The following is a 105755-nucleotide window of genomic DNA, read 5'->3' on the forward strand; positions in this document are numbered from 1 at the left end:
AAATCTATGGCCTTGGGGCCCGTGGAGCTCTTAGCCAAGTACACCTACGGAGGGGCAAAAATCAGTAAACACGGAGATGGCATCACAGGCCATTCTGAACTTTCACATCAAAGTCATTAACTTGCATCGGTAACACCATTAATAATTTAAAACAGAATTTTGCTACCTCCCACTATATACATCACTAGTGACTGAACGATGAAGCTCATATTGTGGAGAACCAATGACTTTAAAAGAATTAAGTGCCTTCTTGGGTTAGTTAAGCTCTCTCTACAACACACTCTGCACACATTTTCCACTTCAGCCTCGCAAGCTCCAGTTTAATTGACTGACTATAATTAATTATGAAGTACTCTGCTCATGTTACATAATGTTAAGTTTGTCATTTCAAAGCACATGCTGTTTCTCCAAACAATCGGAGGACGGTGGAGGAGAAGGTACCCCAGCTGCCAGCTGCCGACCACTGGCCAGGTTGATTTCCTCTAGAAGAAAACATTCCTGTTTAAAAATAGGCATCACTGCAATAAAGGGGCTCGATATAAAAATACTTCCCATCTGTCTTTTTGTATGTTGTGGATTAATTATGGCGTTGGTACCAAAAAAAAAAAAAAAAAAAAAAAAAGATCTTACAAATAGCAATGCTGAAATGAGAATCAAAATGTGCCCCTTACAAAAAACTAAATGTCTTTAAAAGAAACATGATGGGCTTTTTTAGTACAATAAAGAGCGTACGTACACTTGAAAGGACAAATAATGTTATAGAAGAATTGGGAGGAATGTATAGAGTGATTATTTTGGATATGCAACTTAAAATGGAAAAGTTGAAATTTGGGGTAATACAAATTTTAAAAGACATTTTAGAAACCTTTCAAATATTGAGAGGTATTTCTTAAAGACTCAAAAATATCTAATGAGCCCCTTTCTTACGGAAACAAGGAAAATAATGAGACAAAAGTGGTCTACGGGTGAGATAATTTTCCCTCAGTTTATTCCTCAAAAGTATGTCGATTTTCCAGCTGGAAGCTTTCTTTCTATACACGCAGGCATCTATACAAATGGATAATGTTACCTTATGAATTTGCCAAGACCTAAAATGTAAATATAAGCAGGATATGATCAAAACAAAATGAACAAAAGACAAAAGAAGCAATGCATTATTGGCTAGACATTCCTTTTAAGTCCAATATCAAAGGAAACTGGATATAAGCAGTAACAGGTGCAATGGAGTAGACGGAGACTCTCTTCAGCCGATTTTGCCATTTGTCTGTGTAAATACAGCTACATAAAGCCTGTAACTACTTGTGCGTAGCTACAAATCTAAGCATGTGTATATACACATATGTATTTAATAGTGTTGTTTACTATTTATAATTTGAATCAATCTTTTGGAAGAATTTTAAATTCTAATTCCATGGACCCAGTATTTGAAAGTGAAAAGAGAAAAGATTTTAAATGGCATCATTTACAAATATATGTGATGCTTTACCACGTGCCGGATAATTAGGAGACCATGTCTTTGTGTTTTAATTTTTAAAAGACTGCTGTAGGAAAAAAAATATACTAAGATGTTGCATTTATTATACATTTATGAATTACAGGCAGTTTTCTATAGACTGAGAACAATGATATATTTTTATAAGTTCTTTAGTGAAAGTGAGTCTGCCAGTAAGCGTTCCTGTTCTGAGCACAACATCAATTTTATCTACCAAGTGTAACAACAGAGGAATCCCCAACCATCATTTTTCCTGCTTATCTGACATATGGAGACCATTACGCTCAGTGCTGAAGACACCAAGGGGAATTCCAGTCAGGGAAAAGGAGGGGAGGAAACTGAGCCAAAGGGAATGCCATGCCCACGATGCTTTTAGAGAACAAGGGCTAGGGCAGGCTGGTTGGAGGGATGGCTCTGGTGCCAGCACAGAAGGCACAGGCAAGTGGTTTCCATCCCTGGCATGGGCCTTATTGCACATTTATAGACTTGTGGTGGCTAAAATCCAAGGCCAAAGCATCCTTTTAATATTTATAAGTATCCTTAAAAAAAATTGTATTATCTTTCTTTATGTAACTTAGCAGTAAAGGCTGTCGCCACTAGAGGTCTGGTTCTAACACAGTCCTTCCACTTACTGAATGCTGATCAGTACAGGATACCTACCTCTGCACTTCAGACTGTGCTTTAGTATGAGGACGACGTACCAACCCCTAAGATAAATGAGTTAGTATCTGTAAAACACACAGGCAACAAGAGGTAATACTGATAAAGCACAAGGTCCATATAAAGGTGTTTATTGCTTAATATATTGGAAATATGAGAATATTGAAATCAAAACATTTTGAAGATTCTAATTCAGTAAAAGTGAATGTCTAATTTGGGACTCATTTTATTCCTGTGTTTAAATTTAAAACATATAAATTATATAATATCATAGATTTTATCCCATTTATATATAATATCTGCCAGAAAAAAATGTTTTGTAATACCTTAATATTATGTGGAGCTGAATCTATATGGTTAGGCCCAATCTGTATATGTCGTTGCATGGGTATGTGCGTTGAACTGATTTATAAAATAAACTATTTATTAAACTGGGTTTTGCACTTCTAGACAGAGTCACATTTAAGAGAATACTTCTAAAATATTTCAGCCTTTTAAACTAGATTAAACAAGAATAAAGTGTGTATCGTTAAAAATACTCAAAATTCTACAATTATTTTGAGTTATTTAAACATAGTCCTTGGGGCTTATTCAACTGTATATTATGACTTTCACGTGTGTTACTTAAATGAAGGATGGACGCTGCTTTACATGGAAGTGATATCTACAATATAATCGAGCCCCACAGGAGAGGTGTGATGATGGTACATGTTTACTTTGTCATTTCTAAAAGTGAACGATGTTCCTTAAACCAAGTAACTAGAAATATGGACTAATGGTAAGTGAATATCTTGAATTAAAGTTCTTTTGATGGACCCTCACTAGAGTTTCCTTTGCTGTGGCAGGAAGAAAGCCTTCTTTAAAAATCGATAAAAAAAAATTTAAAGCTAAGAACTTTCATATTCATGAGTTGGCATATTAGGTGATTTGGAAAAATCTGCCTGCCAAAGTCAACAAAATAAACTGGATGGAATGTATAATCCCCTCTGAAGCAACTGAAGGCCCAAAACCCTAGGAAAAGCCCAAATACAAAGTGTAGCCTGCCATTCTGAGCATTCCTGCCTGAGTATGACTGCTAGATGGAACAGTTTTTCTACTGAGACACTGAATGAGTGTGTAGGGTGAAATGTGGAGTCTGGGTGCATCAGAGACAGGGGCCTTGGTCACCTCCCCACACTTCCGTGTGTGACCCCAGTGGGCTGCATACGAGGTGCACAGGTGATCTGACGGTGAACCAGGTGCCATCCTAACTACAGCTCATCTCTGAGTCATTGGATTACTCCAGAAAATCCCAGCTGCTGAAACTGGCTTAAAGTGATCCTTTAGGTTACTGCAGTCTCTGGCTCCTCTGTAGGAATAAGTGATACTATCTTTGGCCCTAAATTACGATTACAAACATTTCCAAACACAAAGCATATGGTCAAAGCTAAAGAGGCACACAGGGCTGAGAGACAACTTAAACACAAAGGAGCAGAAGTCCAGAACAACAGGTGCAGAATCACGGGTTGTCCAATGATGCAATAATCAGATCCAGAATATAAAGCTGATTTCCTGCACTCAAGCAGGCACAGGACAAAATTATTACAATTTTTAGCAGAGGATTAGAAAAGAAATTAGAAAAAGAATGTCGGGAATGGGAAAGGCAAACTCACCACAGATTCTGAAGATACGAAGATAATGAAATTAAGTTACAGGAGATTGCCGGTTCTGCCAAAATAAAGTATCCCCATTCCTCCATGATTCTCCCTCTTGCTACTAAAAATCCTTGACACAACAAGAAACCCTAAGAAACTTTGGGAAGTTGGAAAAGAGAAGGCTGCCTGAGCACCTCAGGAGTTGAGGGACACCACGTGGAAGGTCCCTGGTTTCCCTGTGCCTCCCATATATTCCAGGTCCATCATCAAACACAGACAAAAAATTGGATGTGAAATGATGAGCTAACAACAGAAGACCTTCCTGGCCATAAACCCACCCTGCCAAGGGGAAGCACCAAGGGAAAATTGTACCTGCACCCCTGGTCCTAGTGGTCCCACTGGGAGCTGTCCTCCCACCCACCCACCCACCCACCCACCACCCCACAGAAGCGGAGGGCACTCCCATGGCCCTGCTGGGTGGTTTGGGGGCCTTCCCTGTACCTCTTACACTGTGAAGTGGCCCAGACCTTGGCTGGATGCTTCCCTGTGCAGGATTTCATGGCTCAGGGGCCAGGCCTTTGCTAGCCTGGGCAGCCGTGTTGAACATATAGCGTGTAGGTGTACACCCCCGAATGGATGAAACACTGGAAAGAGCTGGATGTCATCGGTTCGCTACCACATGGATGGCTGGGGTTCCTGTGGAACGGTGCCCTATCAGGGACTCACTAGTGGCCGCTGTTTGGGATAGATGTGACGTTCAGAGATGGCGTTAGCTAGAAGAGCCTGGGGAAGTGGGAGTCCATGCTATTGGACCCATATGCAGCCCCATCGCCCTGTCCTGGCCATTGCCTTTACATGTCCCTGTGGAGTGCTAGTGCAGCTGATGGGGAAAGCTGGCTGAGACCCTGGAGCTACTCGGTCATTCAGTGCCTCTTCTAAGGAAACTCGCCTTTTTCTGGGTGGTAATACAGGATTAAAAGTCTTCACACTTTTGGGGCACCAAGTGGCTCAGTTGGTTGAGCATCAGACTCTTCATTTCAGCTCAGGTCATGATCTCTGTCAGGGTCGTGGGATCAAGCCCCATGTTGGGCTCCATAGTCAATGTGGCATCTGCTTGTCCCTCTCCCTCTGTTCCTCACCCCCACCCCTCACTCCCTCTCTCTCAAATAAAGAGAAAATTTTTCATACTTTGTACCTACGCCATACCTCTATCCATAGGCCCCTACCCCAGAGCTCCCTGTTTCCAGTCTCCCAATCTTCTTCCTTCTAGGCTCCAAACTAGAGCCAGGCTATTGACCACTGACTAGGAACAGTCCCTAGTTTACTCTCTCTCTCCAGTCTTTCAGGGCCACCTCTGCAGTGGGATAACCATTCTCAAATTCTGGCTTGCAACCAACCACTGACAGCCAATCCACCGAGAATCAAGCTTGGGATTTTTCCTTATCCTTCAGCTGTGTGAACTGATGTGAGCTTGGAGCAGATGTGGGGGTCTGGATCACCAGTTCATGCAGCTTACTTCCGTGGGCCCTCTGGTCCTGCCTGGACTCAGTTCTCCATGTACCATTTCCATCTTACAATGGATTGACATTGGGTCAATTCAGACCCAACCTACCCATCGTAATAGACAGTTCTGGGTTCGTGGTCACTTGGTGCCCCACAGTTAGGCATTCCCTCAGGCTTTATTACTTGTATGGCTCTGGCTACTGCTACTTCCCCGATTACAGGAAACCCACTAATACTCAGACCAGCACATCCCTGGCGGCTCCATAAATGGAATGTTCTTGAGCTCTCCTGTGGAACACAATGCTGTGTTGGGTTTGTTTTTGTTGGGGTTTTTTTTTTAGCCTCATATAATTCATCAATTCCAGCATTCCTTCCTCTACCATCTTCTGGGGCAGCTCTAGCATTTCTGTGTTGCTCAGTGTGGTCCACTACTTCTTCCAGGCATTGAAAACCCCCAAGCAGTATGTTTCCCCATAACCTAGGGCATGTGCCAGGGGCTTAAATATCCTATCTCTTGAAAAGTGTACTAGTCAATAAATTCTTGCATAGTCAGTTTTATATTCCAGTTCCTTTGATCAAACATCATCAAACTCCAATCCCCGATTCCTGCCAGAACAATAGGGTCTTTCTGGATGCCACTAAAGAGGCCCTTTGGCTCTCATACCTGGTCTTCAACTCCTTGTTAAAACTCCCTGCACTTCACATTCTTCCTTTTCAAAGCGTCTGTCTGACCTGACAGTGGTAAGCCAGCTCTGCTGACCTGTTGGCATCACTGTCCCCGTATCTTTCAAAGACCGAAATCATCACAACCTGCAAAGCTGCCATTCAGAAGAGCACTTCCTCTGCCCACTGGGTGATCAGTGAACAAGTCCTGAAGCCCCATCTTCCTGCCTAGATCCTCAGTCCAGCTCTGGGCATTACTCGGGTTAGTTTGGAACTTCTGGGAAAGTCACAAGAAATAGGATTAGATGCGTAAGAGATGAACCTGGGAGTGTATCTGTGAGAGGAAAAGGAGAGGAAGCGAGGAGATGAAAAGACAGCTTCATGGAACTATGCAGATTGGACCCCATGAGGAGAGGAGGAGGGGAGATCGTAGGCAGAGTTGTAGACTGTAATACGGTTCGGTTCTAAGAAGGAACTGGCTGAGCTGAGTGGTCCTCCAACCCCAGCTGCCCAGGAAACTTCCACAGACCTGATAATGCTTCTGCACCATGACCGTGGCCGTGCTCAGCCACCGGTGGCAGCAGTCGGTGAGAAGCGTAGCATCAGTGTGAGTAGAGGTGGATTCAACGGGCAGCAGTGGGGGCAGTCCTTCCAGTAACGACTGTCGTGGCCACCATGCCTGTACCATCAGTCCCACCTACGCTGGGTGCTGTAGTCTCCAATTTACTTGTATCACAGGACAAGGGAGTACTCAGACCTGCCACGGACGATCGCTAGCATTCCTCCCTGCGCCTCTGTGTTATGGCTTGATGACTCCGGTCAATCAGTCCAAAACAGTTGGTATAGTCACCAACTTTTTATTCGTTGACTCAAGAGCATGAGGTGGAAGTTCCAGCCTACAATTTAATACAAGCATTCTTCCTTAGGTCAGTAATACTTCTAAACTAGCAGAATCTAAAATTGCAGAGACAGGAAGCACGTGTTTTTCTAGTGGATGGACAGGGCAATAGTGAGAAGTCCTTCCCATCACCTACACACACACACACACACACACACACACACACACACACCCACTTCAATTCTGAGACCCATGAGTCTTAACTCTAAAAGTGACAACACCCTATATTAGTGTCATGTGGGCAGTTACAGTTCTAGAGTTTCCCACTGTGGCCATCCTACAGCAATCACTGTCACTCCACAGGCACAAAGTCAATGGGGGGCAGTGTGGCTAGTTGCTAATAGTTGGTGACTCGGAGCATGAATCATCACGCCCAGGAAGACATCACTCTAGCCCCAGTAGGTGACGTCACTCAGCTGGCACCGTAAAAAGTCTTCAGCTTTAGTCCAGATGGCTTCAAGGTAATGGGGAACATGCTAAGGCCAGTGAATTACATGAGCACGAGCCCATGGCCACGCTTCATTTCCTACAAAATGAGTTCCCTGGTCAGTAGCAATGCTGTAAGGAATATAATGAAGCAATAGAAAGCATTTGCTAAATCCACAGATGGTGGTTTGGGCAGAAGCACTGCATGCGGGGAAGGCAAATCTCTATTCCGTTCCAGGGAGAACAGAGTGCTGAGCCTTTCATGATGACCTTGGTCCAGTGTAGCCGACTGGTATTCAGAGGGCTGGCTGTCTCTCTGGTGCATACTGCCACGTCGGGGGCCCGTAGTGGGACTCTGCTGTTGGGAGGCCGGGCGCTCGGAAGTGGCTGTAGCCAGCCCGTTCCTTAGTAGCATTCTCCTCGGAGTTTCACTTTGTGCTCGTTTGGAAAGATCATACACATTGTCTAACACTCTGCCACAAATCTCCAGTCTTGTTCCCTCCAAATCTCTGATCAGTGAGCTAAACCGCTGACTTCCCCTTAAAAATCTACACAGACCTACCTATACTTCTAGTCATCTCTCATTCCTGACAAAGTGGAAAAATAGGCACACTGCTCAAAGTTCTAACTTTGGAGAAGATTCCCCTTTTTGCACTCCCCTTCGGGATCACCCGCGTGTGACTGTAGCTATTTTCGGACGCTGCCAAAATATGGTGCACAATAAATTAGGACCAGACCCTTCCTCCCTCAGTAAATTTGCCATAGAGCATACCACGTGAGGTCACAGGTGCAGGGGGCAGCCCGGCAGGACTAGGAACCATGAGGGCCTGAGCCACTCTCCGTGCGACTGAGCCCAGCCCACGGACACGAGGCTGGCATTCCCACTGGCTGACAGTGCTGCTGTGCGCACCCACCATCACGGCTCCGTGGGTTAGGGCACAACCATCTTGCTGGCAGCTCAGCTCGCACAGCAGCTTGGCAACCGGCTCCAGAACACAGAACGAGCCCGGAAGCTGCTTCTGAAAAGGAGGACAGTTGTCTGAAGAGGACAGCGTGGCTTTCTCTCACGACCCAGAGGTTGGCACTGTGAGTCCCCTCCAGAATCCTGCCCGCGGCTGTCCACGGTGCCTTATCTGCTGCAGCGTTCCCCGGTGTGCTTGGCCCAGCCAGTTCACGTTTCCCGCGCGGGGAGCAGCTCGTGCAGTGGCTGCAGTGGTTGCAGGGCCGCCTCTTGCTCTGAGCCTCACCCAATACCGGTGGCCTTTCATGCTACTTAGTAAACGAGCAGAAACAACGCTCAAATGGACTAAATGCTGACTTCAAGGCCAAGAAAACCCGCCTCTTAGGCAATGCATTTCTTTATTTGTGGAAGGAGCCAGGTAAAGAAATGTGCCCATGATCACGGAAGGATATCAACATACCCCAGATCACAGGACCTCGAGAATTTTTACCAAATTCAGGCAGGCTCCTGAACTTTTGTTGGGCGCTTATATCCAACCCTCTGACATGCATGTCTCACAAAGCCGTGTGAAGAATTCGATGCTTCCCGTGTACCAGATGCACTCATGATGGTGCCTTTCGTGCAGTAGATGAGCGCGGTGCCCCACAAAACGGAAAAAATTATGAAATTACCCGAAGACAAGACTGTGACAGAGGCTGGAATACCACACAGCCCTGCAGTAGTAGGACAGCGAGTGTGCTTCTGGGCAGCCAGCTGAAAATAAACTGCTTCTGGTGGTCTCTACCCAAAAGCATAGAGAAGAAAGTATTCCCTAAAGCCGCAGCTGCATTCCACACACTGGGGACTATTTATTTAAATCTATTCTAGCAAATGAACGATATCTGTAAAAGCAGCTGCAACTGGAATCCCACCTGATCGAGTGGGACGGCCCTTCTCCAAGACCCGTGTCTAACTTCTGCACAGGGCGGAGAGACAAGATACACAGTGACGCGGTAGGAATCACCATCCCGTCATCCTTCTAGCCTTTGAAACGGTGTTAGTCTCTGCAATCCCTCCAGAAATGCAACATTCCTTTGGCTTATTGCTCTGGTAGGGAGGGATAGTTCTAGGGCCTCTCACTGAGCCTTTCTTTGAAGTCACCGTTAAGTCCACAGATCATGGAATCAAAGAGAGGAACATGTCCAGCTGGCATTCCAGCTACGCGTTCTGGAACTCACAGTGAGCCAAGAGACCCACCCAACCCACTGTGGGATGGGCCTAGCCCTAAACTCCTTCATTAGTCTCTACCCTAAGCACAGAGGCATTTCGGTCCCCAGAAGGAGCATGAGGTGGGAGCCAGAATCTAGTAATCCCCAAAATAGTTGCCGGGTTTCATAATCGTTTCTGCAGTCCCCCGAGCCAGTGGCTGTGAGTCTCACTAGGGAAGGCCAGAAAGACCTGCAGCATAAATAGGTGGCAGGCTGGTGGGTTCCTCAAGGGTCACCATGAGCAGCCCTGCCCCACCCTGTTCAAGGTGTAAAAATCTCTGAGTCTGTGACTCAATTCTCATACAATTAGCTAAGAAGTCATGACTCGGCTGTTGTGACTTAAACCAGGCTTCTTTGAAACGGGCCTGGGACTCTAAGCCTGGGTTCTAATACAACAGTGGTCTGGACTGCCGTCCCCCTCTCAGTGCTAGGGACACCACCGCCAACAGGCCCTGGCCAGAGGTCCCCGGGGATCAAATCGTTCTGATTACTGCTTCAGCCCTGGTGCCCACCTGTCTTTGACCTCCTGTTGGCACAACTGCCAGAGGCCATCACGCCTAGGAGATCCGTGCAGGCCATTCCGATGATGGCATCCCAGCTCCCATTCCTGGACCACAGAGAAGTTCCACTCTGGGATTTCAAGAAAGCCAGCACTGCATTCACCAAGAGCTCTTCCAAGCTCTAATGAAAGGAGTGCCCTCTACACCTACCAGGGGCCAGAAATAGGGGAGCGGGCAGGCCGAGATTACACAGAAAACCCACTTCAGCATTCCGAAGGTCTTCTCAGCCTTTAGGTACCTTACTCAGCATGCAAGTGATGCCACCCTCGTCATCTCCGTTCAGCATCGCCCACTGCCCGATCCGGGCTGATGCACGGATTCCAAAGTCAATCAGATGAAAAACTCTGTTAGTGCTGCTCCGAGCTGCTCAAGCTAGTGCACTGAAATCTAGAACCTCGGATAATTATACCCATTTCGGCAAATTCAGTCCAGTCCAACGGTACTTCCCTTCATTCTGAGAAGGGATCTTCTCGGAATCCTTAGGATCTACTCCCACATCTATCAGTTATAAGTTTTTCTATTGCTGCGTAACAAATTACCATGACTTTTGTGACCTGAAGCAACACTCATGTAGCCGCTCAGTTTTCTGGAGGTGAGGAGTCTGACACAGCTTTTGTCAAGGGGTTAGCTGGGCCGGGTTCCTCTCCGAGTAAGGAGACCCCTTCTAAGCTCTTGTGGCTGCTGGCAGAGCTCAGCCCTCTGCACTTGGAGAGCTCAGCCCCTGGTGTGTTAGCCGACAGCGGGGGCTGCTCTCAGCGTCCAGAGCTCCCTGCAGGCACGTGCCTCCCGCTCCTCTTCCAGGCCCTGTCACAACATGGCAGCTCATTTCTCCGGGGCCGGCTGGACCATCTGCTGCTCCAGTCTGCTGATACAGAGTCTTCTATGGTGTAAAGGAATCATACAAGTGACCGTCCCACCTTTGACATCTTCTGTCGTCTAAAACCAAGTCACTGGCACGTCCCCACACTCCAGACAGGACTACACAAGACAGAGCTCATCGGGGACAGGGTCCCCATAGGGTGCGTCTGACACAGCATGTATATCCCAGATCCCAGGTATCTTCTGATAGAAACTGGCTAGCTAGTCACCGGGCACTGCCGGGATTCCAGTTTACGTACAGGTTGAGAAGCAGCGAAAGATGATGATGATGATGATGATGATGGTTGTGGAAGGGAGGCGAGACAACTATTTCAGGAGAGACAACAGGATCTTCAGACAAGCGGAAGACTAACTTCCTCGGGGCGGAAGGGCTGCTTGTATCGGCAAAAGCAGCCCAGTCTAACGACGGGTTTAGTGTCCCCGGCTTCACTGGGATCGTCCCCAGGCCATCATCTCAATTCTGAGGGTCCTTCTTTCTCTTTCCCAATCAATGTCTTATCCCCAGCGTGACAAACGTTGCTAGGTTGTGAATTCAAGTTGCTTGGTAATTCGCCATCTGCTCAGAGCGTATCAGAAACCCGTGTGGCCACAGGCAACGAGAGCTACTTTCGCGGCGGTCATAGAGGCTTCCTGGTTCTGCAAAGCCCAGACCCACCATTTTCCTTCACCCAGTCCTTATACTTCATGGTCTGCATTAAAATACAGCATCTCACCTGCTGCTTGGATGCCAAAGCCTTGTCCTCTACGGGAACTTGACCCCGGGTATAATGGGTGTTGATTTGAACGATATTCTGCCACTGGAGTCTGTGAATTACAACCAGCGACACAGTCCATCTTGTCTCTCCATCTGTAAGAAGGCAGAGCTGTGGAGAATGAGATGTCTGGGGAAGCTCCTCCTGTGCACGCCCAGCGGCGGGTGGCCCGCCTCAGGTCACTGGCGGCCTACGGAGCCAGCAATCCCAGGACAAGGCGCAGGCACAGCACAGTGGGGACCAGCTGAGCCCTTGAGGCCTCTCTCCATCTTGTCGCCCCACTTGACCATGACCACACAGCCCCGCGGAACTCAACCCAGTGCCAGCCTGTGCCCTGGGGCCCTGATCTCTAGCAGAGGGTGAACTGAAATCACAGAGTGGAATGTAATGGGTAAGAGAGATAACCACAGGTTAGAACCAGAATCGAATCAAAGATTTTAAACCAATTTGGTGGTGGGAAGATCTCACTGTATCTTGTCTACCTACGTGGGTTAACTGGGATGTCTTTCGCTCCTCTCTTCTCTGAATGGGTATTTTTAAACTAGTTGCTCGCTTCCTTCTGCCCCGTTTTACATTGGGGAAGTTGGAGGCAAGTGAACTGTCTAGACCACAGGGGCCGTGGGCCTCATGTAAGCTTCTCTCCATCACCCCTGAGGCTGAACTTCTACCCGGAGGCAGTAACTAGAGGAGAATTTCAGGCTGTGCTGCCTGGGGGAGGGAATGAGCATCATATGTGTAGACCCGGTCATGGGAAGGGGGCGAACTGATGCGGACGAGGTAAGGGGCTGATCTGTACGCGAAAACATACTGACCCGCCAACGCTCAAGCACGTTTCTTTTATTCCTTCTATTGATGAGAATAAAACTCCTTTGTAGTGTTGGGGGCCCGGTGACATTAGTGCGTTCAGTATAATTTAGAAGCCTTGCATAGGGTTTTCGTTTTCATTTTTTGTTTCTGAGCGGACGGTGAGCTCAGTGCCCAGAAGCCCGGAGCCAGGGCGGCCGGGAGGACCGGAGCTGCGGTGAGCGGGGCCCGCGGGGCCCACGGGGCCCACGGGGCCGAGCGCCCCTCGCGGGACCGGGCGGCACCAGACCACGAGCGGCCCCCGTCCTCTCGCTTCCCAGCGCCGGAAACTGGGAAAGTCATAATTACCATGACCATTTTTCTCATACATAAAATGAGAATAAGAAGCCGCAGAGCCGGGAATGCTAAGTGTGAAGGTGTGCACGACGGGCTTGACGCAAAGCCTTTCACGCAGAGTGCGGAGCCGTGAGAAGGACCCCGGGCCGGGGCAGCAGCGCCCTCCCGAGAAAGCACTCACCCAGGGGCTGAATAATTAAAAAACGGGCAACTCTTCCGTCTGTCAAAGTAACACTGCACAAGATGATGTCACCGAGGGTGCAGCGCCCTGTGCTCCAGGGCTCGCTGCTGGGCTGCAGACTGGCCCCTGCGCTTAGGGGGCGCCTGGCAGGTGGCCGACGGCCCAGGACAGACGCCCCAACCCGGGGCCGCCTCGGCCTGCTCAGCACGAGGCCCTCAAACACCAGGGCCGGCTGGGACGCTGCACGTGGCCGCGGGGCTCTGGAAAGCAACGAACGGCCACCGCTGAGACTTGACCGTATTCGGTCTGCCAACGTCTATCAGACAGTATTAGCGACTAAAGTGACGCTGCTGGGGTGAGCGAGAGGACGGCAGCAGGCCGCGGGAGCGCGGGGCGCCTGGACCGGGGCGCCCGCCGTGGGCTTGCACAGCCGCCGAGGCCCGGCAGCCCGGGGCTCAGCCGCCACCGGGCTCCCTCCTCGGCCTGGGCCGCGGTCAACGCCGCAGCCGCCAGCAGCAGCCGCGAGGACCGCCCCGGGGGCAACCGCGCCTTCTTCAGGGTGCTACTGCTTCCCTTTGGCCAAGGCCATTCCGGCTTCCAAGAGTTTGAAAGTAGTTTCTTTCTTTGTAGGAAATTTGAGAAGCAGGATCCCTGCCAAAAATACCTCCCAGAGGATCCTATCACCTGAAACGAGTGTTGCTAACGTTCTGGTTCATTTGATTGGAAACGCCGAGACGACTCCGGAACCCGGTAGCCCAAGGAAGCAGCGTGAGCGGCTCCACCACTTCGCTCCCGGAGGCCACCGATACGAATTCCATGTTCATTACTATATGGAACGTGGGTACTTATACCACCAGCTAGAACATCCCACCTGATTTTTACTTCTTTTTTTTTTTTTTAAAGATTTTATTTATTTATTCATGAGACACAGAGAGAGGCAGAGACCCAGGCAGAGAGAGAAGCAGGCTCCCGCGGGGAGCCCGACGCGGGACTCGATCCCGGGACCCCGGGGTCACGCCCCGAGCTGAAGGCAGACGCTCAACCGCTGGGCCACCCAGGGGCCCCTCCAGCTGATTTCTGATTTATTTTCTTAAGATAGTTTCCTGTACGTGACGACATTCCCGGGCCAAACTCCCTAAGGCTCCTTTTACAGATTGTCAAATGAATGCACATTTACACATTTATCGTAAGAAAAGAGACCTGCTTAATAAAGTATAAAATGGGAATCATACTTGTCCTAGCTTTGTAAGTTGTCTGAATGTTAAAAAGTGCTTTGTTAAAATGAAGGCATTATGTAAATATATTATCCTGATGCAGACAAAATAAAACCACCTATGACAATAATCTCTCTCAGGGATTAGTTTATAATTTTTACCCCATGCACTGTCATCACTTAAAACAATTTCCAGGAATCTACGTCATATCTTAATAAATGAAGTTATCTTAGTTACTGAAGTACTTATACTCACAGGACAATCCCACGCCTCACTCTCCCGACTCCCTTACTGTTTGCCTACTCTGATCCCAGGGCACCTTCTCCTCTTGACTGGACTGTGACCTCCGGTAACCAGCACCACCACTTAACGCTGCTCTGCTTCCCCAGGCTGATTAGCTACTGGGCTGATACTGTCCATCCCTAGGAAAATATTCTGTAAGTTAAATTCCTCAGTATTTTTAAATACCAGGAAAAAAATTAATCCAAACCGAGGGAGTACAAAAGAAGATGTATTTCGGTTTATCTTATTACACAATTAAGAAACTGGAAAGCATTAGATAGAGGCTGCCCTGCTTTAGAGATGGGGACTTAGGACGTCTTTTTCTAGTTACAAAAAACATGTACTGTAAGAACCACAGTCCTCCAAACAGTACAATGGAAAATATGTGACTACAGCAAGAAAGGCTTTTAACAAAATCTAAAAACCATATGAAAACAATTACAACATTACTTTATAAAAGTTACAAGATATTAAAATAAAAAACAAAACAGGTCACCACGGCTAACAAAGTAACAAAGAAATGACATTTCACTTCCCTTTGTACTTATGTGAGAATTCCAGGGTAATATTTGTCCACGGGATGACCACGTCAGAGACTAACTTATTAACTGGTCACTTTTAAACATCAAATAGATCTGATTTACTGATAAATAACTAAATATTGATGTACAAGTAGACTTTTTCCCTGTCAATGCACAGTTGTGCCTAGAGCCAACCTGTGTATATTTGCCATTTACAGATGTTTATGTCTTAAGAAAGGAAATACGAAGGGAAAAAAAAAACCGGAATGTCCAAGAGAATATAAAATGTTACAAATGAAACAATGAAAAAATTGAGGAACTGCTAATTTTGTAAGTTGCTCATGTATTTTTTTTGGTACCTAAATCCTTAGATTTTGGGTGATTTTTCATATGTCAAATACAGCACCCCAGTGTGAGAGAGGGTGCGGTGGTGATGGCACAAGTGTCTGTGATAGAACACTTCAATAATAAAGGGAATGAGACAAAAGATGCAATGACTGCTTGATACTTTTCCCCAGAGGCGTTATCAGGGCAAGAAACTGCCTAATTTCTCTTTCCCTACATGTCTTGAAAGTCCAAAGGTTGATTTGGGCACCTATAATGGTTATTCCCTTCTGAAATGTCAGAAAGGTAATCTGAACATTTCTAAGCTGAAAAGGTGAAGATCGCCACACTGCACTACACTGAAAACCCATCCGGTAGTTGGGGCCTGGCCTCACACTGAAGTGGCTAAAAGTTTCAATAACAAGCTGCACAGGCTTTTTAAAAAAGTGACCTTGAACGATGAAAGGTCAAACTAGAAATAAAATGTCATAGAATAAAATCAAAGGAAGGAAATAAGGTGGAATTAAAATGATTATCAAAGAATATGGTGGCCTGAGGTCAGTCAACATACTATAAAGAAGGAATGGTTATTTAAAACAATCCTGAAAAATCTTTTGGGCTAACGCCAGTAGAATATATCTCAAATTCTTTTTTTTTTTTTTCCAAATTCTTTTTAAAAAGCAGGGATCCAAGAAATATTCTGAAGTCATATGTAGTTCTGGTATTAATGGATGATTAGTGAGTGCTCCAGTCATAAAGCATTTGGACATACAATGTTTCAATTAAAATGATGACACCATATTTTGTAAAATCTAATGTATTTAATTTTGGCATAATAGTGATTTATTATGTATTAATATTTCAAAAATATACTTTTGGGTTTAACAAACCACCAAAGATCTCAAAATAATGGCCTATAAGCATGCTTTTGCTCCAAACGCCAGGCTGCTGTTGCACTGAAGGCAGTGAGTTCCATCACGGGGGTTATAAGATCCAGGGCTGCAGATCACTGTGAATAAAGAGCAAGTTAATAGGTAACAGCTTCCTCAAGTGCCACATAAATTAATTTTACATTGAGGATACATTTTCAAAAAAAGATGATTTTCCCTTTTTATAATTTATTTCTAAATGTGGTAAAATATACGTAACACAAAATAGACCATCTTAACCATTCTTAAGTATACAGCTAAACAGTGTGAAGTATATTCACGTTGTTGTACAACTAACTTCCAGGACTTTCTCTTTTTTTAATTTTTATTTTATTTATGATAGTCACAGAGAGAGAGAGAGAGAGAGAGAGAGAGAGAGAGAGAGAGAGAGAGAGAGGCAGCGACACAGGCAGAGGGAGAAGCAGGCTCCATGCACCGGGAGCCTGACGTGGGATTCGATCCCGGGTCTCCAGGATCGCGCCCTGGGCCAAAGGCAGGCGCCAAACCGCTGCGCCACCCAGGGATCCCCAGGACTTTCTCATCTGGGAACAACTGCAAGTCTATACTCATTAAACACCCCTCCATGTCCCCCTCCTCTAATGCCTAGCAGCAACCCTTCTACTGTCGGTTGCTAGGAGTTACAAATTTTCACTCCGATCCTGGCTTAGACCAAGTCTGTGGCCCCACACGGTTTTACTGACCACATAATGTTGAGTTTAGAGAGCTAGCTGGGCCACCTGGTCAGCTGCATCAGAAGCCATAGAGGTGAGGACGGCCCACACCAGTAACCACACCTTCCATGCATAGACAGCCCTGAACAGAGGAAGGACTAATCATCTCCTGACCTCACACATCCTATTTGTCACTTGCTGAATGTTTAACTTCAGAAAAATCACTAATTTAGTTCAGTTTGATCATCCCCAACATATGGATGACTGATTACGGTGAAAGTGCTACCACAGAGATCTCTGTCTGACAGAAACTAAGGATGGGCAGAAAGAATCCAACGGCAAATACATCCCCCGTCATTTGACGCTGGGATCCTGGTAAGTGGTCAATTCTTAGCTCTACCTTCCTCATTTGTAAAACAGGTACAGTAAAAAACCCAAGTCTATATTATTATGTGAGGATTAAAATCAGTAAAATCAGATGACTTAGATGAAAACACATCCAGAATACCATAAGCCTTCAATAAATACTCTGTCCTCTGTGGGACCACCACCTCTCCCAGGGCATGAAGGTCATGTGATGCCAAAGCCCTCTAACTGGGCTGAGGTCTCTGATCATACCGTCCCTCCTTTTCCTATTGCAAATGTAGTCAGCCAACGATTCACAAAGATGTTCACTGACCACTGGCCCATGGCCATTACGGGCCATCAGAGAAGAGTCTTTTGTTCTGGCACCATGATTCAGTAAATACACACCACTGTCTGGATCTGGGTGATAGTACATTATTTAATTTCATATCATTCTTTCAAAAAATATTCTTTCAAACTGTGAAATATTTTAACTGTTTTTCAGAGAAAGTATTTTTCATTCTAGGTTAAACAGCTTTCCTCAAGTTTTAATAGATATTTTATTGGGGGAATGTTTCAGATTAAAAAAATATTGGTTAAACGAAGTTAAATAGATTTTTTGCTGCAGCAACAATGGTATTTAAAGTGGTGATGTATATGGTAAGATTGTAATGATATGACATTTTTCAAAGATGTGTGACCATGTGACCATGGTACTCTTTCTTTCAAAACACGTATTAATATTTCTGAAAGCACAAATATGGAAATACTGAGAAAATGTATCAGTATTAAGTCAATATACAGGGAGAAGGGAAACATAAATCTGCATGCAATCTTTAAACACGTACTTTATCCTGAGTGTCACCAGCAGAGCAGATGCTGGCATGAAATCATCTAAACTCAAGTTTAAATAAATATGATCTTCTAGTAAATGTCCTTAGAAGTAATAAACCTTTATAACACAGTATGTGCAATATCTCAAAGTACTTATCTGTAGTATTCTCCCCTAAGAAATATCCTAAAATGTCATGTTCTCTTTTATGTGGAATTGAGGAAGAATTCTCAAATGTTAATTTAAAGTAGATTAGCAAAATTATCTTCTAGGTTTCAGTCTCACTGAGCAGAATATTTCCCAGCTGCAGTTACAAGAGCAACCTGATTAAATCTTGGTAAGAGGCAACGGAAGCACTGATGACTGATCAGTATTAACATAACGATGAGAAGCAGACAAAGGACAAGATCTTCATGAATTTTGGATAGGGAATGCTTCCTTAAAAAGGGAAAAAACTAACCATAACATAAACATGTGCTATCAAAATTAAGAACTTAATTAAAGAATCATAAAAGTAACAACAGTCAAGCAACAAAATGGGGACATAGTTGCAGCTAAATAACCAACAGAATACTATCCAGAATATACAAATAATTCATATGAATCAATGAGAAAAGGACAGAAAACCAATTTAAAAATAGGAACAAAAGAGAAATAATATCTGTCATTTTTATTGAGCCACACCCACAAAAAATTCAAAGAAATGAAGAATTTGGGATGCAAAATAACAGCAAACTGTAATACACCAAGAGTGACTTCAGCAAGAAGACAGCTCCAAGCCCCCCAGGCTCCCATGGAAATACCAAGTAAACAACTAAAGACTGGCTAAAATAATCTTGCAAGAGCTCTGGAAATTAGAGATTAGCAGCAACCCAAAGAATGTCCAATCAAGATGTAGTCAGGCTCCAAAGGGTACAAAATCTGTGGCATCTTTTGCTCTCCCTTGTCCCAGCTTCTCTCCAGGGCAGACCCATGTGTTTCAGGGGAGCAGCAACCCAGCACTGGCTTCTTCCTACACACCAGGGAGCAGGGCAGACTGGATTGGCCACCTGTCTAAGGCCGCCTGACGGACTGATCTCAGTGTTGCTCATTTCAGAGCTAGTTTAAGTCTCAGGCTAGAGGATGCCCTGGTTTACATTCCTGAACCATAAGGTGACAACAGACCCACAGATACCTGGGACAAGAGACTGATGATTGAGAAATACAACATAGCACCTGAGGAACACAGGAGAAGCAGCGTGTGGACTCTCAAGGAAATGAAGATATTCAAAAATAGCCAAGTATACACAGGAATCAGAAGAAAGCACATAGGACCAAACACATGGAAAGATCCTCAATGTTAGTAATTATTAGGGAAGTACATATCAAAGTAGAGTATGATATCACTTTACACCCATTAGAATGACAACTGCCCCCCCCAAAAAAAAAAAAAGAAGAAGAAGAACAAGTGCTGACAAGATGTGAAGAAACTGGAGCCCTTGTGAACTGTTGGTGGGAATGTACAATGATGCAACTGCTATAGAAAAAATATGGAAGTTCCTCAAAAGATTAAAAATGCATGTACCTTATGACCCAGTGGTCCCATTTCTGGATATAGAGCCAAGAGAACTGAAACCAAGATCCTGAACAGACATCTCTAGACCTTTGTTCTCTGCAGCACTATTTACCACAGCCAAGAGGTGAAACGATCCCAAGGGCCCCTCAATGGATAAATGGATAGGAAATGGGGTATATATACACAACAGAATATTGTTCAGCCTTAAAAGTAAAATCCTGCAACATGCTGCAATAGGGGCGAACTTGAGAATACCATGCTATGTGAACTGACACCAGTTACAACAAGACAAATAGTACATGATTCTGCTGACAAGAAGTATCTAAACAAATCAAAGTCACAGAAACAGAAAGAGCTTTGGTTTCCAGGAGTTGGAAGTTGTCATTACAAGGTATGCACCTTCGGCATATGGAAAGTTCTAGGTATCTGCTGCACAGCAACGTAGAGTTAGGGCTACTGAACTGCATACTTCAAAATGGTCAAGGCAGTTGATTTTATGTTATGTGCTTTTTAACTACAATTAAAAATTTAAAAAAATAATACAAGAGAATAAAAACCATCCAACAAATAAGAGGCCAAGTCCACATGTCTTCAAAGACGAATTTTACCAGATAGTTAAAAAAAAATATCTTAACCCCAATCCTTCTCAATCTCCTCCAAAAATTGAAGAGGAAGGAAAACCTCTAGATTCATTCTTCAAGGCCAGAAAAGATAGTACACGAAAAACAAAGTATGGACCAATACCCTTCTTAATATTGATGGAAAAATCCTAAACAAAATACTAAACCAACTTAATAGCATAATGAAGAGATGATATACCACAGTCACTTAGGATTTATTCCTAAAATACAAGGACAGTTTAATATATAAAAATCAAGGACCATTCCGTATATCTCATGAACAGAATGATAGAGGGAAAAACACATTATAATCATCTCAACTGATGCACAAAAAAAGCATTTAACAAAATTCATCATCATATCATGGTAAAAACTCTAAGCAAATGTCAATTATATAATGGGGTGCTATCAACCATAGTTATTACCGTTAGGCTATACTACGGTTAGATCCTTAGACTTTATCCATTTTACAGCTGAGAAAGCTTGTGCCCTAAGGAAGCAGAACTTAAATGTTCTCACCAAAAATAAATAAAATAAGAGATAAATCTGTGAGGTGATGGCGGTGTTAATTAACTAAATGGGGGAAATCTCACCATGCATACATATATCAAGTCATCACAACGTACTCAAAGATCTCTTTGAGTATCTTAAAATTTTGTCCATTATACCTCAACAGGTATGAAAGATACTGAAGTAACATCAGTAAAGGAACACAAAGGCAAAGCGGCCAAATAAAATGAAGAGGAGTTTTGTAGTGAGTCCATTTTGGTTTCAAATTCTAATTTTTCATTTACTATCTTTATGAACACATGCGAGTACCCTAAAACTGTTGAGGTTAAAGTTCCTTGATTACAAAATTGGGATACTTCCTATATCAAAAGGATATTTGATGTTTAAGAAAACACTAGCCAAACTATTAGCAAAGTTTCAGTCATTATCATAAATAAACCACTGAAGTGTCTATTTCTGTGAGGTGAGCAGAGCTTAATGCACCGACTGAAACACAGTTCACATTCAAGATACTAGGACAGAACTCAATCTTGTGCTCTCCTCCTTCTTGAGTTCCTGTAGCAAATCTGTATAGCCCATCTGGCCCTTTCCACATTTGGTCATTAATTGCTACTTATATTTTCATATGTTCAGATTTATATCCAGTTAGATTACACATTCCCTAAAATTCCCACAAGCTAAAATTGTGTTTTCGATAATTCCCTCTCATTATCACTTAAAACCATGTTTGGTAATGGGTAATATAATAGATATTTATTTAATGTTTTTTTAAAAAAAAAAACACTTAAGAGAGGAATAAAATGGATTTTCCTCAACCTGATAAAGGGCCTTCATGAAAACTCACAATTATCATAACCAGAAAAGACTGTGAACTTTTCCCCTAAATCAGGAAAAAGAGAAGGATGAATACTATCTCTGCTTCTTTTAATATTGGAAGTCCTACCCAGAGCAATTAGGGGAAAAAAAAAAAGGAATTCAAATTGGAAAGAAGTAACATTAGCCTGTCCCCTGATACTATGATCTTCAATGCAAAAAAAAACTGAGGAATCCACCAAAAAAATAAAAAAAAAGAAAAAGAAAAAGAAAAAATCTAATTGACCTAAAAAAAAAAATTAGCCAAGTTACCAGCTACAAAATTGACATGCAAAAATCCATTGTGTTTCTATACACTAACAATAAACAATCCGAAAAACAAAATTCAGGAAACCGTTGCATCAAAAATATGGTATTTAGGAATAAACAAGGCAAAGCAGCATAATACTTGTCTACTAAAAATCACTGCAAGAAATCAGAGAAGACACAAATAAATGGAAAGACATAATCTTATGTTCATAGGTTGGAACATTTAGTATTATTAAGATGTCAATGCTACTGCAAACCATACATAGATTCTATGCAAATTCTATCAAAATCCCAGTGACAATGTTTTCAGAAAAAGAAAAATCCACCCTAAAATTCACTGAAACCTCAAGGGACCAAGAATAGCCAAAACAGTTTTGAAAAACAAAGCTTGGGATGCCTGGGTTCATGCAGCGGTTAAGCATGTGCCTTCGACTCAGGGTGTGATCCTGGAGTCCGGGGATCGAGTTCCACATCGGGCTCCTTGCATGGAGCCTGCTTCTCCCTCTGTCTCTCTGCCTCTCTCTTTTCTGTGTGTCTCTCATGAATAAATAAAATATTTTTAAAAAAAGAAAAACAAAGCTGGAAATTTCATACTTGCTGATTTTAACACTACGAAGCTACAATAATAAAAATAGTTTGGTGCTGGCATAATGACAGAGCCGGAGACAAACAAAATAAAGTAGACAAGAAATAAACTGTCAAGTGATTTGGAACAAGGGTACCAAGATCATTCAAATGAAGAAAGGACAGTCTTGTCAACAAATAGTAGTAGGTTAGGGAGATATCCACATGCAAGTGTACAAGGCTGGACTCTTAGCTAACGCCATATGTAAAAGCTCAAAAAAGATCAAAGATCCAAACAGAAGAACTAAAACTGTAAAACTCTTTGAAGAAAGTATAGGAAAAAAAGATGCATGACATTACATTTTTCAATGGTTTGTTTATGTATCATCAAAAGTATATGGATAAAAGAAAAATTATTTGCAAAGGAGGTCAATATTCAAAATAATAATAGTAATAAAGAACTCCTCTAATTCAACAACAAAAATTAAACCACCAATTAAAAAATGGGCAAAAACTTTGAGTAGCCATTTCTCTAAACAAGACATACAAATAACCATAAATACATGAAAAGATGAGCAACATCACTAGCCATCAAGGAAATGCAAATCAAAACCACAATGAGACACTTCACACACATTAGGATGGCAAGTTATTTAAAAAAAAAGTCTGAAACTATGGTGTACTATTTCTTGGCTAATTGAATTTAAATTTATAAAAAGGAAAATAACAAGTGTTGGCCAAGATGCAGACCAACTGTAAGCCTTGTGCTTTGGCGGTGGGGATGTACCATGGTGTAGTCTCTATGTAAAACAGTATGGTGGTTTCTCTAAAAATTAAAAACTGAATTACTATATGGTTCAGTGATTCTACTTCTGGGTATAAGCATATGGACTGAAGATGGGTGCCTCTCTAAAATGTATATGTCAGGGATCCCTGGGTGGCGCAGCGGTTTGGCGCTTGCCTTTGGCCCAGGGCGTGATCCTGGAGACCCGGGATCGAATCCCACGTCAGGCTCCCGGTGCATGGAACCTGCTTCTCCCTCTGCCTATGTCTCTGCCTCTCTCTCTCTCACTGTGTGACTATCATAAATAAATAAAAATTAAAAAAAAAGATTAAAATGTATATGTCAAAGACTTAACTCCCCGTATGGCTCCATTTAGAGATGCGGCCTCTTAGAAAGTAGTTAGGTTTAAATGAGGTCATAAGAGTGGGACTCTCTGATCCAGTGTTAGTGTCCTTATAAGAGACAGCAGAGTGCTTGCTCTCTTTCTCTTTCTGCACACATTAACCAAGATCATCTGAGGATATAATGAGAAGGTGGGCATGCTATGTCATCTGCAAGCCAAGAAGAAAGCACTCATGGAAAATAGAATCAGCCAAAAACTTGAACTTAGACTTCTAGACTCCAGAATTGTGGGGGAAAAAAATTGTACTATTTAAGCCATCCAGACTGGGATCTGGTTATGGAAGCCCAAACTGACTGACACAGTATTTATCCAAAAGAACTCAAAGCAGGATTGTCAAAGAGATATTTGCACATCATCTTCACTGTAGCATTATTCACAATAACCTAGAGGTAGAAACAACCCAAGTTTCTTTCCACTGGCAGATGAATGCATAAAGAAAATGTGATACATACATGTGGATAGAGAAGATGTGGTATAAGTCACAGAAATAAAAGACATGGTCCAAGGAATATAGTCAATGATAGTGTAATAGCATTATATGGGGACAGATGATAGCTATTCTTGTGGTAAACATAGCATAATGCATAATTTTATCAAATCACTATGCACTACACCCAAAACTAATGTTGTGTGTCACGTATACTCAAATAAAAAATTATAGAATTAAAAAAAAAAAGAAGACGTGGTATATAAAGCGGTAAAACAATGTGGGAATGTGACACTATGGAAAGTAATATAGAATGGGTTGAAAAATGTGTGATGGTAACCTACCACACATTTTAGAGAATGGGAATGTGGTCCATCCATACAATGGAATGTTATTCAGTCTTTAAAAGAAAGGAATTCTGACATATGATACAACACAGATGAGATGCTAAGTAAAACAGGCCAATCACAAAAGGAAAATACCATATAATTCCATTTATACGAAGCACCTCTAGTTGTCAAATTTATAGAGACAGAAATAAGAATGGGACTAAAGGAAGGGGGGACTGGGGACTTACTGTTTAATAGGTATAGAATTGCAAATGAGGAAGATGAAAAAAGTTCTAGAGATATATGGTGTTGATGATTATACAACAATGTAAATGTACTTAATGCCATGAAATTATACTTTTAAATATGCTTAAAACATCTTATGTATATTCTACCACAATTTAAAAAAATGTGATGCATTACACAGGGTTATCAGATTGCAAATATGTAAAGTGTGATTATGCCAAGAATTGCATACAGGATTTCTCCTACATTGTTATTGCAAAAGTGTTAATTAATACACCGAATTTGGAAAACAGACTTATATTTTAATGTATTGCATGTCTTAGGACTCAGTATTAGTAAAGACCTTGAAAAATCTTGGATACTAGGATATATAAACAAAGATATTCATAACAGCGTTGTTCATCATAGCAAAAAAAAAAAAGAAAACAAGTACAAAGCGATTTTGGACAATGAAACAGACATATAAACCTTTATATATTCATATAATAATCATGTAGAAATAGACATTTTTAAAGATTGTGTTATAACAAGAATATGAATGAATTTCACAAATATAGTTTACAATAATCAGTTATTGATTATTGATCATATTACAATAATCAGTCAGTGAATCAGTTAAAATGGCCTACCATTCCACAGATTCTCAAGCTAGATTTTTAAAAATCCAACTGCTAAAGCAAAAATGTAAACACTGACCAGTTAATTTATACCAGCAATACAGTCAAATAAAATCTCAACTACAATTTTCTTTTATGTAACTTGATGAGCAATTTAAAAATGGTAGCATTTAAGAATAAAGAAAGTGATTTATGCTCTCTAAAAATTACCACAGCTCAGTAAAACAAAAGAGAGGGCCCACTGAAAGACACATATATGGCATGTACCCTTATTTTTAGATCTGAGGGTAAGGAAACAAAATTTTAACATTAATGAAATAAATTACCAGGAAAATGATTTTTTTTTTTTTTTATGTCTGTGAGGAAGGCAAGACTTTTCTAAAAAGAAACAAAGAAAAGCAGTAAGGCTTATACTACAACAAACAAAAAATATGTACTGAAAACGTCCACAATGTTAAAAACAAGTGGTAAGAACTTCTATTCAGGCTTCTACTGAATTAATCGATCTTCAATAAGAGTAATAAAATCTGGGGGAAAAAAGCACACACTATTTGACGGCACTGAAGAGGTAGCAAAGGCAGGCAGATACTGAAGGCATGCTAACTCTTGAAAGAAGAGAACTGTACTGGGTAAAATCATTGGTATATATTTCCGCAATGGGCACTCACCAGTGTAAGTGTCCCAAAGGTGGGTAAATTCAGTCTTACTGCTTTTGAAAAGTAAAAGGACAGACTATTAGGTCTCCAGAAGATATGGAAAGTAATGGGAGAAATTCAGTGAAACAGACTCAGGAGCTCTAAAATCTGCAAATAAACTCCACCCAGATAATTGGCTAATGTATAACCTTCACATTTGTCAATAATATTGCAAGAAGCTCAGCAAAAAGCAAGAGTTGGAAGGCTGAACAAACTGAGAAGATGATACCTACACTAATGGAGTTTAGATTTTGAATTTGGCATATTATTAAAAGACAAATCAATAATCTTCACAAGAAAAATAAACCAGAAGATTCTAACAGTACTATAAGTTTCATATACCATAAACATTATTAGATTCTCATAGACACAGAAAACTGTGACTCCCAGTCAAGAGGATAAAGATCAATAGGAACAGATCCAAAATAACAAGATGTGGTAATTAGCTATAGAGACTTTAAAGAGTTAGCATAAATATATTTGAGGACATAAAGGAATACATTATCATAATAAGAAAGCAGACTGGAAAACTGCACTAGGGAACAGAAGCTCTAAAGCACATAAAAGAAAATTCTAGGGCAGCCCGGGTGGCTCAGCAGTTTAGCGCCACCTTCAGCCCAGGGCCTGATCCTGGAGTCCTGGGATCGAGTCCCACATCCGGCTCCCTGCATGGAGCCTGCTTCTCCCTCTGCCTGTGTCTCTGCCTCTCTCTCTCTCTCTCTCTCTCTCTCTCTCTCTCTCTCTCTCTCTCCCTGTGTCTCTCATGAATAAATAAATAAATAAAATCTTTAAAACAAAACAAAACAAAAAAAGAGAAAATTCTAGACCCCAAAACTAAAATATTAAAATAAAAACCTGGATGTGTTTAATAGCAAAATAGTAACAAAAGTAGAGTATGTCAGGAAATATGAAGATATATGCATACCAACAGGAACTGCCCATTCTGCAGAATAAAGAGAAACAAAAGTTTCAAAAATTGAATAGACAGTGATATCAGCAAAAGTACTGGCAGCTCCAAAAGGTTGTCCCAACCAAAAGAACATGAATAAAATCAAACAAAAATTCTGAGTTAACTCTGAAAGAACTCTGGAAAAAAAAATCAACATACTGGAAACAGTAATATGGCAGAAATAAGTCTTCACCTAACAACAATTACTTTTAATGTAAATGGATTAAATTCCACTATCAGAAGACTGAGATTGACAGAATGAATAACTAAAACATGATAAAACTATTGAAAGTGAAAGAATGGAAAAAGACATTCCATGAAGATGCTAACAAAGAGAGCTATGTGGCTATACTAATATCACACTAAATACTCAAAAACTATTATAAGAGAAAAAGAAGGAAACTACATATGTACAAAAGGGTCCATTCACCAAGACATAAAAATTATAAAGATATATACAACAAACAACAGGTTTGCAAAATATATAAAGCAAACCAACAGAATTAAGGGAGAAATTGACAGTTTTAAGGTAATAACTAGAGATTTCATTACATCACTTCAAATAATGGATAGGATTTTCAGACAGATAAGCAGAGGACTGACAATACAGTAAATCAGCTGAACCTAACAGACATACATAAAACACTTCACCCACAATGACAGAATGCCCATTTTTCTCAAGTGCACATGGAATATTTTCTAGGATAGAGAGTATTTTGGGCCAGAATACAGACCTTAAAAGATTGGCATACAAATCATTTATAATCAGAACAATTCAAATGAGGCTGGGAATCCATAACATAAGGAAAAGTGGAAAGTTCACCAATATGTGAAAATTAACACCCTCTTAAATGACCAACTGGATAAAGAAGATATCAAAAAGTGAAATTGGAAATGCAAGGTTGTTGTTTCAACATTAGAAAATCAGTCAATGCAAACTTCTATGCTAACATAATAAAGGACAAAAGCCATATGATTATTTCAAAAGATGCAAATAAAGTACCAAAATTCACTAACTATTCATGATCAAGACTTCAGCAAACTAAGAATGGTTGTCAAACTAAGAGGGTTGTCTCAAGAAAACGCTCTCAAAGATCTGGTGCCTACTTAACTGTGAAAATCAGTTTTGTTGGTGACATTAAAGAAGACACAAAATAACATCACCTAAGAGATTATTTTGAGAAGTATGGGAAAACTGAAGTGATTGCAATCATGACTGACTGAGATGGTATGGTGGCCAGAATAGAGGCTTTGCTTTTGTAATATTTGATGACCAGGATTCCATAGATAAGATTATCATTCAGAAATATCATACTGTGAATGGCCACAACTGTGAAGTAAGAAATGGCTAGTGTTACATCCAGCCAAAGAGGTCGACATGGTTCTGGAAACTTTGGTGGTGATCATGGAGGAACTTCAGGAAGCAAAGCGGCTTTGTTGGCAGTGGAGGTGGTGGTGGCTGGTGGATACGGAAACAATGGGGATGGCTATCGTGGACATGGTAATGATGGAAGCTATTCTGCAGGTGAGGAAAGCTACAAATGATTTTGTCAATTACAACAATCAATCTTCTAATTTTGATCCAAGAAACGAGGGAAATTTTGGAGACAGAAGCTCCAAGCCCGTAAGGTGGTAGAGGCCAATGTCTTGCCAAACCATAAAACCAAGGTGGCTGTGGTGGTTTTATCAGAAACAGCTATGACAGCGGCAGAGATTTTAACTAATGTCAGGAAACAAAGCTGAGCAGGAGAGGAGAGCCAGAGAAACCATAGGGAAGCTACAGGTTTCCAAAGATTTGTGAACTCAGCCAAGCACAGTGGTGGCAGGGCCTAGCTGCTATAAGACATGTTTTAGACAATACTCACATGCATGGACAAAAACTTGAGGGCTTTATTTTCAGATAATTGTATAACAGGTTATTTTAGTTTCTCTTCTATGGAAAGTGTAAAGCATTCCAACAAAGGTTTTTATTGTAGATTTTTCTTTTTTTGCACTGGTGGTATCGATTGCTAAATGTAATAGTTTGATCGTGATGCTGAATGAATGTGTCTTTTTAAAAATGTAGCATAAAATTAGTCTACTCTGAAGCCACTCTGGTAAACTACCTCAACAATATGAAGTTAGAATGACTTCAAGGTGATTCCAGGTTCCATTCAAGATGTATTTATGGGACAGCCTGGGTGGCTCAGTGGTTTAGCGCCACCTTCAGCCCAGGGCATGACCATGGGACCATGGAGACCTGGGATTGAGTCCCTCGTTGGGCTCCCCACATGGAGCCGGCTTCTCCCTCTGCCTTGTGTCTCTCATGAATAAATAAAATCTTTAAAAAAGAAAAAAAAGAAAGAAACCAAAATGTATTTATAACCTTCTTGAGCCATTGTCTCCAAAAACTTTAACATAGTTGAACTGACAGTTACTGTTGTGACCTGGAGTTCACCATTAAAAGGATCACCCAAACAAAGTCACAGAGCTTATTTGGTTATTAATATGATTGTTGGCGTATCTTACATGATTGATCTAAACTGAATTATGGTATCAATATAATAAATGGGAATAAAGCCTGTGTATCATACAATATCATGGATAATCAATAAATGATTTAATATACTCTTGAAAAAAATCAACTGCACTCTTATATGCTAACTAGAAATTTAAATCGCTAAAAACAATTCCATTTATATTCCAACAATCATTGAGAACAAGAGCAAAAAAGAGAGCACAACATCCTTACGAATAAATCCAAGAAAAAATCTGCAAACAACAAAACATCCTTGAGACATATTTAAAATAATTGACATGGAGGTTAACCATGTTTCCTGTTCAGAAGACTAAACGTGTTTGGGATGATAATTATTTTCAATTTTGTCTCTAGAATCAATACAATCTATTCAAACTGCAGCAAGCTTGTTTGCAGAAATTGGCATGCTAATTCTAAACTGTATATAATAATTTAAAAAGTAGAATGACCAAAGCAATCTTTAAGATGTAGTGTAACAGTTACTATGAAGTTCCAACAATTGACACTTTGGTATTGGTGAAATAATAGACATGTGGATGGATGGAGCAAAATTAAGCCTACACAAAGATATCAGTTGAATTTTGACAGAGGTACCAAGAAATTTTAATGGAGAAAGAAAAATTTTCAACAAATAGTGCTTGATCACCAGAACAGGATATCTGCATGGTCTAAATTTTTAAATAAATAAATAAATAAATAAATAAATAAATAAATAAATAAATAAATAAATAAATAATTTAAAAATCACCAAACATTACTTATACCAAATGGACATTAACTCAAAATGGACCACAGACCTAAATGTATAACCTGAAAGTACTAAATGGAAAGCACAAGAGAAAATCTTTGTGAGCTTAGAACACAAAAACACATAAACCACTGACCAAAAATATTAATAAGTCAGACTTTAATATTTTTCTCTGAGAAAAAAAAAAAGCAGGCTACAGTCTAGGAGAATACATTCATGGCAAATACAGGTTCCCCTCGCTATCTGAAAGCAGAGTGTGCCACTGAAACATTTGGAAGATGAAATGGTATAAAGCAAAGAAGCACCTACCACTTCACAGAAGTGGAAATCCTCTTGGGTGTTCTTCAGTTACTGAAAACCGGTTCTAAGGCAGGTCTTTCATCAAAGCAAAGTGGCATAAAGTGAAACTTAAGATAGTGGGGGAAAGCCTGTATATTAGAAAGTGACTTTCGTCTATACTATATTAAGAACTCTTACAACTCAGTAAGACAAAGAATCCACTTAAAAAATGGGAAAGATCTTTGAACAGATACTGTGCAAATCAAATACCAATATCCAATAGGAGCTTGAAAATATCTTTTTAAAAGGAAACTGAAAATTAAAACCACAATGAGATACCACTACACACACACAAACACACACAAATGGAATTGCTAAAATGAAAAAGAGTGACCATACTATGCTTTGGAAAGGATTTAGAATAACTCGAACTTCCCAACTTTGCTGGCAGAACATGAAATTGTACAGCCTTAAGAAAATAATTTGGCTTTTTTTTTTATAAAGTTAAACATACACTTACCGTATGACCCAGCAATCGCAGTCATAGGTATTTTCCCAGGAGAACTGAAAACATATGTCCACACAAAGACTTGTACAGGAATGTTCATAGCAGCTTTATTTGTAATGGCCTAAAACTGGAAACAACCCAAATGTCCATCATCAGGTGAATGGATAAACAAAATGCGGTATATCCATACAACGGTATATCCATACTCAGCAATAAAGAACAAACTATGAATACGTACAATAATACTGGTGAATCTCAAAATCATTATGCTGAGCGAAAGTAGTCAAACATTATATACTGTGTGACTCCACTTACGGAGAGTTATAAAGACGCATGCTAATACATAGTGACACAAAGCCCATCAGTATCTGTTTGGGAATGAATGTGAAAGTAGTGTCAATTACAAAAGGGCATAAGCAAAATTCACCATGCAAAGATCCTTTTCTTGATTGTAGTGATAGTTTCATGGATATATGCATGTCCAAGTCAATAAACTGTATAATTTCAAAATGAGAAGTTAATTGTAAATCAAAGTTGAGCCCCAAACAAAGCAAGTTATAGAAGTTAAGGTAAGACAATGTGTATTTAGTCATTACCATGCAAAACAATACTGTCATTATTGATTACTGCAATAAAAAAAGTTAAAAGTAAAATATCCTGAATTGGGATAAAAAATACCAAATTCTGACAACAGATCTATCTGCGCAGAAAGAAAAGACAATGGACTGTAGAGGCCTAGTTAATAGGAGGCTTCAGCTATTTTGTATTTAAATTGCCTTAAATCTTAGAATATGAAGTGACAATCTAAAATTTTTTTTGAACAGATGACATACTTGTTTGCTTGCTGGAATGATATGTGTGCATACTTGTTTACAACATCATTTTCTGTATTTCTAGATGTTTGAAATATACCATTATAAAAAAGGGATTTATTTCCAAACAGCCATAATAATTCTCTGCCCCCCCCCCCACACACACACACACACCTTCACACCAAAAGCAAAACCAAACAAACAAAAATAAACCTCCAGGTACAGATAGCTTCAATGAAGACTTAAGCACTTGAGGAGACAATTATATAAATTTTACACAAACTATTTAGAAAAAGCAAGAAGAAGGAATGATTGCCATTCATTTTTTAAACAGAAGTGCCCTAATACTAAAATTTTACAAGTATTTACAAAATTATAGACCAAAGTCCCTCATGAATATAGATACAAAAATCCGTAACTGTTAGCATATAAAACCTAGTGATATATGGAAATTATAAATGATGATCACTTGTAGTTTACATTATGTCAACTTATACAACGTCAGTTCAACATCTGTGCATCCATCAATGCATCATAAATATGATAACAGATAAAAAATATGATTATTTCAATAGTGTATAAAAACATGACAAAATTCAACTTCATTCATAATCACAAATAAAAATAAATAGGGTCTGGAAGAAAATTTCCCTCATCAATCCATGGGACCTCTGAAAAGCCTCCAACTAGTATCACACCTAACTGGGAAAGCCTGTGGATCATGACAAGGGGAAGAGGAAAAAGATGCCAACTCTCACCACTTCTCAGCCCTTTTCAGAATGTGACAGCCAAGATTAATGTGGCAATAAAAACAAAGAGGATAGAAACCTTAAACAAAAATGTCATACTGTCTTTATTCTTATGTGACATTATTAGGTAAGAAAAAAAAATCCTAAAAATAAAAAATAAATTCTCAGTGCAATAACTATGTCTAGTAAGACCACATTAGACAAGGTCAATATTTTTAGAAGAAAACAGGAAAAATTCTTCATGAATTTGGGATAAGCAGAAATTTATTGGATGAACACAGTATCTGTGAGCCATTAAGAAAAAAATTGAGAAACTTAGTTTTGTCAAAATTAAAATTTCTGTTATTTGAAAGATACCATAAAGTCAAAAGAATACACGTTTTATTTCCAGCATCTATGAACCTTTATAAGTGAACGTTGAGAAGAAAAATGACCTGATAAAAGAGTAGAAGAAAATGTTTGAACAACAATTCACAAAAGAATATGTGTAAGTGCTCAAAGAGAACATTAGAAGATACTTGGTACCATCAACTATATGGTAACTGTAAATTATACTACAAATGAGATAGTACTACACTCTGAGATGGCTAAAATTTAAAAAGTGGACAATACTAAGACTGCAAGAATGTGAAACAAGTAGAAATCTCATATTTTGCTGGTGGGTATGAAAATCTTTCAATCAATACACTCAATAAGCTTTGGGAGTTTCTTAACAGGTTAAACATACTTTACCATATTACCCTACACCTTAACCCTCATGTATTATCCAAGAGAAACAAAACTATAGCTCCACACAAAAACTCATACAGAAATGTTCATATAAGCTTTGTTCACAATAGCCAAAACTAGAAACAACCCAAATGCCTTTGAAGAGTTGAATGGATAGTTACATTTAATAAGTAGTTGTAAGTGATAGGAAATGGCATAAGGGAACAATTTGGGGAACAGAAATTTCTGTATGTTCATAGTCATATCAGTTAAATCAATGAATATATACATCAGAACTCACTAAACTGTGAAATTAAAATGTTTACCTTAAAGTTAAAATGTGTGCACTTATCAGACATCTTAGTGAAGTTGATTAAAAAATATTTTCCCAAAGCGCCCAGGTGGCTCAGTTGGTTAAGCATCTTGACTCTTGATTTGGACTCAGATCATGATCTCAGAGTCCTGAGATTGGGCCCCAAATCTCTCTCCACGCTGGGCTTCGAAGCCTGCTTAAGAGTCTCTCGTTGCCTCTCCCTGTGCCCCTCCCCATCACTTGCACATGCTCTCTGAAAAACCACCATATGTATTTTTCCACAAATAAAGTTGCTAATGCAAATGGTTTCATTGGGTGAATTCTATAAAATACTTAAGGAAAAAAATTATTATTATTACATATATATGAATATATATATCACATATACACAAACACATGTAATATATATATGTACTATACATACATACATATATAAAACTTTTCAGAATACAGAGAAAGAACACTGCCAACTTGTTTTTAATGACCAGAATATTCTTGATTACTAAAACCGAGAAATAAATTATAATAAAATGTGTAATACAAATACAATTCCTTAAAATATTAGTATGTTACATCTGACAATATGTAATGATGAAGTGGAGTTTGTCCAAGGAATGTAAAGTTCAATAAATATTTTTAAAGATTAAATATAGTTCATGCTTTTATTTTAATAAATGCAGAAAAGCAGCTGACAAAATCCAATTCTCATCTATAATAACTCATAAACTAAGAATAAATAGGAATTTCTTAATCTGATAAAGGACATGTAAAAAACAAATCCTACAGCTAGTATCATACTTCAAGGTGAAATACTGCATGTCTTCTTCCTAAGATTAGAAACAAGAAAAGCATATTCATTCTCATAATTTAAATTAAATATTTATTCAAGGCCCCTGCAAGAGGAAAAGAAGAAATAGGGGGCACAAAGATTGACAGGAATAGGTAATACTTTATTTGCTAAACTGTATGATTGTTTACATAGCAAATCATAGAGGTCTACAAATTACCTGCTATAACTAAATTTAGTAGGTCATAGGAAATAAATCCTACATACAAAATAAATTTCCATTTTTTTTAACAATCAGCAATTGAAAATTAAATTAAAAAGTCCAACTTAACATAGAGTAAAAAATGTGTAAGGCATTCTCACTGAAAATGACAAAATATTGATGAGAAATTTAAGAAGCCCTAAAGGAACCAAGATACCTCTACACTGGATTCCATAATAGCTATAGCAATTCCTGCCTGCCGATGGTGCACAAGAGTTTCTTTTTTTCCACATCGTCACCAATATTTGTGACTATTTTTTTGTCTTACTGGTAATAACATGATATCTCACTGTGGTTTTGATTTTCATTTCCCTGGTGATTTTGAATACCTTTCCATATACCTGTTGGCCATTTGCATGTCTATTCAGGTCATTTGCCTGTTTTTTAATTGGGTTACTTGTTTTTATGCTATTGAGTTGTAGGAGTTCCTTATATATTTTGGGTATTAGCCCCTTAGCAAATACATGGTTTGCAAATATTTTGTCAAAATATGGAAACAACCTAAATGCCCATCCATGAATAAAAGAATAAAGAAAATGTGATTTATATGTACAATGGAATATTGTCCAGCCTTTAAAAAAAAAGAAGGAAATTCTGCTATTCATATCAGCGTGGATGAACGTAGAAGACATTATGCTAACTGAAATAAAGCAGATATAGCAAGACAAATACTGCATGATTTCACTTGCATGCAGAATCTAAAATAGTCCAACTCAAAGGAGCAGAGAGGAGAATGGTGATTGTGAGGGGCTGGTAGGAGAAATGAGGAGATATTAATAGCATCAGTTATGTAGGATGAACTAATTTCTAGAGATCAAAATATAGCAATGTAACTATAATTAATAATATTGAATTGCATACTTGAAATTTACTGAAGGGATGGATAGTGATTCCACCACACACACACACACACACACACACACACACACACACACAGTGGTACCCATGGGAGATAATGGGAGGCTGATGGATATGTTAATTAGCTTGATTGTGGTGATGATTTCACAATGTACACATTATCAAAACATCAGGTTGTACATCTTATACAATTTGTCAATAATACCATAATAATGATGAAAAAATAAAATAGCTCATGAATACAAAGCCACATTCTCTCCAAATCGTAATTCTATAACACTTACTGAAAATGGAAATTGACCAGCTGATTCTAAAATGTAAATGGATATACATAGGACTTTTCCAAAGATGGCAAACACAATATATCCCATCCTATACATTCTTAAATTGTGACCTTGTTGAGCACCAGAGACTGTGTCACCTCCCTCTGAACCTGTTTAGACCTCTGTATGGCAAAAGTGACACAAAGTGACTTCTGAGGCTAGTCCTAAAACACACAGCTTTCCACTGTTTTCTTAGGACATGAGCTTCTAGATTCCATCACCACACTCTAATGTAATAGTAGTACCCAGTGCTCATGCAGCGCTGGTTTCAGTGCACAGTATTACCATGAGTCAGTATGGAAACCCTCATGAATGATAGGCACATGGCCTTAGTCAATAGAAACTGTTTGCAATACAGGGAATAACTAGCCTAGACTGAACTCTGGTTCAGCCTAATAAACCTCAAAAGCAAGATCAGAAATGGTCAAAACAACTTCTCTATGGCAGAACAAAACTAACATAAAAATACAGAAATACAAAAATATTCAACAACAACAAAATATGCATAATGTCTGGCATTCAGTGAAAAATTAACTGTATGACAGGCAAGAAAATATGACTAATAATAAAAATAAAAATAAATTGCCATGACCTATGAACATGTGAGAACTAGCAGAAAAGAACATTAAAACAATTATATAGCAATATTCCAGTAAGTTCAAGACTTAATACATGGAAGATATAAAAAGTGTTTAGATTACCTGCAGGTCAAAACCGAGATGTGTGAGATGAAAATGTACACAGGACAGGCTTAATAGCCAATATGACACAGCCAAAGAAAAGACAAGGAAGTGTGAAGAGGCAACAATTGGAACTCCAGGATAAAACACACAGAAAACTTTATGAAGAGATCAATAAAAAGCCATGAGAAAATGTCAGTCAAGCTCTAAAGGACAAGGGTCTCTAAAGGAGTCTCTAAAGGAGAAGGGGTACTTAAAAACTATTTCAATAAATAAAGAAGAATAATTTTCCATGCCAAAAACGTCAATTTGAAGAGCACTGGGTGTCCACAGATCCAACACACTCAGAGCCAGACTCCCAGCACAAGAATCATGAAGAAACTGAACCAAGGCCCAACATATGCACAATCATACAAGCAGGGACAAAGAGAAACTCTTCAAAGTATGCTCAGAAAGACGTCATTGACAACACTGAGATGACAGCACACTTCCCACTGTAAACAATTCAAATTACAAGACACAGCAACACCAGGAAAATGTATAAAGAACAGAAAAACGGTCAACCTAGATTTCTATATCCAGTAAACAAAATAGCTCAAATGAAGAAAAAGAAAGATTTAAGAAGATGAAGTGTTTTCAACAGCAGAGTCACCCTGCTCAGGAGAAATAAATAAAGTCCTTCAGGCCATTGGAAATCAACTGCGGATGGACGTGGGTCTATGTGAAGAAGGAACAGCACTGGAAATGGTAATTATATGGGTAAATACAAATACATAAGATTTTCTTATTGTTTACATCCTCATAAAAGATAATCAGCTAATAAAAATAGTAACAATGTGGTGTGAGATTTGTGATACACGTAAAACTAAAATGGATGTTGGGGCACCTGGGTGGCTCAGTGCATAAGCGTCCAATTCTTGATTTCTCCCTCTCTCTATCTCTCTCTCTCTATATATGTGTGTGTGTGTGTGTGTGTGTGTGTATACATGTATATGTGTGTGTGTGTATATATATATATTCATATATATTATATATGATTCTATTTCTCTGGTGAAACCCTAAACTGATAAACCATGTCAACACTAATAAAAATAAATCTTTAATACTTATTTGACAATGTTAACATCAGACAAACTACTACAGGGGAAAGAGCATTATAAGGAATTACTTTATGGTGATAAGAGTATTAATTAATACCTTACCCATTTATGTACCAAAGAGCAGAACTTTCAAAAGAAATGAAAAAAAGCATTGATAGAACTATAAAGAGAAACAGAAAATTCACTTTACTAAGACAGGTAAATACTCCTCTCTAAATAACTAATAGACAGAAAATGAATAAGGATATAGGAAATTCGGGCAGCCTGAGTGGCTCAGCGGTTTAGCACCACCTTCAGCCCAGGGCATGATCCTGAGACCTGGGATCGAGTCCCACATCGGGCTCCCTGCATGGAGCCTGCTCCTCCCTCTGCCTGTGTCTCTGCCTCTCTCTCTCACTCTATGCTGTCTCTCTCATAAATAAATAAAATAAATAAATGAAATCTTTAAAAAAAGGATATAGGAAATTCAAATAACATCAACAACCAAACTGACCTATTTGATATTTAGAGAAGAACATTCTACCCAATGAAAGAAAAATACATATTCTTCTGAAGTACAAATGGTTCATTTACCAAAATATACCATTTGCTAGGCCATAAAACATGTCAATAAACCTAAAAAGTATTCAAATCATGTGAAGTATGCTCTCTAACAACAACTGAATTAAATTAGGATTCAATAGAAGAAAGACTTCTGGAAATTCCCATAACATTTAGAAATTAAACACACTTCTAAGTAACTGATTACTGGAAGGAGAATCAAAAGAGAAATGAACATTTTGACATAAATAAAGATGAAAACACAACATGCGAAAATCTGTGAGGTGCCACTAAAGGAATACTAGGGTATTAAAGGATACAAATTATCAAAATGCTGCCCCCCAAAAGATAACCTGAATAGCCTTGTGTATTCAAAAAATTGAATTTTTAGCAAAAAACGGAAGACAAAAAAAATATTGCCTAACAAAATAAAATAAAAGGTGTACTATGGTCTTGCCTTATTTATAGTAAAATGCAGGAGAAAAGAGATCAATTGAAGATTGCACTGAGAAGCAAAATAGAGTCAGCACCTGATGATTTGAAAGGTTCTTGGCCTATCCACCTTGCAAAAGATGCTAAAACTGGGGAATTCACTTGCTGAAAAGCAAGCTCTGGAGAGAATGATGGTATGGCTAAACTTTTGCTACTGAAATTAGGTCTGTGACTCATAGATCCACTCAACTAGCCTAGAAGAAATCTGGAGTCGATACATAGTTATTCTGGAAAGATCTGGGTCTCCACAAAACCTGTCTGTCTTGATGAATGGTGTGAATACTCAGGACATACACAGAAGATCTGCCAGTTTTTGAGAATGTTTCACAGCAGAAACATGGCTAACTTGGACTAAAGGGGATAGAGACAAGATAAAATTAGAGAGGGCTGTTAGATTGCCAAATGTTTACAACAAGCAGGAAATGGGCTGGCATTATTATCTTCAAACACATGCTACCCTTCAAGAAAAAAGAATGACTGACATGAATGTGTCCCCCGCCCAGAGGCTGACCCAGCAAAGCCACAGGCCTGGAATCTGGGACAATGGAGACTCCACGGAGTTAGTGCCTCTGCGAGTCCCATGGGAAGAGGATGGAGCTACACAGGTCTATTCCAAAGCCCTGAAATTTAATAGAATTTTCCCTCCTGAGTTTCAAACTTGTTGACCCCTTTCTGCCAGTTTCTCCCTTTTCAAAATAGTAATGTCTACCTTATGCCTATCCCACCATTTTATTTTGGAAGTATATATTTTTTTTTCTAAGTTCAAATGTCCACAGAAGAGAGAAATGTTACCCCAAGATGAATTATGCCTGGAGTTACAACCATACAGAATTTGGGTGACTTCTATAATGATAATTTGGAATTTTTGAACTAATATTTAGATGAGATTTTAGACATACAGTTGATGTAATCGTATGAAATTTTAGAGGATGTTGGGACAGCGGGAATGTATCTCAAAGTGGTATAGTCAAAAATATTTGAGGGCTAAAAGGCAGATTGTAGTGTGTTCAATTATGTCCCTCAAAAGGATACTGTCTACATCTCACCTCTTAATACCTTTGAAACTGATAAAAACACTTTACTTAAATGAATAATACAGCATATTACAGTATACTTAAATCCAACCATAGATTAAATGGATTAAAAGACACTGTCGAAAAAGGATTAAAACTTGAAGACTTAGTTATAATTCCTTATATAAGAGACACACATTAATTACTTCAATGAAAAGGTTAGGGCCCCTGGGTGGCTCAGTCAGGTAAGCGTCTGACTCTTGGTTTTGGCTCAGGTTATCGTCTCAGGGTCATGAGATCGAGCTCTGAGCTGGGCTCCATCTCCATATCTGCTTGAGATTCTCTCTCCCTCTGCCTGTCCCCCTGCTCATTCTCTCTTTCTCTCTATAAAAAACAAACAAACAAAAACAAACAAAAAAACTCAAAATGAAGTGAAAAGGCTAGAAAAAAACCACACAAATAAAAATCTGGAGTAGTTTTATTAGTCAGAGAATTATTTTTAAAAATCAGTATTTGAGAATTTTAACTATTTTATCTTGGTAAATGACAACAAAGATTCACAGAAAACAAAAAATCCATGTGAATACACATTATCAAATACATGGACATAACTGGTATTTATAAACCAATACACTCAATAACTGCAGGATATACACGTCTCCAATAAAATAACTATAAATATGTGGATTAAATTAACACGGAGTATGTTAATTCACCACCGTAGATTAAATCAGTACCAAATTATATTTTGAAAATCTCCAAATATTCAAGAAGCATATTTTTTTTTGAAGAGGGAAAATAGAATAAAGGGGAAAAGTATTCTTTGGCAGTTGAGTAAAGATGTGGAAAAGGAGCAAAGGGGGAAAAATTAAGATCCTTAAAAATATTTAAGAAAGAACCAGAGCAACAGCTGTCCTTTCTGTCAGGGTGACCCCACGCCCCAAGCCCACCATCCATGCCCCACCTCAACTCCACCTGTCCCTGCGCAAAGCACACCAGAACTCCTGGTCTACACTCCACCTTTACTCCAGCCACCCAATCAGGGCACCTCTGGCACAGAACAACCCAGGACGCCCACTTCAGCATCATCTATCCTGCAAGCGTGCCCTTTGTATACAAAGCCCCAGGACCCACTGGCTTCCATATACTTCAGGTGTCCTGACAGGGTATTCTCTGCATGGAGAGCCCTAAGACCACCTGACCCACACCAATTTCAGCTCTAGTCACCACACCATAGCACCCCCAGCCAAGCCGGCCACAGTCAGCAGGTACACACACAACCGACAGAGGGAATGACCATACACAAGACCATTCTTTCAAGTTTAGGAGAAGTACCTGTTCCACCTAATTCCCAGAAACACAAAAAGTCAAGCAAAATGAGAGGATGAAAATTTACTCTAAAAAGAAAGAAAAAGACAAATCTTCAGGAAAAAACAATGAAACAGAGATAAGAAGTATGCCTGGTAAAAAAAAATTTACAGTAATGATCATAAAGATGCTTACTGGGTTGGAGAGAAGAGTATAAGAACTCAGTGAAAATGTCAACACAAAGAAAATACAATAAAGAATCTAACAGAGTTGAGAAATACAATAACTGAAATGTGGGGCACCTGGGTAGTTCAGTCAGAGAAGTATGCAACTCTTGATCTTGGGGTCATGAGTTCAAGCTCCATATTGGGTACAGATTACTAAAAAATAAATACACTTTAAAAAAGAATACAATAACTGATATGAAAAATATACTGGAGGGAATCAGCAGAGTAGCAGATGCAGACAAATCAGCAATTTGGAAGACAGGGTAACTGGAAAGCACCTAAGCTGAACAGCAAAAAAAAAAAAAAAAAAAAAAAAAAAGAATAAAAGGTTTTTCTTTTTTTTTTTTTTTTTAAAAAAAAAAAGGTTTTGAAAAAATGAGGATAGGTTAGAAGATCTCTTGAAACAATATCCAGTGAACAAACTTGCATTACAAGGGGCCCAGGAGGCAAAGATAAAGAGATAGAGGAGAAAACACATTTGAAGAAATAATAGATGAAAACTTCCCTAACCTGGGAAAGGAAAGAGACACCTGGGTTCAGGAAGGACAGAGCTCTCCCTACAAGATGAATCCAAGGAAATCCACACTATGACACATAATAATTAACATGGCAAAGATTAAAGACAAAGAGAATTTTAAAAGTAGCAAGAGAGAAGCAGATAATTAGGTACAAGGGAAACCCCATAAAACCTCCAGTTGATTTTTCGGCAGAAAACTTTGCAGGCCAGAAGAGAGTGGCATGACATATTCAAAGTGGTGAAAGGGAAAAACCTGACTATGTAATGAAACCTCTATAAAAACCTATGAGAACAACTTTTTGATCTTTTTCTTTTACGAGCTTCCACATTTGTGTACTCAGAATGCTTTCTTGTGCTACTAAGGTAGGCTGCAAGCTCAACATGGACAGAAGCTTCTTTTTCTTCAGGTCCTCATCCTATATATCTTTTCATCTGGCTGCTGATTCAGATCTTTTATCACATCTTTTAATAAATTAATAAACATAAAATAATAGTTGTCCCTGAGTTCTGTGAGCTACTCTAGTATATTAATCAAACCTAAGGAAGTTGTTGGAACCTCCAATCTACAGCCGGTTGATGAGAAGCCCAGGTTAACAGCATGGGGCTTACGACTGATGCCCAAAGTTGCAGAGGGGAGGCTGCAGGACTATACTTTATAATATTCCAATGCCCAATTAAAAAAGAAAAAAACGTGCAAGAAACAAACACACAAAAAAATCATGTGCCCTTAAAGGAACATCATAAACTGATCATAAACTGATAGAAGTCATTCTTGAGGGAAGCCTAGAATTCAGACTTACTAGAAAAAAGACTTTAAAAAACTATCTTATGTTTAAAAGGCTTAAAAGATTACAAAGAACAAAAGACAGAGGAAGATGGTATATGAGAAAAAATATGAATAACAATAAAAAATATAAATCATAAAAAGGAAACAAATTTTGTAGCTGAAACACAGTAAGTGAAATAAAAACTGATTAGAGGAGTTGAACAGCAGATATAAGTACATATAAGAAAGAATCGGTGAATCTGAAGATAGGACAATTGAAATTATCAAGTCTAAGTTATAGAAAGAAAAATAAAGAAAAATGAATAGAATCAGAAGGACTTGCAGGACACCTGGAAGTTGAAATTATGGGAATCCCAGAAGGAGAAGGGAAAGACAATAAAATAATGGTAAAAAACTTAAAGAAATGCATCAATTTACAAATGAAAGAACTTAACAAATCCAAGTAGAACAAACTCAAGAGACCCATGCTGACACACATTAAAACCAAACTGTTGAAAGGTAACAGTATAGAAAATTATTGAAAGAACCAAGACATAAGCAACTCATCATGTACATGAGATCCTACATAAGACTATCAGCTAATTTATCAGGAGAAATCTTGTAGGCCAGAAGAAAGTCACATGATATACTTAAAGAGCTAAAAGGAAAAAAAATTACCTGAAAATTCTATATCTGGTAATTATGCCCCTCAAAAATGAGGGAGAAATTAAGCTATTTCCAGGGAAAGAAAAGCTGAGGGAGTTCATTACCACTATACTTGCCCTACAAGAAATGCTAACGGGAGTCCTGGTAGAAATGAAAGAATGCTAGAAAAATAACTCAAAGCCAGGTGACAATATAAAGATCTCTGGTAAAGGTAAATACATGAGGAGTATAAATGTAGGTATTATAATTATTTTGATTTATAATCACTTTTTTATTTTCCAAAGGATTTAGGAGGTGAATGCATAAAAATGATTATGTATCTCCGTTTGGGGGTATACAGTATTAAAGATACAATTTAGGACACAAATAATTTAAAGGGGGTGTACAGCTTTTATATTTGAATAAATTTAAGTTGGTATCAGTTAAAATTAGACTGTCATAAAATTAGGTTGTCATATGTCATCCCCATTGTAATCAAAGAGTATGCTAGACATACAAAGGAAATAAGGGAATCAAAAGTGTCACCATAATAAATCAACTTAACAGAAAAGAAGGCATGAATGGAAGAGATAAGGTACAAAAAAAGTTTTAAGAAATACAGGAAAAAAAAAAGAAATACAGGAAACATGTATCAAAAAAAAAAAAACAAACCCTGAAGCCCCTCCTTATAAGTAATAACTTTAAATGTAAGTAAATTAACCTCTTTAATCAAAAGATAGATACTGGCAGAGCAGATAAAAAAATTATGTGACTACACGTTATCCACAAGAGACTCAAATAGATCTAAGATGCAGATAGGCTGAAAGTGGAAAAAAAAAAAAAGAAAAAGTTACTATATGCAAATAACCAAGTGAAAGTTGGGGTGGATATCCTAATATCAGACAAAATGGACAAACAAAAACTGTTACAAAATAAAAAGATGAGACATTACATATTGATGAAGGAAAATGTCAGTTCATCATAAAGACACAACAATTATAAACATATGTGCACTGCACCTAATAAAATAGTCCCAAAATATTAAAAGCAAAATGACAGAATTGAATGGAAAAAGAGTTATATAAAATAATGACTAGAAAACCCCACTTTTAATAGTTACAACCAAACAAAAAATCAATACAGGGCTTGAACAAAACTATAAACCAATAGGACTCAAGAGCCATACAGAGAAGCCTGCATCAAAGTAGCTAAATACATATTTTTATCAAATGCACACGGGACATTCTCCACTACAGACTACATTGCTGGGTGACAAAAAAAGAAGTTAATAAACTTTAAAAGATTGAAATCAATGAAGTATCTTTTCTGATCCCAACAGAATGAAGCTAAAAATAAGTAAATTAAGAACACTGGAAAATTCACAAATACCTGGAAATCAAACAGTATATTATTAATCAATGTATCAACTAATAAACACAAAGAAAATAAATACCATGAGATAAATAATAATGAAAACACAATATACCAAAAAGCTTATACCAAAAAGCACCAAAAGTGCAGCAAAATGAGTGCTAAGAGTGTTACTTATAACTCTAAACACATACATTAAAAAAAGCAGCAGGATCTCAAATTAATAAACTCATTTAGCTTAAGGAACTAGGAAAAGTGGAACAAACTGAGCACAAAGCCAGCAGAATGAAGGAAATAATAAAGATGAAAGGTGAGATTAATACATAAATTATATATGTATACATATAATACATACAATAGAGAAATATCAACAAAAAACAAGTTGGTTCTTTTGAAAAGATGCACAAAGTTGACCACTTCAGGTAGACTAAGATTAAATGAGAGAAGACTCAAAACACTAAAATCACAGTATTAGGGAATGCAGGAACATTACCACTGATTTTACACATTATATAAACTATATTATGAGTAACTGCTTACCAATAAACCGAATAACCTAGATGAAACAGGCAAATTTCTAGCACACAATCCACTAAAAATGACACATAAAGAAATAAAAAATCCGAATATACATGTAACTATTAATATAGTGGATCAGGGGGATCCCTGGGTGGCTCAGCAGTTTGGCGCCTGCCTTCAGCCCAGGGCGTGATCCTGGAGACCCGGGATGAAGTCCCACATCGGGCTCCCTGCATGGAGCCTGCTTCTCCCTCTGCCTGTGTCTCTGCCAATCTCTCTCTCTCTCTGTGTCTCTCATTAATAAATAAATAAAATCTTAAAAAAAAAAAGATAGTGGATCAGTAATCAAAAACTTGCACAGAAGGAATACCCTAGGATCATATGCCTTCACTGGTGAATTCTACCAAATTCAAAAAGTAACACAAATTTTTTTTCAAACTCACCCACAGTTTGTAGATGAGGGAAAAACCTCCTAAGTCTAATAAGGCTAGAATTACCCAGATGAAGACACTATAAGAAAAATATAGTTCGATATCCCTTATGAGTATAGATGCAAAAATCCTCAACAAAATAAAAGCAACCAAATTCAGCAACTTATTAAAGGATCATACACATGGCCAAGTTGGTTTTATTCCCAGAATGCAAGAATGACTCAACATATGAAAACTTGACCAATGTAATAATACACATTAGCAGAATAAAGGGAGAAAATAACCCAACACATGCTCATCTCAACAGATACAGAAAAACCATTTTCCCAATGTTGACACACATTCATGGCAAAGATAATCAACTATGGATAGAAGAAGAGTTCCTAACCATGTTGAAGGCCATATGTGAAAAACTCTTGGGTAACACCATGTTCAACAATGAAAGACTGAAGCTTCCCCAAGATCAAAATCAACAGAGACATCCACATTTGCCATTTATATTCAACATCTAAATATGTATAATCTGATATGAAAAAGAAAAGCAAAGGAATCCAACTGAAACTGAAGAAGAAAATCATTTCTGTTCACAGGTGACATAATCCTATGACTCTAAAAAAAATTCATAAGAATATAATACATTTAGCAAAGTTGCACATTAATACAGTTGCATTTCTATAAATTAGCAATGAACAACTCAAGAGGAAATTTAAAAATAATTTACAATAGCATCAGAAAATATTCAGAAATAAATTTAAGTAAGGAGGTAGAAGACCTGTACACTGACAATTACACAACACTGCTGAAAGAAATCAAATTAGATGTAAATAATAGGAAAGACATCTGTATTATTGGATTAGATGACTTAATACCATTAAGATAAAAATAGTAATACTACCCAAAGCAACCTATAGATTCAATGCAATCCCTATCAGATAAAATCCCAATTGCGTTTTCTCTCTGCCAAGAAAACTCAGTTCACAGATCTCTGCCATGACCTGCTTCTTATCACACAGGGCTCAACTCAAGAGTCACTTTTTGGGTGAAGTCTTCCTTGCAATCCAATTAATGGAGGATTTTAGCGACATGAGGGACATAGGCCTTACTTTCTATGGCTTTGGGAAATAAACAAAGGTTGCAGAAGGGCAGGAGGGTGAGCGGATGGAGTGAACTGGGTGACGAGCACTAAGGAGGGCACCTGATGGGATGAGCACTGGGTGTTATACCCTATGTTGGCAAACTGAATTTAAATAAAAAGTTAAAAATAATAAAAAAAAATTAAAGTCCGCTTTTTATTGTTCAGGAAGTGATGCTCAGAGTCCAATAAAAGTAGTTCCAACAAGTCTAATTACACCTCTACTGTGAGAAAGGTTAAGATAGGATGAACATCTTAATCTGAAATAAAATATACCAAAAATATCCGAGTCAAAATGCTCACTTTTTAAAAATCAGTTATCACATCCCTGTAAATTCATACAAGGAAATAACTCAAAAGATAAAAGCTAAATGTAATTGTAAATCACCTTTATTATGGTAGTAAAAATAGGAAATAATCTAAAGGTCAACATAAACAAAATGCTGAAAAATAATTTTTAGTTAGCCATTTTAAATAAATAAAACTAGCATGAAGGCAGCAGAGTAAAACAGAACTATGTTTATAACTGAATGGTTAACAGATAATAAGTCAAAATAATCTCATTATCATTGAACGAACCACTTCTAATACCTCTATTAAAATTTTATAAGTTTATGAAGACAAAGATCAAGTAACACTAAACAGAAACGATAAGTTGGAACTATTAGAGGAAACACACAAATTTTTTTCCTTCACCTCTAACAATGGTGTTCAAGCTTCAGGGGAAAACTTAATAGTTTCACATTATATTATGAAATATAACCCATGGAGAGAGAAAAAAAGACATAACTGCACATGATGAAACCTGTCCAGAAAACAGTGTAAGCCATGACATAGAAATCTGGCTTCCCCCCCAAATTCCTCCTCTGCCCCCTTCAGTCACGCTCCCTCCGTTCCTGCAGACGCCAGCACTCTTCTGTTGGGTGTACTAATTTCCTTGGATTGCATGAGAGTTTGGGCACTCACGAATGAATCTCTAAAACAGAGGTTAGCCCTGCCTGTTACGTGGATTCTGTGGCGGTCAGCTTCTTTCCCAGACCATGTTTATAAAATGGATCCACAGGATTGCGATCCCCACTCATTCACCGTCACTCCTGTAAAGCCTTCCATTGTAGGAACAGATCACGGTTTATTCATACGTTGTACCATTAGTGGACATTTGGGCTGTCTCTGGTTTGGGGCATTAGGAAACAGGCTGGGATGAAACTTCCTTCCGTAAGAGCTGAATGCGAGTCACAGTGTGCGCACCGCAGTCACCGCCCCGCCACGCTGTGTTCCAAAGTGGCAGGACGTCCCCTGAGGCAGGCAGGCTGTGGGGCCCTGCACCCTCTCCAGCACCTAGTCAGTCAGGGCTGCTCACATCTGCCCATCTTAGAGTTGTGCAGTAGGATCTCATTCTGTCTTTACAATTCCCTGATGACAGAAAGTTTGAATATATTTTCAGGTATCCATTGATCATGTGGAATTACTCTTTTGTGAAGTACACTTGTTCAAATCTTTTCCCATTTTTAAAAATTGTTTTGACTTTTTTAATTTACATGTTCTGAGTACTAATCTTTTGTTGGTTATATCCACTACAATTTTCTCATTTTGTGGATTATCTTTTCTCTCTCTGCACTGTCTTGATAAACAGGAATACTTAAGTTAGTAGAAAAAATTATCACTCATTTTTTATTAAACTTAGGATTTTTGTGTCTTGGAAAATCCTTTTTTTTTATCCTAAAGATATGATGATAATTTCCTACATGATATTCTAAAATATTTATAGTTTTTCTTCATGTATTTACATCTATAATACATCTGGAGGTGATTTTTTGACTGGGTCCAATTTCATTGTTCTTCTATAGGGCTTGGCATTACCTCTCTGACAATTTTTGTTTTATGTATTTAAAACCTATGTTATTTACTAAGTAATCACAAATTTAGCAGTATTTTATTATTATATCTACTTTGGTAGATCTATCCTTTTATCATCATGTAATGCTGTGTATGTGGTGAGACTTCTTGCCTTCGATTGTGTTTTGTCAATATCAGCTTATTTTTTGGTTTTTGGATTTAAAATTAAAACAAAGGTTGAGGGTTGCATGTCTTAGCAGAATAAATTTCAGAATCTAAAACATCTTATTAAAAACAACTGTACCTATTAAACAATTCACTTTCACTACATGAAGAACAAAGGTACACAGGACTTTATTAATAAAATCACTTTATTAATAAAATCATCTCAAGATGTTTGAATACTCTAACCTGTAATCTAATTATTTTTGACTGCTCACACAGACACTATATTACTATCAAAGAGCTCCTTGCTTGAGTCTTCCTGGAATTCCCAAAAGTTTGAATGTAAAACAGCAAATCTTATGTATAAAGAAGGCAACAGAAATTAACGATACTGCATAAACTATTATTGAACTATACACTGGATTTGCAACAGTGAAAAGTAATGTTTCCCAGTAGAAGGAAAGTTCTCTTACCTAGATACTGCCTTTCCAAGGCTACTACCCAAGCTCTTCCCCGAGGTATTACCACACCAAAGCTAAGGGTATGGTAAGCATTCTACCAGGTATTGCCATGCCAATGCTGATACTCAGGAATCTCAAACTTCTACTTGTTTCAGCATCACCTAAAATGCCTATGACAGATGCAGATGTCTGCTTCACATACCTTGACTTATTTTTGAGAAAATCTTTAGGTAATTTTGATACACATCAGATTTTTAAAACCACTACCATAGTTTAAAGAGGAAAAAAAAGAAGGTGAAGTGGGATATTATGTCAAAAAAATTTTATCAGAATACTCTAGCTGGTCTTTGGTTGTATTATCTTTGCAATATAATTTATGAAATTATGAGACATCTATAATTCCCAATTTAATTAGAATCCTTTTCAGTGCCAAAATGATTGACAAATCATGCATATAATAAATGCTAAATGTAAAACTAGAGAAGTAATTTAGAGTGAAAATTAATTTAAAATGCTAAGCAAATTAGAAACGAGGAAGAGAACACAGGTGAAAATGTTAAGTCTCCACTAGTTAATATACAGCGTTCACCTGTCATCTATAAGTAAAACTCGCAGAAGACGTCCAAAAGAGAAGAAAACACCACTGTTCACTTCACCAACTGCTAAAAAAGTATGTAATCTTGTCTCATGTAACAAACATTCATGTCCCAATCAATCTTCTTTGTTAAACATAAACTTGAAGCATCTTCATTTTGGAAATAAGTGGTTTTACAAAGTCCCTTTGTATGTTTTATTTGCTGCTATCTAGTATTACATTTTATACTCAAAGGGATTTTAAGCTCATTTAAAATGTTAATTTTTGTCTTACAACTAGTGTTATATTTTATACTGCCTTCCAATTCAAAGAATGATTTAAATGTCCTTTTGGGTAGTATATGCTCTTCAAAAATTTTGATGGCTTCATGTAAAATAGACAAAAACCACCATATATGATAGACACGTTAGACTGTGCTCCGTTCAGAAAGCAAGCTCAGTCTTGCTTCATTTGTCTGACAGATGATAACAGTATAAAGGTAATTCTAAATTAAAATATTTACTGTATGATGGCATGAGATGAAATTTAGCAAATCACTAGTTAATAAGTATACTGAGCAATGATAATGATCCCATAAAATTTTTAAAAAAACATCGTATTTCTCTCCTCTATTCAAAGACGTGACTCATGCTGGCACGCTAAAGTTGAACTCTTCCACTATGCTCTGTAAGCCCCACCAAGGCCACAGCTCCTGTGCCACCAGTCCTCTCACCTGGTTTCACAAAACTCCCCCAGAAATCTGCTGCTCCTTCCAGCTCTAGCTTGGAGAGTAAATGCTACCGCTGCATCTTCAAAGCCCCTCCGAAGTCTCACATCCTCCTGAAGGCAGGTGGTATCTCAATCACACCCCTTGTGGCCCACCCACCTTTATCTCAGTCTCCTCCATATCCCCTCACTCTCTTCCCTGCTGCTTTTGTTCCCTAACTGTTCCACGGATGTATCTCCCGTGTCTCTGAACTCTGTGGGCAGAGGCCATATTTCTGGGAAAGCAAAATAGTAGGGAGAAAAATTTTTGAGATTTTTAAGTTTCACTACATACCCCCCATGGGGTCTGTTGTCAGGAATAAAATAACTGCTTAATGAACTGGATCAAACAGTACAACGTTTAACAAACTGAATGTTATAATTACGTGGTAAAATGAGAGAATCTGGCAGCTACATTATTATACAAATTTTATAAATGCAAAAAAATTTAGTAGTAAAAATTTTTGTGCTTCTCACAGGTTCAGTTCTATTATTTCACTTGAAAGAGCTATGTTTAACTATTCCAAAATCCTTGGAATTCATGAGATGCAAACATTTAAACTTTTTCATTTATCTTAGGTCTTTATTAAGGGAAAATATAAATGCATTTACTAGACAGCTAAACTATCAGGTTCTGGTTTCACTGTTTGGTTTTCCAGGCTTTCTTCATCATTTCTGTGATAAAGTGATATACATAATCACAGATCATCAAAACAGCTACAAAGCCAAGGTATGTTATAGTGTTTTGTTTGTGAAATCCGTGTCCTATTTCCTAAGATAACTTTCCAAGTACATTTTGTCAACTTCATATCCTTTAAGGAAAACTAAACCAGGAAAAAAAAAAAAACTAAAAGTAAAATCTAGCAGATTAAATACAGCAAAGCAAAAGGAACATTTAGTGCTCTATTATAGGAAAAAGATTTTGATCCCACTCGAGCTTGCAGAAAGGAGAAAAGAAACAGAGAAGACCAAATTATAATGGTACTAATTTATTGATGTTGATATATGCAAGCCTTTTAAAACTGAAGATTAATTGCCTCACTCAACTTTTGAATATAAAAATTTAAAAATGTGGAATCCATGAATTAACTCATCCTAAATAGCCTCTGTAGAACTTTCTTCAATAATAAGAAAAAGACAGATGAAAGCCAGAGAGTGGCTCATTAGAGCTAGAATCAAGTCAGAAAAAACAACTAGTAATAAAACACTCCACATACTTAAATTTCTAAAAAAGGTAAAAATATACCTAGTCTAGACTACACAAATGTAAACGCATCCATAACTGATTCCAAACAATATGTCACTCAGCTCCTGTTAGGGTAAGTAGCTCTGACTCTATTCTTTGCTTTTCCTTCCAGGCCATTGCCTAACACTTCCAACCAACCCCTTTAGCATAAATATTAATACAAAGGCTGAAATTAAGCCACCTTTTTTTCTTCCAGATCTTCAGATTCACATAGTCTTTTCAAATACTGCTTCAAATGAGCTAAAGAAATATCTATATGACAGTAAGAATAAATAATAGGCATTCGTTTAGGCATTATAAAGTGAGTTCATAAGTATAAACCATGAAATTATAGTTCATTACATACCACAGCATTCAGGACATCTTGGATGTTTCAGGGTATTCATTCCATACCCTGGAAAGCAGCGATTAATCCAAACCATTTGGAGAGTACCTTCAATATAGTATATTTCAGGCAATGGCTCTGAACGTCTGCCTAGAACTTCTACTTGTTGATTAAAAAATCTCTCTATAAGATTTTTAGCCTAAAATTGAAATACAATATGAAAAAATTATTATCAGAAATAAATGTAATTTTAGAACAAATAAGGGTGCTTATGTACTTAGAAGCACTGAAAACAAATTCTTGAGGTCCTTATCCTATATTCACAGGACATAACGCATGTGAAAATTAAAAGATGTCACCTATAAACATCAAATTTCCAAATGTATTTCAAATACAACACAAAGAAATCATTCAGATATATAACCAACATTTTGGTCCCTTTAGATTTTGAATAATCTATGGATGGGCATATGAGAAAAATCAAAACAGCTTTTTGAAATGAAACCTCTCCAAGAAATGTACTCCAACAATTAATGTGATTTTTAAAAAACATGTACTTTAAGTATCTTTAAAAAGCATACCCTTTCAAAAGAAATACCCTCTGTTCTTTCCACAAAGAGAAATTAGGTTTAAAAACAGGAAATACAGCAAATGTTAAAATTTCCAAAATTAAATTTATAAAATAATTAAGGCATCACTCTGATCTATAATTACCTTTATGCTTGTAATAATTATTCTGGGCTGAACCTGAAAATTAACACGAGGCTTATGATTTTCAGTGTTAAAGCATGAGATAGGGCCACGAGTTGAAACCTTCTACAAGCCAGTTAATTCTCCTCCATTTTACCCTTCTAACTTCTAATGCAGTCAGAAGCAAATGGACTCATGCCAATCTATAACCAATGAAGGTGGCTACAACGTACTGATTTCTTCAAATGTCTTACAAATTACATTCCTTGCATGACGATTGTAACTGTACAAATGTTATGCAATATATTGCATTTAAAGTAAATATACAACGTTTATTCTATTAGTCAACTACTCACCAACTTTTTATAGTTTAAATGGTTTGCTTTTGATAAATTTTGGTAAATTTGTTGCTATTTGTTCAAATACAAAAAATTTGGTTAAGTACTTAAAAATTAATTTGATATAAATATGCTATCCAATTGACTATATTTAAATGCCAGGCCATAATTAAAAGTTTCAGGAGACACAATCATAATCACTCAGCTTCCTAATACTACTTCCTCGAGCCCCCCCCTCCAAAAAAAAATCAATGATGCTAGATATGGGAAAAACTGATAGGAACAAAAATGATCACATAAACAGATTGCTATTTCTTATGCTCCCCCTAAAAAGAATAAAGATAGATATCTTCTTTGACAAAAATAAAAAGAAAGCAAAAGACTGCTAAATCATTAATTAAATGTTTTCTATTAAGTATGTTTATGGTTGACATGGAATTATTTATACCAATGGGTGAAATTGACAAATTCTCTGAGTTGGGTAAGAATTATGGATTTTTTTTAGAATTATGGATTTTAATGTAAAACATTTTCAACCAAATCGGATACTATAAGAACAAATCATACTTCTAGAAACTCTCCACCAATTATCTGGTCTCAGATATGAAGAATTAATCTGACTGAATAAATATCAGAGTTCCTAGTCCATGCTATTCCTCCCCTCACAATCCCCCAGAAAACTAAAAAATGATTAAGCATCTATGGAAGGAATATATTCTACAATGACTGGATAAATTAATTAGAGGACTAGAACAAGAAACTATTACTATTTCAATAATGAGCAGTCTATAAAATATCTGAATTCCATAAAAGAGATGTTGAATAGCTTATTTTAAATACCACAACCTGCTCCACTGACCATGCCAAATTAGGTAGTGAGTAAAGGTGCCTGGAAAGGCTTTAATATCCTCTCCACATTAGTCCAGCAAGCCTAGAAAGCAGTAACTACTTAACGTCATGGGAGTTCTACAACAGGCAACACAGCACACATTACACAAGACCCAAGTCCAACTAGAGCTCTACTATCTGCTAGGAGCAGCTAATATCTACCAGGCGTTACAGATAGTACACTCATAAGTTAGAAATCTCTAGAAATTTTAAGTTACACTTATATTTGGAAATCTCTGTGGAAAATAACTATGGTCTTCAAATGGGGATGGAATTAAGAAACAAAGGAGATAGAAGCTTAAAGGTAGCTGGGATGAAATGGAAAGAACTGTGAGTTTGCATAGGAAAGACCAGTGATACTGGTGGTCAGGGAGCAAGTGAAAGAAAGGATGTCATGTCTCATAAGACAAGGTCCCAAAGGAGAACTATAAAAAATTATTGAACAGAAACACAAAGCTGTCCATTTTGTGGTGGGAACACTGTAACATGGATGCTGTACACATATGCCAGTGAACTGGGCACAGAACTATGAGATAAAGTTCAGTTTCTTGCTTTCTTTCCTCTTTCTTTTCTTTCTTTCTTTCTTTTTTTTCTTTCTTCTTTCTTTCTTCTTTTTTTTTGATATAGTTCAATTTCAAAGCAGAACCAAAGGCAAAAGAAAGAAAATAAAAACTTATGTAACAGTTAAATTTTATGAAAGTTGGAATCCTTTCCAGAGATACATACTGAATTCCAGCACACAGAACAGAATAATTTAACTCTGCAGTGTGGAGATGACTTAATCCTGAAGCAAAAGACAAAAGAGAGTCTACTCTTCACTCAGCAATGTCACTGCAGTGGTGGTGGTTCCAGAACAACTGAAACTTGCACGAGAAAAACTAGGCTCTTAAGAACTGAAGACAAACTGTAATTTGTTTTGAAATTATTAGGGATTTAAACAGTTATATTTAAAAATTTTAAAGTAGCATATTTCTAATTGCCCACAGGCAATGGGAGTATGAAAATAACATTTAAAAATACAGGAAGGTTTCCATTTCCAAACATACAGATTAGTAGATATCCTGAAAAATCCTCCTGCTACAAATCACCTCACTGAACATAAGAGAACAAAGACCTTGTTTCTACATTTCAACAGTGAGAGAGAATGAGAAGAGAAAGGAAGGAAGAGACAGAGAGAGAGAGACAGGGAGGCTAAAAATGAGGAGACAATTGCAAATGTAATTGTAGCTAAATTCCTGATTGATTTCACATCCATCCGAGCATTCCAGAATGTTCTAACTTAGCAGCCTACAGATAAGGGGAATAAGCCTTAAATATGTTGAAGAAAAAAACTCTGTAAAAAAAATGAACCAAGAAAATAATTTAGTCACAAAGGGAAAATAACAAGAAAGCTTCTCTATCAAAAGCTGGGGAATAAAAAGAGCTGAAAGGGGAAGAGGGAGTGGAAGGATGGGGATAGCAAAACCTCTGTAAATTGTTACACGATGATTGACCTTCAAGAGGGAGGACAATGGTACCTGTACCCACTGGCCCAAAATCTAAGTGCACTGCTTTAGGGAAAAGAGAGAAGTAACCATTAGCATAGCTGGTGAGACCCTACAGACTATAATAGAAGGAGCAAAATCATAAAATACCTCCTTTAGAAGGGAGGGAAAAAAGTGGAGCTGGCACACAAAGCCCGAACATTTCAGAGCACTGTTACAGAGAAAAGGACTGAGTTGCTCTTAACACTTGCTGTGATTCTCAGCACCCAGCGTGGATCTATGGAATTGAAAGAAGGAATACAATTCTAAGACATTCCCCCAGGACAGAATTAGAGGAATTAAGCAGGCACATCCACAGAAAAGGTTTGAGAGACTCCCCGTCTGACCCCACAAAGTCTCTAGTCTGGTCATTCCCTTCTAAAGCAAGACCATAAAGATTGGAAGAAGTGACAATTTCTTTAAATGTGCAGGTACCAACCATGGCTACTATCATCAAAGAAATCAGGGAAATATGACACCAAAAAAACTCCAATAGCAGACTATAAAGATATAAATATCTATGAATTGCCTAACAAATAATTTAAAATAATCTTAAGGAAGCTCAGTAAGCTACAAGAAAACACAGAGGTAATAAATGAAATCAGAAAAATAATACATGAACAAAATGAAAAGTTCAACAAAGCAACAAAAAACAATAAAAAAGGACCAAATAGAAATTATGGTATGAAGAATATAATGATTGAACTAAAAAATTCAATAGAGAGCTTGAAAGGCAGACTCAATCAAGCAGAAAGGGAATCCATGAACTCAAAGACAGATCATTTGAAATTATCCAATCAGACAAAAGGGGAAAAAAAAAGAGTGAAGAACCTCTACAGGACTTATCTGACATCAACTAAGTCAACATATGCATTATAGAGGTCCCATAAGTATAAGAGAAAGACAAAGAAATAGAAAGCTAATTTAAGTGAATAATACCAAAGAACTTCCTAAACCTGGGAAAAGAGACAGACATCCAGATTGATGAAGCTTTAAGAATCCCAAATGAGTTGCACAAAGGGGACTACCAAGGACACCAAGAAACGTTATAACTGAATTGTCAAAATTCACAAAGACTGAATTATGAAAGCAGCTGGAGAAAAAGAACCAATCAAACAAAAGGTACCCCCCCACCCTATGATACTATCAGTAGATTTCTCATTAGAAACCTTGCAGGCCAGAAAAGTGTGTAATAATTCACTCAAAGTGCAGAATGAAAAAGAAACTACCAGTCAAGAATACTATACCCATCAAAACTTCCCTTTAAAAATTAAGGAGCCCCCGGGTGGCTCAGCAGGTTAAACATCTGCCTTCAGCTCATGATCTACAGGCCCTGGGATCCAGTACTGCATCAGGCTTCCTGCTCAGTGGGGAGCCTGCTTCTCCCTCTCTCTCTCTGCCCCTCCTCACTGCTTGCTCTCTCTCTCTCTCTCTCAAATAAATAAATAAAATCTTTAAAAAATGAAGGAGATTAAAAAAAAATGAAGGAGAGATGAGAATTTTCCCAGGCAAACAAAAACTGAAGAAGTTCGATACCATCAGAAGTCCCAAAATCTGAGTAGAACACTGCCTCACAAGAAGTGTTAACCAGAGTTCACCAAAATGAAATAAAAGGATGCTAAATAGGAACATTTTTAAAAAATGAAAGTATAGAGATGCCTGGGTGGCCCAATTGGTTAAGCATCCAACTCTTGATTTTGGCTCAGGTTTTAATCTCACAGTGATGGGATCAAGCTCCACACTGGGGTCCATGCTCAGCATATAGTGTGCTTAAAAATTCTCTCTCTTTCCCTCTGCCCGTCCCCCCTACATTTTCATGTCCTCTCTCTCTAAAATAAAAAAAAAAAATCTTTTAAAAAATGAAAGTATAAGTCTCACTAGTAAATGTAAATATATATGCAAATACAAAATAATGTAGTACTATAAGGGTGACACAAAAATTAATTAAAGCTAGTATAAAAGTTAAAGACATAAGTATTAAGAATAAATGTAACTACAAAAATCTGTTAATAGAAGCACAATAGAACAGGAATTGTGACATCAATAACAAAGTGTGTGTGTGGGGGGGATAAAATATAGATTTCTCATATGCAGTTATCTGCTTAAAATAGACTGTTACAGGCACCTGGGTGGCTCAATCGGTTAAGCATCTGCCTTTGGCTCAGACATCCCTGCTCTGCAGGGAGCCTATTTCTCCCTCTCCCTCAGCCTGCTGCTCTCCCTGCTTGTGCTCTCTCTCTCTGTCAAATAGATAAATAAAATCTTTTTAAAAATTGACTGTTATAAATATTAGATTTAAATATATGCTTCATGATAGCCATAAAGAAAATATCTACAGAAAGGAATCAAAGCATTATCAATACAAAAAAAAAATCATCAAACAAAGGAAGATAGCACCAGAGGAAAAGAGTAATGAACTATACAGTAGACAAAAAACCATTAACAAACTGGAAAGAGTAAGCTCTTACATAACAATAATCACTTTAAGTGCAAAAAGATTAACACCTCCTAGTCAAAAAACACAGAGTGGCTTAATGGATAAAACAAGAGACAACTCTATGCTGTGTACAAGAAAGTGACTTTAGATTTAAGGAAACTCATAGGCTAGAAGTATAGGATGAAAAAAGATCTGCAGATGAAAACCAGATAGACCATGTTCTGGACCATCTAAAAAAGCTCAACAAATTTAAAGGAACTGAAATCAAGGACATCCTCTGGGTAAATACCTAGTAGATTGCTGGATCATGGGTAGTTCTATTTTTAACTTTTTGAGGAAACTACGTAGTGTTTTCCACAACGGCTATACCAGTTCACATTCCCACCAAGAGTGCAAGAGAGTTCCTCTTTCTCCACAACTTTGCCAACACCTGCTGTTTCCCATGTTGTTAATTTTGTTGACTCTGACAGGTGTGAGATATTTCATTGCAGTTTGATTTGCACTTCCTTGATGATGAGTGACATTGAGCATCTTCTCAAGTGTTTTGTTCACCATCTGTAGTCTTCTTATTTACAAAAATGTCTATCCATATCTTCTGCCCATTTTTTTAAACCAGATTGTTTTTTGGGTGTTGAGTTTTATAAGCTTTTTATATATCTTAAAAGTTTTTTATATACTTTTGGATACTAACCCTTTATCAAATCTGTAATTTGTGAATATATCTTCTCCCATTCTGTGAGTTGCCTTTTAGTTTTGCTGGTGTTTCCTCCACTGTGAAAAAGCTTTTTTGTTTTTCTTTGATGAAGTCCCAACAGATCACGTTTGCTTTGGTTTCCCTTACCTTGGAGACATACCTATTACTAGGTATAGAGGCTGCTATGGCCAATGTCAAAGAGACTACAGCCTGTTTTCTCCTCTGGGATTTTAAAATGGTCTCTCCTGTCTCACATTTAGGTCTTTCATTCATTTTGAATTTATTTTTGTGTGTGATGTAATAAAATGGTCCAGTTTCATTCTTTTGCAGGTTGCTGTTCAGTTTTCCCAACACTGTTTGTTGAAGAGACTGTCTTTTTTTTTTCCATTGGATAGTCTTTCCTGCTTTGTTGAATGTTAATTGACCACATAGCTGTTAAGTCCCTTTCTGGTCTTTCTATTCTGTTCCATTGATCTATGTGTCTGTTTTTATGTCAGAACCACAGATCTTGATCATTATAGCTTTCTAATATAAGTCCAGAATTGTGATGCCTGCAACCTAGCTTAGCTTTGGCTATTTGGGGAGTTTTGCAGTTCCATACAAATGTTAGGATTGTTTTTTTCTAGCTTTGTGAAAAACTCTGGTGGTATTTTGATAGGGATTACACTAAATGTGTAGATTACTTTTGGTAATATAGGTATCTTAACAATATTTGTTCCTCCAATCCATGAGCATGGAATGTTTTTTCATTTATGTAGTCTCCAATTTCTTTGATCAGTGTTTTTTTATCTTATTTTTCTTAAATTCAATTAACATATAGTGTGTATCATTAGTTTCAGATGTGGAGTTTAGTGATTCATCTGTTGCATATAACACCCAGTGCTCATCCCATCACATACCCTGCTTAATGCCCATGACTCAGTTACCCCATCTTTCCACCCTCTTCTACTCGAACAAGCCTCAGTTTGTTTCCAAAGAGTATCCCCTCTCTGATTTTATCTTATTTTATTTTTCCCTTCCTTTCCACTACAATCCTGTTTTGTTTCTTAACTTCCACATATGATAATTGTCTTTCTCTGACTGACTTATTCCACTTAGAATAATATCCTATAGTTCCATCCACATCATTGCAAATGGTAAGATCTCATCCTTTTGATGACTGAGTAATATTCCATTGTGTATATACCAAGTCTCCTTTACCTATTTATCAGTCAACGGACATCTGGGCTCTTTCCATAGTTTGTCTATTGTGGACACTGCTGCTATAAACACTGGGGTGAAGGTGCCATTTCTGATCAATAAATTTGTATCTTTGGAGTTGATACCTAGTAGTACAATTGCTGGATCATAGCACAGCTCTGTTTTCAACTTTTTAAGGAATTTCCATACTGTTTTCAAGAGTGGCTATATCAGCTTGCATGCTCACCAATAGTGTTTTATAATTTTCAGAGTACAGATCTTTTACCTCTTTGGTTAGGTTTATTCCTAGGTTTCGGGAGCAATTAGAAATGGGATTGATTCCTTGATTTATATTTCTGCTGCTTCATTATTGGTGTATTGAAATGCAAGAGATTTCTGTATGTTGATTCTGTACCCTGTGACTTTACTGAATTTGTGTATCAGTGTTAGCAACTTTTTGGTGGAGTCTTCTGGGTTTTCTCTAAAACAAAGGAGTGGAAGGGAGGCCAAGCCAAGATACAGGCTCTTAATTACAGAGAACACACTGATGGTCACTAGAGGGGAGGCGGGTGGGGGGATGGGGGAACCAGGTGAGGGGAATCAGGAGTGTACTCATTATGATGAGCACCAGGTGATGTACAGAAGTGTTGCATCACTAAATTCTACACCTGAAACTAATATTACACTCTATGTAAACTGAAATTTAAATAAAAACTTAGAAAAAAAATCAATGACATATGAAAATATGAGATGGATCTAAAACAATGCTGAGTGGAAATTTACAGAACAAATTTTTATATTAGGAAAGAAAAAAAAATATAAAACCAAAGTTCCAATAACCAAAGTTCCTACCTCAAGAAACTAAAAAGAACCAGAAGACAAAAAAGGAAGCAAATGGGGGAAAAAAAGGAAATAATAAGATGGAAGTAAAATGTAATGGAATTGAAAATAAGAAAATAATAAAGTCAATGTCACACAAAGTTAGTTCTTCATAAAGATCAATAAAGTTAATAAATTCTAGCAAGAGTGGAAAAAATAACAGAGAAGACCAAACAGAAGATTAGCAATAAAATGGGACTATTGCTCACAGGCACTGAAAGTAACAGAAAACTCCACATAACTTTATGCTCAGGCATATGACAACTCGTAAATGGACCAATTCTTCAAACACCACCAAATATAAAAATTCAACAATAAAAACAAGTATCTAAATAGTTCTATAACTATTAAAGTAATTAAATATGTAAGAAAAAAGCTCCCTAAATAGAAATCCCCAGGTTTCTTAAGAAAATTCTACCAAATGTTCAAAAATCAATGCTGAATAAAATCTCTTTAGGAAACAAACTTCCCACTTCATTTTGTGAAGCTAGTATTACCTAAGTACTAAAACCAGACAGAGTCTGTATCAAAGAAAAGCTATGGACTAATATCTTTCATGAACTCCATATAATATGAACAAATTAAATCCAACCATGTCTAAAATGTTATGCAGCATGACCATGTAGGATTTATTCCGGGTAGGCAAGCAAGGGTTGCTCCAATATTCTAAAACCAATTAACATAACACGCATATCCACAAGTAAAAAAAGAAAAATCCTATGATCTCAACAATTAACTCAGAAAAGCCCTGGAAAACACGCAATACTTATTGTTAATAAAATCTCACCAAAATAAGATTGCAAGGGAGTTTCATCAGATTTATTTACCAAAAGCATCTACAAAAAACCTACAGCAAACATAATACTTCATGTTAAAAGGATAAATGCTTTCTCCATAAGCTCAAAAAAAAAGGGGAAAGAAAGTCTATTCTTACTACTCATATTGAACACAGCACTGGATACTTTAGGCACTTGAATAAGTCAAAAAAATCAGTAATGAGCCAGAAAGAAAAAAAAACAAGAACTTTGGAAAGGAAAAAATAAAACTGCCTCCATTTGGAAATGACAAGATTGTCAGCCAAGAAAATCCCAAGGAATATAAAATACTCCACAAATACAAAAAAAAAAAAAAAAAAAAAAACCTCCTAGAGCTAATATTTAAGTTCAGCAAGTACCTCAGAAACAAGATGAACACATGCTGATAAAATGCATTACCACACACTGACAATGAACATATAGAAACGAAAATTAAAACACAGTATTTCCTAAGGTTGTTTCATAGAAAAGGAAACAGTATAAATTTACTAAAACTTATAGGTTATGTATGCTACAAATTACAAGAAAAAGTTGATAAAAAAATCACAGAAGATCTAAAAAGATGTAGAGACATATGTTCATAGATTGGAAGAACGAACATAGTAAAAGTGTAAAAGTTATTCCCAAATTTATACAGAGGTATACCTCAGATATAGTGTTTGGTTCCAAAGACCACTATAGTAAAGCCAATATCAAAATAAGGTGACTCACATGAACTTTCGGGTTTCCCCAGGCATACAAAAATTAGATCTACACTATATTGTAGTCTATTAAGTGTGAAATGGCAGTATGTCTAAACAAAACACTGTATATATCTTAACTAAAAAATACTTTTGCTAAAAAATGCCAGCAATCATCTGAGCTAAGAGGAAGTCATCTCTTTTTGTTGGTCGAGGGTCTACCTTGATGTTGACAGCTGCTGACTGACCAGGATGGTGGTGGCTGAATGATGGCAACCATGGCCATTTCTTAAATGATGCATTTAAGAATTTCGCTACATCAATTGACACTTGTTTTCAAGAATGATCTTTCTGTAGCCTGTAATGCTGTGTGATAGCATTTTATCCATAGAACTTCTTTCAAAGTTCCAATCAATCCTCTCAAACTCCGTCACTACCACTTTATCAGCTAGGCTTCCTCAATATTCTAAATCCATGGTTGTCACTTCAACCACCTTGACAGCAATTTCACCAGCATCAGGTTCCATCTCAAGAAACCCCTTTCTTTGCTCATCCATAAGAAGCAAGTCCTCATCTGTTCAAGTTTTATCCTGAGATTCCAGCTCAGTCCCATCTCCAGTTCCAATTCTCTGGCTGTTTCCACCACACCTGCAGTAACTTCCTCCACTGAAGTCTGGAACCTTCAATTTGTAAAAAAAATGCAATAACTGTGAAGCTCAATAAAGCAAGGCACAGTAAAACAAGGTATGCCTGTGCAGGATTGATTAACATAATTCCTACCAACATCCCAAAGGTTTTCTTAGACATACACAAAACTCTGTTAAAATTTATTTAATGATACACAGATTCTAAAATAGATAAAACAATTTTGCTAATACAGGAATACAATGGGATGAATAACTGCCCATCATTAAGGCCACAGTAGTTAAGACAGTGAGGTATTGAAAAAAGCATAAACACAAAGAAGGTAAAAGAATAAAGAACCCAGAAAATAGAGCCACACAAATATTCTTAACTATAGTTTAACAAAGGAACAAAAGCCATTTAGTGGAGAAAGGACAGCATTTTTAACAAAGGATGCTGGAGAAATGTGACATCCACAGGCAAAACAATAACAACAAAAATAGCCTTGCACCAAATCTCATACATAAAGCAAAAACTAACTCAAAATGATTTGTAATGTAAAAAAAAAAAAGGTAAAAAAAATTTTTTGAGAGGAAAATCTTCAAAATGTAGATATACAAAGAGTTCTCAGATGTGACCCAAAAAAGCACAACCCATAAAGGAAAAATGGATACAATTGACTTCATAGATATTAAGAACCTCTTTCTTGAAAAACCCATGTGAAGAGGAAGAAAAGACAAGCTAAAATGTGAGACAGATATTTACAAACAACATATGGAAAAAAAACCCACTAGATCTAGAATACATTGAACCCTCTTGACTCAACAGTAAAAAAGCCACCAATCCCAAGAGAAAATGAGCAGCATAGTTTACCAAAAGGATGTGTACGTGGCAAGTAAGCATAACATAAAATGACCAACATCATTAGTAATAAGGGAAATGCAAATTAAAGCCATAATGGGGTATTATTAAATAACTCCCTTGGGGAATAAAATAATCAACAGTTACAATACCACATCCTGTTAGAAGCTGGAGAAACTGGACCACTCACACACTGTTGATGGAAATGTAAAATTAAGTGTAATATGACTCAGAATTAGTGAGCCAAAATGGTAAATTATTTTCTCATGAAAACCTGTACACCAAAGTTTACAAAGCTTTAATTTTAACAATCAATAACTCCGATCAGTCCAGATGTCTTACAACAGATAAAAAGCTAAACGAGCTGCAGCATATGCACCATGGAACATTACTTAGTAATATAAAGGAATAAACTATTGGTACATGTACCACCTTGGATGCATCTATAGGAAATTGTGCCAAGGGGAAACAAAGCCCACCCTGAAAAGTTACATTCTTTATGATCACTGAAACTTCAGAAACAGGACAGAATAGTGAATGCCAAGCTTAAAGGGAAAGGAGTGGTGGGAGTCAGGAAAGAGGTGGGTGGGCATGGTTATAAAAAAGCAACACAGGGATCCTTGCAGGACTGGAACTGTCTGTACCTGGACTACTGTGGTGGATTCATAACTGCACAAGAACTTAACACACAGAAATGAATACAAGTAAACTGGCCAAAGCTAAATGAGAGCAGTGGATGGTAGCAACGTCACTACCACTACTTGTGATATTGTTCTCTATCAGCAGGTTTGCAAGACGTTACAATTGGGAGAAATTGGGCAAAGTATACAAGGGGTTTCTCTATAATTTTCTTACAACTGTTAGGTCTAATTAAAATTCTCCTCAACATTTTAATGTAAAATAAAAAGATATTAAAAACAACTGAGGTAGGAGTGTCTCTTTATAATTGTTACAATTTTAAAACAAGGTCACTCTATGGCATTCATCTCATAGAATAATGGTGTTTGAACCCCTCTCTTTAAATCAGGCAGACCTGTGAATGCTTTGACCAAGATACTGCAATACATAAGATGCCAAATGACTCCCAAAGGTGGGTCAGAAAAAGCCTTACAGTTTATGGCTTTCACTTTTCGGAACACTCACCCTCCTATGGCTTTCTTACAGAAGGTGATACCCTGGGGACACTGGGTGGCTCAGTGGTTGAGCATCTGCCTTGGGCTCAGGTCATGGTCCCAGGGTCCTATGATCAACTCTCACATCGGGCTCCCTGCTTCTCCCTCTGCCTACATCTCTGCCTCTCTCCCTGTGTCTCTCTCATGAATAAATAAAATCTTAAAAAAAGGGGGGGGGGAATACCCTGTCTCAGAAACAATCTGCTGTGAGAAGTTTAAGCCACATAGATGTCTGAAAATATGGAGATGGTATAGAATAAAGTGTAGGAGAGAAAAAACAGAAGAGATCATAACTATAATTTTCCCAAAAAAAGGTAAAAAACATGAAATCACAGGTTCAGTAACCACACACCAATCTCATATAGAACACATACAAATAAGACTGAACCAAAGCACACCATAATCAAATTGCTTATAAAGATACCAAAAATAAATTGAAAGCTAAAAAAACCAACACATTAAATATGGAAAACAGCAACCTGTAGGGACACCTGGGTGGCTCAGAGTTAAGATCTGACTCTCAGTCTCTGCTCAGGTCATGATCCTAGGGTTGAGAGATCCAGTCCTGGGTCAGGCTCCTGCTGGGTGTGGAACCTGCTTAAGATTATCTCTCTCTCCCTCTCTGCTCTCCCCCCCACCCCCACTCTCTCTCTCTCTAAAATAAATAAATAAGTCTTTAAAAAAAGCCTTGTAAATAATTGACCTCTTATCAGAAGGAATAGAGGTTAAGAAGAGAGTGAAAAAATTACTTAAAATGCTGAAAAAAAAATGAATTACCAGACCAAAATTCTCTAACCAATGAAATATTCTTTATAAATAAAAAAAGGAAATAGAATTTGTAGGTAAAAGAAAACTGAAAGAATTCTTTGTCAGCAGATGATAACCACAACAAATGCAACAGCAGACTTTTCAGACTAAAGGGAAATAATAGCAGATAAAAATCCTGACCCTCATATGAAATAGAAACATAGAAAGTGGTACTATACATGTAAAAGACTATTTGTTCTTGAAATATCTTTAAAACATGTATAACTGTTTACAGCAAATCACCCTTGACAGTATTTTTATAGATTAAAATATAGGTAGATAGACTGACAGTGCATAAAGGATGAGGGTAGTTTAAAGGAAGCCGTAAAATGGCAACATTTCTATATTTAGCAGGAAGGGGCAAAATATAAATTTTAAGTGAACTGTGAAATAATAAACAATGTAGATCACAATTTTTAGAGCAACCACTCAAACAAATAAGGCAAAGAGTATATACCTATGAGAATAGCTAACTAAAAACAAAATCCTGAGAGGCCCATCTGCTTACTTTAATAGCTGTGGCCTATGGGGAAGGCTTCCAATTTAACACACATTAAGGGGCTAACTGCATACTTTCCAGGGATCAGAAAGGCTGAGGTGCAACCTGTGTACTCTCCCTCTGTCTCTGTCCAGGTCACCTATCTCCTGAGAAGGAGCTCCTGTAAATGTCTTTGTGCCCTGGTTTTTGCAGCTGCCACTAAATGGAAGGCCCCTTAATCACTGGGCTCTGGTGGCCAGCAGGCTCACATTCAGGGACTCAATGGGCACTAGCAAAGAAACCCACAGGCTCCTTACAGAAGAAACAGACAGAAACTTCCACCGCTCCCTCTTGCCCTGAAAAGAGGCATATGTGCATAATATAAATGCTGTTTCCTGAGGACCTGGCTTCTAATCAGCCAGCATACAGGTACTGACAAGATCTTCCCTTTGGGACATGGAGAGTTCTTGGCACACCTTCAACTACTGGGAATCACAAAAACAAAAAAGTTGCTTCGAAAATCACAAAATCATGAAGACAATCAAGAGTCAAAGCAGGGTTGAACGATAAGGTTCATCTCCCCTAAAACACCATACCTTCAAGACTGGGAGAAGTGATTGTTTTATCTAATATAGAAATCAACACAAAGTATTTAAGGACCATAAGGAAACAGCAGAAAATGCTTAAAAAAAAAAAAAGAACAAGATAAAACTCCAGAAAAAGACCTAATTGGAACGGAGATAACTGATTTACCTAGTAAAGATTTTAAAATAACGGTCATAAAGATATCTACTGAGGTCAAGAGAAGAATGCATGAGCACAGTGAGAATTTCAATAAATATAAAAAGAATTAGTACCAAACAGAAATCACAGAACTGAGCAGAAAATTCAAGAGATGGGTTCATTGTAGACAAGATAAAGTAGAAGAAAGGCAACCCTGACAACAGGGCAATGAAGTTCATCCAATCAGAATAGTAAAAAGAAAAAAGATTAGAAAAGAATGAAGACACAGAAGGGACTTAAAGGACAGCATCAAATGGCCCAATATTCATATCATGGGGGTTGAGAGAGAGAGAGAAAGAGAGAGAGAGAGAGAGAGAGAGAGAGAGAGAGAAAAGGGGCAGAAAGCTTATCTGAAGAAATACTGGCTGAAAACTTCCCTAACCTTAAGAAGGAAACAAATTCCAGGTCCTGCAAACCCAAATAGTCCTGAAGAAGAATCCAAAGAAACCCACACCAAGACATATTTACTAAATTATCAAAAATTAAATGCAAAAGAATCTTATAAGCAGCAAAAGAAAAACATCTTGCTGCATACAAGGAATGTATTTGGGTTATTAATAGGCTTTCAACAGTAACTCTGTACGCCAAAGGGAATGGCACAATATCTTCAAGGTGCTGAAAGATAAAAATCTGCCAACCACAGATTCTCCTACTGAGAAAGCTGTACAGCAGAAATAAAAGGAGATAAAGAGTTCTGCACACATTCAGTAGTTGAAGGAACTCCTCACCACCAATCTGGCCTTACGAGAAATGTTAAAGGCAGTTCCTTACACTAAAAGGAAAGCATGTTAAGTAGTAAAAAGAAAACATGTGAAAGTATAAATTTCTAGGGAAAAGGTACATCTACAGGTGGAATTCTGAATAATCTAGCGTTAACAGGTTAATTATAAATATAGTATTTGTGATTTTTTGTCAAAAGACAAAAGGTAGTAGAAATAGCTACAATAATAGTAAGTACTATAATTTGTTAATGAATACACAAGATAATAAGATTTAAATAGGGACAAAGAAACATAAATACTTAAGGGGAATAAAACCTAAGTAATCAGCTTAAAATAAAATGTTCTAATTCCAAGATGTTTTATGTAATTCTCATGGTAACCACAAAGGAAAAACCTATGGTAAGTACAAACAAGACAAAGAAAGGAATCTAAACATAACATTGAAGATGTTCAAATCACAAGGAAAGTGAGCAACAGAAAAAGGAAGAGAATTTTTTTAAAAAGCCACAAAACAAGTGACATAATGCCAGTGAATCCACATTACTTGAAGTGTAAAGGGACTAAAATTTCCAATCAAAAGGCACAGAGTGGTTGACTGGATACAAAACAAGACCTAACTGTACGCTGTCTACATGAAATTCACTTTAGATTTAAGGAAACGCAAGAAGTGAAAGTAAAGGAACAGAAAAAGTTATTCTATGTAAATGGAAACTAAAAGAATGCTGGAGAAGCTGTATTTATATAAGACAAAATAGTCATTAAGGCAAAAAACATAAAGAGAAAAAAGAAGTCATTGTCCGCTGACTGATGAACAGATAAAAAGATGTGATACACACACACACACACACACACACACACACACACACACACTGGAATATTACTCAGCCATCAAAAAGAATGAAATCTTGCCATTTGCAATGATGTGGATGGAACTAAAGGTGCTATAGTAGCCAAAATGCTAAGCAAAATAAGTCAGAGAAAGACAAATACCATATGATTTCACCCATACGTGTAATTTATGAAACCAAATAGATGAAATAGGGGAAATGAAGGAAAGAGAAAAATAAAATAAGACAAAAATCAGAGACAGAAACAAGCCATAAAAGAAACTCCTTTTAACTACAGGAAACAAACTAAGGGTTGCTAGAGGGGAAGGGGGTAATGGGATAGGGTAACTGAGTGATGGGCATTAAGGAGGCATGATGTAATATGCACTGGGAATTATAAGGAAATGATGAATCACTGAACTCTACCTCTGAAACGAATAATGTGTTAATTAATTGATTTTAAATAAACATTCAAAGTACACGTCAGCAATGAAAAAGAAACAAGTAATCAAAAGGTACAAAATTCCAGTTAACAGTACTCCCCACATCCATGGAAGATATGTCCCAAGTGGATACCTGAGACTGTAAATACTACTCAACACCAGACATACCATGTTTTGTCCTACCCACATATACTTATGGTCTAGTTTAAATTATAAAGTATACCACAGTAAGGGATTAACCATACTAACAAAATAGAACAATTATAACAATGTATGATAATAAAAGTTACGTGAATGAAGTCTCTTTATCTCTCTCTTTTAAAAAAATATCTTATTTATTTATGAGAGAGAGAAAGAGAGAGACAGAGACACAGGCAGAGGGAGAAGCAGGCTCCACACAGGGAACCTGATGTGGGACTCAATCTCGGGTATCCAGGAACAGGCCCTGGACTGAAGGCAGCACTAAACCGCTGAACCACCTGGGCTGCTCCTATCTGTAACTCTTAAAATCATACTTTACTCACATGTGATATGAGTGATGATGTGACATGATAAAAATGCCTACATGACGACATCAAGTGTGGTGAATAATGCAGGCATTGTAACACAGCATTAGGCTACTAATGACCTACTGACAAACAAAAGAAGGAAGATCATCTGCCTCTGGACTGTAGCTGACCATGGGTAACTAAAACCAAGGAAAGTGGAGCTGCAGATATGGTGGGACAACTGTATAAGACAAGTAAGTCTCGGGATGTTAAAAACATTGTATTGTATATTTGGAAGTTGCTAGAAGAATAGGTTTTAAAGTCTCATCACACACACAAAATGTGCAACTCTACGTGTCTGTACACATAAACTTAGTGTGGTAATAATATGGCTATACATATATCAAATCATTATGCTGTATACCTAAAACTAATACATTAAATTTCTAAAACCAGTATCATGTTATATGTCAATTTTATCTCAATATAAATAAATCGGTAGATAAAATGAAATGTATTCTAAAAATACAAAGAATGAAAAAGGGGAAAAAATTAGGAAACAATAGTAAAAAACAGGCATAAATATAATTGTATCAATAATTACATTAAATTTTACTAGAATTCCAATTAAATATTTTTTTTTATTGAGAGAACAAAGGGGTCAATTATATGTTGTCTTCAAGAAATATGCATTTCAAATATAAAGACAAAAAATTCAAATTAGTTAGAAACCTGCATCCCTTGCAAACAGTAAGCATAAGAAGTCTGAATTAATAACATTGATTTTAGATAAAATTTCAAAGAAAAAATTAAAGGGGACGTTTCATAGGGATAAAAGAACAAACTGCAGTTTTTAGTTTTAAAGGTATTGCATGCTTTCTGCTAAATTTACAATGAAGATATATGTGGGTTTTTTTCAATAAAGGCAAAGTTAATAGTCAACACAAATGAAGGAACATACATAACATAATCTCTCAGCAAACTAGGAATAGAAGGGAACTTAATTGATCTGGTAAAAGGCATTGAAATTTTGGAGCTAACAGCCTATTTAACAGTGAAAGATTAAATGCTTTCCCCCTACAATCAGGAACAAGTAAAGAATATCTATTCTCTCTCATCTATTCAACATCATACTGTAGATACAAACAGGGTAAGTAAAGAAATAAAAAGCATAGACATTAGAAAAAGAGAAACACTCTTATTTGCATTTGACATGATGATTTACATAGAAAATCCTAAGCGATCTTTAAAGCAACTACTGTAACATGAATTTAATAAGTGGCTAAGTACAACATGCAAATATGCAACATGCAAACCATCTATTGAAAACGGAAACTGACCAATTTATTTTTTAAATATCCCCTTTAAGACATCACTTAAAAAAAACACACACACAAAATACTTAGGAATGAATTTAGCAGAAAATGTGCAAGACTTTTAAACTAAAAGCTGCAAAAAGATAAAATGAAATAAAATAAAAATGAGTAAAAATAAAATATTTTTAAATAAAATAAAATAGGTAAATTTTGCAAACCTTAATAAGTCGGGAGAACTAACATACATATTGGAAAATTTATTAGTATTCTCAAAATACCACTTCTCACCAGTTAACCTATTGATGCCTATCAGAATCCAGGGCATTTTTTATTTTTAGAAATCTGACATAGTGATTTTAAAAATTTCTAGAAATAAAAAGGACCTAGAATATCTAGAGAAGCTTTGAAAAAAAACCAAGATAAAATCCTTATACTACTTATTAGATTTGCTGTAAAGGTACTACTTGATTAATAATTATAAATTAATGTGGAACAAATAAGGCCAAAGAAATGGAAAACTTATCTTCCTTAACACAGTAACAAGATGCTAAACTTTAAAACATTTCATAAAAATATTAACTGTTAATTCAAGTTCTTATCATTTATTATTTGATGACATTCTATTTTTATTGTTGAATTTCCTAAAGGTAATGGGTGGATCTGATGTGTTCAATAAATAGCTAAATGCTTGCTTACACACTGAGCATGTTCATTTTTTTTTTTTATTTTCTCCAGCCTCACATAACATACCTTAGACAGTCTTTTGGAAGATTCACAATTATGGTCCACACATGGCTTAGGTCCTTTTTCAGTGTCTAGAGATGAAACTGAGAAAATACAGTATATTTTATAAAGGGCCCCAGATCTGTATCACAGTATTAAAACTGGCTTTTGAAATATAAAATAGATCATTTATCTAATATTTCTCTTCCAGTAATAATTAAGCGTTTTCCTAATGTTACACTAAATCATTTAGATATAAATCTAAGCCAAAGGTTTGTTCTATGTAAATCAGGAAACCCTCACGATTGCGATGAACCTAAGACTTAATAATAATGATTGTAACAATAATAACAATGATGATTTTAATGATGAGAAGATCAGAGCAGAAGTACATGAAACAGATAATAGAAACATCACAGAAAAGCTTCACCAAACTAAGAATTGTTTCTTCAAAATGTAAACAAAATTTTCAACCCCCTCATGCAACTAACCAAGGAATAAAAAAAGGGCCCAAAGCAACAAAATTATAAATATAAAAGGAGACACTATAATTGATAACACAGAAATTCAAAGCATCATTAGGAGACTACTGAGAATAACTACGTACCACTTAACTGTACAACCTAGAAGACATAAAAACTTGTGAAGACATAAAATTCAACGAGAGAATAGATGACAAAGATTTCCACTAAATAATCTTTCTAAATTATATCAACTTAATTACCACAATTCTAAAACCTTCAGTTACTTCTCACTATTGGTCAAAATACATTTAGAAAACCTGATTTCTAGCCCTAGGTCTAGCACTAATAAACACAGGCTATTATTTAATACCTCCATGAGACCCACTCTCTGCTCTGTAAAATAAGAGACTAAATATTATGATTGTCATTCTTTCTACCTATAAAAATATGATTTAAAATATATCAATCTTAACTATCTAAGCTCTGTATAATATAACCACAAGCAATGACTAGTTGACTGTCCCCAAATTCTCTATACATCTTACCAATTAAATTTTCGAGAATGTTCCCCAAATATACCCTGTATACATGACTTTAAATTGCTATTTTGCATGGAATTATTTTAAAGCACCAATAATGTTTCATGGATCTCCTCAACTGTTCATCTCCTAATGACATCTTTATGTACATAGAACCCACAGAGTACCTAGAATCTCTGCCATAATATTTACAGAAGCTGTACTACTGTTATATATTTTCTTTTAACTAGAATATGACCTTCTTGAAGACAGATCCTTGCTCATATTATTGACATTTGCCTAATATGTTATGTAAAATATATTAGATGGATAAGCATTGATATGATGAAGATAATAAAATTGACCACAAAAGTATTAATAATGCAGAATACACTTGCAGAAAACTGGGAAGTCCTCATTTTTTCAATATCCTTTTAAAATATCTCCCCAAACCAGTACACACATGAAATTTCTGTATTGGCCTTTGAACTGATATCACAAAGTATTATAAAATATCACAAAAAAGACAACATATAAAATATAAAATCAAAGTGATTTTATAAAATCAAACAGAACAGATGTGAAGCTAAAGCAGACCTCGCAAAAGGGCTGTAGATTTGGAAAAAAAAAGAAAAGGTTTTTTTCAATGGACTACTTTTTAAATCCTTTTAAAATGAAATCATCATAAAACCAGACCCAGGAAATGTAGAATCTCTAAGATTCATATATCAAAAATATACAGTGGAGTTACGGAAAGCATTTTCAAAATGTAGCCAAATATTTAAAATATTATTTACCTAAGATAAAGCTTTTGAAATTACCGTTCATTAAGTAATTCAGAAGATGGTAGACCAGAGTCTACTATGTATCATAATATGATTGAGATCAAATCATGATGAAGGTACACAATTTTATTTTTAACTTGAATCCTTATAAAAGTTTAAAGCAAATTTAAAAATCCATCAAAATCTACTATTTATTAAACTAAAGCAAAATTGTTAGAAACAACACAGAATCCACAGAAATTATCCAGTCTTCAGAGTCAGTACAGATAGTGATTAACCATGTCATTAACACCTAGAATGTTTAAGTTATAATGCAGTACTAAAGGTAGTAAAGCCAAAAGGCAGTATACTACTCCCCCCCCCTCCCCATGTTAGGCAAACCACATAATACTTACACTGTCTAGATCAGTCTACTCAATTAGCTCTCTGGATCTGAGAGAGCACAACTTCTTCCTGAACTCCTGCCTTCTTTGATATACCTGCTTTAGTTATTTTAGTTAGGTTAGATGGTTAACCTCAACCTGTATGAAACTATGTACCCTCTTTGTCTTTTTATATGAAACTTTTTAGAAAATTTAAAAATGAAAAAGAAATAACACCTGTAAAATGGTGAGGTAGGATACCTCAAGCCACATCCTACCACAGGAACGCTGACAAACAAGACTCAAAACAGAATCAAGTTATGTTGAAACTCTGGAAAATAGCTAAATTTTTGTAACTGAGAAAATGCTGAGTCAACAGAAATTGACCTCCGCACAAAACAAAGAATCTTTTTATCAGAACACTAGCTAACATCAAGCTAAAGGACATCAGACATCACATACAACAAGGAATATAGTCTTTACAAAGGTAACTTAGATGGATCACTAAACAACTACAACACACACAAAAGAGGTAAAAGAATCTGATTTCATGATTACTACCTGTTAGAATATTAACAATGTACAGTTTTTAAAAAAATATAAGGAATGTGAGGAAAGAAGGGTATGAACCAACATCCAAAAATAATAATACTTAACAAAACAATTCATCCCCGAGGAAGCACAGAAATTGGAATTACTAGACAGACTCTCCGTCAACTGTTTTAAATATACTCAAAAAGCTAAAGGAAATAATAAGCACAGAACAACAACAACAACAAAAAGGAAAATGGTTTCACAACAGAATATATTAATAAAATGAAAGATGATATAAAAAGAAACTAAACAAATTCCGGAACTGACAGTTACAACAACTAAAATGAAGAACTCACTATAGGCTTTCAATTACAGAGTTGATCTTATGAAAGAATCGGTGAACTTGAGGATAGGTAAACTGAAATTATCCAGCTAGAGGAGCAGAAAGAAAAAGCAGAAAAAGAAATGAAAGCCTAATACCCCCACCACGTACGCATAACAGAGAAAAAAAGGAACCGAAAGGACATCTGAAAAAATAATGCCAGAAATGTCCCAATGTGATAAAAGACACGTATCTATGTATTCAAAAATATCAATGGAATTCAAGTAGCATAAAGGCAAGGATTTGGGGTGCCTGAGTAGCTCAGCTGGTTAAGCATCTGCCTTCAGCTCAGGTCATGATCTCAGGGTCCTGGGATCAAGCCCCACATCAGGCTCCCTGCCTCTCCCTCTGTCCCTTCCCCTGCTCATGCTTTCTCTCTTTCTAATAAATAATTTTTTAAAAAAATCTTTAAAATAAAGTCAAGGAATTCAACAGTGAAACACATTATAACCAATCTGTCAAAAATCAAAGACAGATTATCTTGAAAGCAGAAAGAGAGAAGAAAAAGAGGAACTTGTCACTCACTACAAGTCCATAGTAAGATTAACAAATGTCTTGTAAAAAAACAAAATTCTGGAACTGAATTCCGAAACAAAACAAAAGAAAACAACAACAACAAAAACCGCGGAGGTCAGTGAGATAACATATTTAAAGTACTAAAAGAAAAAAAGCTTTCGACCAAGAATCCTGTATCTGGAAAAATATCCTTCAGAAATGAAGAAGAAAGTAAAATATTCCAAACACAATGTTTAACATTATTAGCCAGTAACAGGATGACAGATAGTAATTCAATGCTGTGCAAAGAAATAAAGAATAGTGATAAAGTCAACTCTGCAGATACAAGGCAATATTGTTGTATTTTTACTCTTTTAACTCTCACTTTTTTCATGCATATGATTAGAAATAAATACATCAGATAATAATTGTAAATCTATGTTAGTGGTAAACAATGTAAAATAATTCAATGACAAAGACCATCATAGAGAGGAAGGAGTCAACCAGGCTAGTATTCATTCAAACAATATAGTTATATATTTAGGTTATTAACTGTAAAACTCAGGATAGCTGCCAAGAAAATAACTGGAATATATTCAGAAAAGAAAATGAAAATAAAATCAAAATGCTATTTTACAGTCAATTAAACCCAAGAAAAATCAGTAACAGAACATTAAGAAAAGAAAAAAGATAAAAGAAAACTTCGGGTTCAGAGTCCCACATGAAAGGCACCCGGATGCTATCACTCCTATCCTCACAAGAAAAGCTGTAAACAGACTCACAAACTTTTCTTTGATTCAACAGATAACTGAGGTCTCAGGGAAAACTGCTGCCCACAAAACGGTAGAGAGAAAAAGGTGGTTATGGAGAATTATTGCTTACGAGGAACAGAAGCACCAGAGAAAGACCCTGACAGGGAAGCTGGTAGCAGCAGGAGAAAACCAGCAACTGAGAATCTGTTGAAGGCTCACAGTGAGAAAGCCCAAGTGTTAAAAATTCCAGCTCTCAGGGACCCCCACCCTTTCATGAGTCCCAAGACTTCTCTGGGAGGGAACAGAAAACAAATCCCCTTGTACTTCTAGCATGAGGAGGAACAAAATAAACATTCTGAAATGTACCAAGAGTACTCACTTGTCTTCAACAAAAGCCTGCCCTTAAGGAGAAATATTTTTCCACAGCTTAAGCACCTGGAGGTTTGCCAAAGTCTAAAGAACCTTGCAGACTGGAAATGTCCAATTCCAGCTACCTGTAGGCTTCCAGTGCAAACCAAGAAAAAGGAGGAAAAACACTGCTGAAGGTTTCAGACCAAAGATCTAAGCTCTCTGAAATCCTGAGATCTGATTGTTGGGCCACACAATGCTTCTGCTGCCTCTACTAACTACCAGCACATCAACAGGACATCATACAAACCAGGAGATTACAACAGAAGGATTTTAAGTCTCATACTTTACTTAGGAAGATGACTTTGGGGAAACTCAAAGACAACAAAGCAGACAAAGATAAGCATATCAGATACTTTTAGCCCCTGAAGCCTATAGATTTGTAAATAGTATATATAGCCCAAATCCTAAACAAATAGACAAAAAATGTTACAATAAGACATACCTAACTCAGTTCTTACTATGAGGTACATCATATCCAGTTTTCAATAAAAAGTTGCAAGAAATACTAAAAGATAAAAAAACGTTTAAAAACACAGCAAGCAGGTTGCCTGGCCGGCACAGTAGGCTAGGCATCCAACTCGTGATGTTGGTCATGACTTCAGAGTCATGAGATGGAGCCCTGTGCCTAGTGCAGAGTCTGCTTGAAACTGTCTCTTTCTCCCTCTACCTCTCCCCCGCAGCTCACACCCTCTCTCTCTCAAATAAAATAAGCAAAATCTTAAAAGAAAAAAGAAACAACAGCATTATAATCATACTCAGATAGGTAGAGATGTTGACATTATTAGACTAGAAATTTAAAATACCTATGACAAGATGCAAGGGGCTGTAATGGAAAAGGTAGCCAACATCCAAGAATGGATGGGTAATATAAGGAGAGAAATTAAAACTCCAAGATAGGGGGCAGCACAGGTGGCTCAGAGGTTTAGCGCCGCCTTCAGCCCAGGGCCTGATCCCGGAGTGTCTGAAAATTGCAAAAAGAGATTTTAAAAGTTCTCACCACAAAAAAATAAGATAAATTGTAACTATTTTACATGCACACACACACATCAAATACTTATGTTGTACCTCTTAAAATTACATATTGTTATATGTCAATTTATTTCAATAAAGCTGGAAAGAAAATAAAATCTGGACAAAGAACTTGAATATACTTTTCTCCAAAAAAAAAAAAAAAAAAAGATATACAAATGGCCAAAATGCACATGAAAAAATGTTCAACATCATTAGTCATTAAAGAAATGCATATCAAGCCCACAAGGCCTCATTTCTATTGTGTATCATCTCTTTTATAGGTTCAACTTTACTTTCAAGGTCTTCTAAGGATTCTTAAATGCCTATTAATTGCACCTGTGAAGCACTCTGGGTACAAAAGTCTCATAACTCATGAATGCAAATACTATTCCTTGAAGAGCTAAAGCAAGAGTCTAACTGTGATAACTTTGTCTCCTTGGCTACAAAATAACTTTCAAAATTTTTCTGGAGGGGAAGAAAAATGGTAAAGAAGATAAAAGATAGTAAAAAAGGAGGTTGAAGTTCTTTTCCTGTAAAGCTTTACAACTCTTAGTTGTGTCTAAAAATTCAATCAGAGATGGCCAAAAACAAAACAAAACAGAAAAGTGGAGAAATGAGTGGGTACAATCCAACACCAGCAGTGAACAAATCAAGGACAGAGTAAGGAAGAAAGGAAAACAGTAAGCAATATCATCTGAGATGGATAGAGGATGGAGTCCTACTGCCATGGGGACTCAATTAAAAACATAGGGATAGTTATTCTGCAGTGTTTATTCATAAACAGGCCCTTTTATAAGTATTGGTACAAAATCAATTCTTCGCTTTCCAGAAAACACTGGGCCTCCATTCTGCATCATTAGGAAAAGCACCATAAGCCCTTAGAATGGTCCTTCTGATCTATAATATTAACTCATGTTATCAGAATTAGATTCTTTTACAAATTAAATCTTCGTAACAGTTAAATATACAGACAGGCATTTCCTTATTCTAAATTTCACTCCCTAGTAAATTATCACAGCAAAGGTTAGTTATTTGAGAGCTGTTACCATTACAAGTTAGTTATTTCACTAAGTACATGAATCCGAATTTTATTTTGAGGCCTATCAGATCTAAGCCAAAGTAGAGAACATTATAATACTCAGATCTATAACATTTACATTAAAAATATGCTGCAGATAATTCATGTCTTCAAAATCTGCTTTTTGCTTCTATTTGTTTTCTTTAAAAAATTATATATACTTACCTGAAAACGTAAAGAACAATTCATTTTGCAAACCAGCTCTTTGCATTTTAACACGATGGCACTCCGACTTCAGTAAAGAAACTTCACATGAAAGGTCAAGAACCAATTTGCTTAAAATCTGAAGAAGTTTCTTCTCAAAAGAAATATTATAGATACTGTTGCAGGGAGCTGCATGGTATCGAGCTGTGAACTGGTAATAATAATGAGGCTCACGATATGCTGTAAAAAATTAAAGAATAACACAAAAGTGGTTATTTAAACAGTTAAAATATATTGCAACTGTTAAAAAGAAATGATTACTTGTAATAATTTCATGGTATTTTTATATCCATCCTAAGAAAACTGAAGGATACAAGAATTATGCCAAATATATCCAATCCCTATGGTATCAAAATTAAGATTCTGAGCACCTGTGTGGTTCAGTCAGTTAAGCATTTGATTCTTGATTTCAGCTCAGGTCAGGAGCTGTGAGGCTGAGCCCTGTATTGGGCACCATGCTTGGCAGGAAGTCTGCTTGAGATTCTCTCCCTCTCCCTTCTCTTGAAAAAATAAATAAATCTTTTATGTTTCTCATAAATCTACCAGTTTTATTGAGTTCCATTATAATATCTGAAACTGAGAACATTTTTTTTCTTAAGCACTTCAAAATCTCACTGAAGTAAGAAAATATATAAATATGATAGGAAATCCATAATAATTATATACATATCATGTAACCACATTTTCTAACACAATGACATCAAAATAAAAATCAATAATTAAAAATCCATCAAAAATTTTAAAATAAAATACTACTAAATAACAAATGGCATATCCAATAAAGTAATGATGATGAAAAATGTTCTTAAAACAATTATAGTAGCAGGACATGACAGTTGGAAAAATGGTACAAGCCCACTTCCCAATGACAGTGATGTAAATTATTTTCAGAAATCAACTATTTATAGCCTCTGAAATGGTCCTAATGGTCCTAACAGAGGTTCCCAGAAAAAAGAAAGACATAGCTTCCCGAACATAAGTCATGTTAGGTCCCAGCCATCTTATGAAAGGGTATAGGAAATAACAGCCTGTAACAGGCCAAGAGACAGCCTAATCATATCAGAGACAATAAATTAGTGATAAAATTCCCAGTGCTGGTTAGTTATGACAACTATCTCAATTAATTATGAGCAGACAGCAGTTCACTGCATTTTTTTTTCTATCACCACCTTTTAGAAGAATCTCTGCTAAAACTTCGAAGCTCCAAAAGAACTGAGAGATCTAGTCCAAGCCACTCATTTTGAAGTCTTGTACACTATTGCTCAGGGAACTCAAAGTGATTTAAACACATTCTTTTGGGTGAGAGTAGGGGAAAGGATGCACTACCCAGGAGGTAAAATAACACTGGCCCGCAACACAATCCTTGACCAATCCACAGGGTGGTGGCTGAGGTCCTGGTTGGGGAGGAAGCAGTGTCTGTACACACTAGGGAAGGCTAAATATTTTCTTGTAGTAAACAGCCAGTAAATGTTCATCAACTATTATCTACTACTTTTCTGATAACAGAATTATTGTGGAAAGACAAACAAACAATTTGTAAGCAGACAACCAATCACACAAACTCCCAGTGCTGATTTCACCGTGAGGTGTGTTATGCTCACTCTTGAGTTACCTTCAGTTAGGGGCTTTTAGGATCTAAAACCCTCTGAGCGCTCAGACACTGGACCCACCTGAGCCCGAGAACCGATGACGCCCACCCCTGCTGGCCCTAGGACTCAGTCACCTTGAAATGACCTTGCCCCAATTCCATGCTGTATTCCCCCTGGAGCAAGCCCCTTCATGAATATGGACACACCCTCAGCTTATAGATTCCCCAATTTTCTTGTTCCAGGACATACTGCTATGGGTAAGATCCTCAGTGTTCTCCTTACTTGTTGCAAGCAAAATCCTTTCTTCCATTCTTTTGGCTTGGTTGTGTCCTTTGGCTTGACACCCACCAAGAGGGGAACTGGGTTTTGAATAACACTTAGAGCAAAGAAAAAAGTGGAAAAAAAAAAACATTTATTCAAAAAAATCTACTAGAAGTTGGTAAGAATAGGGAGTCTGGGGATTTGAACCCAGACCTCCCTCCCTCCCCTCAGCTAGATGGAAACACTACTCCAGACTGGTGTAGAAAGGAACGTGGGGTGCTCTCTTCCCCCAGCTCCCAGGCAGTAGCATCCCAGGAGGGGCAGGATGGCAGTACTTCTGACCACAGCTCCCTGTTGCTGAAGTGAAGCTGCAGTTGACACACTGGAGAGGGGAGGACTCCTCTCGTCCTCCCATCAGCATTCTGTGACACAGAGGCTCAAACCCAGCTGCAGCAATGCTGGGAATCCCTGGACGCTCACAGCCCTTGCAGTTTATGGTGTGAAGGCTGCACAGCAGGAACAGCCAACAGAGGAGTCCACAGAAGCTGCTACTATTCCCCGCCCCCCCCCCAAACTAAGCTCCTAGAGCAAGATGGCTCTCAACGGGAGCACAGCACTGTGCCCACTGAGCTCCAGGGCTGCAGGTCGGAGAATCTGCCAAGGGGCAGGAGCAGGCTGCAGAACAGTTCAGAACCTTTTCTCAAAGGAACAGACATCACTTGAGATAAAGTGCAGGGAAGCTGAAACCTCAGGGAAGTCTCAAAAACAGCAGAGGTTTAGTGAAAGACAAAGGGGTGGGGGGATTTATAGATTCATCTGCTAAGTAGGTGAGTAAGACTGGGGCTAGTCTGTCAGAGAGCAACACTGGAAGAGTCAGCTGGGAGGCGCTAACCTGGGTCAGAAAAAATATCACACACTCACCTGGGGAATATCCCTTCAAAGGAACCCAAATTTAACTGGATCAGTCTTCGGAGGAATTTATGCACAAGGCATTGTTGAAAACAAAAGATCCATCAAACAACTGTGGGTACACCCCAGCTGCACCTTCCTAAAACAGACTGGGGGGGGGAAGGGGCGTGGTCTTCACGTTATGGTAGGTGAGGAGTGAACTCCACAGAAATGATGTAGGCACTTGCTAAGCAAAAAAACATGAAATAATTATAGCAAGCCTGGGGAGGGCAGGGGTGTGGGTCCCTACCCAGAGTTCCTACACTATCTAAAAAGTTCCAGTTTGTGGAAAAAATTTGAGTCAAGCAAGTAAACAGGAAAGTATGACTCATGTACTGAAAAAAATAGGAAGAGTAACTATTTGAGTAAATGATCAGATGTGGGACTTAAAAGATAAAAATATCAAAGCATTCAATATTTATAAATATTATAAAACAGGGGTGCCTGGGTGGCTCAGTCGGTTGAGCATCCAACTCTTGGTTTCGGCTCAGGTCATAATCTCAGGGTCACCAGACTGAGCCTTGTCGAGCTCCCCACTGAGCATGGAGCCTACTTGAGATTCTTTCTCTCTCTCCTCATCTGCCCCTACCCCTGACTCATGCACATGCTCACTCTACTTCTCTAAAACAGAAGGAAAATGTTAAAAAAAAATTAAAGGATATTATGATTAAAGATGGAAAGCATACTGACAATCTCATATCGTATAGAATATCTATAAAGTTAGAAACTATAAAAAACAAACCAACTGGACATTCTGCAGTTGAAAATTGAAAGCACTGAAAGGAGAAATGAGCCAAGGAGCTCAGCAGGAGATGTGATCTAGCCAAAAAATGAATCAGCTAAAAGCAGTTCTTCATAATGAGAGAACATGACCCCAGTCAATAATGTGAATCTACATCAAAAAAACAAAGTGCCCCAGTAAAGGTAATTATATAATTATAAAGGTAGTATAAGTGCATATTTCTTCTACTTTTTTCCTCTTTAAGGATTTAAAAAGCAATTGTATAAAAGAAATCTGCATACGATGTTAACACCGATCCCCTTTTTGGGGCTACAGAAAGGACTACAGATGGCAGCTTGATACATGGGAGCAAATGATGAAAATCAAAATGATCAACAAGATGACTAAACTATAGGTTTAAACTTATAAACATACACTTTCCCTCCTTTCTATTTCTGGCTTCTCAAAAACACACAAAACTACATAAAGTAGGGACACAAAACAATCTTCATTAAAAAAGAATAGTGGGAGGCATCACTCTACTTGGTATTGAATGTTTCTATGTAGTTATATTAACTATTAGCAAGGAAGAAATTAGAGAACCCAGAAACAGGGGATCGCGTTGGTGGTACAGTGGTGAGCACAACTGCCTTCCATATGCTCATAAGACATGTTCGACGTCCATAGACATGAGGTAAACACTAATGAAAACCACAATGAAGTATCACTTCACACTCATCAAAATGGTTAAAATAAATTACAACAACCAATATTGACCGGTGAGGACAGAGAAGCTGCTGCTGGTCAGAACGTAAAATGGCAAAGCCACGGTGGCAAAGAAATTGGCAATCTCTTGTAAAACGAATATGTAACTATCACATGATCCATCCAGTGCACTTCGGGCATTTATCCCACAGGTAAAAAACCTCTATCTACACAAAAAACTATACACAAGGTTCATAGCAACTTTTTATGTTACAGCCCAAAGCCTGAAACAATCCAGATATTCTTCAGCAGGTGAGGGATGAAAAAGAGTCTAGCACATCTGTGCTATGGAATACAGCTCAGAAAAAAGGGAATGGATAATAAATGTACACAACTTAGATGAATTTCTAGAGAAGTAAGCCAAATGGAAAAAAAAATCCCATAAAACATTATACTATATTCCTGTACTCATATAATAGTTTGGAAGTGATAAAGTCATAGAATTGGAGGAAATTGTGGTTGTCAGTCATAACGAGGTGGTAAGAGGGAAGGAAATGGCTGAGTGTAAAGGACAACCCGGAGCATACTTCTGCTGCTGGTGTTGCTCTGTATCTTAACTGTAGCGTGGATACGTGAGCCTACACCTGTGATAAAGCCTAAGAGAATTAAATACACACACACGAAGGAGTACTATAAAACTGAAGGAATCTGATTAAGGTTGGTGCTCTACATAAACTAAGTATCTTGGCCCGATAATGTGCTAGATGTTCACAAGAAAGCACTAAAAGGGGAATCCAGGTAACACGTACATGGGATCCTATTACTTTTTACAACTACACATGAATCTATAATCATCTTGAAATAAAAATTTTAATTAAAAAAACATAGGCCATGGGTGATTCAGTTGGTTAAGCTTTCGACTCCTGATTTTGGCTCAGGTCATCATCTCAGGGTTGTGAAATGAAGCCCCATGTCAGGCTCCATGTTCACACTGGAGTCGGCTTGAGATAACTCTCTCCCTCTGCCTCTCCCTCCCTTTGCTTGCCCTTTCATTCTCTCTTTCTAAATAAACAAAATCTTAATAAAAAATAATTTTAAAAAACACAAGCCAGCAAAATAAATACAGGAAACTTTACTTTTTAGGTAATAAAGAACAACTTCTTAGAAAAAAAAATCAAACCAAAAAATCACAACTCAAAAAAGTAACGGTAAAGCTCACTACAAAAATATTTTAATCTTCTGGGACATAAACATAGTGAGAGGCAGGCAGAAGGTCCTGCAACATGATAGAGAAAGTACTGGTATCCAGAACGATAAACTATATCAATTACTGAGAAAAAGACAAACCATCCAAAATAAAAATGGCATCAACACTGAAAAAGCAGTATAATCTAAGTGACAAAAATATTCTTAAATGCTCGAATGTACTAATTAAGGACGGCATCTTAAAAGAATGAGTCACTATATACCCATGGTCTTGCCATATTTAAATCTGAGAGTAATTTTCAGTGTTGTGTTATTTTTGTTACTTTCTAAAATTTTACACATCTTATATATAAAAATGTAATGTAATTATAAGTGAGTTTGGTTCTTCTGATTCAGGGAAGCTTGCTCAGCACAAGCCAAAGGAATCTCAGAGGATGAGGTCTTCGTGTACTGCAGCGGGGTATTGGTTGGTCCGCTCTGGGTAGGAAAACTGGCAAAATCCAGCAAAATAACCCCGAATACTCTGTCGAAGGCTTTGCCTTACAAAATTCTTCTTATAAAAATACTGACACTTTAATTTCCAATATATGACACAAAAATACGTGTGACCTTGTGGTGAGCAGAGCAGAATGCTTACAGCTGTCAAGTCGCCATGCTGTACACTGAAGCTCAGCTGTCAGTCGCCATGTACACCTGAAACTCATGTAACACTGTGTCACCTACACTAAAAAATAATCATAAAGCCCATTTATATACCAAGGGTACATAGAGAAGAACTTTTATTTTTTCAAAAAAGATAAAAAGGGATCTGATTGGCTTTTGTACCTGTACAATACAAATTAACTTTGACTTTTGCTAAAATCCGCCAACTGACCTAACTCCATGGACCTAATCAATACAGGGGCTCAAATTATGGTTACACCTGGGGTATCAACTAAATTTAAACATTTTACTCTCTGTTATCTTAGAATAATACATGTAGAGAAAAAGAAGTATGCCTCACTTTAACTGGAGCCTTGCCTAAATTTGCCATAGTCATGGTACTCACTGCCTTAAAACAACCCATATTGAGCACAGATGCTGTAACAGAAGCAAAATTAAATTAAATTGAATATTTAGCATTTGTAATTGGCTTCGTAAAATGGGATCTCAGAAACGCTCAGGTAATTAATTACATGGACCAATCTATATATTGGATCATAGTAATAGAGTCTAACATATATTATGAATTTTTTAAAAGATTTTATTTGTTTATTCATGAAAGACACAGAGAGGCAGAGACACAGGCAGAGAGAGAAGCAGGCTCCTAGAGGGGAGCCCAATGTGGGACTCGATCCCAGGACCCTGCCGGGGTCATGACCTGGGCTGAAGGTGAAGGCAGATGCTCAACCACTGAGCCCCCCAGGCACCCCATAGAGTCTAACGTACATTAAAAAGGGATTTCTAGGATTAAAATCTATTATATCAAAACTAGTTAATAAAGAGGTGATTATCCCCATCATTTCTCCATCTGATAGCCTAATTTTTCCTGTTCTTAAATCTGGAAAAAATAAAGTGTGCCTCATGGTGGAAGACTATGAATAAATAAATACATATATACATAAGTACATACACACGTGCATGCATACATATATACAGAAGGTGTGTAGTCTGTGTGTTTACACACAAATAGGCTGGAGACAGAGACAGACATACACACAAGTGTGGAAAGGGGGGGGGAGGGATTTATTTAAATGCTCCATATAGTACTGTCTGAAGTAGGGAAAATTTGAAACAAACTCAAGGATCATCAACTGAGGACTGCTCAAATCTGGAAAACTGTATGACCATTAGAAAGATAAAAGTGGGTCTTTGTAATGAAATGGCACTAAATTATGTGATCTGCTTTAAGCACAAAAACAATAGGTCGCCCAAATCAGGGTTTATTAAATGAGGTTTCATCCTCCTGGCACACAAGGATAAAAACAACTGCAGAATCAGAATTCCTAGGGTCACAGCTGAGTCTCCCCAAATTCTCAACAGTGTGGCTTGGACCAAGTCACTTAACCCCCTGGTGCCCCAGTGTGTATCCACAGATGGAACACAGCACTGTCTACAAACCACACAGGTTTGTTGTGGGGACTAAAAGAGTAGAATACACGTAAAGCACTTCCGACAATGCCTTGCACAAGCACTGCATGCGTTTTATTGTTAGTAGAACTACACCCTAAAAACACAGCGCTGCCTGGCACCGATGAGCGACGCTCATCGTTCCTATCAACTAGCATTCATCTGAGGCACGGCCATAGTTGTCAGTTTACACCTACGAGATTACAATTGGTATAGACAAGACCCCTGAAATAACAAGATGGAGAAAACTATGTAACAAAACAAAAGTGAAGCATGACTGATTCAGAAGTTGAAATAAATTTTCGCCTAAAAAAGTTAATATAGTTTCTCATAAAAAAAATTTTGTCTTTCTTTGGATATATGGGATAGTGGTTTTTTCAGTGACCCAAATTGTCAGGAAACCACTAATAATTCTGCCATTTGTTGTGCAACTCAGCTGTGACAGGAGGGTACTTTAGTTCCCTATCGCTACTGTAACAAATCACCACAAATACAGTAGCATCAAATGGCACCAATTTATTGTCTTGCAGTTCTGGACAACAGAAGTCCAAAGTGACTCTTAAAAGGATCAGGGTGCATTCCTTCTGGGAGCTCCAGGTGTGCCATCTCCAGCTTCTAGAGGCCCTCTCCTCCATCCTCCAAGAAACCCCCTGAGACCTCTCCCTCCACCCTGAGGTGTCCTTAACTGCCGCTGACCCTCACGCCTTCTCTTCTAAGGACCCTGTGATGACACTGGGCCTGCTCAGCTACTTCAGGATTATCTCCTCCTGTCGAGATCCTCAGCCTATTGATATGTGCAGAGTCCCTTCTGCCACCTTTGAGGTAGCACATTCACAGGTGCTGGCGAGCGGACATGTGCCTCCGGGAGGGGCACTACTCTCTCCACCACACGTGGGCCTCCAGGAGAGAGGAACTAACAACCTTTGCTCAGGCTGTTCTCCTGGCCACTCCATTATCAACCCAGCTCTCCCAATCACAAACTCCCAGAGATCAAACTGCTTTTAGAAAAAGATTTTACAGTGGCATTTCACGCTCCTGTCTGGGTGCCGGCAGTGAGCCATCAAACATGAAACTCAGAATTGAAAAGCAGTGCAGACTATGATATCGTAATAATCTGAAAACGTGATTTCTATGACCCCTATTTTCATTCATTGGCTTAAATTTGTGTGTTCATGTCAACTTTCCCCTGAAAAAAAAAAAAAAAAAAAAAAAACAAGACCCGCCCTCACCACTAACACTTTAGAGAGAACTTTGTAAAATACAGGAAAGCAGGAATTTTTCTTTAATAAGAAGACTAAAAATGACAAAGTGCCTTTAAGACAAATGTAAAGGTATTTAAATATTTGAAAACATTAAAAAAGTTAAAATACAACTAAAATGCACTTCTTACCATATATAAGATATTTTAGTTGAATATTTTTAACAATTTCTTCCACAGTTGGTTTGTATTCCAGGAAACACGTGTACACGCCACTCATGCCCTCCTCAAAGTTCTGGAATACAAGGCTTCCTGTGGATGTTACTTGTGCAGTGCTGTTCTCTAATAAAGGAACAAGACATGGTCTTCAGTTGCTTAAGTTATAGGACACTGAGATAAAATGACAAAACATTTTCTGAACAGAGCAAAACCATCAAAATGTACTTATAGAATCACAGAAAGCAGTAGGGGGCATAACTAGTCATTGCCTCTGGCGTCTGTTGGCAGCAGGTGCCAGGATGACCTGCTTAGTATCTGGTTTTTAGCAACCGGAGTTCACCTCCGGCGTGGCTGCCTACCTGGTAAGAGACTAACAATTACATGTACTTAGTGCACTTCTGATCTCCTTGCACTGACGTGGGGCCGATCAGAAATTCACAGAGTCTGAAAGCCGCAGACATCCGCATACACTATAAAGTAATCACATATACACGTATTTTACCGAGGAGTTATGCCCGCCCTAAGCTTACAAACTGCAACCTACATGTGAGAGGGAGGAATGCACCCAGAACCAAGGCTAACCCGACATACTCACTGGCAACTAGGTACTTCTGGTCATTACATGTGACAGCAGGCAAAGGCTAGACCACAGCCTTAAGTGTTGCTCAAGGAAGAAAACAAAGTAGATGGGGTCACCCAACTTGTCTGAGGTCCCACAAGCACAGAGTTGCAGTGTGGAGAATTAGGACTGGATGGAAAAGTGCTTCTATACTTCAGTATCACACTGGGAGAAAGCAATGATGTGTGACGAGGGAAAGAATGTGATGTAGAGGCTTCAGAGGTGGGTTTTACGGCTGCCTTTCTTTCTCATGAACGCTGGAATCCTGGGGTGATCCTTTAATCTTCCTGGAGTCCAGTTCCCTCATTTGTGAAACAAAGAATCTTAATACATGATGGCATCCCTCACAGGATTGTTTTCTTGTGACAAATGCAACAGCTGTTAAAGTACTTAACAAAGCTACAAATTCTGAAGCAACTCAAGTTGTCATTCTGAAAGTTCATAACCAGGTTTCCATTGGAAAATCATTATATTAAAACTCATCCAATAATTTAATATGCCATTCATTGAATGAAAAGTATCATCCTAGTGAATGAATGCTTGTTTAGCTTTTTCTACTTTAAGCAAATAACATTATAAATTTCAAGTTAAATTTATTTCGGATATATTTATTTCCTCAAAATAAGACAAAAGATGAATATTCTTAGGAAATTTTCAATGTTAATTTGCTCAATAAAAATGTGTTGGATTTCTAGTACATGCAAAGCTGTACTACAGATACTGAAGGGAAATAAATAGATGGATATATTCCCCTTCAAGGAATTTACACAGAGTATTATGCCTTAAGTAATCCTATTTCCATATCCTGGATGAAGCTGAAAAAGGATTACAAATTGGGACTATGTTTCTTTTTTTTTTTTTTTAAGATTTTATTTATTTATTCATGAGAGACATGGAGAGAGAGGCAGAGACTTAGGCAGAGGGAGAAGCAGACTCCATGCAGGGAGCCCGACGTGGGACTGAATCCCAGGACCGTAGTATCACACCCTGAGCCGAAGGCAGATGCTCAACCACTGAGCCACCCAGGTGTCCCAGGACTATGTTTCTACTGCAATGCTTATTTATGAATATTTTTAATGAAAGATTACATATTTATCATAACATGTCTCTTTTCTAAGACAGATTAACAAGTTTTTAAGTGTTTGCTATATATTTCAGCACAAATACTTGATAGTAAGTATGATAAAAGATGCCCATATAAATCAAGGAAGAAAAATGCCGTATGATTTCACTCATTTGTGGAATTTAAGAAACAAAACAAATGAGCATAGGAAAAAGTAGAAAGAGAGAGACAAAATAGGAAATCGACTCTTAACTCTAGAGAACACACTGAGGGTCACCAGAGGGGAGGTAGGAGGGGGATGGATGAAATGGGTGATAGGGGTTAAGTTAAGGAGGACACTTATGATGAGCACTGGATATTGTATGGAAGTGCTGTATCACTACATTGTACACCTGAAACTAATACTACCCTGTATGTTAACTAAGCGGAATTTAAATGAACACTTAAAAAAATAAGAGTTAATACCTATTCTTCTCAAACTATAAAGAAAATTAAAATTGCCATATTAGGACAGCCAGAAAATCAAGAAGCATATGATCCATAATAAAATACCCTTTCACCTTATTTTTAAAAACTTAAAAGTGGCACACTAAAAGATACCCAGAAGATTTCATAGCCAATAGGAAAAGCCATTGTGTAAATAACAATTCAAATGATTCTTAAGTAACTAAGTTTAAATGAGAATTTCATGATGCCAGGGATAGTACTGTAACAATTCATACAACAGCATATAGTCAGTGAATAATTGAATTAAAGTCAGTACTACTTTACAACTTAGTTTGGTCATCTAAAAATTCAGAGTTGGATTAGATTTCCAGAAATCCATGTTTTAGAGCTCTAAAATTAGATGGCAAATTTAAAGCACTTTCATTACAACTTATTATTTTGAAAAATAGGTCTACACTTTTGGTTTCTGCTCAGTTATGGAAATTGACTATGAGAACATCGATCCCACTATTGCAGTAAGGAAAAAGATAAACTGTCAATTAACAACTTTTCTTGAACCTATCAAAAAATCAAGGTGGGAAGGCAACCAAAAACCTAAAATCTGGGGATAAACAGCAACCTATAAATAGAAAAAGGACCCAAGCATTTAAGAAGACTCAGCTAGGGAAATCTGGGTGGCTCAGTGGTTGGGGCTGCCTTCGGCTCAGGGCATGATCCCTAAAGTGAACAAATTCTTTAAAAGATACAAAAACTCACAAAATGGTAAAGAAGGGAAAATCCTTTTCCTACCTCATTTAGATTGTACCTGTTAATAACTCTGAAGCCAGACTTCAAAGCCACATGACTTCAGATAAGTACCTTCTTCTCTCAATGCCTCTGTTTATCATATACAATGGAGCATATGATTGTACTTACTAAAGAGGGCTGTCCAAAAAATTAAATAACTAGGATGTGTAAGTGCATCTGTGGATGTATTTAGGTATGTGACAAATGCATAAAGAAAAGCTAGGGAATAATACTGTAAAAATTCAAGGTAGTGTTTATCTAAAAGGGATTTGGGGAATAGAAGAACAGGATTTTTAAGGAACGTATCTGGAGGTGCAAACCAACAGTCTTGGTAATGATATATCCTGACTTGTAGGTTCTAGAATGTTTGTTTTATTGTATGTCTAACCTGCATATATCTTATATACATTTATATATATATATATATATAGATATAGATATAGATATAGATATAAAATGCTTCATTCCATAAAAAATAGTAAGGTAGAATAAAATATACTAGCATCTCATTAAAAATAAGAGTGTAGTTACAGGATAAAATTTAACATGTGCGTTTATGTGTTTATAGATGTTCAGAAAAGTGGGAAAGTCCACACACCAGAACGAGTTAACTCATCAGAATGAAGGAAGGCTGGCATAAGAGGTACAGGTCTTTTTGCAAAAAAACTGACTATGTTTTTAAATAAAAAATATTGAAAGAGGGGTGCTGGGTGGCTCAGTCAGTTAAGCGTCCAACTCTTGATTTTAGCTCAGGTCATGATCTCAAGGTCACGAGATTGAGCCATGCATTGGGCTACACACAAGCATGGAGCCTGCTTGGGATTCTCTCTCTCCTTCTCCCTCTGCCCCTCCCCTGCTCATGTATGGTCTCTCTCTCTCACTCTTAAAAAATAGAAATTGAAAGAGAAACTGGGGGCTGAGAGAGAAAAGGAAAATAGGGAGAGGGAAGGAGAGAGAGACCAAATCTAAGATTGGTCTCCTATATTTTACAATCCATCTAAGCAATCTGAATATTTCTCTCCACGGAAATGTGCAAGTAATTACATAATTACATTTCTTTTGTTCGATTTCTGGGAAACTATCTTTGGGATACTCATAAAAAGATAACTAAGCACAGTGCAGTTTAACCTAAAGTCTAAAGAGATTCTCCATTTTTCAAGCTTAGGAAAATTAGACAACATTTCCAGTTCAAATGATAACTAATGAGCTTTAAAACTGATGGACAAGTGAATTATGATGCAATCATATACTGCAAACTAAAATATGATCATGACGTCAGAATACCAGAAATTCCTAAGAATAGTTTTCATAAATAAAAAAACACTGCATTAATATTTTATCCTTACATGAAAATAACTACATTTTTGTAGTTATTACGTATAATTCATATTAGAACATTATTTTTTTTTAAAGATTTTATTTATTTATTTTTTAATTTTTTTTAAATTTATTTATGATAGTCACAGAAAGAGAGAGAGAGAGAGGCAGAGACATAGGCAGAGGGAGAAGCAGGCTCCATGCACCGGGAGCCCGATGTGGGATTCGATCCCGGGTCTCCAGGATCACGCCCTGGGCCAAAGGCAGGCGCCAAACCGCTGCGCCACCCAGGGATCACAAAAGATTTTATTTATTTATTCATGAGAGACACACACACAGAGAAAGGCAGAGACACAGGCAGAGGGAGAAGCAGGCTCCATGCACCGGGAGCCCGATGTGGGATTCGATCCCGGGTCTCCAGGATCACACCCCGGGCTGAAGGTGGCGCTGAACTGCTGAGCCACCAGGGCTGCCCAGAACATTAATTAATTTTGTAGTTATTCCATGTAATTCATATTGGAACATCTATTTTCCAATATGAAAGTGAGTAAAATAAATTATTGCTCCTAGTTGAAGGATTCAAAATTCAATCATATGCTATCCTTTGTAATATAAACTACAAGACTGGCATGGCCTCTTGGAGAAGAAAATGTTTAGACTGCAATCCCCAAATCAAAGGAGCAACAAATTACAATAGAACAATACTTAAATTCTTCTGTTTCTGAGCTAACAGAGTTGTAACATCAAACTTAAACTATATTTAGCATACAGATGTGTGCTACATTATGTGCTACTATTACAGAGCAGTAAAAATAAAATCCAATATATTTTCACTACTGGATGCTTTTATACCTGGCCCATTTCATGGATTTATATTAAGTGCCCAATCTCTTAGGATTTCTGCCATTGATCTCTGCTAATTCCCTCTGCCTGCATCACTACAGTCAGGCAGATATATTAGATTTGATCTTTGAATTTCTGTCAAAGCCTAGCACAATGGGACCCACCAGGCAGTCATTCATTAGGGGCTGAGTAATTCACTCTAAAGGACCACACCTAAAGAGAGGGTACCTCTTCAAACCTTGAGCTACTTTAGAATCCACATAAATATTATAGTAATATACAGGTGAGATCATTCAAATGTATAAAAATATGAATTAGCAAATTACAAAATAAATACTTCCAAGGAATGTTTCCTCAGCAAGGGCTGGTATGAATATACTGCTTTCCCTCAACTCACATAACAAAATAAACCTGTAGGTTTTTGCCCATAGGCACTGTCTCAAAATACCAATAGGGTTTTAAAAAAAAAAAAGAAAAAACAGAAAGGAAGAAAATGTGGTAAACAGAGCAATAAAGAAAACTTCCTCAGAAGGTATGCAAAAATAATTAGGTGTTTCACTAAACAGATCTTTAGGATGAAAATTCATTAAGCTGGATATTTATCAAGGCTGAAAACAAGAACAGCTAACATAATTTAATATTTTTTAAACCATGCTGCAAAAACAAATCAGCTTTTAGCAAATGAAAAATTAGAATAAAAGTAAGATATGCATTTCAAGAAAACAAAAGCAGCTGAGTAAAGAAAATGTTGATCAGTCATATCAACAGTAATCTCCACGTGGAAAAAAGTACCTTTGTGAGAATAAGATCTTGTTTCCTCAAAAATTTTTCGAAAACTGTAAGGCAATATCATTCAGATGGGTTTCGAGTTTACTTTCTCATCTGGATGAATACCTGAATACTAAATTCCTTCTTTTGTAAACACAGCACCAATAATATATTAGTACACAATTGTTGTCACTCCATGCAGCGTATCTAAAAGCATGTTTTTAATACTAAAATACTGTGTTAAATTTAGTCTTTTTTTAATGGAAATATTATTTAAGTTAATTCAAGTATAATCCACATTGGTATGGATTTTAGTCAGAGAGAAATATAAGACCAAAAAGTGTAAATCTCTACTAGGAAAGTCTCAAGTTGTCCCTATATGGGGCTGCAGAAAAACAAATAAAACCGTATTTGTAAATTTGCAGCTCAAAAGGCTTGTTAGTATTTTTAACAAAAACCAGAACTATATCAGCTTCTTCATAGCCACTTGATTAACTCTTAAGGTAACCCCAAATGACTTTATGAACTTAAAAAGTCACATTTTTGTCGAATATAGCTGCCTAGAGAATTTTCCAAACATTTAAGTCATCTAATGTGTCTCTCAGATTAAGATATGTGAAGAATGGTTACACTAGGCACACACCGTGAGACCCTCAATCCAAAGGGAAATTACAAGAAAAATACATGAGGAAACAGAAATAGATGAGATACGAATATTCTTATTCTGAGTATATTTTAGTATATTAATGTAATTATGATAATTGAAACAAAAGCCTACCTGAAATAATTCTTCCTTTTGGCCCATGCCATTGGAATGATGGATCAATCATTTCCGAATTCCGCAGCCGTGGGGTTACACATAACACGTGCGGACTCTTTTGATGGAGCATAACATATACTTTCACTGAAAATACAATATTAAAATGTTCCAATAATATTTTGTACTCTTTCATGCTCTATAATGCCTTAATTTGGTAGTCTGGGCTGCATGTTTTCATAACTTTTCTTTGGGGGATATTGCAATTACTTGATAAAAACTAAATTTCTAAAAAAAAAAAAACTAAATTTCTTTGCATTCCATGTAATAACACTCAAAAATATACACATGTATTTTATTTGAGCATGTGTATGTCTCAATCTGAAAATAATGCACTAGTTTTTTATGAAGAGCTCACCATACTAACTTATTTTATCCCCAGAATATGACTTTAATTACAAATTATTAAGACAATTAATGAATTAAGACTTGGTTTTTGCAATGATACCAAACATGAAAGGAACCAATAAATTTGTTTAAATTAGAGGAATAGATTATTCATATTGATGTGACCCAAAGTACTCAATTTAAAAATTATGTGTGTAAAAACTCAATAAATTACGCTATGGTTTTATTTATTAAGCATTTTTCCCACTTTAAGATTTAAAGGTTTTGATCACTAACCATGTAAAAATAGTATCTTTAGGATACAAAAGGAATGCAGTAACAATTCAATTATCCTGAATTTGCTAAGTAAGCTGTTAGAAAAGTTCCAGTAATTCCTCAGTAATTGCATGCTGACTCTTCACTGATTCATCAAATACAGAAATTTTGTGATTCAATAAAATAAAATTGTACTTGAGAATTGAAATTCCTAACTTTAAATAGAGACTGTATCTCTCATGTTTTACCATATATTCAGATGTTCACTGAATGTAGTTTTTTTTTTCTTTAAATTCAATCTGCCAACAATAGTATAACACCCAGTGCTCATCACATCACATCACAAATGTAGGTTTTAGATAGATACTACTCCGTAGGTTAAGAAAGTTACCCTGTATTCTTGGTTATTTGTTTTTATCATTAATTGCTGTTGAATTTTAACAATTCTTTCTATACTGAATGAAATGATTGTTTTTTGCTTCTTGAATATTTTATTTTATTTTTTTTTATTTATTTTTTTTTTTTTGTAATCAATGATTTTTTTATCTTTGAAAATGGAAGCAAGTGTTTTGACAGAATACTATGGCCGCTCTATAAGAGCCGATCTAGGAGTAATTCACTGGTTTTCCTCTGGGATAGCACGGCTTTAAAAAGAAAGAAAAGAAAGAAAGACAAAACAGGAAGGATAATCCACAAACTTCAGGCGCTGACTTTGAGCCTGGCTGGGCACCCGTTCATTAAATAAGTCATAAGCTACGCACTAAGATCAGGATAATTTCTCCTTGCCCTCCGTCTTCTCTTTGAACCACATTCCCTATGGTGTTCCACCACCAACAATTTTGTTTACTTAATTTGATATCAGAATCTTAAAACATTTCTGAATCCTTAAAATGAAGCTTCTTGAATATTTTAATGGAATGATTGATAATACTATTGCTTTCCTGGAATAATTCTAACTGATCATGCTCTTTTATTCAAATACTGCTGGATTCAGTGGTGCCTGATGGATAAGCGTCAACTCTTGGGTTTCAGCTCCGGTCATGATCTCATGGGTCATGAGATCAAGTGCCATACCAGGCTCCTGTTCAGCAGGGAGTTGGCCTGAGATTCTCTTCCTCTGCTCCTCCTACCTTATGCGCATACCTCTCTCTCTCTCTCAAATAAATCAATAAACAAATAATAAAAAATACTGTTGGATTCAATTTGTAAATATTATTCCTGGGATACTCGTACCTACATTCAGAAATACAACTGTGTATAATTTTTATACTATCTTTTGTTCTTTTCCAATTTTATTACTAAAGTTACAATTTAATAATGCTTAAGGAAGGTGTCCAAAGTTATAATAGCCACATAATATTGACTGGGCAGATCTTCCTCTGTAAATTTCTTTGAAAGAATATGGAAAGAGTTTTTTGTCCTTAGAAAACTATTTAGCCTGGTTCGTTCATTCATTCTTTATTTATTTGTAATAGAAAAAAATATGAAAACAAATTTTTGATTACCAATCAAGAGGATGTAATTGATTATTAGTCTTCTAAGTAACTTAAGTCTGTTTTATAAGTTTATCAGCATAAAATCATTCAAAATACCACGTTATAAAATATAAAAATCAGCATATCTTTACTTGGAACATTTTTTTTTGTACTTTCATTACTCTCCTGAAAACATTTATCAAAAGCTCATCTACTAACTGTTCCAAAGACAGAGTTTAGTTCCATTCAACTTATTGTTGTTCTCTGGTCTCTTTCATTAATTCCTCCTTTTATTTCTTCCCTACTTGCCTCAGCTAAATTCCACTTCTTTTTTCTAACTTCTTAGATACATGCTTATTGTATACAGTTGTCACTCCTCAGCATGACTTACTGGCTCTTCTGGGCATGATCTTTTACATCTCTCTCATTACACTTCTTTTCATATCACTTGCTCCAACCATGCCAAACTACTCAGCCCTCCCTAAAGCAGCACATTGAACCACTCCTCTGTGCTTTTACTCAGGTAAGTATCCAAATGCCTCCTCATCTGTAGAAAATCAGCACAGGTATAACGTTCCTGCTTCGTCTGTGACAAAACAAATAACTCATGCCATGCCTATGTCCTTCCCTCTAGTCTCTACTAACCTCTTTAAATCAAAGAAGATATAAGTGAACTGCGAAGTTTCCTAACACAACATCAACATACACAAGTAAATAGCACCTCATTCATCAATAATGTATTAAGCCATGTAATAAAAAAAGAAGATAACATTTAGAGAACAATAAACAGAAGTTAATTGATAATCAAACAAGGCCACTGGGGGAATATCCTCAGACTCCAGCAAAAGATGTACAGCTAGACCAGAATGCCATAATCACGGGACTGTACACTTATGATTAATTTTAAAGATGCCAATTTATCTTCATGTTGATATAATTAATATTGACAGAAGCAAACTCCCAGAACAGTCTTTTTTTTTTGTAGTTCATGTTTATTTTTTATTGAAGTATACTTGATAATGTCACATTAGTTCCAGGGGTACAACACAGTGATTCGACCACTCTCTACATTACACTGTGCTGAGCACAAGTGTAGCTCCCATATTTCACCAGACAATGCTCTTACAATACTGATGACTACATCCCCGCCGCTGTACCTTTTATCCCCGTGACTAACTCATTCCCTAACTGGAGACCTGTATCTTCCCCTCCCCTTCACCCTTATGCTCATTCCCCTTTATCCCTCCCCTATGGAACCCATCAGTTTGTTCTCTGTATTTATTATGGATCTATTTTATAATTTAGGTTTAAAGGCTGTAGTGTTAAAAGCTATGATAAAAGTTGTGTTATCCACGAAAATGGCTAGATAAGGAACTAAAAATTATCTCCCTCATAAAGGTAATGCAAAAACTGACAGAAATTGTCAAGATCAACATTTTCAGAACTCTGGAAATTAAAGATTTACAGCAACCTGTGAAAAACTTATTCAAGAAAAACAACTGACTCTTCGCATGATGGGGTGATTTATGCCTCTCCCCAAGTATGTAGTTTGAGCCCTAATCCTCGTACCTCAGAATGTGACCATAATTTTGACACAGAATCTTTACAAAAGTAATTAACTTAAGATGGGCTCATTATGGTGAGCCCAAATCCAATATGACTGGTGCCTTATGAAAAGGGAAAATCTGGACACACATACAAATACAGAGGGTACATGACGTGAAGAGACCTTAAACGGAGCTGACCACCCACGAGCCAAGGAAGAAGAACTGGAACAGACCCTTCCCTCACAGCCCTCAAACAGAACCAACCCTGCCTCCATGTGAACTTCTGGCCTCATAATTGGGAGACAATACATTTTGTTTAATCTACCCAGTCTGCGGTAATTTGTTAGGAGGGCCTCATGGGCTGGCAGCATCGTAAATTTCCCCATTCCCATCACCCCCCAGCTCTGCCCTTCTGCCCTCGCTCTGACAACCACCACGCCAATCACTGTAAGAACCAGCAGCCTGGCAGCTACTAAAGGGGCAAACAGGGTTGGAGGGACTTCAAGGCCTCCTTCCCAAAGAACTGTCTTTATTTGACTTCTTTGGCAGTTTCCTGGAAGACACTACTCACAAGCCTGTCTTCATTTATCTAACTCAAAGCACAGCCACTGTACAAACCTTTTCCCAAAAAGTATTTTTTCAAAAATAACTAGATGCTTTCATTTAACTTTGAAATGCCTGATGCAGTGGGTAACAGCTGGCTAACCAAAAAGCTAGAGAGGAAAAGCTGGGAATGACATGTCCACAGGGGCTCTGAAAAGTTCTAACATATTTCTGGGAAAATAGAAGGCCACATGCATGCACTGAGCATGCTCCGTCAAGACTGAGACTTAAGTTTGTACCTTCAGCTGAAACCAGTGCTCTGCACAACAGACAGTAAAGAACAGAGTTATCGACCGCTTAGCTAAATGTTTAGGGTGTGTGACAACAAGCATGCAAACACCCTCAGCAGAGAACAGATTAATGAGCTCCAGGTGTCAATAAAATCTCCATCCAATAATCAGCCTATGCTAACTGAGAAGAGACTTCAGTGGCTACACATAAGTATAACTTAAGTAGTTCAGAAAAGTTGTTAAACTTACCAACAATAACAATAAACACCAAAAACATTTATACCTTATTTCCAGAATTCCTATATTAAATTATTTAAAAAGTCCAGTTTTCAACCAAAATATGAAACATGCAAAAAAAAAAAAAAAAACCAAAAAAACAAAACCCAAGTATTATCATAGGTAGGGGAAAAATGAAAGCAACCAAAAGAAACTGCCCCTGAGGAAGCCCAAATTTAGGATTTACTGAACAAACGTTTTAAATCAGTTGTTTTAAATATGATCAAACAACACCTAAAGTACCAAAAAAAAAGTGTGAAAATGATCTCTCTCAAAAAAAAATCAATAAAGAGACAGAAGTTACATATATATATATTATATAAAAAAAAGAACCCAAAGGAAATTCTGGATTAAAAAGTACAATAAAAATTTGAAAACCCCACTATAAGAAACAAAAACAGATCTAAAGAGGCAGAAAAAAAGAATCGGCAAACCTCAAGATATATCAATTTGTGATTATTCAGTCAAAGAGGAAAAAAATATACAGATAAATGAACAATACCCAGAGACCTGTAGGTAACCATCAAGCACAGCAGTGTATACATAATACAAATTCCATGGAATGGTGGAGAATATAAAGGCACAAATAATACTTGAAGAACTAATGGCAAAACTTCCACAAACTGATGAAAGGCATGAATCTACATATCAAAGAAGCTCAATGAACTCAAACTAGGATAAATTCAGAGATCCATATCTAGACACATAATAGTCATTGTTAAAGTCTAAAAAGATGACTCTTGAAAGTGACAAGAAAAGCAACTTGTTGCATACACATGATCTTCAAATTAGTGGCTTATTTCTCATCAGAAACCATAAATAAAAAACAAAGTCTGAATAGACCTAAGCAAGCGAAGTGACTAAATTAGTAATTACAAATCTTCCTATTAAAAAAAGCCCAGCACCAGGTGAATTCACTGATGAATTTCACCAAAGAAGTCAAGTCAAATCAACAACACCTCACAAGCTCTTAAAAAAAATCAGAAGAGGAAGAAACATGTCCTAACTTGTTCTATGAAGCCACTATTACCCTAAAACCAAAATCAGACAAAGACAACACAAGAAAACACAGAAAAATTTCCCTTATGAATACAGATGTAAAAATCCTCAGGATAGTAGCAGCCAATCCTGCAGCATGAAAAAGAATTATCCATCATAATCAACCAGGATTTATCCCAGGAATGCATGACTTATTCAAAATACCAAAATCAATCAATGTAACACTGAATTATATCAATAGAACACAGGACAGAAAACACTGGATCATCTATGTATGCTGAAAAAGGATTTGACAAAATCCAAAAACTTTTCACAATAAAAGCACTCAACCAACTAGGAACAGAAGGAACATTCTCAATTTCAAAAAGCATCTACAAAAAACTCAGAGCTAAGGTCATATTCAATAGCAAAAGACCGAAACCGTTCCTTCTCTCTAACTAACATCAGGAGTAAGATAAGGATATCTGTTCTCATCAGCACTGAACTGCAGGTTCTGGCTGGAGCAACTGGCAAAAAAAAAAAAAAAAAAAGCCAATAAATGATTCAGCAAGGTGACAGGATACAACAACCACATGAAAAATTCAACTGTATTTCTACGGAACAGCAATGAGCAATTAAAAACCTAAATAAAACTGTTCCATTTACAACAGCATCAAAAAGAATAAAATACTTAGGAATAAATCTAACAAAAGTGGTGCAAGACTTGTACACTGAAAGCTCTAAAACACCACTAAGGGAAATTAAAGATCTAAGTAGATGGAAAGATACTCCAAGTCCATGAATTGGAAAAGCTAATAGGGTTACGTTGGTTGTACTCCCAAAATTGATTGACACTTCAATGCAATCCTTACTAAAATCCTAATGGGATTTTCTACAGAAATGGACAATCTGATTCTAGCATTAATATGGATTTACAAGAAACCCAGCATGGCCAAAACAATCTTGAAAAAGACTGAATTTGAAGGACCCTGACTTAATGATTTCTAAACTTACTGTAGAGCAAAAGAACTCAAGACAGTGTCATACTGTCATAAGGACAGACCTAGAGATCAATGAAATAGAATTTAGAGTCCAGAATAAAAACCCATACATCTAATGTTTTTCAACAAGGCATCAAGACAAGTGAACAGAAAAAGAAAGTCTTTTGACTTTTCTTTGTGTGACACACACATATGTATATAAACACACACACACACACACCCTACATCTTCTTTATCTATTCATCCATCAATGGACAAATTTGGGCTGTTTACAAATGAAGAAAGGAAAAAAAATAAGGGAGGCAAACCAAGAAAGAGACCCTTGACTATAGAAAACAAAGAGATAGTTACCAGAGGGGTGGTAGGAGGAGGGGTAGAGAGATAGGTGAAGGGGATTAAGAGCACCCTTATCGTGTGTGATGAGCACTAAGTAACGTACCGGATGGTTGAATCACTATATTGTATACCTGAGACTAATATAACACTTCATGTTAACTATGTTGGAATCAAAATTTAAAAATCAAAAAAAAATTTAAGTGAAAACATAATCCACAGAATTGAAGAAAAATTTTGTAAATCAAACGAGGGTTTAGTGACCAGAATGTTTAAAAAAAAAAAAAAGTCCAACTCAATACTTTTTTTGGAAAAAAAACCCACTGAATTAAAAAATGGGTAAAAGATCTGAATAGAAATTTCTGCACAGAAGATACTCAAATGTCTGTTAAACACATGAAAAAATCTTAATCATCATTAGACATTATGGAAATGCAAATCAAAACCACATGACAATCCACCTCACACACACTAGATGACTATAATCAAAAAGATAAAAAACAGAAAATGTTGTTGGCAAGGATGATGTGAAATTTGAATCCTCATCCATTGCTGGTGTGAAAGTAAAATATTAAAGGCTCTTTAAAAAAAGTTTGACAGTTCCTCAAAATGTTAAACATAGAGCTACCCGACGTTCTAGGTATATATATTCACGAGAAATAAGTTAGAATTGAGTTCACACAGAAGCTTCTTCAGGAATGTTGGCAACGGCATTGTTGGTAATAGCCAAAAAGTGGAAACTACCCAAATATCCACCAATTGATGGATACACAAAAAGTGGTATATCCATACAATGGAATATTATTCAGCCCTGAAACAGAACGATGTGCTGATACATCCTATGACATGATAAACCCCCGAAACACTGTAAGTGAAAGAAGCCACATGCAAAGCACCACATCACATATGATTCCACCTATATAAAATGTCCGGAACAGGAAAATTAATAGTGATAGAAAAATCAGTGGTTTCCAGCCTTGGAGGGTGACTGCTTACAGGGTACAGCCTTCCTTGCTGGAGCTGTCAAAGTGCTATGGTAATACATGGTGATTGCTGCAAAACCCGTTGCCAGTATGCTAAAAACCACTGGAATGTGCACTTCAAGGAGGAATTTTAAGCATGTAAATTGACTTCAGTAAAAAAAAATAAAATAAACTTTTAGTGCCTCTCATGTGTGTCCTGGAAAAGCTCATGAATCCAAAACCTTTACGACATACAGATCTCATCTGCAAAGACTCTCAGCATATTCAAACTGCGTAAGTTCAATATTATGGCTAATAATCACAAGTGGAGGAATAAAACTACACGGAAAAACCTCTAATACATCTCCATCCCAGGAGACCAGGATGTCTGGGGAACGTCAGCCTTTGGGACGGGGCTGATAAATCTAAACAAATGTTAACTACTTTCTTAAAATGACTGAAGGTCTATTTATTCATACCTGGAAAACTGGATGATCCCACAATTTTCACCGTTTCTTGGGTCAAGCGAAAACCTCTTGGAAATCGAATGAAATATCCGACTATGAAAAACAAGAAGGCAAGATCAGCAACGTGCCTGGTCAGAAGCTGGGGCACCGCAGCGGTGGGTGTGGCAGTCCCCGCGGCCGGGTCACCGGGGAAGGCGCGGCCTCCTCCGCCTACTCCCCCGAGATTCACCTCTTCCTGCTTCCCCGCTATCGCCCGCCTCCAGGGTCTCCACAACCACCTGCAATACCCATTTTCAAATGCCCACCTGGGGACCCGCACCTGGGGACCCGCACCTGGGGACCCGCACCTGGCGACTCACTCAGGTCACCAGGGCCTCCCCCTCCAGCCCCCTCACCCCGTGGCCCCGCCCCTCCAGCTGCTCTAACCACGTGGCCCCGCCCCTCCAGCGGCTCTAACCCCGTGGCCCCGCCCCTCTAGCTCCCTCACCTCGTGGCCCCACCCCTCCAGTTGCTCTAACCCTGTGTCCCTGCCCCTCCAGCTGCTCTAACCCCGTGGCCCCGCCCCTCCAGCACCCTCATCCCGTGACCCGGCCCCTCCAGCGGCTCTAACCCCGTGTCCCTGCCCCTCCAGCTGCTCTAACCCCGTGGCCCCGCCCCTCCAGTCCCTCACCCCGTGGCCCCGCCCCTCCAGCCCCCCTCACCCCGTGGCCCCGCCCCTCCAGCGGCTCTAACCCCGTGGCCCCGCCCCTCGAGCCCCCTCACCCCGTGGCCCCGCCCCTCCAGCTGCTCTAACCCCGTGGCCCCGCCCCTCCAGCCCCCTCACCCCGTGAAGCCCGCGGCCTGCCCTGGTCCCGTCTCCAGCCCCTCCCTCCGGGCACGTGCTGTGCCCCGGCCTACGGGTCCCTCGAGCGCCGGCAGGGTCTCCCACTGCGTCAGCAGTCCGCGGGGCCCGGGCCCGCCGTGACCCCCCTTGACCAGCACGCACCCTGCGCGTGGCACAGACCGCGTAGGGCTCGGGTACGATACGCGCTCACGTTCGTGGGGCCAGTGCTGCCGGGCACGCGGACTAGCAGCGGCAGCAGCAGCAGCGCAAAGCACAGCACCGGCCCCAACAGCGCGGAACACGGGGCGGCGAGTGTCCTCGGGGCCGGGAGGCCGCTGCCTGCCCTAGGAAGGTCCCCGTAGGCTCTCGGATCCCCGGGGTTGGGGGGGGGGGCTCAGCGGTGCGGCACCCGCTGGGGCGCAGGGCGTGACCCCGGGGTCAGGAGCCCGAGTCCCGCACGGGGCTCCGCGGGGCGCCTGCGTCTCCATCCGTGCATCCACACGAGTCTTACAGGCACGCGCGGCTCCAGCATCTCGCGCTCCCCGCAAGCGGGGGCCTCGGCGCGCTCAGTCCCCGCCGGCCCGGCCGCCCTCCCGCAGGCCGTGAGCCCCCGGAGCCCCCCCTCCCGCGCGTCCACGCGGACCGCGTGCTCCGAGGTCAGCTGCGGCTCCGGGCCTCGGAGGAGCGGACGGACGGAGGGACGGGGGCCCCGCACGGTCCCCGGCGCCTCCGCGGCTGGGCGGCGCCGACGCCTCACCTGGGGGGGACGCCCGCGCCACGAAGGCGGACAGCACGAGGCCGACCGCGGCCCAGCTGAGCGCGCAGCCCGCGCCCCGGGCCCGCCGCCAGCCCCGCCGCCGCCGCCGCCGGCCGGGGGCCGAGGCCTCCATCCGCTCGCCGCCGCTGCCCACCGTCGCCGCGGACGGTCGTTAGGCGGCGCGCGCGCACCTGCCCGCCGGAAGTCGGCGCGCCGCGGGCCGGAAGGGAGGCCGGAAGGACGGGCCGCCACTTCCGGCGGCGGGGGCGGGGCTTGCGCGGCTGCCGCGTGCGCGCGTCGGCCGACGCCGGGCCCGGAAGGTTCTCGAACCGGGCGGAGCGCGGCGGGATCTGGGGCCCCCCCGCTCGGCCCTGCGGCTGCAAGGATGGACGGGGCACGGCCGCGACCCGGGAGACGCGGGGACCCCGACCCCCACCCCGACGGCCGGGCGCCCGCGCCGCCCGCGCCCCCGACCCCGGAGCCTGCCTTCCGTGCGCCCGGGGGGCAGCGGCCGCCGCCCCTTGCTGACCTGCCGCCCCACGCGCCCTGGAGCCCGGCCCCTGCCTGCCTGCGCTGCCGCCACCGCAACCTCAGCTCCAGGAGAGGATGGAGGACGGAGGAGGAAGGGGAAGGAAGGGAGGAAGGAGAGAGGGAAGGAAGGAAGAAGGGGGAGGAAGGAAGGAAGGAAGGAAGGAAGGAAGGAAGGAAGGAAGGAAGGAAGGAAGGAAGGAAGGAGAGAGAAGAAGGGAAGGAAGGAAGGAACGGGAAGGAGGGGAGGAAGGAGAAGGAAGGAAGAGGAACGAAGAAGGAAGGAAAGGGAAGGAAGGAGAGGAAGGAAAAAGGATGGGGAAGAAGGAAGAGGAAGGAAGAAAGAAGGAAAAGGAAGGAAGGAGAAGGAAGGAGGGAGAAAGAATGGAGGAAGGGGAAGCAAGGGAGGAAGAAGGAAGGAAGAGGAACGAAGAAGGAAAGAAAGGGAAGGGAGGGGAAGGAAGAAGAAGGAGAAGGAAGGAAGGAGAAGGAAAGGAAGAAAAGAGAAGGAAAGGAAGGAAGGAGAGAGAAGGAAGGGGAAGGAAGGAACAGGAAGCAGGGGAAGCAAGGAAGGAAGGGAAGAAGGGAGGGGAAGGAAGAAGGGAAGGAAGGAGAGGAAGGAAAAAGGACGGGAAGGAAGAAGGAGAAAGGGAAGGAAGATGAAGGAGAAGGAAGGAAGGGGAAAGAAGAAGGGAAGGAAGGAAGGAAAAGGAAGAGGAAGGAAGGGGAAGAAGGAAGGGAAGGAAGAAGGGAAGGAAGGAGAGGAAGGCAAAAGGACGGGAAGGAAGAAGGAGAAAGGGAAGGAAGAGGAAGGAGAAGGAAGGAAGGACAGACGAAGAAGAGAGGAAGGAAAGAAACTGGAAAAGGAACAAGGCCTTTTTCTAGACCAGGATCAGGACGTTCCTGGAGTTTTCTGGCTCTGTCTGCAGATGTTAAATGTTTGGTGAACTGTCCACAGTGTGGTTTATTCCACTGAGTACATTTACATATTTAGAAATTCTTTCTGATTAAATTGTGCCGGAGCGTGCTTTAGTATGATTTGGATTAGCTGGCGTTGTGGTCAAGACCTTGCAGTTCCTTTGAGGACATCAAATCAATACAGATTTTACTGAAAGGTGCTCAGTCACTATGCCTAGGTATGGCACCTGCTGAATCTCCTTTTCATCTTTTTTAAGATTTTATTTATTCATGAAAGACACAGAGGGAGAGGCAGGCCGACGTGGGACTTGATCCCGGGACTCCAGGATCAGGCCCTGGCCCGAAGGCAGATGCTCAACCAC

General features: G+C 38.1%; 1 protein-coding gene across 1 annotated transcript; it reads right to left on the minus strand.

The window, feature by feature from the left end:
* Window positions 1-16251: 16251 nt before the first annotated feature.
* ZPBP (zona pellucida binding protein) lies at window positions 16252-104080 on the minus strand. The gene is made up of 10 exons (XM_055300780.1): window positions 103948-104080; window positions 103702-103865; window positions 103191-103534; window positions 102380-102645; window positions 93854-93979; window positions 87206-87355; window positions 78238-78456; window positions 71308-71384; window positions 51935-52112; window positions 16252-16346 (listed from the first exon to the last, which is right to left on the minus strand). The coding sequence occupies exons 1-10, from the start codon at window positions 104078-104080 to the stop codon at window positions 16252-16254; spliced, it is 1752 nt and encodes a 583-aa protein (XP_055156755.1).
* Between the last annotated feature and the right edge of the window lie 1675 nt (window positions 104081-105755).

The sequence above is a fragment of the Nyctereutes procyonoides genome, unplaced genomic scaffold, assembly GCF_905146905.1.
Source record: "Nyctereutes procyonoides isolate TBG_1078 unplaced genomic scaffold, NYPRO_anot_genome, whole genome shotgun sequence".
Lineage (NCBI taxonomy): Eukaryota > Metazoa > Chordata > Mammalia > Carnivora > Canidae > Nyctereutes > Nyctereutes procyonoides.

What these genes read in the sequence shown, in the direction of transcription:
- ZPBP (XM_055300780.1), bottom strand. Translation starts at nt 104,080, where the DNA reads ATGGAGGCCTCGGCCCCCGGCCGGCGGCGGCGGCGGCGGGGCTGGCGG. An exon ending in AAAAGGAAGAATTATTTCAG is followed by an intron (nt 87,356 to 93,853) that starts GTAGGCTTTTGT and finishes TTCCTTTATTAG; the next exon opens with AGAACAGCACTGCACAAGTA. An exon ending in AAGATGTCCTGAATGCTGTG is followed by an intron (nt 16,347 to 51,934) that starts GTATGTAATGAA and finishes CTTTATTCACAG; the next exon opens with TGATCTGCAGCCCTGGATCT.